The sequence below is a fragment of the Diabrotica undecimpunctata genome, chromosome 2, assembly GCF_040954645.1.
Source record: "Diabrotica undecimpunctata isolate CICGRU chromosome 2, icDiaUnde3, whole genome shotgun sequence".
Lineage (NCBI taxonomy): Eukaryota > Metazoa > Arthropoda > Insecta > Coleoptera > Chrysomelidae > Diabrotica > Diabrotica undecimpunctata.
Genome location: NC_092804.1, coordinates 57,587,505 through 57,731,683, shown reverse-complemented (window position 1 = coordinate 57,731,683; position 144,179 = coordinate 57,587,505). Strand labels below are relative to the sequence as shown.

The following is a 144,179-nucleotide window of genomic DNA, read 5'->3' as shown; positions in this document are numbered from 1 at the left end:
ACATGCTATTTTGCGCTCAATCTCCTCCTTAAATCCAGAATTATATCGAGAAATACAAAAATAAAACTCTAGAAAACAATAATACGCCCAGTCCTAACATATGGTTCAGATACCTGGACCCTAATAAAAAGTAATGAAAACATGTTTCAGGATGTTTCGAAAGAAAAGTTTTAAGGCGAATCTATGGAGCAGTGAATGACAATGGAGTGTGGAAAAGACGATACAACTTCGAAGTTTATAGAATATACCAGGAACCAGATATCGTAAAACATATGAAGATGTTACGTTCCAAATTTAAAGTAAAAAGTCCCACCTCTATTTTATCAAAATTTAAATAATTCAGGACGTGTAAGAGCGGTTGCCTATAATATATTATAAGCAAGGTGGCGAAAATAAAATTAGTAATTTTCAAATAGGGGTAATGTCTGGCAAATTGTGCTGAAGTTAAGGGAACACGTCCTCTTTTTTGTGAAGAAACTAATTTAGATCGTTCTTTCTAGAGTTATCTTGGAAGAATTGGGATCATAAAATTGAAATTTTTGAATCTCGGTACTATTCGGTGACCTCCGTGTGTCAAGTTGTCAAGTGTTCGGAAAGACGACGGAAAGAAAGTGATTCCAGGTTTGAGAGTGTTACTGAAAGGTTGGGCTAGATTAAAAACGGCATTTTTGTTTTTTTGCTTTTGCTGCTGTTCCATGTGGGATCTGGACTAGTCCGAACCGTGTGGATATTCAAGGGGATTTGCTGCCTTCGTGGAAGGGTTTTTTTTGGAATATCCACAATTTCGCTAAAAAAAGCGGATCTACAGTACACGTGAATACCGGGAGTCGTATTTAGATCAAGAAATTAGCCTTAATCACGAGTCCAAATAGCCGGCTACGCTTCGGTCCAATTTGGGATATTTCAAACCCCTAATCTGGCTAAGAAGGGTGAGTGTTAGAACATTTCGTTTTTAATTAATTAAAAAGTTGTAGTTATTTTTTTATCCCATCTCTAAAAAGCTATTCACATTTTTATCAGTTTTCATACATTCAAGTTCGGAGACAAGTTTTTTTTTTGTATTGCTCCATTATCGCCAAAAGGCAGATAAACAAAGTGTTAAAATCAATATATTTATTTCCAAATAATTATTTTAGACACAGATGGTAATTAATGTTTTCTTGCTTCAGGGTTGGTTGGTTGGTTTGTTTGTTTTTTTCTGCTTCTTCTTCTTCGTATTTTTCCATCTGGCTGTAATTTTCAACTTTTCAACATTGTCACACAAGTCTATGTACATCGGCAATCGTATGGGATTTTGGATTGAAGACACGCTGAACTATAACTGGAATTCCACGCGGTGAAGTATATGAATATTCGAGGTATGGATCGATAATTAATTTTCAACGGAAGATTTAAGCACCGTCTAATTTGGTTTGCGGAATACAATAGTTTTTTTTTAAAGATTATTTGCTGTTAGTTTTTATTTTCATATTTACAAATACTTTACAGATTTTTTTTAAAGATAATTTGCGGTTTATTTTATTAATTCAATATTTACACATACCTATTTTAATTTTGTAAACTGCGTCTAAGGGGGGGGTTATATATTTGAGATTTATTTTTTTTATATTATTTTCTGCGCACGCACTTGAGCTCACGTGGTGTCCTATTTGCGGTAATTATTTTTTTTGGTTGGTATTGAACCGCACACCCCTTAGCGTCCGGTACTTTTGATACGTCTTACCTTTCATTTTGTTCTGTTAAATAGAAATAACTTATGAATTTTTGTTAGGCAAGTAGAAGCCGCATTTTTATATTATTTTTTTATTAAGCCTATGGTAAAGTTAAATAATATTGTAATATGTATTTATTTTCAACTATCTTGGGAATCTATTTATTAAAATTGACTAAATTCTAATCTGACAATTTCATTTATTTTTTTATTTATTCAGATTGTATACTGTTACTTAGTATTTTAGTAGTAAACCTATTGGTAAGTTGGTGGTTTATGGAATAGTAACGTAGGGAAGGCTGTGGGCCAATTTACCTGGCGCCCCTGATATAACTTCGGATTTTTTTTTGTTTTGTGGACCGCACGACCATCTCCACTGTTTTGTCTAGCCGCGAGCCATTCCCAGACTGTCACCGTATAGTACTTTTCTTTCCGGGTGTACGTCTGATTTATATTTGGTACATTTTGTAATTTTTTTTATATAGATTCGGTTTTGTACGCCACATATTTTGGCGCCCAACGTGGGGCCCTTAATTAATTAACCTTTTTTTTGTCAACCCCTTGTGTAGATTCCTTTTAATTAGTTAACCTAACGTGTTTGGGCTTTAATTGACTAACTTTGATTTATTTACTTTACCACTGGTTTTGCACTTAGTAGTAGTCTTAGAACTTCGTGTTTAGTGGAAGTGTATGCCAAGAAGTGCTTACTAGTTTTTTTTTGTGTGACGTGAAGTTGGAAGAAGCCAAAAATGGAACTTAAAAGAAGATACTTTGAAGTGGTGTTGTGGAACTTAGAAGAATTATGGATATATTAGGACTTTGAAATATTTCTATTTCAGTTGGAGTTCAAATTTATTTTTTTGAGAAGTTGGACTTCGAAATTCTACATTGTGGTTTAACTTACTTATGTTAGGGAATGTAAAATCTTTTTTTTTGAGATTATGTTGTGACTTGTAATTTGTTCTGAAACAATGAAATTTTGAAAATCTTTTGTGAAATTTTATAGATTGAATAAAGCGACTATTACTTTTATTTTGCTTTTGGTTTGCTCCCATTAATAAAGTAAACTGTACCTGTGTGTTAATATTTTTACTTATATCTTGATTTTGTTTGAATATTTGCTCCTTTCGGTTGATACATTTTTTTTTAAATTTTGAACTTTGGCAAGATGGTGCGAAAACTTGTACCCAACTACTTAAGGAAAGAGGAACTGGAATATGAACTCAAAATTCGTGGAGTGTCTACTGGCACTGTTGAGTCTATGAGGTCTAGTCTGTCTGATGCACTTAGTCGTGAGGCAGCAAATGAAAGCTTTAGATATCCTGAGCACCCATTCACCTTTTCACAGGATAAAACTGCAATCGAGACTAAACTTGCGGAGCTGAATACGGCTGTTGGAAAGTTTGCCGGAACTCCTACTTGTGCTGAGTCCTTGAGATTGCGGACACAGATTAACCATGTCTTGGGGAGAATTGATCTTATGGTATTGCCAACAGGTGATGATGCAGACGCAGCCCAGGTTGTTAAGTCAGACTTTCTTGCTGAGATTTTGAAGTTGTCACAGGATTTACATGATAAGCAGCATCCAATCGGATCTGGTTCGGTACCAGTAGCGCTCGATGTGATTTCGGTTTTAAATCAGTCTTTTCAGGCAGGGGTAGGACAAGTTCATGCTTCTTCTCCTGGAGCGATGTCACAAGCTGGTAATAATGTTTTTTCAGGGTCTGTCTCTAGTTTTTCTTCTGGGATGATACTTCCTCATAAATGGGGAATAGAAAAGTTTTCAGGTTCTGCTAGGGGTATGTCTATTTCTGCATTTTTTGAGATGGTGAATGAATTGAGTCTCGCTCGTCATGTACCAGATAGTATACTTTTGGAATCAGGTATAGATTTATTTTCGGATAAAGCCTATCAGTTTTATAAAGATGTTCGTCTACGTGTAGGGAGTTGGGCTGAATTAGTTGAAGAGTTTCGTAGGGAGTACCTGTCAGCTCACCATGGGGAAGCGCTTTTTGAAGAGCTTCGGAGGAGAACTCAGCATTCGTCTGAGACTATTGGAGTTTACTTGGCAATAATGAATAGTTACTTTAATCGCTTGCGTTGTCATGTTCCAGAGGAAGTTAAATTGTCTATAGTTATTAGGAATTTGCATCCGTTCTATCAAGACAGATTACGTGATCCTTTGCCAGCTACCTTGGAGGAACTTCGTGTTCTATGTCGCAGTATGGAGGAAAGACGTGATTGTATTAGGAACTATGTTGAACCGAATAGTAGGAAAATGAATACTTTGGAAAAGGACCTAGCTTATATCAGTGTGGATGCTGAAAGTTTTAGTAGTGTTAGTGAGGGTCCTGTTGCTTCATCCGAATCGGAGTCGGCTAGAGGAAAGTTTAGGACTTTAGTCTGTTATCGTTGTAATCAGTCAGGCCATAAGGCAGTAGGGTGTTTAATGAAGAAGGAGGCTGTTCAGTGTTTTAAGTGTAAGAAAGAAGGGTTTACAGTCAGAACTTGTCCTTCGTGTAATTCGGGAAACGGAAGGAAGCGCACCTAACTGGTCGAAGAGGTGTTGCCGACGTTGACTCGACCAACCTACGTCCTATTTTAGACTTTATTTTACATCATTCCGAAGGAGATGAACGTCCATATTTGAAAGTTAAAGTCTTAGGAAAGGAAATTTTGGGATTATTGGATTCTGGTGCTTCAAAGACCATTGTAGGAAGAACTGGTTGGAAATTTTTACAAAACTTGGGTTTAGAGTTGGATACTTCGAAGAAGACCGTTTGTAGAGTGGCGAATGGTCAGATGTGTGAATCGTTGGGGGAATGTTTAGTACCTTTCATGGTTAGGGATCGCTTGCGTGTCTTGCCAGTATTAGTTATTTTGGACGTACCGCACATTCTGATTTTAGGATCTGATTTTTGGCGTGTTATGGGTATCGTTCCAGATTTGAGGCATAACGAATGGTATTTTTCGGACGCTCCAGCAATGGTAGGTTCAGTGGATCATCTCCGAGGTCAAACTATTTTGACCGATGCAGAGAAGTCGCAATTGGAGGAAGTTATTAATAGAAGTCGTGAACTAATGGGCACTTCTCTTGGTTGTACTGATGTCACTGAGCATGTGATTGTTTGTAAATCTGCACCCATAAAACAACGTTACTATCCTGTATCCCCAGTAATCCAAAGCCATATTGATAAAGAGCTAGAAGATATGTTGGCGAAAGGAGTAGTGGAGCGATCGAATAGTGCTTGGTCGTCCCCGATTCTCTTGGTGAAGAAAAAAGTTCCAGAAGGTGAAGAACCAAAATGGAGGTTCTGCGTAGACTATCGAAAGCTTAATGCCGTAACAGAGAGGGATGGCTACCCATTACCGTACATCTCTAATATTTTAAATAAATTAAAGAACGCGCATTATCTTTCCACCATAGACATTAAGTCGGCGTATTGGCAGGTACCTGTTGCTAAGGCTTCCAGGCCTTATACTGCTTTTACGGTTCCTGGTCGAGGTCTTTTTCAGTTTTGCAGAATGCCTTTTGGATTACATAATGCCCCGGCTACATGGCAGAGGTTGATAGATCGTGTCCTCGGTCCGGAGTTGGAACCCTATGTTTTTACTTACTTGGATGACGTGGTCATCGTGACAAAGTCTATTGAAGAACATGTAAGGATCTTAGAGGAAGTCTTTAGACGCTTGAGAGAAGCTAAGTTAACCGTTAGCTGGGATAAATGTCAATTTTGTAGACCGGAACTAAAGTATTTGGGTCATGTGGTTGATAGGAATGGACTACATGTTGATGGTGATAAGGTCAAGGCTATGCTACGTATCCCAACACCCACATCCGTCAAGGAAGTTCGTAGCATCATAGGCACATTTTCCTGGTATCGAAGATTTATTCCTTCCTTTGCGACACTACTAGCTCCAATTACAGCGATATTGAAGAAAGGAAGAAAATTCAATTGGACCCCGAGTTGTGAAGAATCTTTTCAGAAAATAAAAGAATGTCTAGTTTCTGCTCCGATACTTAATTGTCCTGACTACAATTTGCCTTTTGTTGTCCAATGTGATGCCTCAGGATATGGAGTGGGCGCCGTGTTATTGCAGCCAGGCCCGGATGGTGACGAAGTAATTAGTTTCCTGAGCAGATCACTAACGCGTCAAGAAAGGAATTTTTCCACGACGGAACGGGAATGTTTAGCTGTGTTATGGGCAGTCGAAAAACTGCGTCCTTATTTGGAGGGTGTTCCGTTTACGGTCGTGACTGATCACGCATCCCTCGTATGGCTTCAAAATTTGAAGGATCCTACTGGAAGATTAGCTCGATGGGCGGTAAGATTGCAACAATATGACTTTAAGATTGTGCATCGGAAAGGAAAAGAACATGTTGTCCCCGATTTGTTATCTCGGTCAGTTCCCGTGCTTGATATGGTTGAAGAGGTTGTACCGCTTCCTAGTGGTGATAGTTGGTATGATAAACTTTGTAGAAAAATCGAGTCTAATCCCTTGAAGTATCCTCAGTGGAGAATGTCTGGTGGCAAACTTTATAAATACATCCGTCCCAGTCATGGATTTTTGGTCGAGGAAGCGGACAATTGGAAGGAAGTCGTTCCTAAGGGTCAACGATTGGAAGTGCTGAAGTTGTGTCATGATAGTCCTTTAGCAGGTCATATGGGGATCCTGAAAACTTATAAGCGTATTAACGAGAAGTATTTTTGGCCGAAACTGCGGAGTGATGTGTCTCGTTACGTTGGACGTTGCTCACTGTGTGCCATGCATAAGGTGGAACAAGGTAAGCCCAAAGGCTTTATGACTCCTCAACCTAAAGCTACTCAACCATGGGAGATAGTAGCAACCGATCTTATGGGACCTTTCCCAAGATCAACTCAAGGCTATAAGTTTATCTTAGTGGTAATGGATGTGTTTAGTAAATTTTCTTTGGTATTTCCGTTGCGATCCTCAAAAGCCGTGCATGTCGTTAAGAAAATAGAAGAAGAAGTTTTCCTCGTATTTGGAGTTCCACGTCTGTTACTATGTGATAATGGTGTCCAGTATACTTCGGGTATTTTCAAGAAAATGATGGAAACCTATGGTGTCTCAGTTCGTTATAATGCGTTGTATCATCCACAGTGCAATCCATCTGAACGCTATAACCGAACCCTTAAAACAATGATGGCAACTTATATAGCTGACAACCATAGGAAGTGGGATGAAAATTTGGCCAAACTAGCATGTGCTACGCGCACTGCATACCACGAGTCGACTGGTCAAGATCCCTACTTCATAAATTTCGGTCGGAAGATGGTAGTGGATGGACGAGATTTTTCCCGAAAGGACAAACTCGGAGACCAGGAGGACGAAGTAGCTAAAATGGGATATAATCGATCGCGTGGACTCCAGGAATTATTTGTTGATGTTAGAAAACGTTTAGATAAAGCTTCGGCTAAGTGTGAGAAGACCTATAATCTACGGAGACGTCCAGAGGAATTTCAGCCCCATCAGTCAGTATGGCGGAGAAATTTTGTGTTGTCAGATGCCGCTAAATATTTCACGAAAAAGTTAGCTCCTAGATGGATAGGACCCTACTTCGTGAAGAAGAAAGTTTCCCCCTGGACATATAGTTTAGAGGATGAAAATGGCAAGGATCAAGGTATTTGGAATATTAAGGATTTAAGGATTAGTAACCCGACTGGTGATCCCGATAGGATTTAGGTCGGAGTAGAACGGACTAGCAAAGTTTTGTCTAGTCTAAGTAAATTTAGTTAGTCTTCTGAAATTGGTTGTATTTATTTTTTTTTGTTGTGTCCGTGAAGGATGACTGAGTGTTGGCTATGATCGGTTCTTAGGATGTATTTGGATGGTCAACCGATTCGTTTTTTTTTGTGTTAGGTAGCCAATACGAAGTTGTAGGGTTGCGGTAGCCTTAATTTCTTTTGATTTATGGAATTGAATGTCACTTAGGTTTGGTCAGAAATATGTTGTCTTCGATGATATGGCGTTGGGATTTGTTTTGATGTTAGTAAGCCATTCTATTTAATTGGGATTTTTTCGAAGCCACATAATTATGTTTTGGTGAATCTTGTTGGATAATAGCTTAGTTTTGGATGATTCACTAAATTTCGTTGTATACGGATTTAAATTCTGAAAGACCTATCTCATTTTTATTTTAATGAACAATTGGAATTACACTACTGTTTCGGTAGATGTTTCTCGCAGTATCAGTAAGAGTCGAGTGGTGGAGAGTTTCTTATGGACTCATGTTATGCGAGGTATAGTGAAGTACTAGCGATGCCCCAGAGCTGGGAGGTCGCGAATAAGGGCAACATCCAGTAACCGACCTAATCAGTGTTGTCAGATTGACGTTGGAATTTGAAACTATTCTACTTGATCTCATACGATGAGAGATGACTGTTGTGTGGAAGTGGAGTAAGTGTTGTAAGTAAGTTGTTGCTTTGTGCGTGTGGTTTGAGATTGGTATGTCTTTCGTTGTCCAAGTACTTGCGCATGGTGAAGACGGTGTGGATGATGATTGTGTTGTGGACTTCGCTCGGAGTTTAGGTAGTGTGTCGCTAGCGCGAGGGAAAATTTTCTTCGTCTAGTTTTTCCTCGTAAATTTTCCTCTGGGAAAGGGAGGTGTTGTTACGTTCCAAATTTAAAGTAAAAAGTCCCACCTCTATTTTATCAAAATTTAAATAATTCAGGACGTGTAAGAGCGGTTGCCTATAATATATTATAAGCAAGGTGGCGAAAATAAAATTAGTAATTTTCAAATAGGGGTAATGTCTGGCAAATTGTGCTGAAGTTAAGGGAACACGTCCTCTTTTTTGTGAAGAAACTAATTTAGATCGTTCTTTCTAGAGTTATCTTGGAAGAATTGGGATCATAAAATTGAAATTTTTGAATCTCGGTACTATTCGGTGACCTCCGTGTGTCAAGTTGTCAAGTGTTCGGAAAGACGACGGAAAGAAAGTGATTCCAGGTTTGAGAGTGTTACTGAAAGGTTGGGCTAGATTAAAAACGGCATTTTTGTTTTTTTGCTTTTGCTGCTGTTCCATGTGGGATCTGGACTAGTCCGAACCGTGTGGATATTCAAGGGGATTTGCTGCCTTCGTGGAAGGGTTTTTTTTGGAATATCCACAATTTCGCTAAAAAAAGCGGATCTACAGTACACGTGAATACCGGGAGTCGTATTTAGATCAAGAAATTAGCCTTAATCACGAGTCCAAATAGCCGGCTACGCTTCGGTCCAATTTGGGATATTTCAAACCCCTAATCTGGCTAAGAAGGGTGAGTGTTAGAACATTTCGTTTTTAATTAATTAAAAAGTTGTAGTTATTTTTTTATCCCATCTCTAAAAAGCTATTCACATTTTTATCAGTTTTCATACATTCAAGTTCGGAGACAAGTTTTTTTTTTGTATTGCTCCATTATCGCCAAAAGGCAGATAAACAAAGTGTTAAAATCAATATATTTATTTCCAAATAATTATTTTAGACACAGATGGTAATTAATGTTTTCTTGCTTCAGGGTTGGTTGGTTGGTTTGTTTGTTTTTTTCTGCTTCTTCTTCTTCGTATTTTTCCATCTGGCTGTAATTTTCAACTTTTCAACATTGTCACACAAGTCTATGTACATCGGCAATCGTATGGGATTTTGGATTGAAGACACGCTGAACTATAACTGGAATTCCACGCGGTGAAGTATATGAATATTCGAGGTATGGATCGATAATTAATTTTCAACGGAAGATTTAAGCACCGTCTAATTTGGTTTGCGGAATACAATAGTTTTTTTTTAAAGATTATTTGCTGTTAGTTTTTATTTTCATATTTACAAATACTTTACAGATTTTTTTTAAAGATAATTTGCGGTTTATTTTATTAATTCAATATTTACACATACCTATTTTAATTTTGTAAACTGCGTCTAAGGGGGGGGTTATATATTTGAGATTTATTTTTTTTATATTATTTTCTGCGCACGCACTTGAGCTCACGTGGTGTCCTATTTGCGGTAATTATTTTTTTTGGTTGGTATTGAACCGCACACCCCTTAGCGTCCGGTACTTTTGATACGTCTTACCTTTCATTTTGTTCTGTTAAATAGAAATAACTTATGAATTTTTGTTAGGCAAGTAGAAGCCGCATTTTTATATTATTTTTTTATTAAGCCTATGGTAAAGTTAAATAATATTGTAATATGTATTTATTTTCAACTATCTTGGGAATCTATTTATTAAAATTGACTAAATTCTAATCTGACAATTTCATTTATTTTTTTATTTATTCAGATTGTATACTGTTACTTAGTATTTTAGTAGTAAACCTATTGGTAAGTTGGTGGTTTATGGAATAGTAACGTAGGGAAGGCTGTGGGCCAATTTACCTGGCGCCCCTGATATAACTTCGGATTTTTTTTTGTTTTGTGGACCGCACGACCATCTCCACTGTTTTGTCTAGCCGCGAGCCATTCCCAGACTGTCACCGTATAGTACTTTTCTTTCCGGGTGTACGTCTGATTTATATTTGGTACATTTTGTAATTTTTTTTATATAGATTCGGTTTTGTACGCCACAAAGATAGGACGTCCGAGGTGGATAGGGCATGTATGCGGATAGAACAAAATGACCCAGCTAGAAAAACACTCCTTGATAGACCCATTGGTCAGAGAAGAAGAGGAAGACCCAGGACAAGGTTCCTTGATAACATCGATGAAGACATGAGAAATATGGAAATACGTGCTTGGCGAAGAAAGGCAATGGATAAGGACGACTGGAAAGAAATTCTTGAGAGATTTTTTCTCTATAGAAAAATTAACTTTCTCACGACCTACTACCCTTATAATCCAAGCTGTAAAAACAAAAATAACTGATTTTAAGCATTAATTATGGAATCTTTGATACCGGCACAGTGCTACGAAGGGCAATGCCTGGAGTAACCTCTACGTACGTGCAACTTTAAACTGTTGGTTATAATTTTTTTATGGCACTTTTAAGGTGAAAAAAACGGTGTTGTTTGATTATTTTTATTTTTGTTGTATCAAATCAAATTTTTTCGGTGAAATAAGTACAATATTATGAAATTACATAGAAAAATGTTTAATTTGAGCTACACTACGTTAAATTTATCCCAATAGTTTATGCAAAATTATTTATTGAAAGTTCAAAAATGTCAATTTTTCGTCATTTTTAGTTGTTGAAATAACTTTTTAAAAATTCTTTCTTTTTACGTAAAAATCATTATGCAGTAGCTCTTTTAATCACAAATCCAATGAATCTTCGCAAGATCCGATCGGTCAATTCTTTTTTGAAATACGTTTAATTATTTATAAAAATTCTTAACAGTGTATAAATTTTGCAGGGCCAGAACTTTTTTTTAAGATAGAGATGTATTACAGTACTCCCTATACATTACACGCATTTTTAGCGTATTGATTCTTAGCTAAAGTAAAGATAAAGATTAAAAAAAAGTTTTCTACGATCAATAGAAGTGGAGTTAGCTTAATTTGTTGGGAAAATTACAGCTGCTTTGTTTTTAACAATAAGAAATAATTAAATTTGGCGCCATTCAATAGTTAAAAGCCTAATTTTATAAGGATATAATTTTTATTTTTAAAAAGCCCCTATTTGTAGTCATAAAACATAAGACAATGTAAAGTTCGTGTAGCTGAATTTACTCTGTGGTGGGGAAACTCTTTTCCTATCAACCAGACCCAAAAAAAACTTAATTAACTCGGGATTTCAAATCCCTGGAGCATGGAAAAATTTATTATATCTCCGTTAAATATGAACCAATTTAGCTCTTTTTTATCTCGGGTAGCAAAATGTTTGTTTTTGCTGCGATCAGTATCCGTGTGTCCACAGGGAGGTAGTGATCAAGTATTCAGAACCTCTTGGTGTAGAAAAGATATGGCCAGTAATCGTTTTTTAAATTACTACTCGTACCATCCCACGAGTTTCAAACATAACCTACTCCAATGTCTTAGCTCTAGAGTTAGTTCACAGGCTGATATGCTCTTCACAGAATGAATTCCCTTTTAATGTTAAACATGTTAAACATATTCTGTTACAAAACTCTACGAGAGGATATCTACGTCTCATTAATAAGTATTTGTTTAGAGATTCACCAACTTTGGCTGATGTTGGAGAATAAAATGCTTTATTATTACATTCAAATGTTCCACCACGAGCTATCTCTCAGAGTTATTTCACTACATCTAACGTTTATTGCTCTTTTCCGTTTTTTTTTTTTTTTTTTTCACAATTTACTTACAACATTTTGAGGCTTCTCCGGATTGTGCCTATCAAGATTAGGATTAATGATGTTAGGCCCATAGAAAAGTTATTCTCTAACACTAAGACTCCCTTATCTAAACAAGATAAAACCAATGTAGTTAATAGAATCCCTTGTCAGGATTGTGAATTGTCCTACATTGGACAAACTGGTCATTCCTTAAAAGGACGCCTTATTTCTCATTAAAGTGATATCAATTGTTCTAAATACACGTGTGCCTTATCCACACACGTTTTGTCAACAAATCACCAGATTGATTTTGAAAGTACAAAGATTTTAGCCACTAAAAATATTGATTTCAACGGAAGTTTCATTGATATGTGTCACACTCTCAAACAGCCTTTAACTATGAATAGGCATAATAATATTGATTATCTCAGTGAAATTTATTATTCACTTATTTTACACAACAAATAGAAGTTGGGTTTTCTCCTTTTCTCTCTCTGTTTTTTGGGAATTTTGCTTTGTGAGTTGGTGGCCCTCTTTTGCCGTTCCCTTTCCCTTTGCTTCATATTTGTTAGGGTTTAAATAATGGCTGAGATCACCCTGTCTTTACCGGCCAAGTTGGTTTTTCTTTTACCTTAACTTTCAATTATTGTTTGTGGGATAGTCACCTTAAGATTACCTAGCATTTTATATTATGTCACATTATCAATCTTTTTATTAGAAAATTTTTACAACTGAGTCTCATCTGATCATGCCAGATAGCATGCAATACCTTCTTGTTGTTTGGATGAGTATATTATCTAAATTGACGAACTGTTGTACATTTCATGTAGATGTGTCACACTCTTTAACTCGTAAAGACTGTAGTGATTTCGCATAATCGCTAATTTTTGCAAAAGTTATTTCAAAAATAAAAAAGTCGACAATTGGATATTTTTGAACCTTCTATCTTTAATTTTGCATAAACTATTGGGTCAAAGTTAATGTATCATAGCTCAAATTAAAGCTTTTTTTATGTACTTTTATAATATTATACTCATTATATCCTTAAATATTGATTTGATACAATAAAAATAAAAATAATCACCGTTCCTTGCAACTGCAAGGTGCCATAAAAAAATTATAACCAATAGTTTGGAGTTGCCCGCACTCCAGGCATTGCCCTTCATAACGCTGTTCTGGTTTCAACAATTCATTAAATATTGCCCGTTTTCTCTTTACAGCTCGGGATATTAAAGTGTAAGTCACGTATAAGTTTTACAGATTCTCTATATTCTCTACATTCTCAAGGAGAAACTTCCAAATTTTTAATTTCTTCTGCCAAAAAAGGATACCCGCAACTTATGCGTTAAACTTACTTGTGAAATTCGAGCTTCTGTAGAATCCAGTAATTCTAATAAAAGGACACTTTACCAACGCAAGTTAGAATAGGCTTAAAAAGTTTGAAGGAAAATTTTAGCAGTTCGTAAGAAATTGATAAAAACGTATGCGTCTTATTAATCTATTTAGAGCAAGTTTTGTTTGTACCTACATTAACACATTCAGACATATTTTACCTTTCACACCTCTCATATTACATATAAGGGATTAGCAGGGCGTGGTTCCAATAAAATTTCTTCCCGTTTGCATTGTCTTTTGAATAGAGGCTTTCTAACTGTTAAATCACATTTAATAATATAGTTTGATAACTGTGCTGGCCAAAACAAAAAGTCTTTGTTGACAAAAGAGTATTTCTCATTGTTTTGATATTATTGGCTGCAGACGGTTTATTTAAGTCGATTAAACAAAGATTTCTGATTCGTCGGCACAGTTTTATTTCTTGAAACAGCGACTTCGCTCTAATAGGGAAAATAAAAATGTTCTCTGTTCCTTCCGACATCAATAAAGTAGTCGTCATCATCATCATCAATTGCCCTGATTTATCCCTTGTTGAACATAGGCCTTTTTTTAAATATTTTAATCTATTTCTGTTTTGCGTTTCTGCTATCCTCCTCCTCCTCCGTTCGTTATCCTTCGCATAGATTTAGCAACTGTATGATGTTTAATTTACTTTGATTGACATCAAACTAAGTCTGGTAATAATATTTACTTCTTAAAATACAGACTCAGTTCTACGATGTGCTGCCCATGAAAGTCGTAATATCCTCCTGTATATTATTATCCCAAAGGTGTTGATACTGTTTGCGTCAGCTTTCCTAATAGTCCACATTTCAGAGGCATTTTTCGCAATAGAGAATATCAGTGCACATGCAAGGAGTAGTTTCGTGGCTTTAGTTACGTCAATGTCTTTCCAAATTTTCGTCAGTTTTGCTCTTGCGGACCTAGCCATTGTTAGTGGTTGTCTTATTTTTTCTTCTCATTCGCCACCCAAATGGTCAAAATTCTTTTGAGGTCGTCGGTCTTGTAATAAGCTCGATAATGTCTTTCACTCCATTCTTCTACGAACTTCCCCGTTACTTAATCTATTTCCCAAACTTATTCCAAGCATTAATCTCTCCATTTTACTCTCCTTGTGAGAGTTAAGGTTCCTGCTCCGTATGTGAGGACTGGTAGAATACACTGGTTAAAAACTTTCCTTTTTAAATGGATTGGGGCATTTGTTTTAAACACGTCTCTCATTTTTCCGAATGCAGCTCAACATAAACTTACTTTCCTTAGTAGCTTAGATATTTGGTTGTCCTGCGTTCATCTTATTTCGTGGCCCAAATACCTAGACCTTTCTACAACTTCTCTAGGCGATTTTCCGATTATTATTATTTATTGGGGACAAGATTTTTCATCATTTTTGTTTTCCCATACTTTATCCTTAAACACACTCTCTGTGTTACTTGCTGTAGTTGTAGCATAACTCTGGCTTCTACTAAGTCCTCTATTATGAGAACAAGGTCATCAGTATATTGGAGATGATTTAATTTCTGTCCATCGATGTTAATACCCTTTGAGCCCGACTCTAATCGTTTAAATGTCTACTTTATGACTGCTACAAACAGTTTTGGCGACAAAATGGTAGAAGGTAGAAATCAACTCTTACTGAAAATCTACTTACCAGTATTCTAGTAAAGAGCCTGTATAGGTGGTTCAGTAAGCTAATGGACCTGTAGTTTTTAATCTAATGTATCTTCTTTTTTATGAAGGAAGATTTTAACCATATTTTTCAATTTATTGGGGATGATTTTGTTATGCGGACACAGATGAGGATAAAGAGAATGAAGATGAATAGTGTAATTAATAGTACACTTTTTAACAAGCAAGACAAACTGAAGTATTAAAAACTTTACTTACGAGGGTGGCTTTCCTATTAGTTTTAATCCAACATCGCATATAAATGCTAAACAAGTGTGTAGTAGGAACGTTAACAGTACGTAGTTGTAATAGCATGATGTATTAAATTGCGTCGGTAAATTTATCATCTTAACCGAAGGTATTTCTCGAGTTTCGGTGTGTACAGCACCTAACCATTCGTCTGGAACAAAAAAGCATTTAAATATTTACATACAAAGAGAATTCTCCTTGATTTTCGGAATTAGTTACGGAGTTTTCCTACGAAAATTAAATAATACTCGGCACTTCTTAATAACTAAAGTATATCCTATTGAAACAAGGAGACGTAATATCGCCAATGCTTTTCAACCTAGCTCTAGAAGACATCTTCAAAACTACAAATTGGTCAACCTATGGCATTAACGTTAATGGCAACAAGTTAAACCACCTCAGATTCACTGACGACATAGTGAATATAGCGAGCTCATTCGAGGAACTGCAAATTATGTTGGGGGAACTAGCAGCCAGCTCCCAATACGTCGGCCTAAAAATGAATATGAAAAAAACAAAAATAATGACAAACACAGATGACCCCAGACATATAACTATAAACAGCAGTGAGATAGAACAAATCCAAGAATATATTTACCTAGGCAAAATTCTGAGACTTGACAAAGAGAACCAAAGTGCGGAAATTACTAGAAGAGCAAGACTAGCATGGGTTTATACCCCAATACTTGAGGAGCAAAGTGTTCAACCAATGCATCCTTCCTATCATGACATGTGGATGTCAAACCTGGACCCTAACCAAGGCAAACATGAATAAACTAGCCACAACAGAAAGAACAATGAAAAGAGCAATGTTAGGTATACGACTGTCAGATAAAAAGAGGAACGACTGGGTAAGATCCAAAACAAAAGTCGAGGACATAACAACAAAAATTGCCAAACTTCGCGGGCCACACTGCTAGACAGAAAGACCAACGTTGGAATACTACAATACAACATTGGAGACCTTACGAAAGTAAACGACCAAGAGAAAGACCACAGATGAGATGGGTTGATGACATTAAAAGAATAGCCGGAACAAATTAAAAATATGTTGCTCAGGATAGAGACCGATGGAAGGAGTTGGAAGAGGCCTATGTCCAAACATGGACGAAAGAAGGCTAAGAAGAAGAAGAAGATCCTATTGTAACAGAAATTATACTTTGTCACCCTGCCACCCATGTTAACGTAGGATGCTGTCAACGGCTGTCATATCGACATCCGCCATTATCATTGTCTTTCCAGCAATCAACATGTGTGAACTGCATAATCATAATGTAGTTTTTTTTAATCATGTAGTCTATTGTTTTATTTTATTCGGATTACACCGCATCAAGTAATGTGTTTTATCATTATTTACCTCAACCTACCTGCGCGTTGCAACCTATTACAGTGAAGTAATTACGAAATGAACTCTTATTTCTCGAGAATCGAGATTTCGGAATCATAAATTTCTTTTCCTTAGCCGAGATATAATCATTGAATTAAATTATCTTTGTCAGTTTGATTTGTACTACAAAGAAGTCTTAATTAACCCACAATAATTCATAAAATAACTTCACTATTTTTACAACTAATCTTGACAGTACATACATGCTGCTGAATATTCCAGTCTATTAATGGAATTTTTCAGCGCCGAGTTTCGTAAAACAACAACAAAATAACTAATATTGCCTATGTTAAGCTAGATTTCTTAATTCCCAACTCACTTCACACGAATAACAAACTTAAATTCACTCACAATAATTAGTAACTGACTTAGATTGAACATTAAGGCCTGGCGCATATTGAACTCAGCCGAGACCCAACACACGCATAGCCCCCCTCGACCCGTGCATTTATTTTTCCAGCGCACCGCATATTGAACCCATCCATGGGCTGTCGCCGTGACCAGCTAAGATGAATTCAATCGAGAAGCATTTTTTAATCAATTTACCATACTTCATCTTTCAATTTCGTCCTCTTAATAGTCCCCCTACAAAGAGTAGGAACAGACGAGAAGTGCATTCGAATAATCACGAATTTGTACTGTAACCTGCGTAACTCGTGTAACTCGTAAGCGTAAGTCAGAGTCGAAGGAAAGTTGACCGACCAGGTAAAGCTTCTGGATAAAGGTTGCGAGTAGTAAGGTAGGGCTGTGTGCTCTCGCCGACTCTGTTCAATATATACTCTGAAGAAATTTTTACTGAAGCCCTCAAGAACATAGAGATGGAAATCCGAATTAATGGAGAATAAATCAACAATCTCCGTTACGCCAATTGCACTGTGATACAAGCAACCAGCCTAAATGATAAACACCAGATTCATTGTTATCAGCCGTGGAAATATAGATCCCGGGGCGCTAATGGCAGCGCGAAGATACTGTCGATGAAGCCTGGACACTGACGCAAGACACTGAAACAAAGATCTAAGCCTTCGAGGTGTGGAAAATTCACAGGAGAATATTGACAATATCTAATGGGGAGCACATCACCAATGTTAAAGTCCTTCAATGCATGAGAAAAGAAAAAGAGGTACTTAACTTAGTGAAACATTCCCCCACCTAATATCCAACGAATAAATATATTAAATTGTTCAACTTACCACGCAGTTGATGTCATGAGTCTAGTATTTTGATTCGATTCGAGAAGATTCGATTTTGATCTTTGGCATCCCGAATTATGGGTTTAAGGAAACGAATATAAAGACTTTATGTGTTAATAATTATTTTAATTTAGGGTGTAATTAGAGGAGGAATTAAAGGTTGAAATGGTAACTGCTTTTTTCCTATTCTTCCCTAGGTTTGATCTAGATGAGGTAATGCATAATTGCCACAAGGAATTAATTATTAATAATACTATATATCTAATATTATATAATCATTACGTTTAATATCAACTTACCAATTGTAATAGGTTTTTCCTGAGAACTGATGCAATGATAAATAGAAACTCCAATGGAATTAATGTCACCTCTTTTTAGTCGGTTCCTGAAAAAAGTAAGTGTAAGTGTAATTGTGTAGCAACAAAATTTTTGAAATTTTATATTATTTCGCATAAATTCATTGAAACTCGGTAGGCAACTATCCACGTTTTGATGTTAAAGAGTTCTTGCTTCTTCTATATCATTTGAACCGGCATATGGGCAATACATTTTTGTGGATAACTGCTGGTTTCCTCTATTTTTTTTTCTAAAGCCTTTCCATTTTCTTTAAAGTTTATAAGACAGCCTCTAGGTCGCTGTGGATTATAACCTTCCATTCGTTTATCGAGAATTACAGTAGACTCCCTCTATAACGAGAACTGAAATGGCAGACTAATTACCTCGTTATAAGCGGATCTCGGTATATCCAACAACAATAATACTGTGTATACATATGAATATGTAGTTTTCTAAAACATTAACTTTCTATAGTGAAGCCATTCCCCATTCGGAGCAATATAAGATGATAATAAATATTGTTTGAATGGCGTTTTTGAAAAAAAGTTTTATTGTCAATGAAATACATTAAAACAAAAAAGAGTTGTTTACTTTTATTGTCAATGATATACGTTAAAACAAAAAATCTGTATTCTGTAAATCTGTATAAAGCGTATTTTCAAGAATAACATAAACTACTGCGTCTGTAATTGGAAGAAGTCTGTCATTTTTGACTGCTTTAAATTGTCTAGTATTCTATCTATCATATTTTCTAAAGATGTGAAACAGTTTTATGCTTCTTTATTTGCGTTTTTTCTTTTGATAAAGTTTCTGACAACCTTTAAAACACTTTCCACATCTTGTCTATTAGGACCTATATTATTAGGTGTGAATGGTCAACCCCCTACAATGACACTTGTGAATCATAAATTGTAAATTTCAGACTAAGAATCATAAATTGTAAGAAGTTTATTGCGGACGGTAGGTAAAAAGGGTATTTATTTATAGCTACGGTCGGGCCAAAACGTAAAAAAAACACGTTTTTCAATCTTATTTTCTCTCGTTATAAGCAAATTTACCTCGCTATAGACGGTTATAGTTCAATAGAAATTTCACGTTACATCTAGTGTACCTAGTTATAAGCGAAAACTCGTAATAACCGTGCCCGTATTAACTTACTACTTATTCTTCCCCTGTCAAGTTTTCATTCGAAGGTTTTCTACCGAAATCAAGGTCACCTAGCAGACATCATCATCCTCAGTTGACGCTAGAGCCCTTCGTGAGCCCTAGTCTGCCTTAAAACATTCTTCCATCCTTCCCTGTCGAGTGCCTGTCTTCTTCATCTTCTTACTCCAATTTCTTTTAAATTGTCCTACACATCGTACTGAGCAGACGTACAATATCAAATAATCGGGGGTAAGGCCAATAGGCCATTTGCAGCCGATCAGTAGGCAATCAGGAACAAAAGAATGTAGCAGTCCCAACATCGTTGATGTTCAGATACAACTTTTTTGTTCAGAACACATTTCAGATATGGATCATTTTTTTGGCTTTTTTTGTAGCTGTTGAGGTTATTATTTAGGTATTATTTATGATTGTAGTTCTTCGCATGTGGAAAAATCGTCCCTCTAATTTTAAGCAGTCAAATTCGCAATTTGCGCTAGGTTTTTTTAAAAGGGCATTGGAAAAAATGAAATTTTTCTTCCCTACGCTCGATGGCAAAATCATATTCTTGTACTTAGTAATCGCTTTAGCTATCTTGTCATTTGTAGAAGCCACTTCAGAGCTGCATGATCAGTTCGAAGCAGAAACTTTTGATCATATTTACGTATTTGAGAAAATGTTCACAAGCATTCACCACATCTAAAAGATCTCTTCTGGTAACACAGTAGTTTCTTTCTAGTTTCGAAAAGACTTTGATGAAGTAGCAAAACACATTCTCCTTCTTGCCTCGAATAGGTGAATATCGATGATCTGCTAAGAGCATTCTGTAGCTCTTCGAAAGCTTTTTGATACTCATTATTTCGCTCGTTATATATATAATATATATATATATTATATATATATATATATATATATATATATATATATATATATATATATATATATATATATATATATATATAATATATATATATATATATTATATATATATATATATATATATATATATATATCTTATATATATATATATATATATATATATATATATATATATATATATATATATATATATATATATATATATATATATATATATATATTTGGTCCTCTTGGGTGAGATTAGTTAAGGGCTTAGCGATATTGGCAAATCCTTTGTCAAAACTTCGGTAATATAAGCCGGGAAAACTTCAAATGTCTTGTTTATCCTGTGGTGTTAGCCATTATCCAATTGCTTTAACTTTTTCATAGTCAGTAGTTACACTATAACTGGATATTTCTTCTTAAAGTGTCGACTTCGTGTGGAGATTTGCCACGTCATGACTATTTGTTTAACGTTCTAAAAGATTTCGGAGACTTCCTATGTTGCATTTTCCTACTATTTTTCTTATATTTTTATGTATGGTATCGCTATGGTTTAATTTTTTTGGTAAATATCAGAAATTTTATCTTGTTAAGATTCGTATTCAAGCATTGATATAGTATTGATACTAGTTTCATAAATTTTTTTAAAAGAATATTTGTAGGTCGTTTATACTTTCTGCTATAAATACAGTATCATCTGCATATCGTATGTTGTTAATAACTATTACCCCAGTTGTCTCATTTCTGTAATCATCATCATCAACAGCTATTCCAGAGGTCTACCTCTACTTCTCTTGTTTACTCTTGGTCGCCATGTAATAATTAGCTTCGTCCAACAATTGTCTTCCATTCTTCCTATGTATCCTGCCCAGTACCATTTTAACATGGCGATCTTTTGGATTACATCTGTAACTTTCAGCATTAAGCATTACATTCTATAATGCTTCTCTAAGTATGACTTCTGAATGTATGTTATAGAGTTGTGGTAAAAGTGAGCAGCTTTGTCTTGTTTTGATATTTTTGGTATTGGTTATCTATCTTGAGATTGGACGTTTTAAAGAACAGTTTTAAAGGCCCATTTTAACGAACCTGGTGGTAGTAGTGATGGTGAATGTACAGATGGGGGATTTCAAGTACCGAAAGGTTGGTACAATAAATTTAAGGTGCGACAATCATTGTATAGCATTAAAACCGTTGGAGAAGCTGCATCTCCAGCTGTAGCAAAAAGATATCCAGAAGCATTTGTGAACCTGGTAGCTGGTGGAGGATATAAACGTTAGCAAGTATTTAATGCAGACGAAACTGCAGTGTTGAAAGAGAATTCTACATAAAATATTCATTTCTAAAAGCGAAAAGCTTACCTCTGGATTAAGGCCAGCAAATGATAGAGTTACACTGCTGCCTTGTTCTTATACATTTGGAGATTGTATTATTAAACCACTGATGCTTTATAGATCTTTAAACGCTTAAAAAATAAAAACAAGAACGGCCTGTCAGTGTTTTGGCCTACCAATAGCAAAGCTTGGATTACAAGCGCTATTTTTTGTCACTGGTTCCGGAATTGTTTTGTTTTTGAAGTTGAAGATTATTTGAAATCAAAGAATTTAGACTTTAAAGCAGTTCTAGTTTTGGACAATGCACCAGGCCATCAAAAGAGATATTTTTACCTTCCAATACGATAGATTTGCCTCAACCTATGGATCAAGGAATAATCCATGCCTTTAAGTTCTATTACATTAGACGAACCTTTAAAATAATACTGAATAATATGGAATGTAATCCTGATATTAATGTTATAAAACGCTGGAAGAAATTTGACATAACAAAATGCATTATAAACATAAAAGATTTATTGCACGAACTAAAGCCATACACATTGAAATCATATTGGAAAAACTATGGCGTATTCTAACTGTGGGAAATGAGAAAGAATATGTGCAAGTTCAAACTTTAACCGCAAACACCGCCGAAATTACGAGTGGAATAGGACGAGATAGGTTCAAACAGATAAAATCAAGCGACGTTTAGGAGTTGCTTGAATCACAAGATGAAGATTTGACTGAAACCGACTTGAAGGAAATGTTAAATTTACAACTCATTAAAGAAGTGGCTTCAACAAGCACTGGAAATGTGACATTTAATTAGAAAACTCTTAGTAAAGCTTAGGGAATGGCAAATGAGCTTTGTGATTTCTTTATGAAAATTGATCCATCTATGGAAGGAAGTTTTATTTTTAAGCGACAAATTGCTAATGTCTCTGCTGAATATCAGTCTGAATTGAAGAAGTTTTTGAAAACTGTCAAGCAAGAGAAAATTACTAAATTCTTTAAACCATTGCCTAAACCTGAAGATAATATGTAATTCATCAATATGTATGGTAAAAAATGAAACTAATTATTTTGGGTGTATTTGCTTTTTTATTTCGTCACAATATAAATTACCATTCCATATTCACTGTTTCTTTATTCGGGACATACTTAGGGAACATATACCCCGCGAATGAAGAGCTTCTACAGTATATGCTACATTTCTAAATAAAATTCAAAAATAAGAATTTTACACTTTTCCGATATTTAATAATTAGTATAAAACTTACTTTTGTAATCCCGTATACCATCCAGCAGCTATGCTAAGATTTACCACATAGTCAACGGGAACAGCATCTAATACTCCACTTTTATAATAATTTACCTTATTCACGCCCATGGCGTATTTTACTGTATCGCCATACAAACCATTAACATTTTCTACATAGCCAGTAACAGGTTCAGATTCCGCTGGCAACACTGTAAAAAATTATATTATAGTCGAGAGAATATATGCAGTGTGTATATCATGTGTATATAAATACAGAGTCATTGAAAAACATTTGTTTATATTGTTTTGCTGTCTTTAAAACACACATTTCAAGAAAACAAAAAAGATCATCTTAAATTCATGTAAGCGCGTTTTGTCACTTTTGTAATATTAATAGGAGAGTTATTTGTCCTATGCTGATATGATAATATCAGCAGAAAATCAGCAGAAAAACCCAAATGTTGAAGAAGAAGTACAACAAAGTTTAAAAGCAAGATAAAGCAGCAATTAGACATATTATTAGACATACCGCGAAGACAAGACCTGACACATGTAAAACGAGACGACTACTAGTAACAACAGAGATGAAAATACTCCGACGAATATCAGAGAAAAGTCTGTTCGATAGGGAGAGAAGCGAAAACATAAGAAGAGCATGCAATATAGAAGACATAAATGGATGGGTAACAAAAAGGAAACAGAAGTGGAACGAACACATTAGTAGAAGGACAGAGGATAGGATAGTACGAATAGCACGAGGTAAGTCACCAACTAACACAGTAAAAGTTAGAAAAACATCATACCTAGGCCACATACTGAGAAATAATAAGTACCAATATGCCCAACTTATAGTGAAAGGAAAAATCGAGGGAAAGAGAGGCCTAGGAAGGAAAAAAATATCGTGGCTCAGAAACATCCGACAATGGACAGGGCTAAATTTTGAACAGCTAATAAGAACAGCTGAAGATAGAGAAGATTTTAAAATTGTAGTAGCCAACCTCTATTGAGGAGAGGGCACTTTAAGAAGAAGAAGTCACCAAATGGACGAAGAAGTATTGGCAGACCAAGAAAAAGATGGTGCGATAATTTAAACAATTTAGGAGGCTAGTATTGAAGAAGAAACAGGCTTTAAAGCCTAAATACAAGAAGGAAGATAAAGAAGAAGAAGAAGAAGAAGAAGAGTTATTTTTCAATAATGTAATAAAATTAGGCAAAAATCTCATTTTACTGCATGTGGTCTATTTTATGTATTTTAAAAACTTCTGAATAATGTGGAAATCCTGCCGAATAAATTTTAATAATATTATCCACTGCATGTTTCTGTGTCGATATAATCAAGAAGCCATAAAATTTTTATTCAAGTCATCTCCCAACAAAAAATTATACTGCCGCAGAACGTTGCTTTTCTCCTCTATTTAAGTATGTAGTTGAAACCTAATTATTAGATTATATTTTATGTACGTACCAAAAGGAAAATCTTTTCCAAACAGTTGCTGTGTGAATGTGAAATGGTAGGACTTTAGTTGTAGTATTTCCTACTGTCTTATGTCTTATGATGTCTGTGAAAACAAAAGTGAGGGATGTTAGACAAAAAGTTGCAAAATTGAAATGGAGATTTGCCAGACACAATATAAGACAAAAAGAAGACCGATGGAACAAAATTCTTATAAGTTAGAGACCGTGGGAATATAAACAAAGCAGAGGAAGGCCCCAAATGAGATAAGCAGATGATATTAAGAAGCACGTGGGCTCTAGGTGGATGACTGTAGCGACAGACAGAGAAGAATGGAAAAGGATTGGGGAGGCCTATGTCCAAAGATGGACCGAAGAACGCTAATTAGATAGATAGATAGATTTCCTACTGTCTCTCCTTTTATGTTATTTGCCTTTCGTTTCCTGTATTGTTTGTTTAAAAAAAAAGTCGCTATGAAGGGTACATTCACGTGGAGCCTATGTCTCAAGCTTCACTGTCTATTTTGGATAAGGATAAGAATACTTTATTATGAGTAGGATTAAACATGAAGTCCTCATTTAGGATCCTGTAATCCTCTCCAGGTTTACTTTGAATGTTTGTTGGTTATCAGAGTACAAGGCAAACAAGCGCCGAAAAAGGCACTGTGGCAAGTTGTCGTAGGCGTGTGTTGTGAATCAGAGGTGAGAGGTTCTAACTGGATGAGATGTTCTTTCCAACTGTATGTATGTATATATTTTTAATTATTTTTTTACTCGACTCTAATTATGATTTTTCGATGGCTCTACAAAATTAAAATAAAATAAAACAGAAGAAATAAGATACATACGTAAGGAGGGGCGTATAACACAAACAGGTAGTCCCTTCGCTTCCCTTCTAATGAAGTCTTCCACTATATTTAAAGTTGCAGGGTAAGCATTAGGCCAATCTTCCGATAGTCTAAAATTAAAGAATCAAACTATGTACTTAAGTAAACCATTTTAATAAAGTAAAATAACTTAACTAAAGTCTAAAGTCTCAAGTCTAACTTAACTAAGTCTATAGTGAAGCCATTTTTGAAGAAGCATTGCTATCTCAAAGTGAAGGAATAATAATTAACGGAAGATCTATTAACAACATAAGATATGCAGATGACACCGTGATTATGACAAGCTCTGCTGAACAAATCCAATTACTGCTAAACAAAACAAACAGTTTCTTTGAAAAATATGGACTAAAAATGAATATAAAAAAGACCAAATACATGATAATAACAAAGAAAACAAATATACCAACAAACATACATTTGGGAAATGTACCGATAGAAAGGGTTAATACATACAAATACCTAGGAACCTGGATTTCAGACAATAATGAACAAACAACCGAAATAAGAGCCAGGATAGAAATAGCAAGAAATGCGTTTGTAAAAATGAAAACAATTCTCTGCAACAAAGACCTTAGATTATAACAGACAGTAAGAGCACTGAGATGCTACGTGTTTTCGATACTGCAATATGGACTTGAAAGCTGGACATTAAAGCAGGAACACATAAATAAGTTACAGTCCTTTGAAATGTGGTGTTACAGAAGGATGCTTAGAATAGCATGGACACAGAAGAAAACTAATACGGAAGTATTGCGAGAAATGGGCAAAGAATGCGAAATACAATAAAAATAAGAAAGTTACAATATCTGAGACACGTCATGAAAGGACAGTGACATGAACTGCTAAGGCTGGTAATATAGGGAAAGATAAGAGGAGGAAGGAGTATAAGAAGAAGGAGAGTGTCATGGTTAAAGAATTTAAGGGACTGGTTTAAATGCAGTTCTATAGAAGTCGTCAGAGCAGCAGTAGATAGAGTAAGGATAGTGATGATGATATCCAACCTCTGATCGGGAGACGGCACTTAAAGAAGAAGATTGATAAATCTGCACCCTCTTTGATTTACCAAAAGCCATAAATCTGTACATTTGTAATTTAGATACATAATATGACTGATATCGGATGTTATTTATAAAAAAATTTTAAAGACTTTAATTCAACATATATTGGACAAACACACCAATATCTCCATAGAATGGTTGTTGTACACAAACGTACTGTACAAACCAACAAATTAAACACAACAGCATTAGCCAACATTCTCTAGAAGTCATCCTTTTATATAGGGGGGGATACAAAAAAAGATGCATATTGGAGATGATTCACATAAAAAAGATCAAAATTCTATCAATAATACGACTGACATCAAAGATCTTTCCAATATAACTCATAATTTATTAAATTGGGTTGTATTTTAAATGCACAATGGCAGACATTTAAAATGAAACCCTGAACCACTCGTATTTTAAAGTACCTGTCAGCTGTCAGATGTATATAGGGTCAGATACCATTTTTAATTCCATCTTAAACTTTTAAAGAGTAAAAACATAACATATAATTGTGTAATATAATGTTTATAAAATAAAGTGCTTATTAAAAATGCCAAATAGCCGACACGTTTAAGCAATAATTAAGTGTGTTTATTTATAACAGACGGACAAACCCAGGAATTAAAAAGTTTCTATTTAAAAATTCGTTGTGATCATTATTTTTAAATACAAAACTATCTCATATTTTTTAATGAAGCACCCTGTATACTAGTATTGTGTTTTGTAGAAAATTTTACAACCTTTCTTTTACTATCAGGTTTTACATACCTAGCTTGTTTCGTTTTGTAGATATTTAGAGAAGAACTATAGACTTTATGTTTTTGCAGATTTTTTGTTACTAAATTTTGTGTTCCTACTGAAATAATATCACTTAACAAAAATTATAAATATTATAATCTAATTTTATAAACATAAATAAAAAATCATAAATGAAAAAACGCAATCTATTAAAAATTAGTTGAGTTTAATAACTCACTATATTACAACAAAATATTTACCTAATCATTGTCATAATAATAATCATTGTCAGTTAGCAGCTGAAAATAGAAAACATGTGTTTATTAATTATAAACACAATCCAACGCTCCAAAACCTAATGGAGTATAAACGACTAGATGTTATTGCAAAGAAAATCTTCATAAGAAAAAGAAGAATTGGATCTATTTTTGCGAAAGCCTAAACTCAAGAACACCAATAAAAGATGTCTGGCGAAAAGTTAATTGTTTTAAAAACCTCAAACAAGCCAACAAAGTACCTATTGATTCAGAAGATACATTTTCACAGAAAAATTGCCCCGGCATAGGTTCCAAATGACGACACTGTAAAAGAACATATCCAAACAGTACCCATACAAAACCACAATTTTGACGAAAATTTTTATCTATGGGAATTGCATCAAGCCCTTAAACAAAGAAATAATGCTTCTCCAGGTATAGAAAATGTATCATATTCGCTGCTATACAACTTACCGATAGAATATAAAATTTCACTAGTAAACATTTTCAACAATATTTGGACAAATAAGACACCAGTACCAAATAGTTGGAAAAAATACATGGTAATTCCAATTTAAAAACCTGGCAGATCAGAATGTGATCCAAGTTCTTACCGACCTATCTCCTTATCTTCATGTCTTTTAAAAACATTCTAAAGAATAATTAAAAATAGATATGAATATTGACTAGAACACGAGGGTATACTTCCAAGTTCCCAATATGGTTTTCGCAAGTCTAGGTCCACTCAAGATGCAACTACAGCTCTAGTTACTTCAATTCAGCTTAATTTTACATCAAATAAGTCTACGGCAGCTGCGTTTCTTGACATTTCCGCTGCTTTTGATAATGTCAATTTAGATATTCTTTACAAAAAAATGTTGTGCTCGTATATTGGAATCCCTAAATAATTTACTCTCTTTTTAAAATCTTTATATTTCAACAGACTAACTTTTTTAAAAATTAATAATGAGGAATTTTCATACCCCCGACTAACTAATATTTTTTTTTTTATTGAAATTAACGTGTCTCGACATCTATGGCTATTGACACGGGTACAAAAACGTCTGGAGTATTACATTATACATATAAGATTATTACATTATATAAGATAAATACAGTAAGTTACAAATAGTTATACGTAGTTACATATAGTGTTACAAACTTTGTTTTTTTTTAACAAACAATGTTGCAATATTTGTTATATACGATAATATAATCTGCAATCTTTTAAAAAGTCAATTAGAGCACTGTACACATTAGGCGAACTAAGTAATAACTGCATTCAACAAGTAAGTGTTCTACTGTAAGGCGGTGAGAATCACAATGTTCACAAGCAGGTGGGTTTTCGGAAGTCATCAAGTATCCGTGAGTGAAGCGAGTGTGTCCTATTCGGAGTCTTCGAATGATGAGTTTGTCCCTCCTAGACATTGTAGGTATCTTAAATGAGTATACAGTGGGATTGATTATGTACAGTTTTGTGTTTTGTCCATTCCAATGATTTTGCCATGTTTTACGAGTGTTTTGTTTTATGGTTGCTGCTAGATCTTGATGAAGTTGAATTTTTTCTAGGCTTCGGTCAGAACAACTTGCTTTTCTTGCTGCCATATCTGCGGATTCATTTCCAGTGATTCCTACATGAGATGGGGACCAAAGAATGGTTATTGATGTTCCTCTGCTGTGGTTTTGATGACAGATGTGTTGGATTTTTTGGACTATCGGATTTAACGAGTATATGTTGGTAATGGACTGAATTGAAGAAAGAGAATCAGTGCATATAGCTAGAGATTTGGTATTGGGAGAAGTCATTTCAAGAGCTTTAAGGATATCATATAATTCTGCAGTGTGAATACTACAAGTGGTTGGTAATCGATATAGAGCTAAGGTTATGTTTTCGGTACATACAGCACAGCCAGTATTATTTTCATCTTTAGATGCGTCTGTATAAAGAACTTGATTGTACTGTTTTGCATTTATTGTTTCTTGAAATAATTATCTAAGGAGGTGGTTAGGAGTGTCTTCTTTTTTATGTCGAGTTAGACTGGTACTGAAAGAAGATAGCTTATTGGTCCATGGAGGATTATTGGAAGTACTGATGGGGGTAGTTATATTCAGGTCTATAGCTGCTAGCAAAGGATTTGCTAATTGTGGTAGGGGGTAAACAGATCTGTCTCTATTTTCAGGAGCGTGGGGGATGTTAATGAGCTTAAGTACTGGGTTTTTTGGGTTGGCTGAAACTCTAGTGAAATAGAAAGAGAGTAAAAGCTGACGTCGTATGAAAAGAAGAGGTTCCAAAGCTTTAACGCACGTGCTTTCGGTGGGGCTAGATCGAAATGCACCTAGACATATACGTAAGGAGATCGTTTGTATTGAATTTAGGGATTTAAGATAAGTATTGCAGGCGGTCATGTAGAGCATGCATTCATAATCTAATCTAGAGCGAATAAGAGCTGTATAGATTCTCAATGACATATTTTCTTCAGCTCCCCATTGATGATGTGCAAGTGTTTTCAATATATTTAGTTTACCAGCACAGTTGTCCTTTAGTTTTTTAAGTGTATTTTCCAGTTTAACTTCTGATCGAATATTAGGCCCAAGATTTACTGTAGGAAAAGGAAAATCGTTTAGATATATTTCCGGGTTTTGAACGCTTTGCTTTTTGGTAAATCTTAGTATCCTAGATTTTGAGCTGACAAGTTTGATGCCGTGTTGTACCAAGAATATACGTTGTTTACAGAATTTTGAATAAGATTTGATGTACTGGATATGCTTGCTCCACTACAGTAAATAAGTAGATCATCAGCGTACAGCAGAGCTTTTACCGGTTGGTGAACTTCTTTTGAGATATCATTAATTGCTAAGTTAAACAGAATTGGGCTTAAAACACAGCCTTGAGGTATACCATTGAGCTGTTCAAGAACATTTGACTCATTACCGTTTATTGCAACTTTAAATTTACGGTGATTTAAGAAGTTATTTATAAACGTGTAAATATTACCTGTTATTATATATTATCGATAAGTTTCTGTAATATTACATTCTTTGGAATAGTATCGAAGGCCGCCACAACTGTATCATGTTGCTTAGTGAAATTCTCGGTTATATAGTTTTGTAGTAATACTAAATTGTCCATAGCGATTCGATGTGGTCTGAATCCCGATTGAATGGAGCTAATTATATTGAACTTTTCAAATAACCAGTTAAGTCTATTATTGATTAGTTTTTCCATTAATTTGCACATGCAACATGTTAATGAAATCGGTCTATAAGAGGATGGCTCTATTGAAGGTTTGTCGGGTTTTTTTATTGGAAAAATGGTGGATTGTCTCCACAGGTTGGAAAACTTTTCGTTGATCCAAAGAAGATTATAAAATGAAAGTAATTTTGTAAGTCCATTGATGGCTAAATTTTTGAAGAATATGGAGGGTATATTGTCAATTCCTGCTGCAGAACTTTTTAAAGTATATATAGCAAAGGAAATCTCTTGAAAAGTAAAAGGTGCGTTTAAAGCGAGAAGGTCATCTGAGAGATCTGTAGTAGAAGGAAGATCTTTATGTTGAGTCAGAGTATTTGTGTAGTTGTCGTTTTTGCTTTTATTATGAAAATTAGTTGCCATAATTTTAGCAATTTGATCATCTTCAATTACTATTGAATTATGATAACTGAGCGCTAAAATTGACAAGTGTGTTGTTTTCCCGTGCATTTGTTTAATTTTCTTTCAAACTTGACTGGAAGGGGCGTCAATAGATATGGAAGATATGTATTTATTCCAACAGTCTTTTTTGCTTTGTTTGATCACTCTTCGCGCTATATCTTTTAGTTGTTTGAATTTAATCAGGCTTGACTCAGTTCTGATTCTACGATATTTATTTAATGCGGTTTTGCTTTCTCGGATAGATTTCTTACATTCAGTATTCCACCAGGGTACAGTTTTACGAGAAGACGATATTGTGCATGTTCCAATGTGTGTTTGAGCAGTCAGGGTGATTAAACTCACTAGGTAGTCTAGTGCTATATCAGGATCTTCTGGTAGTTGTAGCTGGTTGATCTTGTTTTCAATGAAGTCTGAAAAGTTCTTCCAGTTAGCGTGAGATAATTTCCATTTTGAAATTTTTTCTCTGGGTTTGCTGATAGAATTAGAAATCAAGATAGGAAAGTGATTATTGTCATAAAGGCAATCCATTGTAGTCCAAGTAAGAAGTGATGTTAACCTCGGGTCACAAAAGCTAAGATCAAATAAGGAAAAAGTGCCATTAGAAATGTTGAAGTATGTTTTGGATCCGGTATTCAATATATAGATGTTAGAGGAGTTTAAAACATTTTCAACGACCTTTCCTCTACCAAATGTTTTTTCCGATCCCAAAGTGAATTATGGAATTATAGATTAAAATCGCCTACTAAAATAAAGGGGCCTGGAAGTTAATTAATTAAGTTTATTAGCTCAAATTCAGTAAGGCTGTGGGAAGGTGGTATATAAATGCTACAGATAGTAATTTTATTTGGACATCAAAGAGTAACAGCAATAGCTTCTAGTGTGGTAGTTAAGTGTACTTCTTTACAATAGTAGTCTTTAGAAGTATATATAGATGTGCCTCCACTAGCTCTGATATAATTTGGTCTTAAAAAGTGATGTGCTTGAAAACCATTTAGATATTTCTTGTCCGTTTGCTTGAAGATTGTTTCTTATAGGCAAATAATGTCAGCATTCGTGTCCATGATTAGTTGTTGAATACGTTCTAGATCGGGGTAAAACCCGTCGCAGTTCCAATGGATTAAATTAAAAAGGAGTATGTTATGTTTCTGAAGTGGTTGCCCCTTCAGAGAGATGCTCTTCTTCGAAATTGTCTTGTGAGGATACCGAGATCATACTTTCTGCGTCAGAATTATTAGAGCCTAGTTCCGTTTTAATTTTCTTACTAATTCTAGTTAGTCGATTTTTGAAAGATCTCTCAGTTATTGATTTGTAAATCTTAGAAATGTTGGAGAGAAGATCTTCTATATTTTTTGTAAACAGGAGTGCTTCGCTCAGTGGGCTGGTTTTACCGTAGCAATTCTCTAAGAAAGCTATGAAGTTATCGACCGGTAACGTAAAGGAGTCTTTTTAATAGTGTTCTATGATTATATTCTTAGATTCAAGCGATATTCTGGTGTCATATTGAATAGAAGAGTCCCTTTTGAGTTTCTTTTTGGCTTGAGTCACTTTTTTTGTGGCTTGCTCTGGTACGATAAACTCTGAATCAGTTGGGTGTTCTATTTCTGATGAGTCAGTTGACTTTGATCTCTTTTCACCTTTTGAAGGTATATTAATTTTGCACGTGTCATTAGATGCTTCCGAATTGTCGTCTTGTGGAACTACCGGTAGTGTATTTGGACTTGCAGCTTGGGAAATATCAAAGGAAAGTGGAAATGTTTTGTTCGAATTTTGTGATTGATTGGATTCAGGGGTGGTGCAATTTGATGCTATGTAACCGGTTTTTTTACAGTAGAAACAAGTCATTTTATCTGTGGACAAAAATATTCTATGATCATTATTGTCAAATGGAATAATCAGGGATGTTTGAATCTCAGAATTATCATGGGATGGCACAAAATATACTTGCCTGCGGAACGTCAAAATATGGTTGTATTCATCTCCTGGGATGCCAGCTCGTGGGAATGATATTGGAAAGACTAGCTGAAGTCCTATGTTTTTCAGGGGGCCTCTATTATGAGGCCTCTATTATTTGATTGGGTATTGAAGGACATATATTAGACATGATCAATCGTTTTGCCGGAGTGATTAATCTTCTGACTGAAAGGATATGGTTTCCGATGGTAATAGCAGGATAGTAAACAGTTTTTAAGCCATTTGCCAAATACAAAAAAATGTCATGTCCAGCAATTCTTCAATTGAAAAGTGTATATCTACAACAACATTACCCGCTTTTGTGATACAAGTAGATAATATTTATATTAATAAATATCTTGACAGATACCTACATTTAACGTTTTTTTTTTGTTTAAAAGCATACTTTATAATCCAAAAGTAAACTAAATTCCTGTAGTCGGCTGTATACCATATATCACAAAAAATTTATTAAAATCCTTTATAAAAGGTATATAATTAAAAAACCCAATCGGGCTATATTAAAACAACAAAACGTTTTCGGAATCCATATTCCATCATCAGTGTCTAGGTGTACATGTTTTAAGCCATTAAATATCTGGGTAAAAACCCGTTAAAAGTTATTGGTTTAAATTTATTTTACATTATTAGATCTTGTATGTTAAGATGTTAGAGTTACCAGTGGATTTGATAACATGTATAATATAATATAACATATATATATATATATATATATATATATATATATATATATATATATATATATATATATATATACATTGTTGTAAACGTCTCACGTCGTTTGATTTGATGTGTCATATGCTAGTATTAGGCTAGATGTTTATTTTATAATCAGTCAATCAGTCAGAGGCCCTTTTCAGGTCAATAAAGCGAGTTTACCTTATATTTACCTTATGCTTTATATATAAAGCAAATATGTCTATTATCATCCATAGTGTCATGTGATATGTCGTATGTCGCTATACGTTCAATAATAACGAAGACTATGTGTAGTGCCCTTTTGGTTGTCCCTTTGTTTGTTTTTTCTGTCATATTCGTTGTATCCTCCCTTTTTATTTGCTATATCGCATGTTCGGATTCGATCAGTTGCTTATTTTGTACTCAGCCTGAGGCTCTCTGTAAGTCAATAAATCAAAGTTTGTCTTATGATAAATCAATTTTTATTTATAGTGCCCTATGATATCTCCTATGTCGCTATACATTCATTAATAAGGAAGATACGATGTAGTACCCTTTTAGTAGTTACCTTGTTTTTTTTTTGTCATGTTAGGATTCGATTAGTTGTTTATTTTGTATACATTAAAAGGCCTTTCTTTAAGTCAATAAATCAAAATTTGTCTTATAGTATTTTTATCTATAGTGCCATATGATATCTCGTATGTAGCCATCTTCTTCTAATAGCGCTACAACCCTTTGTGAGTCTTGGCCTGCTTAACAATGTTCTTCCATTCTGCCCTGTCGGATACTTTCCTTCGCCACTGCCTGATGTTCATGGTTTTAAGACCCCTCTCTACGTCGTCTATCCATCATTTACAGGGCCTTCCTCTTGTTCTGTTTCCTTGGGGCTTCCATCTCTGGACTACTTTTACAGCTCGATTATCTGGCATTCTTTCTAGGTGTATGTAGCTATGCGTTCATTAATAATGACGATACTGTGTAGTGCCCTTTTGGTAGTCGCTTTATTGGTTTTTTGTATCTAAATATATTCATTATATCATTTTCTTTCATTTGCTAAGTCGTATATTAGGATTCGTTCAATTGTTTATTTTCTATTTAGCCAGAGGCCTACTTTAAGTCAATAAGTCAAAATTTGTCTTAAGGTAAATCTATTTTTATCTGTAGTGCCCTATGATACCTTGTATGTCGCTATACATCCATTATTAATGAAGATACTGTGTAGTGCCCTTTTGTTAGTCATCTTGTTTGTTTTTTTTTTATTTGAATGTATTCGTTATATCCCCTCCTTTCATTTGCTATATCGCATGTTAGGATTCTTTTAGTTGTTTATTTTGTTCTCAGCCGGAGGCCTTCTTTAAGTCAATAAATCAAAAAATTTGTCTTATGGTAGTGCCCTATGGCATCTCGTATGTAACTATACGTTCATTAATCATGAAGACACTGTGTAGTGTCTTCTACTACCTACTACCCTACGCAACTACCCTTTTGGTAGTTGCTTTGTTTGTTTTTTCTATCTTAATATATTCGTGATATCCTTCTCTTTCATTTAACGTATCACACGCTCCAATCGGACCAAACACAAAGGATATATAATGAAATGCCCTCTTAGCAATGCCGCATTGTGTGTTTTTTCTGTCTCAACATATTCGCTACCGCCTATTTAACTTAATTTAATTGTATTGAATTCTATTTACCTTTATGTAATTTTATTTAGTCTTATTTAGTTTTCTATTTTATTTTGGTAAAGCGTTGACGTTTGTTAAACGTCATATTATTTTTATAGTAAGTGTATATTTATCTTACCCAGTGACATATAATAAATATGTAAATATGTATATTATATGTCATTGATCTTACCTTACAATTACAGTAACCTATATCTTTAGCAATTTTCGACAAAATTAATTAATTCAGATTTATTTCTTCACATGGCGTTACGATTTTAAAACTAAACTAACAAAGCTTTATATTATTTTGTATTAAATTCTAAGTATTATTAAAATTATATTAATTATATTAATATGAAATTAATATATTATTACTAATTAAACGTATTGTTTCAAGAACAAAATATGATTGAAATATGGTAGTGCCATATTGTGTATGGTGGTGTATAGTGGTTCATATTTCTTTCCTAGATTGCGCCGTTAGTTTACTGGACTTACAGTGTGACCTGCCATAATAGCCTTTTATAAAGATAGATTAATACATGGGTATTGATTACATTTATTAGTGTGATACATATTATTTTGTAACATGATGAGTTTTGTGAGTGATGAATTCAAAATTTTTAGTGGCACACGTTTTTTTTAATCTTTGATTTATGTTTATAAAATTAAATTATATTTTTATAATTTTTGGTTGTTATACTTCAGTAGGTACACAAAATTTATTAATAAGAAAACTGCAACAACATCAAATCTATAGTTCTTCTCTAAATATCTACAAAACTAAACATGCTTGGTATGTAAAAGCTCATACCAAAAGAAAGGTGATGTTTTCTACAAAATACGATTCTAATATATAGGGTGATCGTGGAAAAAAAATTAAAAAAATTTGAAATTGATAATAGTGATTATACCATATATTGTATGGCTGTATGTCGAAAATATTAAATTATTTAAAAATAACACTATACTAGAAAATCTTTGACACATCATTTACGTTTTTATTACCTTGGAAACCCAGTCCCCAGTCCTTTAAATATTACCGTTTTTCTCAATAAATGTGTAATATTTCAAAACTTAATAACTTGAGGCCTATAAAACCTTATACAAAATCATCATATTTTTAAAAATACATTCAAAAATGGTTTAATGTACAGGGTTTTCTATTTAAAAAAACTTTAGTTCATTTCGTTGTTCTGACTGACCCTGTATAATCAAAAATAATTTTAAATTATAGTCGTTTTTGATATACATCTGTTTGACGCATCCTGTTTATATACAATGTGTCCAATTAAGTCGGCATCATAAATGAGAAACTTTTTTATTAATAATTTTACGAAAAAAAGATACAACTATCAGATATTAAATTTTATCAATCGATGTATCTCAAAAAATATGAATTTTGATTAAGAATAGAGTACCTTTATACTTCATAATATCGAAAATTGTTATAATGAAAAGTTGTTTGGAATTAAAAACAATGTAATATGCAATTACATCCTTCCAATTGAAAAAAAATTTTTCTCAAATTACCGATACATACTGATGATTTTTATTTATTACAGATATGATAGAAATACTCTTCCGTTCCAATAGAAAAAAGGTTATTAACTTTTCAATTTTCATTAAAGTTTTAATGTATTTTGTTTTGTGAAAATTTGCTGATGTTTTTTTATCGGAAAGGAAGGGTTATCATATTTTTTGTTATAAATAAAAATGATGTTAGGTATCGGCAAATTGAGAAAAATTTGCAAAATTGGTTGATTGATTGTACATTAAAACATAGTTTTTAATTCCAAACAACTTTTGGAACAACAGTTTTCGATATTGTGAAATATAAAGGTACTTATTTCTTGAGCGAAATTCATATTTTTAGACATATCTCGTACAACATTGATACAGTTTGATATCAGATGGTTGCATAATAAAAAAGTATCCCATATTATGCCGACTTAATTGCATACACTGCGTATAATTTGCATATTTTTTTCATGAAAGTTTTTTATTAAACCTATACTTGGCTAAACAAATATTTGGCTAAGAAAATACATTTACTTTTTTAATCCTTATAGCAAACAATTAAACTAACAAGTCATTGCTTTCTAATAAATTATCCATTGACAATAAAAATATGAGAAAATCATATTGATACTTACTTCATCTGTAAACTATTAAATCTAACAAGGTCGCCCTGTTGTACGGAATCTAATACTTCTTCGGCCAACAATTTGGATTCATAAAACTCTTCCTTAATTTCATACTCCGGAAAATTAGAAAACACTGACGAAAGAAATACAAAAGTCTGCAATAATTTTGAAATATATTTATTAATACAATTTATTTTAGTTTAATAAAAGTAAATTTCATTTATCTCAAGAATATTTTGGTATTAATAGGATTCTTAAATATGTTCTGATACTGTTTTATGGTGGCATTAACTATTGTATACAGTGATGAGTGCCTTAAGAGCCGGCAAAATAACGCAAAAGATAGAAAACATAATACGTTGTCGTAATGTAATTACATTACATTACGACTATCGATAGTTTCCCACCTTTAGACGTTAGCTTATGAGCTAGTTGACTTCAGTCATAATATTACAATTATGACGTCGAACATTAACATTTTTTAAATTTCGCATAAAGTAAAAACTGATTGAAGGCAATAAAGCAAATGTAAGTAAACAGTTTAATTAGTAGTAATTTGATAATTAATTCTGTGTTGACGAATACAGAATAACAAGCTATCATAATTCTGTATTGAGAAGAGTGTATGCGACGTCTCAAATCACAGTTTATTATTGATCAATACTTTATATATATACACCTATATATATAAATACACTTAAACTGTTTTTACTTACATTACGTGATACGTATTACTATGACTGAAGTCAACCAGCTCATAAGCTAACGTCTGAAGGTGGGAAACTTTCGATAGATCTAATGTAGTGTAAAGTAAATTATGTTTATGTTATGTGTATAGGTATATATTGGAGTAAACACAATTGATTGTAATCAAATTACATATTAGCTTTGTCGTTTTTCCACTCCGGATATCGTTTTTAAAACGGAGATTGTTTTAAAACATGTTTTAAAATGAAGACTTGTTATTATAACCTATAGTTAATTAATTGGCGCCTTTTTGTTTAGTCAAAATTTTATAGGTGATTTATTTGGCCTCGATCTTGTAAGTCTTGTAGGTTGAAAATTCAAAAGGTGGTGTTTGTACTATCAGAATGATATAAAATGTATAATTGTAGATGATATATCCCTGATATTGTATTAATCCATTAATGTTATTATATTCTTGTTATTATTGGTTGTATATTCTTCTTTTTGTTGCTGTTGGATGTATCGTTGGTATAGTATTCTTCTTTTTGATAACTAGTAACCAGAGCATGCTACATTCTGTTGGTTGATTTGTTACACATTTTTCTTCATTAAGTAAGATAAGTGCTGCTTTTTTAATTTTGCCTTTTTGCTACCTGTTTCTTTCAAGACGATCTATGTATTTTCACTTGTACTACATGCTCAATATTCCAAGCATGTTTGTATCTGAAGTAGGTTTCATGCTCCTTTATTCTGACACTTAGTGGTCTTGCGGTTTCCCCCATATGAAAATCGATTAATTTACAAGTTATTTTGCAGCTGTAGTTCTTTGATATCCTGCTATGTGTTGCTTGTTTTGGTTTTGGACAGAATAGATCTCAGTGTGTTGGTTGTTTTGTATTATTTTGTATTTTTATCAATATAAATTATCTTTGATAATTTAACCTAACCTATAAAGTCTTACAGAAATGCTGTAATTTTTTTAAAATATTTTTATTTTATTTATGTTGATAAATAAAGTTGACACTGCTGATGTGATGTATACAGCCTCTGATAATTTGATCTAACCATAGAGATACTTTCTCGCATATACATTGAATATTTTCAACTACGTGACACATATAAATTATTCACACATAAATGGTCTACCTTTTTAAATATATGTTTCTTTATTTATAATAGTATTCTCAGATTTTAGACATTACTTCGTTTGTAGCAACACAAATATTTGTGCTTCTACAAACATCACTAGATTGTTTATCAGTTTTTCATCTAACTATGGAACGACGACTGTTGTTATATGGACTGGTTCCTTTCGTGAATGAAGAAACTTCGCACAGTTGCCTATAAAAAATATGCTATCTGTCAAATAAAATCAAGTCTAGAATTATAAGGAGCTGCTTCTTTCGGGAAATGCATTGTAGAGTTTTTTTTTTCGGAAGCGTCTATAAACTGGTCCTATTGCAACCAATTGGCGTATTGTGCATATTATATTTATTTATAGCAATCCCAGAATTCTGGAACTCTGTATTAGCTTGTACAGGTCTAGTAAAAAGGTACCATATATATTAGTAGTTGAGGGCTGAAACAGCACCATTGTATGGAAGTGTATTTGACAAGCGCATATATTTAGCTCTATTAGTGGATATCCAATATACATTCTGCTATATGCTTAACCCGATATATCTTCCAGCGAAAGTTTTGTTGTGTTCGGATTCAAGCTTTTTTCGGATCTCGGACACTGCTTTTTGACACCCCTATAACCGACTCTAGGTGAAGATATTTTAGTATTACATAAAGTATTACCAAAGTAATAAAAAATTAAAGTGAAACTATCCGAAAAAGAGACATACATTATAAAAAATAAACCTATACAACAATACGACAGCGGATTAAGAGAGAACCAACTTGTAACCTACAAAACACCAGAAATTTACGATTTGTGGATCTAATACAATTCGACGAAATCGCATTTGTATTTTTACAAATTATTTACTTAAGTATCCTAGTTGTAGCACAGACAGGTAGAGTGATAGACAGAGACAGACAAACAATGACAGAAGGACCTGTCGGTTCCTTAATTACAGATGTAGATTAAATAGAAAGAAAAAGTAGACTAAATATATTGGAAATATATAGCAGAAAAGACGTGTAAAGATATTCACTTCTTTAATAGAATAAAGGAAAAAATGATGCATGTAGAGGAAAATAAAATGGTCGATTCTTTTGATATAAAAAAGGACGAAGACGAAGGTGAAATATATGTAGGGCAAAATTAAATTTAACTATAAATTATAAACTATTGATAATTATAAAGAGCAATAAATAATTTAATTTGTTACCAATACTAACCTCTAATTTTTGCATTATCTTAGCCAACTTCATTAAGCTAACTATACCTCCTATATTGATATTCACTGCATTGGCAAAGGATTCATTGAGTTTAGATGCTGCAGCAAAATGAAAAATACATTCTACTTCATTTATAATTGTATTTTTGTCATTTATAGAAAGTCCCAAATCGGGTTTTTGTAAATCACCTTCTACTAAAATTACTTTTTTGAAAAACTGGTTATCTACTCGCTGCAATTGTTCAAAGACCTAAAAATAGTAAATTATTAAAAAATAAAAACATTTAAAATTATTTATATCATTCTTATTAATTTATTATTGTATTAAGTATACCAAGTGTACCAAAATAAGCGGAACGGTTGAATATTTCGCTCTAAAAACATAAAACGTGTCCAATAGTTTTCAAAAGTCTATGGAATAATACCAAAAACAACCCCCACCCCCTGTGGTTAGGACGGTGGTCATGTTTATCTTACATTGGAACCCCTTTTTTTATCGAGAAATACGCTTCTAAATAAAAAACCAAGAAACACTTTTTTATTATTCTTTTAAAATCTATCCAATCACATTAAACACAAGCCTATGGGTGAGCCGGGGAACAACTTTGACATCTTTCAATTTATCTTGAAATACATCTAATCTGAATAAAATCGTTTTCTTTCTTTGGTCTTTGACTATTTTATATATCTTTGTTTTACCTTCCTTGGTATCAAGTTGATCGTATAGATTTTTATACGCTTCTGCTTTGGCTTTCTAACTTTCAATTCCTTTGTGGCGACCGTATAGTTTTGAAGATATATGTCCGATCCATTCTCTTGGCACTGTTTATGTAATTTTCTCTTTTCCTTTATTTTTTCTTCAACGTCGTTTGACCACCACCAAGTCACTTTTTCTTTCCTTTGGTTTTTTCAAGTATTTCTTCATTTCTTCATTTTTTTCACCATTTTTGCCCTAAATGGACCTTCTCAGCTTTTAACGAGCATCGCTTGATTTTTTGTAATTCTCTACGATATTTAGGTATGCAGAGATCAGCAAAAAGATATTTTTCTATGCTTTAAAGATTACCAGAAAGCGTTCGATTGTGGTAATTATTCAGAATTAGTAAGATTGCTCCAGGAACGTTCGATAGATGAGAATGACCTTAAAATCATAAAGAAGTTTTATATGAATCAAGTGGCATCTGTGACAGTAGGACTGGAATCCACATCATATTTCTCAATCGAAAAAGATATACGACAGGGTTGTGTTCTGTCACCCCTCCTTTTTAATCTTTACTCTGAAACGATTTTCGATAGAGCCTTAAGTGACACTGAAGATGTAATCAAAATCAACGGACAGTCATAATAGCTGATACAGTCATAATAGCTGATAGCCAAGAAGCGCTACAACGACTAATGGATAGAATAAACACTAAAGGAGAACGACTGGGCTTGAAGATTAATATAGACAAGACGAAGGTAATGGTGGTTAGCAGAACACGAAATATGCAATTAAATATAAGAGTCAACAATAAGAACATCCAAAAGGTCCCCAAGTTCAGATATCTCGGTAGTTGGATAACTGAAGATCTAGATCCAGACATAGAGATACGTAGCAGGATTGAGCAAGCCAGAACAGCATTTAATAATATGAGAACCTTGTTAAGCAACAGCAGCCTTAACTTAACATTTCGATATCGCTTTGTAAAATGTTACATTTACTCCATACTGCTATATGGTGTAGAAACCTGAACCATAAAGGCCAATCTCATGAACCGATTGGAGGCGTTTGAAATGTGGGTATTTAAAAGACTACTTAAAATTCCCTGGGCAGATCACACAACAAATGTCGAAGTATTAAATCGAATGGGCAGAGAACGAGAATTGCTGCCAATAATAAAAAGAAGAAAACTGCTTATTTGGGTCATATATTTGGAAATTCTAACTACCAGTTCTTAAAGCTTATTATGGAAGGGAAGATAGAAGGAAAACGGGGCATCGGAAGAAAGCAATACTCATGGCTTAAAAACATAAGGGATTGGACAAACCTCGATGCCCATGCACTCTTTAGAGCCACACAAGACCGAGAGGAGTATGCCAGAATTGTCGCCAACATCCACTAATTGGATAGGGCACCATAAGAAGAAGAAGATTTAGGTTTTGTTTCACTTTTTGCTTACGAAATACGATATCCAGCCCAAGCAACTTATGTTGTTGGCTCAGTCTCACTAATTATTACCTTACCGTCTTCATATCATCTTTAGCTTCATTTCTAGTTCCAAAGTCTAGTCTGTTTTGAATTGTTTTATATTCTCTCTTGGATTGACTTACATGTGCATTAAAATCACCTCCTATCACGACTCTCTTATCTGATGAAATATTGCTCAGTATGTAGCCTAATTGATCATATAAATCTTTTCTTTCATTCTTACCCAGACCCATTTGAGAAGCATACAGACACACACACATAACAATCATTACTTCTTTTTTAATTACAAATTTTACTGTTCTTTCTTTATTTTGGTACTCGTTCCCACAACTTCTACTACGTTATCTTTCATTTCTCTATCAGCAATTATACCAACTCCATACCTAATGTTACTTTTCCCTATAATACTAAAGTTTGTACCCTTTACCTCATTCTTACTATGTGACATTTTGCAGTTTTGATGTTATTGGGCATTTAAATTTATTTGGACTTATTTTATTTTAAGTATGTATTTGAAATAATATAGTAACTTAAACTATTGCTTTGAATGGTACATTTATACAAGTGATAGACTATAAATATTCTGATCAGAAAAAAAGTTTTTTGCACTTAATTAGTTTTACCCCTCATGTACTTAGAGTTTTCACCATAAAAATAAAAAATTTAATGATAAAAAGTACTAAAATTTTAATGAATATAGAAATAGAAAAGTTTAGTCACTCACTTTCTTCAGATTATTGTTCATACAGAGTCGGCTCTGGAGCTCTTTCCTCCCGTACAGAAGTTACCGAAGGGAGATTTCGATATCACGTGTGTAATTTTTCAGGCATTATACCCGTGTCACATAGTTTTAAAAGATCTAGTTTTTTCAATTTAATAATAAGAAGTTTACTTGTATAAGCTTGTTTCATGATTAAAGACGTGTTATAATGTCTACCCTCACGTTTTCCTTACCTCACGTTTTCCTTAGTTTTTTTTTTTAACTGCTTGATGACTATTATTATAGAAAATTAAGTCTTGGTTTTCTTCACATACTTAAAATATTTTACTTTAAGCTAGTTTACTGTGCTACCATCATCATCATTGGTGCTACAGCCCTATAAAAGAGCCTCGACCTTCTTAAGTCTATTACGCCAGTCAGTTCTATCCATTACCAACTGTTGCCAGTTTTTTGGCAGTTTTTTGCGCCTATTTGTCTACCATCCTCATCTACACCATCCCTCCATCTGAGTTTTGGTCTACTCCTACTTCTACTTCCCACAGGTTGTGACATAAGGATTCTTCTATGAGGGTTGTTCTGCTGTGATCTTGCTAGATGTCCTGCCCATCCTAGTCTTCCTATTTTTATAAAGGATACTACGTCTTTCATCAATCAGCCAATCCCGTCCACTGCTGGACATAGGCCTCCCTCAGTTATTTCCAGTGTTCTCTACACTGGGCCGCTTGTAGCCAGTTTCCCGCTACTCTTTTTATGTCGTCGGTCCATCTAGTCGGTGGTCGTCCTCGGCTTCTTTTATAATTTCTGGGCCTCCATTCCATAATTCGTCTTGTCCATCGTCCATCTTGTGTTCTGGCTAAGTGTCCTGCCCAGTTCCACTTAAGTCTCGTGGTTCTTTCGATGACGTCTTGAACTCCTGATCTTTGCCTGATTTGTCGGTTTGTTATGTGGTCTCGGAGGCTCACATTCAGCATTGCACGTTCCATGGCTCGTTGTGTAACTCTTAGTTTATTCGCAGATTTCTGCGTGAGTGTTAAAGTCTCTGCTCCATAAGTTTGTACAGGCAAAACACATTGGTTATAAACTTTTCGCTTGAGACACATGGGAATTGAACTTTTTAGAATATGGCTTAGTTTGCCAAATGCTGCCCATGTCAGGCCTATTCGCCTCTGTATTTCATTTGTTTGATTGTCTCTGTTTATTTTGATCTCGTGTCCCAGATATTTGTAAGTGTCTGTTTGTTGTATGGTATTATTGTCGATAGTTATATTTCCACTCATTACGAGATTTGTCATAAGTTTAGTTTTCTCAAAGTTTATCTTTAATCCTGCTCTTTCAGACAGACTTTTAAGCGAATGTAGCATAGAAACCTTATCCTGTAATTTATCTGCGATTAATACGACATCATCTGCAAACCTCAGATGATTTAATCTTTCTCCATCTATATTGATGCCCATATCTTGCCATTGGGTGTTCTTAAATATTGACTCTAGAGCTGCCGTGAACAATTTTGGTGAAATATTGTCTCCTTGTCTTACTCCTCGACCTAAGCTGAATTTTTCTGTGTCTTCGTGTAGTCGTATACTTGATGTAGCGTTCTCGTAGATGTTTTTGATTAGTGACGTGTACCTGTAATCTATTCGGCTTTGATTTAGGGCTTCCAGTACGGTTTCAAACTCTACAGTATCAAAAGCCTTCTCGTAATCGACAAATGCAAGAACCAGTGGTATGTTGTACTCGATGCATTTTTCAATTAAGATCTTTATGGTGTGCAAATGGTCATTTGTGCCATATCCTCTCCTAAAGCCTGCCTGTTCTTTGGGCTGATAGAAATCTAGTTTAGGTGTTAGTCTCTTTGTTAAGATTTTCATAAAGAGTTTATACATATGTGTCAAGAGGCTGATGGGTCTATAATTTTCTAATTTAGTAATATCACCTTTTTTGTGTAACAAGACTATCACTGCATTGTTCCAGTCTTTAGGAATCGTACCCGCATGTAAGCATTTATTAAACAGTTCGCTTACTGATTTTAATAGAATTTCTCCTCCTGCTTTTATTGCCTTAATAACGAGTCCATCGTCACCAGGCGATCGATGGTTCTTCATTTCCTTTAAAGCTGATCTTACTTCTGACACAGTAATGGGTAAAAGTATTTCCGATCCCTGATTTATGAGAGTCTTTACTCGTGTCGGTAAATTTTCTTGTGATCTTTGGCTGGTATAGAGGTCTTTATAAAACTCTCTAGTTATTTTCAGAATGTTTTGTTTATCTGTTGTTGCCTTTCCGTCTTTATCTTCTAGCTTGTATATTTCTTTTTTACTTTGTGTGAGTTCTCTTTTCATTATCTTTAAACCTTTGTTCTTTTCTACTGTTTGAGTAATTACATTAGTATTATATCTTCTTATATCTCTTCTAATATCCGCTGAAATTCTTTTATTTAGTTTTCTATATTCTTCTTTGTTTCCCTTTTCTTTCTCGCTTAGGTTTCGTCGTATTTCCATGAGAGCTTTTGTGTCTTTGCTAATCTTTTCACTTTTGGTGTAATTTTTCTTGCAGAATTTGAGTTGTGCGTTTCTAACCGAGTCTGTAATTAATTTATTATGATCGTCGATACTTAGAGGTTTGGGATTATTACTCTGTAAAGTTTCTGCTATATTTTTTATGTACGCTTCTGGCTGATTTGGTGAATTCCAAACTATGCGTTTGCCACTGTTTATCATCTTTGCTCTTTCTTTTTGTAGGTTTATCGTTATTCTAGCTCTTACTGGTCTGTGGTCGCTTCCTACTGATAGTTTATTAAGTACAGTGACATCTTGAATAATTTGCTTTTTGTCTGTTATTATATAATCATATTCGCTCTTAGTTCTTCCATCTGGACTAACCCACATCCATTTTCTACTCTGTTTCTTCTTAAAAAAGGTGTTCATTGCATACAGTTTGTGTTGCAGTAGAAAGTTGGTAAGTATTTCGCCTCTTTCGTTTCTTACTCCGATTCCAAAATCTCCGATTGCTACTTCGTGTTCGTCCTTTTTCCTTCTGAGTTTCCCGTTAAAATCTCCCATTATCAGATTGTAATGGGCCGGTTCCTGCTTTTTTGCTCTTTCGATTTCCTCATAGAAGGCTTCAACAATCTCATCTTCGTAATCGCTGGTGGGGGCGTATACCTGGATTATTTTCAGATTGTATCTCTTATTTAGTCTTAGATTTATATACAAAACTCTTGGAGAAATACAGCCAATGCTCTGTATCATTTTCTGTAATTTTTTGTGTACTAATAAACCTACTCCTCCAGTTGTCGATTCTGTTTCCCCATTATAGTGGAATATGTTGCCTGATTTTAGTTTGACCTGATCTTCACCTCTTCTTTTGACTTCGCTAATTCCTATAATATCCCATTTCACATGTCTGAGTTCTTCCTCCAGTTCCGTCATTTTTTCATCTTTGGATAAGGTTCTTACATTATACGTAATTATGTGCAGCGTTCGTCGTTCTTGGTAGCCTCTTACATCCCAGAGATTCTTTGCACCCTCTGCCCGCTGTCCGTGAATCCTACCGCTACCTTGGTTGGGAACTAGCGAGCTGCCGGGGACTGAGGGCCCTTTTCTTGAATGTCTATTCATGCTGAGGGGTTTTGGCATTTAAACACCACGCTTGCCAGGCGGGTTGGTGAGTTTGTTTGGGAAATTGGTAGGATAGTAGGTATTGGGTAGGAATGGGTTTAGGACATGATTTCTCTCCATAGGAGTTGAGAGACAATCAAGGCTCGCGTAGGGCAGGGTCGCATCCCTGAAGTAAGTCTATCCTCCACTGGGATTGTGGAGGAGTACTTACCCGCTACCGTCTTTACCACCAAATATATGTTTATATCTGTGATATATCTCGTAGTTGTACCTCCTTCTCCAAACACCATTTTCACAGATGCCAACCAATATTCTTCTCAGGATCCTTCGTTCAAATATAAGCAGAAGATTTTCATCTGCCTTGGAAATGGTCCATGTCTCTGACCCATATGTCAACATTGGTTGTATAAGGGTTTTGTATATGGTTATTTTTGTTATTTGGCTTAAGTTTATGTTTGTCATATGTCTACTCAGTCCAAAATAGCATTTGTTTGCTAGAATTATTATTCGCTTGATTTCTTTCGTCATGAGGTTCTCCTTGGTGATCAGGGAGCCTAAGTATGTGAATTTGTCCACCACTTCAAAGGTAGAGTTATCAACCGTGAATTGGTGGCAGATGTTTCTGGCTCTATTGTTGAGTGTTGATGCCATTATCTTAGTTTTCTTCTTGTTTACTTGCCGGCCCATATTTTTTGAGGCGTTTGACAAGGTGGTATACATTTCTTCTAGCTTGCGTGTTGTGCGGGCAACTAGGTCAACATCATCTGCATATGCCAAAATTTGGGATGATTTATTAAAAACGTTTCCTCTGTTGTCTATTTTGTATTGAGTATATGCTCCCCCTTATCCTTACATAGTCCGATCCTTGGTTTAAATTCTTTTCTTGCTTTATTTAGATTGTTATAGAATTTTCTTGTTTGAATTGCCTTTTTTGCCTCAAGTTCTTCCAATATTCTTCTTCATCTGCAATGCTGTTCTTTATTTTCTCCTTTGGCAGATCATGAAGATAAAAAAAATCGTTATATTTTTTTTATCTTTCACTTTTGAACACTTCTTTCCAATCATTCATGAGAAAGAGAGATCTATTTTTTTTAGCACTTTCAATGGCTGAATGACCGGATCCAAGAAATTTTTGCTCAATAACCTCAAGAGTTGGATGATTTTCAACACAAGGTAAAAAGGCTGCAGCTATTGCGGTTTTAGTCACCATAGGTATCGAAAAACGTAGTCACGTGCGTTATGGAGCTGTCCTCTTAATATTTAAAAGGACAGTTATGATAATTGCAACGACAACCAATGAAACGACTATCATTTCAATGATTATTGAAGGAAAGTAGAGGTTGACACTTGACAATCGACTGTTTTATCTTCGCTAGTGACAGTAATACTGTCCTGTGTAAACGCCGGGTAACAGCATTCTAGACAGTTTAGATCGACTTAAGATGGCGGAAACTAAACAGTTTCATGGGCAGCAACAGCTAATTTAATATCATTATAGGATTTGGTCGACAAGAGAGCCTAAGACTAATATTAAAAACAATACCCAATATAGCCGAAAAATAATTGTCTGGTTAGAAATATTTAGACACAATATTATGTGGCCTCCAAGATCAGGAAATCTAGTGCAAACGATTGATTGGAGTTCAAAAATTTGGCCTTGGCTCCAAAAATTTACGGATATTGAGGTGTGAAAAACGCGAATGTGTCATTTCGTGGGCAGCAAACTTTTACTTGCATTTCACTTAACGCCATTTTAAAAATCTTTGGAAAGACAGTTAACAGAACACAATTCTTTTAATTCTGTCATGAGAATCAACTATCTGGTCTACGCCAGGGACAGTAACAATGTCCTGTGCAAACGCCGGGTTTACGTCAGATAAATTTCTGTAAATTTGCAAGATTCTCATACTTCATGATGACAACTTAACACTTAAAATTACACTTACAATGCTGCAACTAAATTAACAAGATATACACATACCACACAGAAATTTAATATATCTAATGTTATTTTATCTTTGGTTTATCATTATCAATATCAGTAATTGCAGCGTAAGGAATTTGTAACAAGATAACTAATTCATTATATCACTTAGTGAATTTGACCAGCGTATGGGTTGAACCTGTTAAGACAACCTGTTTATTATTTCATTTAGTAAATTTTACCAATTTTTAGAGTGAACCTAAAGTATGTTTAATGATATTTACTTCTGGCTACATGTTGTCATAAAGAATTTTTCCTCTAATAGATCTTAGCATAAATATAATAATGAAAGTAAATATAATAAAAAATAAACATAAAATTCAAAATCGTTCAAATTGCACTTAATTAGTTTTACCTTTACAAAGACGATATGCTCCAGCCAATATATTTTTGGAAGTCGCAGTATCATTTCTTTTTGTTTGATTTTGTAAGTTTAATAAATTTGTTTTATGAAAAGTAACTTTCCGCCAATGCTTTATAATCTACTGTTTAAAGGTTATGCTTTGAATATTGAATTTATGATTATGATAGTTTTTAGAAACATATTTTTCAGAGATTTGGGTAGATCACGAAAGGAATATGAGGCGCTGTTTCGACTATATCACGCACCATCTATCATTTCTTGCATGACTTATAGTCGTTATAATTACTATAAAATTGTATTATAAATATTGTACAGAATGAAAGTTTGTTTTATATTTATAATATCCTCTATGAATAAAGATCTAAATCTTAGAATCTCTAAGAATGAGGATACACAAAGTTGTGGTTGGGATAACACGATGATTTTAAATTAAGGCTAGTGCTAATCAAAGAAACAAATGAAAAAAGCATTAACTGAAATATGCCAAATCTTAGATATATTTAGATCTAAAATTAAATAAATGGTTGTTTTAGAAGTCACGTGTTATCTTGGAAATATACTGACTGGTAAATATGTATTTCAATCATATAACGCTATATATTTACGGATCATTAGGTAGTATAGACTGGAAACAAACCAGAAACGCAAGAAGGTGCTACCTGCTGATGTTATAGATTTAATATTGTAGCATTTTTAAATTGTCTTGGATAAAACGCTTTATAAGCAATAATTGCGTCTTAAAAACGTCGATTGAATAAACAAAATCGAATCATGTTCCATTAAAAACATTGAAAGCATTGAAAACTGTTGTTAACAGAATTATAAGTGACTGTGCAACCAATCGCCTGCGAGGTGGAAATCAAAAGATCACGAACCGATACGGTTGAAGTCCAAGGTTCTGTGAATTATCATCACTGAAACATTTTTTTTATTTCCCGGCTTATATCTGTAAAGGGTCAGGTGGAATTCGAAGAGCCGTTACCGGCTGTTCGCCGATATGGACGATGTTTTGGGATCTTTGGTCATCAAGTAATCCCGAGTAATAGTGATGTTAATAATCGCAGTCAGTAATAATATGCAGTTAAAAAACATGAAGTGAAGTGAAGTATGTAGCAAACCAACAAGAAATTATGTTTAAAGTTAGTACAAATTTATCATCTTAAATGTTGGTAAAAGGACAAATTAACCATAAGTTTTTACCTTTTTTCTATAACCTGCCACGGTAGTTTATAATGCTGAATGTTTTCAAATGGGAGACCAATGAAAAAGGAAACATATCTGTAGTTATTATTTTTTCTTCAACATTTCATGTACTTAGTGTCAGTGCAGTGATAAAGTGTTTACTTTCTCTTTTCTTGGGCAACATAGACTATAAATAATTGCTAACAGGTTTGCTGAACGAACATATAAGGTGAGTATGATTGTTTCTTGTTATTTGTTTATATAATTATTTTGGTTTTAGAAATTTTCCTTGAATTCGTCACGAATTAGCACATCCAGAAGAATATTAACCATGAAATATCACCATTTGCACTACCTCACATATTTCTTAAAACAATTTATATAAATTTCATAGAGGTAATTCCAACTACGATTTCTGTCGAAGCAATCTTCAGTTTTTAAAGCTCTGACGCTCTCTGCATCTCCGACGTCTTCTCTCCTGGATCGTCTTGGTCTCGCTGAATCTTTTTCTTCAAGTGTATATTATTCCACAATAATCCATGCAGCTATGTAATGGCTGATTTTGCTTGGCCAATTCTGGAATGTATTTATTCGTTACTCTCTGCTTTTAGTAGTATTTTGACTCTTGAGTATGTGAAGATTTCAGTTGATTTTACAATTTCCATTTTAATTTGAAGGCTATGTGGTTTTTATGCAGCAACTAAGTATTCGATTTTTTTTTACATTAATTGAGAGGCTCCACTTGGTGTACCCGCTTCCAGTTTTCTAAGAATTTAGTCTATATCACTCTCGTATTCAGCTAGAATGGCTTGGTCGTCAGCGAAGTGTATCATGTACAATCTTTTGTCTTCGATTGAGATGCCCATATTTGGACCCCTACTAACAGGGATTTCTCTAGTTAATTTGTTTCCAGTTTTAATGTTTACCATCATATTTTTGTAAAGCTGTTGTACTGTTTTTTTTTATTTATTCCTTGTTTTACAATTGCTACCCAGAGCATTGAGTGGTACGCTATCTTATGCCTTTGTCAGATCTGTAAAGACAATATGAGTTGAAAGGTTGTGGACTAGTCTTTTCTTAATAACCTGCTTTAAAAAAAATATGCTGTCCGTACATATCTTTGCTCCCAATAATATTCAGAATATTCAACATTGCCAAAACATCTTTATCACACTAAATTACCACCAAATCTATGCTATATAGAAAAAAAATATTACACACACTAAATATAACCGAGATAATTGAGAACAAAAATGTTTATTAGCACTTTTTCTGTAAAATGAACCGTTCTCTCAGAAACAACGCTTAAAAAGACCGGCGATTTCGAATGTGTTAGGAGCGCAAAATCAATTTTAAAAAAAAAATTGTATCAACTCGACGATAAAAATTCGATATCTTTTGATCAAAGCGTACCGTTGACAAAACTCAAAGTGCCTTTTAAAGATGAACAGTTCAGCTTTTGTATATAATTACATATGGTCTGCATTTTAACACAAATAAAGTCAGTTTCTCTAAAGCTGTTAAATAAATTTTATAAGATTCTCATAAGACCAATAAACCTTATCACTTTGACTGGTGGCTAAAGAGTTCCCATTAATAAAACTTAATCTTAAAAACGTATAACATAAAATTTCGATTTTGTGTTTTGGCAACAAATATGAAGCATTTGAAATCTGCCTAAAAAACGCTGAATTTAAACTTTCACATTACAAACAACCTCACGTCACGATCGCACGTCACGGGAAATACTTTCACGGAGTCGGCATTGAGTGGAATTTGTAACTAAAGTTGTGTATTTTCGAAAAACGTACTTGTGTAATCAAAATTAACCAGTTTTAATTGTTTTAGGTCCTTGTAATGTTAAAGTTTAAATTGAGTGTTTTAAGGCATTTTTCTAATGCCTCACATTTGTTGCCAAAACTCAAAATCGAAAAAGGTTTTGTAGATTATACTCTAGGAATGAAAATTCCATAGTAACTGGTCAATGGAAATGATAAACTTTATTGATTCGATGAGAATGGTAAAAAATGACAAAACTCGCGCAACGTTTATTGACCAGCTTTATAAAGACTTACTTCATTAGCGGTAAAATGAAAAATTGCATACGAAATGTACTCTCTTCAACTTTAATAGGCATTTTGATTTTTGTCGATAGGACACTATGATTCAAAAATATCATATTTTAATTTCGAGTTAATACAAATTTTATAAAAAATTGATTTTTGTGGCAAACTTTTTTTGCATATTCGATGGTATTTTCGTCTCTGACGACTGAAGTAAATAGCAGGAATACTCTAATGGTTAATTATTACGTATATACTGTGCATCGTATAAAACAGGTGGACAAATAAATCATGGATGGAATAATAAAAAGTTATATAAGATCAAAGCAGATCAAAGACAAAATGAGAGAAATATGAGGGAAAAGAAACAAGCACCTTTCCCAGGGAAAGAAGAAGAACACGAAGATATTGTAAGTATTGAGATGAGTAACCATTGTATTAATTAAGTTTCTTACCACCGAATCAAACATAGTTGCACATCTATTCTCTGCACTAACGCCATCCTTATCACGAACCAATACATATACATTCTTTGGATGCAATGTCCTCAATATCTTTTCTAATACAAGCTTTCCTACAAATCCCGTAACACCTGTTATTAAAAAAGACTTATTTCTGTAATAATGTTGAATTTCACTTAGTTCTGTAGAGCCAGCCATTGTTGGTATCGACAGTAACCAAATCTGGGTTAAACTGATAATTAAAAGCTCTTTGCAATTCTTGTTTTGCATTGTATGGTAATTAAGGTTAGGGTCTATGGTAATTTTTAAATTGGAATATAAAAAACTTCGTAAAACTGCATAACGAATAAAATTAACATTCAAATTCTATTCAAATGCAGTTAAACAATGTTTTACAAGCTATAAATATGTTTAAATAAACCTTTTTGTTTTAAAAACATTAACAAAATAATTAAGCTTTTAAAAATTTTAAATAGGTAGGTATACCTATGTAGACCTAACACAAAGTTTGATATTCATTACAAATGTATTCATCATATTTTGACCCAAGATTAAAAAAGATTAAAAATTGTTTTTTTTTAATATTTAAAAAACGTATTTAATGGTTCATGTCACATGATTGAGGACATGTGATAAGAGGGCAAAAATACGCATTATTACAACTTATTATGCAAGGCAAAATCCGAGGAAAGCGAAATGTGGGAAGACGAAAGAATATCCTGGCTTAGAAACTTAAGGGAATGGTTTGAATGCAGTAGTGCAGAACTTTTTAGAGCGGCAGTCAACAGAGTCCGCATAGCCATGATGATTTCCAACCTTCGATAGAAGATGGAACTTAAAGAAGAAGTCACATGATTATATTTCAACATATGTATAATATCACTATTTATGGGAAGGTGTGGGAATTCTACGCAATTAACCAAACCATCTTTATTGATGTTTATTAAGTTTTTAAAACTATTCAAACTATTATAGTTAATTGACAAAAGTTATTCCTAAACTTATATAATACACATAGAGTCAAACAGTAAATATACATTATGAAATTACCAATTGTATTTTTTTTTTTTGGTTGGTGCGTGAAATTACCCATCTATGTTGATAATTTTACGCAGTTTACATCTTGATTTTTTTATTACAAAAAATATTATAATTTAAACTAAGTATTTATTCAACGCATATGTCACATACATAGTCCTTTCTTTTCCCACAGTGCAATCGGCATGAGCTCAACCCTAGCCACATGCACATCAATACCACAATTCTCTGTTCTTGACAAATTTGCCACAAATCAGGCAGATGTTCTCTGGGCTAGTCAGATCCACATTGTTTAGTTCATCATCATTTTTGTCATAATCAAATTCCTCCGTTTCACTATCTTGACATTTAATCTTTTTAACATGGGTTCATTTTTGGACTCTGCGAAACATGTTTTCTTTTTGTAGTAGCTGCTTTATTCTCTTTCCTCCGCAAATCAGCTTCTTCGAGAACCTTTCTCATCGGTGTAGATGTCACGATTTCATATTGTTTCATTGTAGACGTCCTAGTTTTTTTTGGATTGTATGGACATTTGGTAGTGGTAATAAATCCGAAATAGAAACAATGTTTTTAATGTTCCAGGAATTTGATCTATTTCAGAATTTAATTGTGGGTGTAGTGATGTTGCCATTTTCATTAATAACCTGACCTTCCAGTTGTTCAGTAACAAATGCTCTATGTTCTTTTACTTCCTTTTCTACGAGTGGTAGAAACTGTTATCATCAATCAGCCCTGAGTTGTCCATTGTTGAACATAGGCCTCCTCTAGACTTTTCCATCTTCTTCTGTTCTGCGCCTCTGCTATCCAATTGGTCACGATTCTTTTGAGGTCGTCGGTCCATCGCCCGTGGTCTCCACTCAAGCAATTTTTTTGTCCAACTGTCGTCTTTCATTCTTGCAACATGTCCTGCCCATCTCTATTTTTGCCTTGTAATATGTTCGATAATGTCTTCCACTCCGGTTCGTCTACGAACTTCCTCGTTTCTTATTCTATTGCTTAAGCTTATTCCAAGCATTGATCTCTCCATCTTTCGTTGTGTCTTTCTCAATTTTTCGGCTGATGTTTTTGTGAGAGTTAAGGTTTCTGGTTAGGATTGGTAAGTTGATTGTGGATTAGGATGGACATAATTAAAGTCTTTTAACCACTCGTACAACAGCTCATTATTTACCTAGCCGTTGTTTGAGCGGTGACATATTGCACTTATTGTGCCATTATTTTTAAGCTTCTAAATAGAGCTTAACTTAAAATTGCAGAAAAGCTTGCTTATTCATCACAATGTTTGCTTCAACTCAATGCTTCAAATAACATCAGATATTTCTCCTTTACTTATATTAGCAACATTTCCAATAAAATATCAAAAGTTTTTACTTCTACAATTGAAGACATCAAAATTTCCTTCAAGTCACACAACACTTTAAGTTTCTTTTTAATTAACACCAAAGATAGGATGAACACACTTGACAAAAGTGGTATTTATAAATTAAAATGTGATTATTATGATGCCTCTTATGTAGGTAGAACCATTCGAAAGTTATCTACTAGAATTTCAGAACATTTGAAAAGACCAAATTCTTCAAGTTTTGGTCAATATTTATTATCCAGTAAACATAATTTTAACATCAATACTGGTTCATCTATTTTACACGACATTAGTAGAAAGAAAAAATACTTGGAGTTGGATCTATTGGAAGATTTGGAAATTACAAGGGAAACAAATAAAAACTCTCACTGTGTTAATACTCAAATTAATTTAAATTGTACTAAATTTAAACCTATTTTTAAAAACTTTATTGCAGCTTCACCTCGTGGGAGACCCAGCTCGGCTGTTTAGACTTCCTGCAATAAGTATAACCATTAATAATTAATTAATTTCATATTTTGATTAACATTACTATTTTATTCTTCAATAATTTACAAAATTAGCTTGCTCAGGATCAATTGATCGATAGTTGGCGTTGATTACACTCTCCGTCTATCTTCGTAATTTAGATATATCATCTCCACAGTTGTTTATTTCAACATCTTCCACTGTTCCTCAGTTGGTCTTGAGTAATGCTTTGATATTTTAATTTTATGGTTCTCTCATTGGCTATGGGTTTAACTGAACTATTTGGATTATACCCCATTTATACACTCTGCTTTCAATTTTGATTTTTAATTCTTATTATATCAATTTCACAGTTCGATTTCTTCTTTTCTACAGTATTGATAGTGCTTTGTAGACCCTTTTATTATAGTCAACCACCCACTATCTAATAGATTGTTTAGTCTGTTTCTTGCATTCATACTCTACGTCCACTTCAGTTGCCCCCAAACTAACACCCTAATTATTACACAGACATGTTTAAGTGTGAGATCTGGATTATGCAATCTACTTAAAGTAATCTATATAATTTCATATTTCATCAGTTGATTTCCTATAGTAGTGTCAGTCGGACCTTTGGTCAATGCTTAGTTTCATAGAATTTTGAAATGTGCAGATCACATCACCATGATTGTGCCTGCCCATCCAAGTTGCCATATGTCACATGTCACTTTATCATTTCCGTTAAGCCCAGGAGCCACTCTCTTTCCTGATGCCAACCAATATGTAGCTTCGTCATTTTTTTTAAATTTTAAACTGTTTGTCCTTGTGTCGTGTTGTGTTAATGTATAATTTTTAATGTTTATGACATATTATGAATGTATCCCCAAGACGCACTCATCGCACAAACTATTGTAGCGGCATTCCTTCTTTCTAACGAGATTTCGGGACCTGCTTGCTTCTGTCCTTTTGGGTCCAAAACTCTTTTGGACTAAAGGTCTTTATACCATCTTTACGCCAGTCTCTTCAACGTTGTACATTCGATCTGCCTAAAATTAAAATTTATCTGATTTTAAAGTTATATTGACCTCAGTTTTATTAAAGACGATTATTTGATTAATATTTGTCCCTTACGGTTCTTTCAGACTTACTGCTCGCTGTTTCTCTATAAAAAAAGTCTTCAGTTAAGTTACCCAGTCTTTTCCAGAAAGTTCAGTCCCTTTACAAAAATTGTGCTCAATTATATTTGTATCTGGATATTTATACACCAACCGCTTAAGCTTTCTAAGTAGTACCAAAAAACATTTTAGCTAGCTCTAAGGTATGTTATTCATATTCATTTCATTTAGGCAACCTGCGGCTCTGTTTGGTCTACTCACTTGATCTTTGACTTCTGTTTGGAGCTTTCCGTAGCTAGATAATGTGATGCCTGGATATTTAAACTCCATCACTTGATCTATTATCTGACCTTTCATCTTCAATTTCTTCTTCTTTAGATGCAAATCCACTAATGGATGTTAGCGATCACATTTTCCATTAATTCTCTATTTCTTGCAATATGTATCAGAGATTGTATGTCGTTAATCCCTGTCCATTTCCGTTTTCCTTTTCTTGATGGTTTCGAAAAGTTGGCGTTCTTGGTTTATTCTTTTAAGGACATCTATATTTGTGATTTTCGCTGTCCATGGTATTTTTAGGATACGGCGATAGAGCCACATTTCGAAAGCTTCTAATCTGTTTATATCCCTCGTTTTGAGTGTCCAGCCCTCTACGCCATATAGCAGCACTGACCACACGTAGCACTTAGTAAACCTTAGTCTCAGTTGAAGATCGAACTCTGAACAAGTCAGTACCTTCTTGAATTTTACGAAAGCTTGTCGAGCTTGCTCAATGCGACATTTTACTTCCCTGTCCGATGTCCAGTCTTCAAAAAGCCACGATCCCAGGTATTTAAATTTACTCACTCTTTCAATGGACTTAGTATTCAGTGTTATGGTGGAGTTTTCAAGTGCAATTATTCAAATCTTCAATTTACATCTTAGTAAATTTGTTGTTATAACCATGCATTTTGTCTTTTTTGGTGACATAAATATGTTAAATTTTCTGGCGGTTATATTAAATTGGTGCAGTATACGTTGTAAATCAGATTATTTTGAGCTGGTTTACTCTCATTTGGTATTCTTGTTTAGTTCTTACTTTATTTATTATTTCATCCATGGTCAGACTGAACAATAGAGGACTCAGTGAATCTCCCTGTCTTTTCCCATTGCCAGCTTTAATAGGTTCAGTCAGTTCTTCTACTTTTAGTTACCCGTTAATTTAGGATAACTGTGGACCCTGAAGAGGAGACTATTGTCTGCTTGGTAAACTTCACTTTGTAGTTGTAATAATAAAAGGTGTAACTGTGGTTTAAAATAAAAGCAATATTAAAAATGCAGAAACAAACATTTTTATTAAAAATCATAAAACAGCAAACACCTAGGCAATATTTTTAAATCTCTTAAAATCCTCACAAGATGTAACGTTATTTTCATCTCCTGATGTCGAAGTGAACAAGAGAGGCTCGTTTTTCATTTGATTATCACTCTTTTGACTGCAATGATTTGAAATATTAGTTCAATCAAATGAGTAACTAATCGTTTGTTTATTCGTACTACGATGTACAGTAAAACCTCCCTTAACCGAAACCTTTTTAACCGAAACCTCGTTTAACCGAAACGGCTGAGTTTCAATAATTTCGTCAATAAAAAGTAAATTTTTATCGCAAAACGTAAACAATTCCATTAATTTCACTCACCGATTGATGCGTATGTATAGTGGGAAATCAAAAAAACCAAGAGCTCTAAAAGATATTTCCGAAAAAGCACTTCCAGCTCTTTATAGGGGCCAAAAAAGCTCATGGATGTCGACCACTTTATTTTCAGAATGGTTCGAACATGAATTCGTCCCAAGTGTAAAATCCCCTTTAAAATCAAAAAACCTTCCCATCAAAGCATTGTTGCTTGTTGACAATGCGCCAACTCACCCTCAAAATCTACAAAATGGTGACAATTGCGAAGGTTACGAGCTTAATTCAGCCGTTAGACCAGGGAGTAATAGAGACATTCAACAGACATTATAGAGGAACATTCTTAAGACATCTGTTATCACAGAAGACAAATAAATCCAAAAGTGTTGATTCTCAAATGTTTAACAATGAAACATGTTGTTTATTGGTATGCTGAGTCGTGGACCAAGATCAAATCTTCAAATGATGGAACAAACTTTTTGATGGGATTTTGATTGACGATCCTGAAGAAGAAAATGTTAAAGAAGCGACGGAAATAATTAAAACTTTAATAAAAATTGTTGCCGGGATGTGAAGAAATTAACCAAGAAGAGATACGTGAGTGGTTAGCAGCCGATGACTCAGAAAGTGTATTCATCGACCAGGACATCATTGATATTGTTCTTCATTCAGACAACCTGAGCCGACTCGCGCTGCCTTCAATGATTTTCAATGCCGTAGAGGTAAGAACTTTATACAGGAGGCCTAATTAGTTAGGGACGCGACTAGGTTCTTAATTTTTGTTGTCTTTGCATAAAGTTTTGTCCTTTTCAGATTGCTTTACGTTTCGTCGAACAATCGAACGAGGCAAACTCATGACGTTCTGCAAATGAATCATGAAGAGATATAGCTGCAAAACATCGTTGTCAAACAAAAACGCAAAAGAAAATAGAAGATTTCTTTAAAAAAACATGTTAAACTTGTTCATTTTTCTTAATTTTATTACTTTATTCTGTATTTACTTATTAGAAAACATTACGAAATCACCTCATAGTATTTTTAATACTAACACTTTGACCAAGAATACTATAAAAAACAATTTTATTTTTAACCGAAATTCTTGTTATCTGAAACGGCCTCCCCCCAAATATTTCGGTTAACGGAGGTTTTACTGTATTTTCTTGGTATTATGTTATCGTCACTGGATTCTTGAACTTGAGGTTTCGCACCTTCTTCCATATTGTCATTTGAAGCTTCATACGAGTCATTATCTTTGCATAAATAACTTTTTGAGAATTTTATTCGTCACTACTTAACTTAGATTGTTTCTTGAATATATTCTTCAAAAGTTTTCTCTTAGTTTTTGATAGTGTAGATGATGATGAACTATAGGTGTTCTAAATAGGTTTCAGTTGTGATTACCTTAGCAACATATATTCTTTTTCTCTTCCTTTGTTCTTGCTTCGGAGAAGGTTTTACTGTTGCTAGTATAATGTTCTCCCAGGATGGAATGAAAGTTCATGCAATGCAATTATGGCTTTCTGTAGTAGAGCTGCAAGAAGTTGTACATGGGATCGTAGTTTGCCTACCCGTAGAACTTTGCTCGACAGTGATAGTATCAGGAATGTTTTTTTTTTAATAATATCATTTTAACTCTTTGGGATTAAACTGTTCTTTGCAAATGAAATCTCGATTTAGAGGAAAAATACCTGTTTTTTTAAAGCCATTTACCACAACAGATTCTCGAATAATACTGTACCAACCTTTTCCCAAAAGGTTGGAAAATTCGCATTTTGTTGTTTTTTTCTTAAATTTTTGTACTGCCAATGTTAACAAAGCATCCCATGAAGACTTGAGCTCCTTAAACGCAGACACATCCAGAGGCTGCAATATTGCAGAAGTATATGGCGGTAATTTAAGAATAGTCACATATTTTGCCATAGCCAACGCAATGAGTTGGGGTGAAATGTGCGATAAATGACTATCATAAGTCATCCAACCATTTTCGGATACGTAGTAAGATGTCTCTGGATACTCATCTGTACCGAACATATTGTTTCATAATCCTTTGCCTTGTGGAGTATTATAGGTGGGAAAATGGATCCGTTGGCATTAGCACATGCCAAAACTGTTGTTGTTTTTCGTCCTGAGCCTGCTGTTTGCCTTTGTGCTATTTCTCTTATTCCAGTTACAATTTAAGTACGGCTGGGGTTATAATTAAAAGCCGTTTCATCTACATTCCATATCCTAGCAGGGTATTGTTGAAGTTGTAAATAATTCATAATAGTTTCCAGTTGATCAAAGAAATCATAACCAACAAATGCTCACTTTGTTGTCTTACACGTGATGCTTTAATTATCTCAAGTTTTTTAATAGAAAGTCGGTTGCTCTTCTTCTTCTTCTTCTTCTTTTTATGTAGACACGACTGTCTGTCGCAGCATACGTTGTAAGATATTTTTACTTTGATAGAGTAGTATTACGTGGTCTGCATAGCAGATTAATTTTAAGTTGTTTTTCTCCCATTTGGGTGGTTGCGTTTTGAAAAATACAGAAACTAATCTTCACCAGGCTTCCCCTCTTTAAATGGTGTTTGCAGATTATTTTGCTGAACATACAACTGTACAGTGTTGTGTATTTCTTTGCTAGAAAGTCCAAACACCCACTTACTCATAGTTTTTATCCGAGAAACCAAAATGTTTTTATCTGCTTTAGAAAGGGTAGTTTTACCACCTCCAGTCACACCTGTTTAAATAGAATTGCATTTTTAAGTAGAAGTAAATACTAGTAGGTACTTAATTTTGTTATTACTTTGTTTTGCCGCTGGTCTACCTTTCTACCCATTCACTTTAAATTTAAGTATCGATTTCAGTATGCCATGCTCCATTGCAGCCTTCTTTAGTGAAGATTTTCCCTATTTCACATCTCTTATTGCCAGTTCTAATGCTTCTTGTGAATACCTACTTCCGATACCACGATTGATAGTCTTTTCAATATATTTTCTTGGCACTTTTGCACCCAAAGAATAAGTTGTAAACAAACTAACCTAGAAACTCTTAGAACCACAGTTGCTTCGGTATCGCCATCCACAGTTGCACCGATCACGTGTCAGGTCAGAGTAATTGTGAACCCCTTCTCAATTACCAGACTGTTTTTGTCATGCTCCAGTTACCGAAAACTAGATGGCCCATCAAGTTTACTTTCAGAAGTATGTACTCGTATTGAAAATTAGCACTGCTTCTGTACTGAACCAAGTTTTACAACGCAATTTACCTAAAAAAAAACGACCACACTTTTAGTTGCTAACTGAATTTTTGTTTTAATTGCTGAAAGTCTCAAGAATTTGTCACTAGTTACTACCAGAGAGATTGAACAAGCATGTACTGTAAACTTTATACCTTATTAATTAAAAAAAACATTAATGGGTGCCACAGTTATCCCAAACCACAGTTACCCCGTTTTACCCTAAATATGGTCAGTAGTATAGCTAACGTTAGCTAAGCGAATACAAAAATCCAACAATAAGAAAAACAGCGTTATTGTTAATTCTTCTCTTTCCAATATATCTTTAATTTATTCATACTATATTCTTCTTATTTTACTCGTTTTGGTCTCTGTTTTGTAAATCATTACGCAATCGTCTGTAAGAAGTATCAAGGATAAATTAAAGTTGTGTAAATAGCATTTTAATTGGCTTATACAAACAATAACAGAAGATTTTGTTAGGATATCGAGAATTAACCGAATAAGGGAATATTTTTAGACTTTTAATATAATCACAAAGCTACAAAGCGCCAACAAAAGTTTTTCAAACACTTCCATGAGGCCGTACTAGGCTCCCATTGTTAGTTTCCGTAATGTAAAAATCAATAGTAGGCCTGTTTAGAAAAATAGGAAATTGTTTCTAAAAATTAAAAAACAAATAAGAATATTATTCTTTTTAACAATAATTATACAATTTTGAATTGCAAAATCAGTTATTTAACTCAATTTTTTGAAAATATCTTTTGAAATGTATATGTTACGGGTAAACCCCGAAATTCGGTAAAACTAGTTTTACCTGAATATTTTGTGTCTTATCCAAATTGGCTGGATAAAAGGCAAAGGAGATTGATAACTTCTTGATTTATCTGGATGATTCTAGATCGATCAAACCAATGGATCAAATGGAAAAAGCAGTGATAAAAATAATATTTATTTTTATTCCGAATTCAAAAAGGTTGTTTATTTTTTGTTAAAACAAAGAGTATTAATGGTAAGAAAAGAAAAAGGGGCCAAAAAAAGAAAATGGAACACATATATGTTTAAAAATCATAAGAAGAAAAATCAGTACAAGCAGAAAATAAAGCTAATATTAAATAAAAGAGGAGAAGAAAATAACATCGAAGACGAATGGACTATCATCCAAACGACAATTACCAATACAGCAAGGGAAACGTTAGGCAAAACCTCAAGCAAAAGAAACGAGGAACGGTTTGACCAAGATTGTCAACAACTAATAAATAGCAAAAATACAGCTAGGCAGAAATATCTACAAAAGAATTACCGATTAAATTGAGGATAAAAAGATATATGAAGAACTAAGAAGGAATAGAAGGAGAATATGTAGAAGGAAAAAAAAAGAAATGTTAAATAGAAAAATACAACAAATTACAGATTATAATAATAGAAGACAGACTAGGAAATTTTACAAGGAAACCAAGCGATATACTCAAGGACACATGACAAGAACAACAGTGTGCAAGAACAAAAACGGGGCAATTATCAGCGAGAAAAAGGAACTAATGAAAAGGTGGAAGGAGCATTTTCAAAAGTCCTTAAACCCATAAAAATAACAAAATCAAGAAGAAGAAATAATTCATCACACAGCAAAAGAACTAGTTGAGAAACTTATATGTTATAAAAAACTTAAAGGAAAAATAAAAAAGGGCCTGGCACAGATGGAATAACTGCAGAGCTGATAAAGAATGGTAGACATGTACTATGGAATCGTAGTCATAAACTAATTTACCGCATACGGACACTAGAAGTCATTCTAGATTATTGGAAAGTAGGAATCATATTTCTTATGTACAAGGGGGGAGAAAAACGACTCTGCGAAAATTTTAAAGGCATAACAGTGTTAAATGTTTCCTACAAGATATTATCAGAAATTATATACGGCCGTCTTGAATCATTTTCTCAAGAAATAATTGGTGAACAACAATGTGACTTCAGACCAAAGAGGTCAATTATAACCAAATACATATATTAAGAGGTAAACATGAAAAATGTGCTGAATATAACATACCGATTTACAACTTGTATATTGATGTCAAACAGGCGTTTGATGGAGTAGACTGACAAAAAATGTTAAAACAACTATCCATGTTAGGCATACCGAAAAAGTTAGTTAAAGTTACATATGTATACAAATGACTTTGGAAGGTTCCAAGACTATGGTAAGAATAGATGGAGATATAAGGCATTTGATATTGAAAATGGAATTAGGCAAGGTGATGTCTTATCAACAATACTTTTTAACCTAACTTTGGAAGGTATTATTAGAAAACTAGATATGAATGGCTGTATTAATACAAGATCCACTTAAATATGCGCATAATATGTGGATGATGATGTCATAATAAGGCGCAATAGAAGTATTATCAGAAAAAGCTATATACTTGAAACGGGAAGCCGCTGCATTTGGTTTAAATATAAATGAAAGGAAACCAAAATAGGGTTTGTGCTCTAGTAGTCGTCACGGGCCCAGTTATTGGCACTTCGAATATTTTTGCTATTTACAATACAGCAAAAAACCCCTTTCTTAACCCGTAAATACTAATCAGTATGCTATTTGATAGATGGCGCATTCTTGTTTGTGGGTAATGTGGGTAATTGGTTTTGCATATGACTGCAGTTGTGGGCTTGCGATTGTTGACAGCATCACACAAGGTAAATTTTTTAAGAACGCAGCAGGTTTGTAATTTGCTTTTATTAGCAACTGTCCATTAAAAGTAGAGTATTCAGTGAAGCCCCTTTTAAAAATACTATTTAACTAAATGTTGCTTTCATTTTTGTGTATCCTTTAGTGGCTATTAAAAATAAAAAAGTGCCGGTTACTAGGCCTTGGCTTGGGGAAGTGAGGCAAACAATTATTAGCACTGGTACCAATAACTGAAACTCCGAAATTACTAGTAAGATGTAGTTATCGGCGTCAGCAGTAGTAATTGACTTTTCCATTATTAATCAATCAAGTTTTGAGATGATTACCAATAGGTATGGAGAACAATTAGTTTTTTGGGAAGTGAATATTCCACTGTTTTTTTTTCAAAGTGTTTCCAATCCAAAATTTAAAAGAGATACTAAATATCAGAAAAGATACACCGAGGAAGTCCTCCAGAGTGCTCTAACAGACATTGGAAATATATTGCTCAAGAAACTGTCCGCAAAGAAATATGGAATTCCCAGACAAACCCTTTAACATAGACTGAGTGGCAAATACAAAAAAAATTGGACACGGGCCTGCAATGTACTTAACAAAACATGAAGTAGATGTGTTAGAGGAGTGGATTACTGACTGCCATAGAAAAGGTTTCCCCAGAAGAAGGGGTCATATTCAATCTTTAGTGAAAACCTTCTTGGACACGAATCCACGAAAGAATCCATTTTAGGGACAACCAACGTGGAAGACACTAATTTAAAGCATTCTTTAAGCGTCATCCAAACTTGACTCTGGGAACCATAGAAGTGGTTACTAGAACAAGCGGTTGCGTTTCTGAGAAAGCCATAAAAATCTGGTTTTCCAACATCGAAAATTATTTAAAGGGGAAAAATTATTTTGATGGGTATTGAAGTATTATTATAAATCTAATTTATTATCTTTATTTATTATTAAATGTTCAATATACTAAGTTAAACACTTAGTATATTGCAAGATCCAAAAAGAGTGTCCAACGCAGACAAAACTTGTTTTCTCTTTTATTTTAAAGAGGATAAAGTTGTTGCTCCTCCCGGTGATAAAAATGTTTACCAGGTAGATCAAGGCACAACAAAGGCCAATATTACTGTGATGTATATCTTCTCAGCTGCCGGCTCAGTAACTTCACCGGTGATCAAAACCGATGATGAGTAATAGGAATGAGTGACAATAACTGGATGAAATCCGAATTATTTGTGGACTATATTTCAAATATACTTCGTCCTCATCTTTGCAAAACAGAATACAGTTTCCCGTTATTCTTTTTGCGGATGGTCACAACACTCACATGAGCTATGAACTAAGTACCCTTTGTACGAGGCTTTAAATAATAATCGTTGCATTGTATCCAAATGTTACCAGAATCCTTCAACCAGCAGATATTAGCTACTTTAAATCTCTGAAGAATGCCTGGAAATGTGCAGTTCTAAAATGGCGATGCAACAATTCTTTCATTGGATTGACTAAAATTCATTTTGCACTAATATTAGAAGATTCCTTGAGGTCACTAAAAAGTTTTTTAATTTGTAAAGATTTTAAAGCTTGCGAATTGTATCCCTGAAATGTCGACTCCATTGACTTTTCAAGAAGTATTGGACAGAAGATAACAGGACCAGATAAACCTGTTGTAAATGGTAATGGAAAGGAAAGTTGCAAACTGACATATCATTACTTTGTTTCCATTGCTGGGCAAGAACAATTAAACCAACCTAGACAGTACAAAAAAAACTAGTAGGAAGATGATGAAAGTGAAGATTTCCAGTTGTTTGTAAAAATATTTTTAAGATTTACAAAAGGGGAAGCTGCTAAATCATACAGTTCTAGTGCAGATGATTCCCTTATTACTGTACTATTTGATGGTGAAGAATGTGAGTCACATTAAAATAAAGAGAGACATTTCGAAAGGTTTAAGCTGTCTGTACCGTATTTAACAGAAGATAGTGTTAAAGGTATGAAAATAGTTTTCGGAGATAGTCTACTTATCCAAGATCAAGAAATCATAAGCCACACTACAACGAAACCGAATTCCAAAGACAACCAACAACTTCGGACAATTACAGAAAACCTAGAATTTTAAAACGATCTGCACTATATTCCCAAAAATTAACAAACTATTGATCCAGAACTACCATACGTAGAACGAGGCAAAGAAAGTTCAGAAAGAGAGTATCACATTCAATTTAACACGCAAACAGTTGTGATTCTATCGTGGAAGAGCTGCTGATCACGGGTTTCGCGACACTTTACTACGGCAACTGACATCAGAGCTAAAATCTTAGCGTACAAGCGAAAAAATGCCGTACGTGATAACAACTAGCGGGTGGAAAAAAATCAGAAATGAGAGGAACAAGCTAAGCTACAGAAAGAGATTAGGAAAAAAGAAAATAAGATAAAGAGAGAAATAAACAAAATGACCAAAGAAACAGAGGCCAGAAAAACCAAAACACGTCAGCAACAGCATCCAGCAACATTTGACAGAAAACGAAGGTTGGATGGCCAAAAAATGAATTACATCAACCCAGCGGAGTTCTCCAAGTTCAAAGAATGTGTTTAAGTGTACGAAAATGCAACAGAACTACTGGGTAAAAGACGACCACACTATATATAATGAGAAATATATATAGTGTGGTCGTCTATGGAAATTTTTATTGCGTTTTTTTTTTCACTTGAGGAAAACTTCATCAAGGCAGAATCGAGAATCTACTAGATAGAACCTTGACGTAGTCCTCTATTTACTTTTATGAGTTTGTTTTTTAACTAGGAGGAGTAATTCAAATTTACCGCGCCGTAATGCTTGTTTGTAATTGATCCAACCGCAGGCAAGTTTACTCCGCTAAATTATGACATTTTGACACTAATGACATCTATGAAATTTTAAAATTCAAAATGTATATAGACGATTTTTTGTATTTTCTGCGTTATTCCTTTAATTTTTAGATTTTTCGTTTGCATTTATATAAAAAACAGTTCTTTTCAGAACTATTTAGCGACGTATTAGTGTTATTTAGAAAACAATGTGGATTCAATGCCAAGTACTAGTGGTAATCCTTCTCCACCTTAAAAACGCCGAGTAGATTTGGGTCATCAAATGAAAAACAATGCATTATAAACATGTACAAACAAATAAAAATTGATAATCCTGGAATGAAAATAACAGCCATGGTAGAAAGAATAAAATGAGCAACAGGTTAGTTTTGCAGAATAGTTATTGTTAAAATCAAGACTTACTAAAATAGTGAGCTAATTTTAGGTGTTGCGAATGTCCTATATTTGAACCAAAATTAATTCTGTGATGGGAAACATAAAAAAGTGAATTTTAAAGCAGTGAACGGGAAGGAATATGTAAAACAAATTGGCTGAAGCAAGTCAGGAGATTGGATTATTAAGCTTAAAAATAATGATCAAGTCAAAGTTAACTCTGGTAAGAAAAAATATAGATTCAAGAAATTAATCACACCAGAATAAGAACATGGTCTACGCAGTTAAAAGAACAGTATTTCAGAAATATTTGAACACTCTCTAACTTTTTAATACATGCTTGAGTAAATGGAAAACAAAACAGAGTTGAATTTTCAACTTGGGAGCAAATAAAAGTGTTTAGAAATACAATCCTACAAAAATCTTTTATTTCTTTTAATGAAACCAAGCTATCTCATAGCTTTGTTGCATATAAGATCTATTTGCAAATTAAAAATTAAAAGACAAATTTCTGTGAAAAACCATATTTAGATCTGTAACATTATTGACTCTCCTAATCAAAATATTCTCTAAATTATAATTAAATGCACTAGACTCAAGAGATCTATAAAACTGGATCACCCAATATTTAAATATCTTCTAAAATGTGATAAATAAACTCTAAAACTTCTTCATAACAATCCAACATTTTTTATTTTAATTAGAAAAACAAATATATATATATATATATATATATATATATATATATATATATATATATATATATATATATATATTGGAAGTGAATTGAAAAAAAAATATTATTCAAACATAAACAATCAAAGTTAGGTTAGAATCGATGTGTGAGGTTGTCCGATACTGATTACTGGATTACCGCAAGGCCGAGATAATCAACCAAAAAAGAAGATGTATTTGGTGACTTTTCTAGTAACTTTCTTGGGTGTGAATCTGCCTTTTTAGTTTACTCCTCCTGGTTAAAAAACAAACTCATAGTTATTAAATGCTACAATAAAAAAACTGAATCAAAAGAAACTGGAAATAAACATAAAAAAGCAAACCAATGATTTTAATGATTTTAAATAAAAAAAATAGTAACGATGAAGTTAAAAAAGGTACAAAATTCAACAAAGAAGAATAGCTAGACAGAGAAAACATCTTATTATCAAAATGAAGATAAAATAATGAAGAATGAAAACGATCAAAGAATAAAGATACAACAAAAAGGCTAAAGTGTATTGAAGCCAAATAGAAGCTATAAAATATTGAACTTGTCTGATATGCAACATATAATAACAGGATAATGAAACATTCTGATAGACATGAAGAATATGCCACTTGAAAGTGGAGAAAATATATTTTAAAAATTAGAATTAAAATGCAGCTGTGTCACTCTGAATACAAAAGGTCAATTAATAAAAAATACGGATTTAAAACAATATACCTGCGAGGTTGTATAACAAAGAGAAATTGTCTATTGTAATCAAATCCACAAAATACTTCATTGAAGATTCTGACTGATTAATGTATATTTTTGCTTTATTTGGCCTTTCTTATTTCAGGCTTCACAGCGGTTTATACTAAATACTTTATTCTGGGTTTCTGAGTTTTATTTACATAAAAATTATTTCAACATGAAACTGTTACAATAATGTTACATAAAACAATAACGTATACCTGAATACATCAAAATTGTATCATTATAATCATCATTATCACCATCATTAGTGATAGAGAAATAAAAAAAGATCCTAGATCTTACAAAGTCTACTTGGCCATTTTCTCTTATTCTTTCACGACCTTTTTTTTTGTCTCAACAATTTTCCTAGAATCCTAGCAAGACCTATATACCACGTTTAAAGACTAATACGGGAAGAACGGAAAAATAAAGGAACAGGCAACACCAATATTCCAATAAGAAACTTTTAGGCCCTTAATAATTAAAACTTAATAATTTATGACAAATAAAATAGGTAAATAAATATATAATTTATTTTTATATAATCAGATTACCTATAACTGAGTTGTGCGATTTGCACAGATGAATGCAACTACATTAACATTAACCGAATTCAGGCTTACGTCAAGCTGATTTTGGCCCATTTAAAATTGCCCATTTATCCTCAATTCCGTTTATACTAGGCTGTTCAATAATTTTTGCGGTTCGATAAGAGAGGGCGTTGCTACTAGCCCTTTTTGTTATGTTGGTACATTCTTTATATAAATGTATGTGAAATTTCATTTCAATCTGTCAATTCATTCTTTGTTTACAAGCCACTTAGTATCGACGGGTCACAGTATTTTTTTACAATAAAAAAATTAAGTGCAGTGAATGAATTTTTTTAATGTTTAAAAGCAAAGGTAATTTATGAACGAATGTTAAAAGTGTATAAGGACTCTTTGCCTACAATTAGTACAGTATAACAATGGGTTGCTAAATTTAAACGTGGTCGTAAAAGCCTTGAAGACGATCCACGTCAAGGACGTCCAAAAACAGCAACAATACCAGAAATCGTAGAAGAAATACAGAATATCGTATTGGAAATTTGTCGAGTAACTGAAAGAAATTTAGTAGAAGCACTAGGTATCTCATTGGTCAGTGTAAGTAATATTTCGACTAAAGTATTGGATTTCAGAAAGCTGTGTTCACAATGAGTGCAGCATTAGCTAACAATGAAACAAAAACACATTCATTTTTTTATTTATACAAAATATATCAACAAGTCCTCACAGACATTTCGTTTAAGGACTAGCAATCCCAGTGGAGTCCTAAGTTACCATGTGACCAATTCCGTTTATACCTCAAACATTCTAGTTGTATAGTTTCAGTGTTAGCATCAGTTTTTTGGGATGCGAAATAAATTTTTGCTTGTGAATTACTTCAAATTCGTAAAAATCAGCCGGTTTGCAGGACAATGTACCGTGTCATATAAACATTTTGACAATGACTAAAATCCATGAATTAAGGTTTGAATTGTTCGAGCATCCACCTTAGTTACCAGATTTGGCCCTTAGCGACTTTCATCTGTTTTAATACTTAAGAAAATCCATGTGTGCCAAAAGTCTTTTTCATCAAATGTTGAGGTCATAACAGCTATGGATACGTATTTTGTAGCAATTCCAGATTCTCACTTCAGGAATGAAATTCATAAATTGAAATCTCGTTAGAATAAATAAAAACCACTTTAAAAATGAATTGGTATGGTATACATATACAAAAATATTTAGATTTGTTACCCTTCAGTGCTGAATTATCATGCAATGTTTCATTATGCTAGTAGAATTAAAATGAATATCTAAGGTTGTTTGAATCTTACAGTAAATCACACGACGATATTACATTATTACTTTTTACACAGAATTAATGTTTCTGACACAGCTGATTTTTAATGACATTCACGATTTTCATTCGTGAGCGAAGAGCGACCAAGATTAAATTTGATAGACCAGCATTTCACAGCAATAAGTATCCACGTTATTCAGTATTCACGTTAAAAGTGGAAGTTATATAATGAATGAACACCAGCTATGATAATTTATTTGAAAAGTCATAATAAATTGCATAAATAATTTCACACGAGTTGATTCCAATTTTTTGTGTAGCAAATCTTCCAAATGACTGTAGACAACACAAATATTGCTCAAATAAGAAAACGTTATAAATATGTAATATTATGTTTAAGATCCAATAGCAAAATAATGTGTAGAAGAATATATCCAATATTTAATTTTTGCTGTAATGTAAAACCAGGGAAATTATTTTAGCTTATTTTTCTTATTTTCTCAGTCAGGAGACACTACTTATCTCTGGCACGAAGTCTTAACACCCTTATCATGTACCAAGTCCTTTTATTAAACTCCTTCAAAACGTTACGTTCTCTAGATAAAAACCATCAACTATTTTATGGACACTCTAAAGATCTCTTGGTTAAACAAGATACAAAAGATACAGGTTCCAATTTTATTATTTGTCCCCAAATATTTCATATGTTCAGCCTATTGCACCTTTAGCGTACTTATCTTTGGAACGAATGGTTTCAGCTTCAGTCTCATGTGTAGAAGTGATTGTTGCGAGCCTTCTCGGCCTCGGCCTTCTTAGATTGCTTTTCATCTAATTACATAAAACTAGCAGATCGAGTTGCTAGTACTGGAAGTTAAGTACTTCTATCTCTGATTCCTTGTCCCACCCAAATACTCACATGTAGTCCTCCATCGGTGGTAGACTTAGGATTGCAAAGTGCTTTCACTCAGCCCTTTATTTTGTTTACAAACACAAGTTATTGGCACCTTGAGATCCCCACTTCTGGTCTCTTGAAGGTTCTCCAGAATTTCTTTAGTTTTAATAACTTTTTTCACTACATGTTTTCTCCAAAAAAGTCCTTTTATAATGGCAAAATAGATGTCATTGCGTTCATCAGTTGACTGCTTTTATATAGAGGAGCACATGTAGGTTTATCCTTAAGTTTTATTATAGTCTCTTTTATGGAGTCTATTTCAATACCTATTATTTTATCAAAGGAATTCTTGAAGATCACTGCTTTTTGACCTACATTAGAGCAATTTAATAACTTCTACCACTTTTTATTTTTTTTTGGTAAGAAGTTGCTGATCTGCTCCGGTTTGTAATTTATTTTCTTCACCGGATTTAACGGTAACGCCGAAATTTTTTTACCAAAATCATGCTCTAATTTTTCTTTCTGTCTCAATGCTGTGGGTCTGATAAGTCTTTCTTATTATACTGAACATGCTTTTTGTAAGTAGTTTTCTGTAAGTTTATGGGTTTGTTCTAAAGTACTCCTTATTTCATTTTTATATTTATTGATTTAATGATACTGGCCCTACAAATTTAGGAGAATTATGGGTCGGTACAAATAGAGTTCTCAATGGAGGTAGAATACCCAATATCAAGGGATGTGTACGGATGTAGTGACGGATGTCTTCAATAGAACGTTTGTGATAGTTCTTTTTTTGTATTCAGGTTTTAGCACACATTTACATTGCATATAGTCAAAATGTTTAAATTCGAATGAAGAGCAAAATTTTCATGGAATTTGTTACGTATTATTCGTATGTTACGAATTATCAAATATTTCAATTTACATGTTAGCAATTCTTACACTATTTATTTAATAAAATAAGAAAATAATATTAGTAACCTTCTTATCAGAGCAGCAACAATAGTATCCATAATGCCTTAGTAACTAACAGCATTTACAAGGTAACTTTAACTTTAATATGTCTACCATCTATTTCTAAACAGGTAAGTGTTCTTTGATTAAATTCATTAATAACATTTCTAATTACATTGGATATAATATCTTCAAACTCTTCGTATATTAATCTGTCAAGTGGTCAATATTTCGAAATGGCCTCAAAGTAAACCTTTGTTTTAAGTAACCCCACAAAATAAGTCCAGAGAGGTAAGGTGTGCAGCCGTAGGGGACCAAAAAAAGTCCATATACCTCCCTAACACCCAACCCTTAAAAATACGTACGATAAAATCTCAAAGATTTTTTTTACAATGATATGTTGTCCCATTATATTCGTACCATATTTCTTGTCTTTCAATTATTAATAATAGAACATTATTTGAACATTTGAGATGCTATATTACATATAAATGGTATAATAACCATTTATAAAGGTTTAGTGAGATCACATCTAGACTATGCTGGTAGTATTATAACACCTGGAAACAATTTGAATAATTTGAACAATATATTAAAAATTATATAGATAAGTCAAATCTACGTAAAGTAACAACACAATCATTTCTTTCTAGATAAACATTCTGTAATCGTCTGGGTTTTCACTATACCCTTTCGAGGTAACATTTCGGGATTATTTAATGCTCGGTTGTTGCCTCTGAGGGAGAAAAGCTTTTATCACTGTTCCGGTTTGTCCCATACTATTTCCAAATTGCTGGCGAATAAGGAATTTTCCCTTTATTCCGCGACAATGAGCTGGCCAAATACCCAAGTAGGTGGAGACCAATAAACTAAAGAAGAAGAAGAAAAAAAAAAGAAGAATATTTACTGAGTTACAGTGTTTAAAGTGACGTTACTCTTTTGTGATTTTTATAAGCAATGGATTCAATGCAATTTAGTCTGTTGATTTATCACTGTTATTTGATAGGAAAAAATACCGTCCAAACTGAGCAAAGACTCAAAAAGTGTTACCGGCACTCTGCTACATCGATTGTAACCAATAAACGATTGTTTGCTGAATTCAAACGCGGTCGTACCGACCCCAATGATGCTGAGCGCTCCGGAAGGCCAAATGATGTAGGTATTCTCGAAAACATCAAAAAAATGCTAAAAATTATTATGGAAATCCGCAGACTGAAGTTGCAAGAGACAGCTGACACTCTAAAGTTATTAAAGGGTAGCATTTTGACTATTATACATGAACATTTGGATATGAGAAAGTGCCGCGTTTTCTCACCCGCCAGATAAGAAACAAAAACGAATTGATGAATCTCGGCGCTACTTGGACATGTTTAATCGGAATAAGTCGGAGTTTTTGCGTCGGTATGACACAGTGGATAAAACATGGACCATTATTCACTCACAAATTAAATCGGCAATGAACAGCACCCGGAGAAATCCGTCCAAGGCGACCAAAGACTCAACAAACCGCCAGAAAGGTGATAACCTCTGCATTTTTGGGACCGGTAAGGAATTATTTTCTTTGACTATTTGAAACATGAAGAAACAATCAACAGCGACTACTATATTAGTTTATTCAAGCATTTGAAGACCGAAATCGTAAAGAAAAGGCCTCATTTGACAAAGAAAAAATTCTTGTTTCACCAAGACAAGGCACCGTGTCACAAGTCAATGAAAACGATGGTAAAAATGCACGAATTGGGCTTTGAATTGCTTCCGTACTCCGCTACCATATAATCCAGATCTGACAACCAGCGATTACCATATTTTTTCCGATCTAAAAAAATGCTCCGTGATAAGAGATATCACTTTGATGAGGAATGAATCACCGAAACTGAAGCTTATTTTGAAGACAAATCGTTTTACAAGGGCTGCATCTAAAAATTAGAAAGGCGTTGAAATGAAATGAGTGTATTGCCGATAAATAAGATTATTTTAATGAATAAATAATAATTTTTGCAAAAAAATGTTGTTTTACTAATTGTGCCCGGGACTTATTGACCGACGGGTTATACATATGGGAGATTTGATTTTTAAGTCGTGTGTTAATATATTGTTAATGTTTTTTATATTTTTTTATATCGTTAAGATTATATTTCTTTCATTCTTTTTAAATATATTTTTTAAATCTTATCACTTTTATACGTCATTTTTTAATTTTTGTTTTGATTATTGGTCAACTATTATTATAATCCTCTTCACACAGAACAGGCCTAAAACGTGAATATTTTACATTTTCTTCTTTCATAAAATTCCATAACACACTCAACCAAAACATGCTTGACTATCGTGACACCTATTGTCAAATATTTGTTGTGTAAAAATTGCATTATTTTCTTATATATCTGGAATATACAATGGGCATTGACCACGACTCAATTTTACGAGCTGGAAAACCGGCAGATTTTTCGTTCAGGAAACTAACACATATTGATGTTCCAAGATTTTTAGAAAGTAAGTTTGTGGTTTTTGCTTATTACATCTAAATATTCAATACTTACTTAAATGGATTCATAAAACACTTTATTTCTGCTTCAAAAATATTTCCAAAATAGTATGTTTTCTTATATCGTCGTCAACACAATCATATTAAGCTAAATTATACAATTTTAATTTCAAAAACTAGCAGATATAGTTAAAAATGCAGAAAATTTTGAGTTACAAGTTTTTCTTCTTTTGGAATGAGACGTGCCTATGGAGTTACGTGGCTTTCTTTGTAACGCTGGATTTGAAAAAATTAATAAAAAGCATTAGTTATCGATTTATAAAAATACATTATCTGACACACATAAAAAATATCCTAATAATGAAATACAGACCAATACTTTTGAAAAACGTTTAACATAAAATTTAGTGTTATTTTATTACCTACGTTAGAAATGAAAAATAGACTCACTTTTCAACAACAATAAATAAAATTTTAATCTAAAATAAATCTAAAATAAAATCGCATAAATATGTACAAAAACAAATTTAGTACAACAGTGATATGATAGGACTTAAAATAACATAGTTAGTGTGCGAGATTGTCATAAAATGAGTGGTAATCGAAATCAAGGGTATTTTTTAAATACTGCAAATGTTCGAATTTGTCTTTTTTTAATGGTATTTTATTTGTGTAAAGCTTCGGCAGATCTGCGAAATTTTTGGGTATCACATTCTGATTTATTCGACAAGGCAGTTCAATCCAATTTTCACCAAATCTCAACTTGTAATGAATCGCTTGTGGTAATATTTTATAGCTCTAATATCTGTCACAACTGCATCACCCTTTTTTTTACCCGGTCGGATACTGCTTACATAGTTTACTGCTCTCTGGGTGTGCCCTTTCTCAAGGTATTTTTGTATAACTGTTACCTTCTGCTTTAAACAAAAGTTTAAAATTGCATTAGCTAGAGTAACATTACGATTTTGGTAAGTACATCCATCGCTAAAAATAATTATTTCACGTATATTTTCTTGTCAACTAACCTCAATTTTTCTTAGCTTCCAACAATTTTTCTAAAATACCTACTTACGATTACACTAGCAAATTCGGCACTGGTAAGATTCCCCTCCTACTCATCCCAAAGAAAACAATGCCTTTGTTTTGTGTGCAAGTTATAGAATATGAAATTGTGGATTGTCAACTTTTTTCTATAATATAGGAAAGAAACATTGTACTTAGGACATAAAAGGACTGTCTGTAAATTCATTGTCAATACAATGCTTTCACTGTTTTTAGCTTTAATTTTCTCAAGTCTCGCTTCTTGTTTTTTCAAATGATGTTCACTAAACGTTTCTTGGTCAAGATTTCCTGTTTTAAAAGAGACACATATTTCACACAAATCTTTTTTGGGTCTATACAAAGCCAACCTCTTTTCCAGACAAGCGTTTTTAAACGAAGATAAAGAGAGACTGTTCCTGTGAGTAGACATGAGACAAAATTTAAAAATAGTTCGTGAATAATTTCATACATGTGCAAAGATACAGCGAACGAACTTGTATGTCTTATATGAAGTTAATGGATGTGCAAATGGGAAAAATTATTGGCCCTGTGGAGCAAGTAATGTCTCAGAGGGACTAAACGGCAGTGGTAAACATAACACACGGCGTTGTATTAAAAACTTATGCTAGGTATCAGAAATTATTAACGCTTAAGAGTAGACTAAGACAAAGTTGTCAAAAAGTAACAATGGCTCGACACAGTCGCCACGATCGTTTCATTGTCCAAGTAGCTAGAACAGGCACAAGAATTTCTCACCCATAGCTCCAAATGCAACTTTTGGAAGCTACAGGTCTAAGTGTTTCTGTTAAAACGATAAGAAAAAAACTTCATACCTAAGGACTATACCTACAGCAGTAGAAAGTTACGGGTTCCCGAGTTATCCAAGCAGCTCAACATTGATCGCCTAAATTGGTGTCTTTAACACCAAAACTGGAACATTGGAAATTGGCAAAATGCGATATTTTCAGACGAAACCAGGATTTATGAGAAATCAGATAACCGGCGAATTTTTAGAGGGCGGGGAAGACAAGCAAAAAACATGAATTGCCAGCTCTGTTCACATATATAAAGGAGAAAGTGTCATTGTCTGAGGAGGCATTATGATCAGTAAAAAAACTCATTTAATTTTCATTCAACCAACTTTAACAACTCGTAGTTATGTTGCTTTGGTTCTAGAACCTGTAGTTAGGCTCTGGAGAGATGCAATGAAAAAAAATTTTCATGTATGATAATGCACCTCTACATATCAGCAGAGTGACTAAAGACTTCCTTAAAGCAAAACATATCACTCTTATGAGTGGACTGCTTGCTCACCCGAACTTAACCCTATAAAGCAACTGTGAGATATGCTTAACAGAAGAATTAAAGCTCACCCTGAGAATCCACAAAAGACTGCACAACAAATACAAGCTGCTCTTGAAGAATGGAACAATCTACCAGAACAAGATATTGACAATTTGTTTAAGAGCATACCCAAGCAAATTGAAGATTGCATAAGAGCTAGGACTGGTTAGACTGACTACTAAAGAAAACATAAATAAATAAAAGCAGTTTAAACATTAGTTGTTTTACATCGAAAGTTTTTATGTTATTGACTTTAAAACAAGTGGTTTCAATTTATAATTTCAAGAGTTTACCGTTGTCTTTAATTTTTATGTATTGGTAATTCAATTCCTTGAAAATAAATATTCTTTCTATTTTTTGATATTCTAGCTGTTGGTCTCGAGGGGGCACGTTTTACAAGAGTCGCAGGAGTTCCAGAGAGAGCAGAGTCAAAGAAATTTCTTACTAGATCCATTTGGCTTAACAACAACCAATTACGAAATATAACCAATATGGATACTTTGGCTGAGGCTGTTTTGGAATATCCTGCTCAGCTCGGATGGATCGATTTCTCCTACAACCGAATAACCGAAATAGATGAGGTATATGCTACAAAATTGAAACATATAATATGAGGGTAATTTAGGATATAAATAGGTTTAGAAAGTTGTTAACTTAATTAAGGGATACAGCTTTGTGATCATCAGCTGATGATTAATTATAGTTTAAAAAGTTTATTTAAAATCATTTATAAAAGGTATATAATTTAAAATCCCTTTCGGGCTACATCACAGAACGTTTTAGGACTAAAAACCCATCATCAGTGTTTTGTTACTTACTGAATTTTTAAACAAAATTTTATTTTTGGCAATATAATTGTCACAAATAAAAATTTTAAGTTGGCATTTATGACATTGAGGCTTAATTGTAATTGGTCGCTATTCTAACTTATTTATAAATTCAATTGTTTTTGTGTTAAGAAACTTTTTCAAAATTATATTAAAATTTCAGAGAAACATTTATTAGATAAGAACATTTTTATAATAATTCTTTTTGAAATATGTTAGCAGCAATTTTATTAACCAAACTAATTTTATTTGGTGAGTTAACAAAAATTTTTTTTTCTTTCTAGTTCAACTTTGTAAGATATTTTGTATTTTTTAGCAGCTCTTGATAATAATTGTAAACACGAGTCACAAGTACTTCATTTTTCTTACTCTTATATATAAATATATATATATATATAATTCCACTTTTGCGGCGTTTGGTTAGTTCAAAAAAGGGTTCCTAGCCTCGGAAAGATGGGTCTGTTTCTTATTTTGCAAACTTCCCGATTTTTCGTTAGTTATATATATATATATATATATATATATATATATATATATATATATATATATATATATATATATATATGTATATATATATATATATATATATATATATATATATATATATAATATACATATAATATTCTGTTTTATGTCACTTGCTTTAAATGTAGTTTACTTATAGTCTTCTTGCTTATTTCTTTCTATATCTCAATTCGAAGAGGAGAAACCAGCGAGTTCTAGATTAAACCTTCCTTTCTTATGGCCTCATATGTTATGTAGATGTCATCCTATGTGCAGAAAGCAACACTTACAAATTTATGAATATTGTGCTTATGATCCAGAAAATGTGTTAGAGGAGGAGACATTAGAATCGCACTGTATATGTAAATATACAGGTGCAAAATGATCTAATAAATTAATTGTTTCGAGAATATGTTACTTTGGAGACAAATCCCGAAACAAGACGATTTTTATTTTTAAATTATAATTTTTGACATATATATTATAATAGTGACGTTTTTCATCTGGATATGATGACGTAATCGATAATTTTTTTAAAGAGAATATGAGTCGCGTGCTAGCTCATTTGAAATGTTATTGAATTATATATTCAGCGATATAAACAATATTATAATTAAAAAACTTTAACATCAAAGTAAAAATTTCTGTTGTAATTGATATATACTTATTTAATTAAAAAATTAAATTAAAACTACAAATGGATTAGGTATAATAGTTGATTTTTTTGTTCGTCCATAATATTTAATTTTAAAATTTATTATTTGAAGGTATAAGTATAATAGTATAATATTCTTTATATTAATTTTTTAAAACCTACCCTTATCCATAAGATTTTAAGAAGTTAGTGCCAAATCTTCATTATGAACGGAACGCCCATGTTTATTTATTTGATGCTTGCAGTTCAGGTTTTTTAGTTGTAAAGCAACACACACTACATTTATAAATTTATTTAAAAAATCCTTTATAAAAGGGATATAATTAAAACACCCAATAGGGCTACATCACAAAACGTTTTTGGAATCTATATTCCATCATCAGTGTGTCTAAGTGTACATGTTTTGAGCCACTAAATATTTGGGTAAAAACCCGTTAAATGTTATTAATTTAAATTTAAGTTACATTATTGGCTCAGTTGCTATCAACAAGTCCTCGTAGACACTTTGTCTCAGGACCAGCAATCTCCAGTAGAGTCTTACGTTGCCATGTTATCAATTTCAATTGTAACTTTAACATCATAGCATATAAGATCCAATAATGTAACTTAAATTTAAATTAATAACATTTAATGGGTATTTACCCAAATATTTAGTGGCTCAAAACATGTACACTTAGACACACTGATAATGGAATATAATATCCGAAAACGTTTTGTGATGTAGTCCGATTGGGTGTTTTAATTATATACCTTTTATAAAGGATTTTTAAATAAATTTTTTGTGATACATCTTATACAGGTAGCTACAGGAACTTAGTTTCCTTGTGGATTTATAAATTGATAGCATGCATTAAATTTTAAACATTTATGTTTTAGTGTATAACAAAATTTAAAGATTTGAAGATTGTTTACTTTCACGGTAACTGCATCTCCGAATTGGACGAAATAAAAAAACTCAAGTCGTTAATAAATCTTAGAAGTGTAACATTTCATGGAAATCCCATAGCTAATCATCCGCAGTATAGAAGTTTTGTAATTGCAATTTTGCCTCAGGTAACTAGTATTAAGAAATACAAATAATAATTGCGCATATTGTTTTTTTCGATGGTAAAACTTTTTCAAAAGTTGTAATCGCTGTTTTTTGGTAGTCCGCCAATGAACCGGGAATATTTAGTAAATAATTTTATTATTAAAGAATTATTGTATAGATGTAATACATCAAGAAGGAAGAAATAGAATAGCCATTTGAATTCCAGTGTAAAAAAATATTTTTTGAACACCAAATCCGTTAAATGATTTCCGTTGTTATTTATGCATTGTTGGAGTCAAGCCTGGAAGTTTTGCATAACTCTTTGCAGTATATCGACTGGTATTGCTGCAATGTCATCACGAGTTCATTGTTTGAGGGCTGGGATTGTCCAGGGTGGATCACTTTCCTACACTTATGGCTTTACATATCCCTACAAAAAGAAGTCACAGACAGTTTGATCGGGAGATTAAGGAAGCCGTGGACTTTTTAAGATCGCTTGTAGAACACGTTCGACATTAGCAGGGGTTCGAACTGTTTTTTTACTTTTTAATCGCGTATTAAGATCTTAAAACCATAAACATCAGGCAGTGGCGAAGGAAAGTATCCGACGGGGCAGAATAGAAGAATTTTGTTAAGCAGACCAATACCCACAAAGGGTTGTAGCGCTATTAGAAGAAAAAGAAGAAAATCCGACGGAAGAGGTTGATAACGTGATATGAATAATAATAGGTCATGACGGGTTTACACTAAACTCCTACTATTTTGAAAGTGCAGTGAGTGAGTTTGAGTAGGCTTTGACAGCGTAGCCACGTTGCTCTCCTATCCAACGGTCCATTCTCAAGTAAATGGTAAGCCATGCAGATTCTGGTAGGCCGGTGACTTCCCAACCAATTCATTGCGCACTGCAACCCTAACCTCAAATCTTCCCATTTCACTGGCGGGTCCTTTATTTACTACTTACTATTAACCTAGAGTTTCTCCACAGATTTTAATGTAAAGTCAAAACAGAACCTATTACGAAACTAATATTTTCTTTACTTCTTCTTCTTGTAGTTCCTTCTCCTATCGGAGGTTGGCTATCATCACAGCTATCCGTACCTTATTGGCGGCTGCTCTAAAAAGATCTACTGAGCTGCAACTATACCACTCTCTTAGGTTTCTCAGCCAGGAAATTCTTTGTCTTCCTATCTTTTACCCTTGATTTTACCTTGCATTATGAGCCTTAATATCTCATATTTCGCACCTCTGGTAATGTGGCCTAAATATTTCAGCTTTCTTGTTTTGATGTGCTTTATGACCTCGCAATCCTTTTGTAGCCTTCTTAACACTTTTGCATTTGTAACTCGTTGGGTCCATGGTATTTTCAAAATCCTTCTATAGCACCACATCTCAAATGATTCCAACTTCTTTATATTATCAACTTTTAGTGTCCAGCTTTCCATTCCATAAAACAAAGTCGAGAACACGTAGCATCTCAAGGCTCTTGTCCTCAGATCCAGAGGAAGGTCTCGATTGACAAACATTGTTTTCATTTTTATAAATGCTTGTCTTGCAATTTCAATGCGTGTCCTTATTTTTCTACCTTAGTCATTGTTTTCATTTACCCAGGTTCCCAGATATTTGTAGTTATTCACTTTTTCTACTTGTTTTCCCTCGATATCTAGCCTTCCTACTGTATGTTGCTTAGAAATAATCATGAACTTGGTTTTCTTAACGTTCATTTGTAGTCCATATTTGATACTGACTTGATGTAATCTATTTACTAAGCGTTGCAATGCTTCTAGACTGTCTGCAAAAATAACGGTGTCGTCTGCGAATCTTATGTTGTTTAAGATTTTTCCGTTTATTGAGATACTCTGTTGTTCCTCTGATATTGCTTCCTTGAAAATAGCGTTGCTGTACAGATTGAATAACAATGGGGACAGCACTCAACCCTATCTAACACCTCTTTTGATTTCTATTGTTTCTGTTTCGACATTTTCGATTCTAACCTTTGCTTTTTGATTCCAGTACAGATTGACAATAACCCGTATATCTCGACTATCCACATTCTTTTCTTTTAACAGTTTTACGAGTTTCTGATGTCGTACTCTATCAAAAGCCTTTTGATAATCTATAAAGCAGACATAGAGATCCTGGGTCATATCTAGTCGTCTTTGCACGAGAACGTTAAAAGCGAACAGAGCCTCTCTCGTTCCTAGTCCTCCTCTGAATCCAAACTGGGTGTCATCTATATATTCTTCTATTTTTTGTATAGTCTTTCATGTATTATTTTGAGAAATATCTTAAGTGTGTGGCTTATTAAGGAAATTGTTCTGTACTGGGAGCATTCTGTCGCATGTACTAACTTTGGTAGTGTTACAAACGTGGACAGCAACCAATCTTGGGGTATTATTCCTGTTGTATATACTTTGTTGAACAGATCTAAAAGTATATGCAGTGTTTCTTCGTCAATGCATTTAATTAGCTCACTGGGTATCTGATCTGGGCCTACTGATTCTGCGATCTTTGCATTTCTAATTGCCTGTTCTAATTCGCACATTATTATTTTCGGTCCTGTTTGTTCCTCTTCTTGTATCATTCTATCATCGTCGAATAGTTTTATTATGTATTATTGATGAAGCCATCGTGAGATTCTATCCCTCTCTTGTCGTTTTCCCATTACTGAGGATCGGTATTTCTTCCAATATTCCTAACAATTTTTCTCCATTGGTCTCTATCTTCAGCTGTTCTGAGAGCTTCGCAGAATAAGTTTCCAACTGAATTTTTATTTTGGTGGGACCATCTAGTTGGTGATCGTCCTCTTGATCTTCTCTCCGGAACGTTTCAAGAAACAATTAATCTCTCAAAACTATCGCCACCTCTGCGAACCACGTGACCGAAAAATTGCAGAATACGTTGCAGACATATTGTGGACAGCCTTTTTTTAATTTCGAGTTGGTTTAGAATGGAAACGTTTGTCCTATGAGCTGTCTCAAGTTATGCGCAGCATTCTTCTCCAGCACCACATCTCAAAGGCATCAATATTTTGGCGCCCGCGTCCGCGAAGAGTCCAAGTCTCTGCCCGTATAGAAATATTGAAAATACAAGAGCATTCACCAGTCTCATCTTGATATTTTGAGAGATAGATCTGTCTTTCCAAACTTTAGTTAGGCGACTCACGCATTCTTTGCCATGCCAATACATCTTCGAACTTCTGCTTAATAGTTACCATCGTTAGTTATACTAGACCTGAGATAAACAAAACTATACACTATCTGATATTCCTGTAACATGTTACATGTTAGTCAGTTGAATAGTGTGGAAGCAGTCGACGACCATTACTTTTGTCTTAGCTTTAATGAGTTTCAGACCAACTTTATTGCTTTCGTACTCAACTCTTCGCAGGAGATTAAACATTTCTTGCTTATTTGCTGCTATAAGTGTAGTGTCATCAGCAAACCTTAAATTGGAGATTTTCCTATCAGCCTCTGTTACTCCACTGGCCCATTCATATAAAGCCATCCTCATGACATGTTCACCATAAATGTTGAATAAGTCAGGTGACAACACGCATCCTTGTCTAACACCTTTCTCGGTTTTAAATTGGTTTGAGAATTTCTGGTCTAGTCGTACTGTTGCTATATTGGACTGGTACAGATTTTTAATAAGTGTCACCAGGTGCAGTGGTGTGCCCATTTCTATTAAAATGGACCCCAGCTTATACAATTAAATGCTTTTTGGTAGCTAAAGAAGAATACAATCATAGTTACTTGAAATTCTCTAGACTTTTCAATGAGTTGTCTCAAGTTCAGCATTTGTTCCCGTGTATCTTTACCCTTTACAAACCCCGCTTATTCCTGAGGTATTTGGTAATGTAGATAGGTTTTTATTTTGTTTTTGATGATATGCAACAAGATTTTACTAGCATGTGTTATTAGTGAAAGTGTACGGTAGTTTTCTCATCTGGTGATAGTTCTTTTTTTGCGTAGCGGGATAAAAATTGAGGTACACCAATCAGGTGGCCATTTTCCTGAATTCTAAATAGCGACACAGATAGAATAGATGATATGTAATTCTTTGTAACCTACTAACTGTAGTATTTCACCTGGTATTGAATCAATGCCTGGGGATTTATTTCTCTTTAGCGATTTAATTGCATCTTTGACTTCAGCGAGTAAGACAGTAGGTTTTCTAGGGTAGTCAGAGGGCCATTGATTTTCTGCTGTTGCCTCGTTATTTTTATATAACTTGCTATTAGTTTCTCGCCATGTTTCCAATATTTCGGCAGTATCGGTCTTTAGATTACCTTCCTTATCTATTACAGACCACGTTTGAAATTTAAATTCTCTGGTAAGGAGTTTGATCTTCTGAAATAAATCCCTCGGTTTATTTCGACAGCCATATTCCTCGATCTCTCTGCATATTTGAGAGATATAATCAGCTTTGACTTTGAGGCACTGTTTGCTGATTCCTTTCGATAACGCTCTATATTCATTTGTTCCATATCAAGTTTTATGTTCTGTTCTGTTTTGAATCACAGTCCACCTATTATCAGATATCCACGTCTTACGGCCCGTAGAAACTGCTGCCTCACAGTCTTTTGCAGCCTCGATTACCTTATCTTTGAGATAGATCCAAGTGCTCTCAGGGTCACTATCTACTTGGTCTAAAGAAAGATCTTCTTCTAGGTTTTGTTGGAAGTCATTGATTTTTGATAGATTTAGAGACATGACTTTTCTTAGGGTTATTCTTTTGGGGGCTTTAAAACGAAGTCGAACGTTCAATACTAGGAGAATGAAAGTGAGACAGTGAATGACAGTGAGATTAGAAAACATATATTCCTCGCGGTCATGAGGTTAGTTCTAAATAACTATGAAGGAATAATTTCTGTAGGTAAAGTCAATGTATCCAATTTTTGCTTTTTCGATTATCTATTGTTTATAGCCCAAAGAGAAGAACAGCTTGCTCTCGACAAACTAAAAAGAGTTGGTGAGGAACGTAGATTACAAATTAATTAATATAAAACAACAACAGAATAATGTAAACTCGAAACACTGAATATGAAGTAGTAGACAGGTTTATATATTTAGGTAGCAAAATATAATGAAAGCTGTGAACAGCAAATTCTACTACATCCAACATCACCAAAATATGAAAAAACATCTATCTAAAAGCTTAAATTGTCCTGTTTTTGGTCACTCCAAAAGTTTTTGCCACTCCTATCTACCTTGTGTCCTTTTTATCCAGTTTCTAGCAATTGTTTTTATGTCTTCGGTCCATTGTTGGGTGGGCTGCCTATGCTTTGTGTCTCGGGTGGCAGTCCACTACTTTTCTTGTCTAGCGCTCATCCGTCATTCTACCAAAATGTCCGACAAAATTCGATGTCAGATGCAAAATAGCCTTAACAGCGTCTAGCTCCACGTCTTGTTCTTGGTCACTTATTTTTGAACTCGGTTCTTTTGACTTTTTCCCAGCGTTGATCTTTCCATTTTTCTCCTTTGATAGGAGAATATATTTTGTGAAGAAAAAATGACAATGTTAGATAAAAATATGATCCAGTTAGAACATGAATGCCCTGGAGACTATCGTATAAGATAACAGTATCGTCAGCGTATCTAAGATTATTAATCAGTTCACTACAGATTTTGACTTCCAAAATCTTTATCTTGCGAAGCCTGTTTAAAAATTATATCCAAGTAGATATTAAATAATAGCGAGGATACAATTCATTTCTATCTGACGCCTCTTTCAATATAACATTCGTTGGTTAATCTTTCATCGACTCGTGTGACTGCTTCCAATTTAAGTTTTCTATAATACGTAGATCTCTACCACTTAGGCCTTTGATTCTTAATATGATTCAAAAGCGTTTCCAGCTTTACCCTATTGAAAGCCTTGTCGTAATCGATGAAAGCCACATAAATATCTTTACATTGGTCGCGGAATTTTTGGAGAAGTACTCTTAAGCCAAAAAATTCCTCACGGGTATCCAGCGCATTTCTAAATCCAAACTGGGTTTCCTCTAGGTCTCTTTCAAAATGCATAATGCAAAAAAAAATCAATATGTGGCTTATCAGACTAATTAACATGTATTTGTCACATGTTTTTTCGCTGTTTCTTCGGAATTGCTATAAAACTAAACTTTAAACCATTCCTCATGTATTTCACCAGTAGTATACAAATCATTAAAAGCTTAACTAGAGCACTGATGTGGTCCTCTTATATCATTTTTAAGAGTTCAGCTTGGATGTCGTCTGGTCCTGCTGTTTTCTTGGTTTTGACTAATTTTGTTGCATGACAAAAATTCAGATTTTAAAATTTCAGGTCCTTCTTGATTTACATTGATGTGTATGTTTGGCATGTCTTATTATTTTTCTGCTTTTTAAGTACCTTCCCTTTAAGAATGTTGGCTATCATTACTGCTATTTTTAACTTTGATACTGCTGCTCTAAACAGCTCAATAGAGTTATAATTGTACCATTGTCCCAAATTGTTTAGTCAGGATATACGTCTTCGGTCTATGCTTCTTTTGCCTAGTATTTTTCCCTGTATAATGATCTGCAGCAACGCATATCTCTCACATCTCATGACATAAGCCATATACTGCAATTTTCTTATTTTAATTGTATTTAATATATACTTTTTCTTAATAATTCTTTTTAAAACGTTCTTGTTCCGAACCTTCTCGATCCAACTAATTTTTAAAATTCTTCTGTAAGCCCACATCTTAAATGCTTCTATTCTGTTATCTTATATCCTTTATATATTCTTTTATCATTATTCTTATATCCTTTTTTAGTGTCCAAGCCTCCATTCTATATAATAAAACAGAAAATACATAACACCTTAGTATTCGTAGTTTGAGTTGCAGACTCAGATTATTGCTGCAAAGTACTTTTCTTATATTATTGAATGTTGATCGGGCTTTTTCTATATGTGATTGGATCTCCTGTGTATAATTTTTGTTTTGGGTTACGTCCTCTCATATTGAAACTATTCAGTTATGTAGTTACTCCATGTTTCAAATATTTCTCGTTTCTAAATGACAACTATTTCTGCATTATCTACTAGAGATACTAGAGATGTATTAATGTTTTTCTTATTATATAGGTTAGCAATTTCTCGAATTTTCTTGTGCTGCAAATTGAGCATGCTATGCTTCTTTTCTAATTCTACCATTTCTAAACATATATCGGCCATCCACTTTTCTTTAGACGCTCGTATTTTTTATTATATTTCTCTTTATTTTCTTCTATATTCGTCTGCCTGTTCCTTGTATTGCCTCCTTTGTTCCATAAGGTCTAGTATTTCCTCCATCATTCATTGAATCTATTAATTACACTATGTTCTTCTATTATCTTGGTCATATATTCACGAAATAATTGCGAAGAGGGTTCTGGAATTATTAAACCACTTGCATCAATTTGTCTTCGTCGAGCCAATCAGCATCCTCAGACGATGTTTCATTGTAGCGTATAATGTGGAGAAGCTCATTTCCTGCTCGTATTGGGGGCAACTGAAATTAAAGAGTAGTGAACCTGTTTAATATTATAGTGCAAGGATCTATAAATACCATTTCGACTGTTATAACTTTGCTGAAGAAACCAAGTACAAATCGATATTATAGTTAATGATAGAGTGATAAATTTGATTAGATACCTTGCGAAGCTGTGTCTACAAATTACTTACTCAGATTTACTACAAAAGAGAAACAAAATGGAAGATGCACAGTTTTGGTATGCAATTTAAAAGAAAATAACAAAGCCATTTAAAATTATAAATCTTGAATATTATTTTTCTAACTTGGGACACGGGATAAAACATTAATTAATTTTTATTTGCACTACCTACTAACATACACATGTTTGCAAAATATTTTTTGCAGGATTATTTTTAGTACGCTTCCTAAATGTGGCGCATTGTATACATGAAATAAAATATTATAAATAAAAAGAAATAATTTGCAAAGATGGCTAAATGCCTTTTGATTATTATTATGATTTCAATATTGTTTAAACCATTTTGAATAATTAACCAAACATATTTTCTATACCATAACTACCATTACATATTTTAGCTGGCAAACCTCGATTTTACTCCAATTATACCGAATGAGAAGAAGTTTGTACAACCTGTGGATCTGATGAAGAAAAAAGAAAGAAAGATAGAAAAATAATCCATTTATTTTATATTCTACTTTAACCTATTATAAAATTTATATGTATAAAAAGTTTAACATCATGTATCAAAAATTAATAATTTCATATGTATATAATATTGCACTATTAAATTATAAATGTTTAATTATTTTATTTTTATTTTAAATTATGCAGAAAATCAAACGAACAGAAATGGACGCAGAAATTTTGTCAAATTAATTATTTATTAATAACAAGTAAACACGCTCTGGGAACGATAGAAGAAAGATATACTTTTGTAATAAAAAAAATATGTGCTAAGATTATAGTAGATTTTATAGTACACAAACAAGACAGAAGATTTAGAATTTGGTAGAAATCATCAAAACAGAAAACAGTTCACAAATTAGAACACAGCACAGATTAATCAAAGAATGTTTAAAAAATATACATCAAGATTATGATATCTATTATGACATGATAAAATAGAGATATATAAACTAGGAAAAGAACAGATAAAGGAGAAATATCAGTAAACAACAAATGAAGAATTTCAAAAACCAACCAATTTTTTTAAGAACTTAATATTCAACAAAACTAAAGGAATACATGAAAGTAGAAAACATATTCTTTTTCTAAGAGTCCCCTTCTCATTTCTGAAGGTCGGCAATATTTCTGACAAATCTTTCTCTATCCTGTGAGGCTCTCAATAAGGATTAAGGATCTTGTATTGAGACCAGTGGCAGCTAGTCCCATCAGCTAATACAAATCATTACGTAAAAAAAAACAAGTAATTCACGCGAGTTGACTACCCTAGTCCATTTTAATATGGCTCGAAATTTGACTTCAAATGCATAGGAAAAGGTTAGATCCAGTCAGCTTAAAGGCGGATTGACACAATCCAAGAATACTTGGATTTCAACTTCGACCAAGTGGACTTGTACAAGTGTACTTGTATCAAGTTGGTTGCCAGGGTTAAATGACTTGGATGTCAAATAACCATTGTAAAGATGACGGAAGTGATTATGGAAGGTGTTCTAATGGTTGCTGATATATTGATACATGAGCTTGACACCAAGAAAAAAGAAATAAAAAAGAAAAAATGCCGCACTTATTTCTAGCCTCCTTACTTTTATATTCTTTTATCCGTATATTCCATAAGGCTTTCTCAGCTTCGTATAACTCTCCCTTTCAAACCATTTTCTTTTTGTGTTTACTTCTTGTTTTCGATTTTTCGACATCGACGCCAGTTTAATTTTACAATACCACACTACTTGGATTCAAGGAAGTTGGCCAGTATCCTACTTAACTTGGATATAACCTGTTCATACAATCCGCCTTAAGCCGGGTCCAGACGAGTGTAACATGTAATGTAAGTACGTGTAATTTATCATCAATGTGGACGTCACACGAACGTCCAATGAATCGTGTAACGAATCTCGGTTTCCACATTCCACTTAGCAGTTGCAACGAACACGCCGAATAGGGAGGTCGTGATAGCAGGTGCTCCTTTTATTTGTATGTATTTATTAAATAAAGACCGGAAGAAACGTTCGGTGTGTCGATGATAGAAAACTGAGTTTTATTAGAAAAGATCTACTTTACTTGTGGAACTAAAATCTCAGCAATACGTGGCCAATATAAAAACTTAACCTGGATGTCGTCTACTGATTTTGAATATTTATTGACAAAGTTTGCATCTAAAATATCAAGACAAGATAGTGTCATGAGATCTGCAATTGCACCGCAAGATAAACTGGCACTTACATTAAGATTTTTGGCAACAGATACACTAGCGTTCAATACACTTTATTGAAGTTATACTTCTATACGCGCGTTCGACGTTGGAAATTTGTACGGGAGTGAATTGGTAAAACCATTATAAATGTAAGGTATAGGTAAGAGAGAGACAGAAGATATATTTTCTCTCTCTTTCTCCCTCGAGAATAAAAATGTACCTTTTGTAAATATATTTAATATTTATTAATATTATTATTATTTTATATTAATTCGGTAGATATATATACATTTGGCCAAAGTCTTTTGCAAATAAATATTCTTCCTGGAACTTCTATGATTCGTAATAACCTTTCCATTTTTGGAATACAATAAATAAATAAACATAAATACACAATACAACCAAAAAACTGACATAATGTTCTTGACAAATAATGGCATTGATTAGCCACCTTATTACAAGGTTTATGGTCGATTGAGTTGAAGCGTGGTATTTAGAACCAGAAGTGGCGAGTTCGATCCCAATGAGGGAATTACATATTATGTTCTGATTTTTGTCACTTTGGTTTTAAAAATCAAAGATGGAGAAATCATAATATATTTTTTAATATTGTTTCGCTAATTTTATACATTATTTAATTTTCCAAACTATTTTATTTATCATTGAATATTTAGTACATATAGTAGTCATGGGCGTAGAGATGAAAGGGACAAATATAATGATTGTTATTTTAAATTTCTTTTATGTATATGCATGACATAAATTTCAAAACAGGTCGATTTTATTTTTAAATTATGATTTTTGGCCTATATATGATACTAGTGGCGTTATCCATCTGGGAAGAAAGAGTTATTCTTTCACCGAGAGTTAATTTAATAAGATTTTCACAATTTAGTGGGGATTTTGAAACGGTGTCATAAAGAATCAAAAAATCCAGGGACCTAATGATTTATACAAGTGCTTTCAAATAATATATTAATTTCTCCATGGTCCCATTTAAAAGTATCTTACAAAATGGCGCCAAGACGCTATTAATAAAACTGAGGCTTAGTTCAGTTACCTAAAAATTTAGTAGTTCAAGTTTTAAAGTTCAGAAAAGAGTTGTTTGGGTGGGACTTATTTCGTTTTTGAAGTTATACTTCTATACGCGCGTTCGACGTTAGAAATGTGTATGGGAGTAAATCGGCAAAATGATTACATATGTAAGATATAAGTAAGAGAGAGACAGAAGATATATTTTCTCTCTATCTTTCTCGCTCGAGAATAAAAATGTTCTTTTTTTAAATATATTTAATATTCCAGATTTAGCCATACGGCTCTCACTCCCTCTAAGAGGAAAATTCACTCATCCCAGATACCTACGGTATCAAAAGGATTAAGCTCTGGTGGGACTCTTTCTGTGTTATCGAGTCCTAGGTGACTTGGTATGCTGGAGTATCTCCCAAAAATTTTCGTACACATCTGGACGTTGAAAGAAGTACAGCTTTCTGCATGGTCTTGTAGAGATGTTCATTCAGACCTAGCTTTCTTATGTTTTCTAGGAGGTTCTTCGGAATGACTCCAGTAGTAGAGAGAATAATAGGTATTGTCTGGGTACGTTCCATTCTCCACTGTCTTCGTATTTGAATTTCCAGATCCCTGTACTTGGCGATCTTTTCGTTTTGTTTAACACGAAGATTATTGTTGTTGGGTATCGTCACATTAATTAGTGTTGTTTGTCTCTTTAGTTTATTAACTAGTATGAGATCTGGTCTATTATGTGCCACTGTTTGGTCTGTGAGCACAGTGCGGTCCCAGTATAGCTTGTAGTTATCATTCTCAACTATACTTTCAGGAACGTATTGATAATATGGGAGATGGTTTGCTTGGAGAAGTCCCAGTTTGATGGCTATCTCTTTATGAAGGATCTTTCCTACTGATTCGTGCCGTTCCTTATATTCTGTTACAGCAAATGCCTGGCAACCCCCGGTAATGTGTTGGATGGTTTCTTGAGCCTGACATCCATATCGGCATTTGTCATTTCGGACCTGAGGGTCTTTGACGATATATTTCAGGTAATTTTTGGTTGGTATAATCTGATCCTGAATGGCGAGTAATGAACCCTCTGTTTCAGGGAACAACTTTCCTGATGTCAGCCAATAGTTCGACGCTTTACTGTCGACGTGGTCTTGACTGACCTCATTAGGATGTCGCCCGTGAAGAGGTTTACACATCCAGGTGCGCATTTTTTCTTCCTTAGTAAGATGGTTTATGCGCATTTCTGGTTCCCTCAGTTTGATCGGTGTTGTATCATCTACTGCACAAATCGCGCGATGTAGAGTAGATATCTCAGCCTACACCTGAAAATAAGTTCTTAAATTATTAATGTGTTTTTCTAGTTGCTCACTTATATCCATAAGTCCTCGTCCTCCTAAATACCGCGGTAATGTCGTTCTTTCTACTGCACTTCGAGGATGGTGTTTTTGTGCCTTTGTGAGGTGTGTTCGTACTTTTCGCTGAAGATTTTTTATATCCGTTTTTGTCCACTTAACAATACCAAATGAGTAGCTAAGCACGGAGCATGCATAGGTGTTTAGTGCCTTAAACAAATTTTTACTATTAAGGTGTGAACGAAGCAGCTGTTTTACCCTTCGTATAAACTCAGTAGTTGTTTCAGTTTTCATTTGCTTAAGTTCAATCTTCAACGCTTGCTTTATTCCAAGGTATTTATACATATCATTTTCACCCATGGCCTCGATGTTCTGACCGTTTTGCATATCGAATCCACCGGGCTGAACCTTTCCTTTAATTATATTTAAGACACGGCACTTATCAAGGCCGAAGTGTATACTAATGTCATTAGAGAAATTTTCCACTGTTTTCAGCATCTGATCCAGGTGGCATCGAGTAGAAGCCAATAGTTTTAAATCATCCATATACAATAGATGATTAAGCTTTGCCACAACAGTAGTGTTATTTTTGATGCTAAAACCTGTGTTAGTTGAGTTCAGTAGCTGGGATAGGGGGTTCATCGCTAGACAAAACCGCATTGGGCTCAACGAGTCTCCTTGAAATAGTCCCCGGTTGATTGCAATAGTTTCAGTTTCGATATTGTTTTCACCAGGTATTTGGAGGTGAATTTTTGTCTTCCAATCTGACATTATATGTTTTAAAAAGGTCACTATGTTATCATCAACTTTATATATTTTTAATATATCTACAAGCCATTCATGCGGCACTGAATCAAACGCTTTCTTGTAGTCGATGAAAGCAGTAAAGAGATTCCTTTTTTTGCTATATGCTTGGTTAGAAATGACAGAGTCGATGATAAGTTGTTCTTTGCAGCCCATGGAACCCTTAGCGCACCCTTTCTGTTGAGGCTCTATGATATTGTTTAGAGCACAGTGTTGGTAGATACGCCGGGCTACACAGGATGTGAGCAATTTATACAGAGTTGGAAGACAAGTAATTGGGCGATATTTGGTTGGATCTTGGGTGTTATTTTGATCTTTTGGTATTAAATAAGTTGTTCCCTGGGTTAGGAAAGATGGTATTTCCTGCGGATTAGAAATACTGTGATTAATTAATGCTGATAAGCACTCCAGAACTAATACTCCAGAACGTTTTAAGCCAGAAGTTTTGAATGCCGTCTGGTTCAGGAGATAAGCAGTTATGAAGCTCTTTATTTATTTTTATTTATTAATATTATTATTATTTTTTTATTAATATTATTATCATTGTAAATTAAACATATGCGTAAGTAAATTATGCATATTTTCATTTTTAAATACTTATGAATGTTGCATTTTAATTTGTATTGTATTTTTATATTAATAACAAAATAAACATTGAATTTTACTGCAGAGTATGTGCAAAACAATTTTTTTGCATTCAACTCCTTTCATATATATATGAAAATAAAAATATACATTTTCATCAAAATATTGATTCAACCCTTCATTTGCTATACTCCTATTACAGGTCAAATGTTGTTTATATACAGCAAACTATGCACCATATACCTATAAATTAATTAAATGAAATTAATCCTTTAATCAGTGACACGTCAAATAAGTTAATAGCGTAAAGTTATGACGGAACATCACTAATGAACGGAGGTGTAAATAGGGTATGAAAAACAATTCAAGATATATGTGTCGCCCAGTTCCATAATCAGTTAAATCCAAAATTTAAAAAAATGGACGTTATGATTTCAATGAATTCTTTGTTAGTCTCCTTACATGTGTGTATCTTCAAACTGTTCCAAACTCAGTTACATTGCGTTGAAAATACCGGCTGAAAAGTTCGGACTGTTCCAAAAGCAGTTAAATGTATTCGGTGGTCGGTTTCAAAACCAGTTAAATCTGTCAGGGTGTCAAAACAAGTTAAAAGAAATACTAAACCCACATGACCATGAGTTCGGTGCCACAGCCACTGTTAGTTACAAATCGACCACCGAAGCAGGTAGTTAAACATTTTTTGTGAGAAATAGAAGCGCTTGTATTGTAGTATTGAGACAAACCTAAAAGCATAACACTATTTTTTTTTTCAAAACATTAAAATAAACCATAACAGGTGCTTTTACTGGACGATACAGTTCTTAATATCATGGAGGGGCCAGCGGAAAATCCTGAAATCGTTGATAATGTTGAAGTAATAGCAGAGGCAACTGGTTCTTTGGCTAAAAAACGAAAAAGCAATCCTTCCACTTGGAAAAAAACCATTGCAAAAGTATCTAGGTAAGTTAATTGTAATTATTATAATAAAAATTTATACAGTGTTTCGTCAATATGCCAACAACCTTCATTATTTTACAGTGACGTAGAAGTTATTGGGATAAAAACCCAAAATTTACTCTGTATCTGCGCCTCTGGAAATGATCAATTTAGAAAAAAATGCTTGTTTTATCAAGTAGTACTAGTATACAAACTTTCATCATATCTACAGTAGGTACTAAAATTTTAAGAGATATCGGCAAACAATACAAAAAAAGTATCTCAACAACGACACATTTTGAATGGTATGTTAATATAACCATTTTTAATGTTTTTTAGAGGTATACTTTTATCCCCTGAAATTTATTGGCACATTTACGAGACACCTTTTATAATCCGTTATTATTCGTCTTTACTTATACCTTTAGATTCAGGCTAATCTTTCCTAAACTCTCATAACGTCAACTACAGCGAAAGCGATTAGGTAACTGAAAGTGTAACAAATTTGTTTTTTTAGGCACCGTCCAAAGGGATTTCCTCAAATGCCAAACTGCAAACATCCAAGCAAAAGCAAGTATCGATGCTCAGAGCTTTCCTTGCAAGACGTAACAAAAATCCATCGCAGATATTACAAAGATGCGGACCTACAATCGAAGACACAATTTATTCTGCAAAAAGAACCCGGATTCCAGAACGTACCTCAAAAAGAATGGTAAGCACTAGTTTCTACTTACCTAAGCAAAGACACAATAAAACAGAAAATATTAAAGTGTGTCGAGCGGCATTACTTGCAATACTCCAAGAAAGTCGAAACCGGGTGCAGTTACTTTGCCAAAAATTTCTTCAGACAGGTGTACTCCCATCTGAAACTCGTGGAGGAGCCCGCCACGTTGAAAAGTTTAACACAAAGAAAGAAAGCATCAAAACTTTTATTAAATCTTTTGTACCAGTGCAGAAACACTACTGTAGAGCAAAGAACAAACACAGACAATATCTTCCGAGTGAACTGAGCATTAAAAAAATGTGGTATATGTACAGTGAGCAACATCCAACTCCCAAATTAACATGCAAGTATGATTTCTTCAGAAACGTGTTTGCCACCAATTTTAATATCGGGTTTGATGCCCCATACACTGATAAGTGTTCTACATGTATACGACTTGAATGCGAGACAGCAACCGAAAAGGATGGTGACAAACGAGCAGCTTTAAAATTGGAATTGAAAGTCCATAAAGTTCGTGCTGAGAAATTTTATATGTTCTTACGAGAGAACAATGATAACGAGCTTGTGTTCAGCTATGACTGCCAAAAAAACTTGGTGTTGCCTAAAATACCTGATCAGGCTGCGTACTATAAGCGTCAGTTGTATCTTTATAACTTTGTTATATGTGAGGGGCACTCCAAAGCCACACGAAATTGCCACAACACATTCTCCTATCTTTGGACAGAAAACCAGTATCAAAAGGGATCCAATCAAATAGCATCTGCTTTGTACCATAGATTACAGAACTCGAACTTTGAAAATGTCACCACAGTCAAACTCTTTTCTGATGGTTGTGGGGGACAAAATAAAAACACCATTGTTGTTGGTATGCTTATCAGTTGGCTTATTAAGGATGCTCCTCGTAACGTGAATAAGGTGGTACTATACTTTCCTGTAGTCGGACATTCGTTCATCCCGCCAGACCGAGTCTTTGGAATTTTAGAACGACAGTTTCAAAATTTCAGTGTTATCAACAATCCAGACGAATACACTGATATCATTAAAAATACCTGTACTGTGATAAAGCTGGATGCAGACTGCTCTGTCAGTAACTGGAAAAGTGTCACAGAAGCTGTGGTAAAACCTCCAGGACAGTGGCATTTCCAATTTCAAAAAGCTAAAAAATTCATTTTCACACGATCTACAAGAAATCCAAACACAGCTTTGATCCAAGGAGAGGCCAACTACAACTTTGAAACGGGTGAGCCCAAGTCAGTTTTAAAAAGAGGAAAAGTTTTCGGAAATCAAGCTGTTCCGGAAATACCAGAAGGTGTGGCAGTTAAAGACGCGAAAATTAAAGATATAAAGTGTTTATTGGATCTCCATTATGGAACAGACTGGAAAAACAACCAGAAGTTAAAGTTTTTTGAGGAAATGTTGCAACAACCAATCGATCCTGTAGATGACGAAGAAGATGATTTTGAACTGAATGCTGAGGACGAATCTATTGATTAAAAAAATAGACACCAAATACTATTAAAAAAATGTACGAATAAAACTTTTCAGTAAAAATTGCTTCATTATTGTAACAATCTAACTAAAGCAAAAATTTTGCCCTCACAACAATATAATACTATGACATAATAGTTTCAAAAGTAGTTAAATCCTATTACTGTTCCAAAATCAGCTATAATAAATTTTTAATATTTTACAGTGCCTACATTTTTTCTTTAATTTTATACAATTTTTATTAGGAAAAAGCTTTATTTTTTAATTTTTTTTTGATAACAACTTTATCACGTTCCCTATGACGGTAGGTACGCAACTAGTTATTGGCCTATTCCCACAAATTTTTTCAAGTGGATTTAACTGATTTTGGAAATGGGTGACTCATATACAGTCGGAAAAATGAAAGATTACCCATAAACGATCATATCAATCACTTAATTTGTATTTGCTGTCTTTTTCTATAACAAACATTTGTTATTTATAGAAAAAGACAGCAAATACAAAATAAGTGATTAATATGATCGTTTATGGGTAATCTTTCATTTTTCCGACTGTAATATCCATTTGCAAACTATGTACATTGCTATGAACATCAAATGAATCTTATAATAAGCAGTGAGCCTTCAATTAATGCATCTGTTCGGATGTTTTTCACCCATTTAACTGAGATTTGTTCTTTTTTTACTACATCACCTCAAAGAACAAAGGTGTTGGATGAGATAGCTAATAAACGATTACCACGATCATCACAAACTAGATGAAATTTTCAATCACTTGATGGAGTCAATACAGTTTATGAATACCGAAATGAGCTGATACAAGTCATGGATATTTTAAAGAATGACAAAAGTATTAAATTGAATTTAACGATTGAGCAAACCGGTGCATATAAACTTAGATTACAGAATAAATATTTCATATTTTGGTTAACAGTTTTTCATAAATTCATGCCACATGTAGAAATGATTTTTAAGCAACTGCAGATGATTCACACTGACACCACTGCAGCTAAACAAAATCTGCAAATATTTAAAAAGGCAATGCAAAAAACTCGTTATGCAATGGATACAGTTATTGACCAACTAGATTCGAAGCTAGGATATAAAATAGGGTCAGGGATACAAGATCGTCATGAAGAAGTTTCATGCGTATTCTCCTTACGAAATGCCTATGGACAAAAAGCTTGAGGTAACAAGAGAGCTCTTTCCGGACGGCAGACGTCATGGTGTATGGAGGAATGAAGGAGCTGAGCGAGCTGTACCCTTTACCATGGATGAACTTATCGAGGCATTGGGTTCACTGAAGACTCGTAGGTCCCCAGGACTAGATCAGATACCACCTGAGGCGGTGAAGGGTCTAGGACGGGTGGAACCTGCGTAGCTTCTGAAACACATGAATGCACTGCTGGAAGCACAAACCTTTCCTGAGCCTTGGAGGACATCGAGGTTGATACTGCTTCCCAAAGCTAAGGAAAAGTATCGCCCCATCTGTCTACTTCCATGCATCAGTAAGGTGTATGAAAGGATGCTGCGAGTATGCATAGACGACATGATTGAGAGGTCACGTGGTTTATCAAGGAGGCAATTTGGTTTTTGTAAAGGGAAAAGCACGATTGATGCAATCATGAGTGTACTCGAAGCATTGCGGAACAGAGGGGATGAACATCGCTGGGCGGCCCTGCTGTTGTTTGATGTTAAGAATGCATTCAATACGTTGCAGTGGAACGAGGTAATAAAGGCAATGAAGGAGAGAGAATGTCCTGGTTACCTGATGAATGTGGTGGTGGAGTATCTGTCCGAGAGAAGGATTATGGTGGAAAAGGGCACGATCGTGGACGTGACGGCCGGGGTACCCCAGGGATCTGTCTTGGGCCCGACGCTATGGAATCTGGCATATGACGGGGTTATGCACTGTGAATACGGAGAGGGTACAACCCCCTTCGCATTCGCGGATGACCTCGCTGTACTTGTAGTGGCCCGGGATGAGCCAGATCTCAAATACCGGGTTCGAAACGCAGGCGGCGTCGTAAAGAAATGGATGACGCAGCACGGACTGAAACTTGCGACAGAGAAAACCGAAGCCATCATTCTGAAGGGGACAAGGAACAGGCAAAATATTGAATTAAAATGTGCGGGAGCACGTCTAACACCCAAGAAACAAGTAAAGTATCTAGGAGTGATATTGCACTAGAATGGAAATGGGGGGAGCACGTGCGGGAGGTGGTCCGGAAGGATGCGAATAGTGCGGCTGCGTTGAGGAGGGTGATGCCGAACATTGGAAGACCCAAATCCGAAAGGAAGAGGGTCTTACACGGTGTTGTACAGTCGATCGTCCTCTACGCGGCACCAGTCTGGAGCGAGGCGGTAAAGATAACGGCCTATAGGAGTCTCATGACACGAGTAGACAGAACAAGTCTACTTATGGACCATCACTGGATGTGTTCCGTTGCATGTTTTGGCGGTGGAAAGAAAAGAACTTTATGAGAGAAGAGGTCCAAACCTTACTGTGGCCGAGAGAAGACAGGAAAGAAAAAGGTCAGTTGAAATATAGCAAGAAGAATGGAACAACACGGAAGATGTGGCACAGTGGACGAAAATACTGATCCCAAATATTGGGTGAGATTGGGTGAACTGTGGCCACAGGTGACTGGATTATTTCCTGACGCAGGTGCTCACAGGACACGGGTGTTTTAGGGCCTACCTCTATAGGATCGGAAAGGCTGAAATACAGATGAATGCCTATACTGTGGATACTCGGACACTGTGACACATACGATGTTAGATTGCAGCAGATGGATAGTGGAAAGGAACAGAATGGAGAGATCCAGACCCCCTCTCTATAAAGACGAAAAAAAAAAGATTCAAAACTAGTAGAAACTGATGAACCTATTCTTCAGAAAAGGCGACGTTGTCCTCATTCCGATATATCTGTTTCAATAAATAAAAAAATAGAAGCCTGGGCAGTTTGCGATTCTATTTTACAACAGATAAGGGTTTGATTTACTTTTACAGAACACCTTGACGTCCATCTATTTGTATAAAAAAACGTTTACAAACAGAACTGTAAGTACTATATGAAAGAGAACTACAAACCATTTCTGAAGCCGTTTCTCTTTTATCATTACTTTCAAAGAAAAAAATGATTACTTTCCAAAAACCTGTTATTCTGCTGAAAGTTTTAGTGACTACGTCTATGTCAATATCCCAAGCTAAAAGATGCTTCTCTATGTTGAAGAGGATAAAAACTTTTTTAAGCAAATTTGATGAAAGAAGGAAGACTGGGAATTGGGAATTTTATCGGCTGAAAAAGTGTTTCTCAGCAACATTGAAAAATTTAATAAATGAGTTTATTATTTGATCGTTTTGCTAGTAAAACAGAACGAAGACTAAATTTTAAATATGTTTCAACAGCGTAAATTTTCATTTTAATAAAAACTTTGAAAGTGCCATAAATTACTGCTTGATGCGAATTCTGGTAAGTTTGATTATTGTATATGATTTAAAAATACTAACTGCGCACGTTACCCTTAAAGTTTTTTAATATCTTGTTAGTCTAATAGTCTTAATATCATTATTTCTTGCCTTATTTTCATAATTCTTTATCCATGCGGTCATTTAATTATACATAACTGTTAATTTTAAAGAAAGTGTATCCAAAACATAAAAAAAATCCTTTTTTATCCAGTAGGTACTCGGAAAATTTACCTATGGTAAATTTATCTATTTGTGCCATTTGAACGAGACTCATCCACTCTCTGATGTTTTTCTACCATGAACATCTTCTCCTACTTGGACCTCAAATTCATTCAATTTTCAACTCCATCAACAACGTCAAGAGCTGGTATCTTCCCCTGTACACATGTCATAGATAACTGATTTTGCGTTTCTTAATAATGTTACGAAGTACATACGAAGCCATCTGTCATGGCCCATTTTACACGCAACACTGCCTCGTTAGTGTAATGGTCTGTCCATGGTATTTTCAAAAGTCTTTTAAAGAACATTACAAATATTCAAAATTAAAGTGATAGAATAATATAAGATCGTGACTTGATGGAATAGGTAAATATATTCTCCTTCCTTTTTAATTATTATGTTTCCCTTCTGCTCTCCACTTAGATTTAATCTTGTTACCTACCCCTTTCCTAGTTATTTTCTTATCTTTCTCTAAAAATTTCTTGTATTGTTCTGGCCCCTACAACTGGTAGAACTCTTCAAGCATTATAGCCATAGATAAATAATATAGTATGCATTATGGCTATAAAATTAAAATATGATTCATTTACCGATCATGTCCAACGCGGACACAGGTGTCCGGTGTCGGAAAAAAGTCGCTTCGTGTGAAAGGGTACTTAGTCAGCTGTCCAGGCGGTGACGGCGTCTGAACGTACCCAACGAAACGCAGAACACAGACGACATTATTTGTCGTTCTATGTAGAACTTGGGAAATTCAAAACAACTTAACCCTATTTTTGTACATATTTTAATAATATTCAAATAAAATATGAAAAACATTCTAGAAAGTTGGGTAAATAACACAAATATTTTGCCGTCCCTAATTTCATGTACAGTTTTTTTAGCTTGTCCATCCAAATCCCAATGGTACGGATAATCATGAAGGAATTAGCAACTTAATTTATTTAGCTGGAATTATTCAAAATCATTTAGATCCCTTGGAATTAGAAGTTGCTTCGAAACTATGTTCTTCTATTTATATAGATTTATACAAAAATGATTTTACTGTTCTAAAGACATTGCTAACCAGCAAACATGTAAAGATAAATTCATATGCATGTAATATCCGAAAACAGTCATTGTGGAGAGCAATATGGTTAAATGGGTTAAAAAATTTTCAAATACTATCTTCAAAGTCAGTTAATCAGGAAGTTAGTGAATATTTAGAGATATTATTATGGTTTATTCAATTTATTCTGGATAATATTGATATCACTGACTTGAATTCTTTATACTTATTAAGGACATTACATTTAATTCTTAACAGAACTGATATTTTATCATCCCCGATTAGTTTACAAATAATCAACTGTATGAGTAGAGTTGCAATTTCCCCCTTAATTGGATTTAGACAGCTAGCTGAAAATATTTCTACAATTGCTATGAGATATGTGGGTAAGTCATAATTTGTAATTTTGCATTCTGTAATTTTAAATATTGAGTTGGTTTTTTTCTTTATATTATTAGAGGAGGAAAGTAGAACATAACTGAATAAAGCAATTACCTTAGTTCAATCAGAAACCAGCAAATTCTTAGCAATACGAATATCAGCATTTATCTAGCAGTATTATCACCTAATAAAAAATAGGTACACATTAGAGGTGAGACCTAAACCCGCTCACCCAAAGAAACAAACAAAAATAGAATTACTTACTTGACAAAATAAGCTCGTAATTATACATAACAAACAAGTAGTGATAGTATGAGACATCTGATATAACAAATAATTAAGTAAATAGTTAAAATACTACAAGAACTTACAAAAATGAAACGACTGGGAAGCAAGGTAGAAATATAAATAAATTAAATGAGAAATCTCGGACATCTGCCTGATGTCCGAGATTTTTCTTGTCATGTTCCTTTTCATTTTTATTCAATATATGTATATATAAAACTGGTCACAATGAATCAGATAATAAAATTAATAATATGTGGTATAAAAAAGAAACTAAGTTCAGGTTTTGATGAAGTCTCAAATTATTTGTTAACATTTGGAGTTTGCCATAACTTTAATGCACATCTTAACTAATTTGTTCTAATTTGGCATTTCCAAGGGGACTTATTAAGTCCCCTTGATGTTGGTGATTAACACAGTAACATTCTCTCTGTCTTGATTTATTGTTAAATGTTGTTTAACTCTTTATATCCTGGTTCATTTTTTAGCATTTTTAGCACAACGAGGCTTGTTGTCTATCAATTCCGCTGCATCCTTCAGTTTTCTCACAAGTGTTAAATATAAAAAAATTAATGCATCTGTACAAAAAACATGATCCTACTTTATTATAGATTTATAGATCCTTAAGTATATAATTCTCTATTTGGAATTTTTTGATAGCCTGAATTTTACAAGGGAGCATGGATTTCACACACAGGAAATAATATGGAGATTATAATACAGTAGAACCTCTATAAGTCGAACATCAAGGGAGTTGCCCAAAAATTCGAGTTATAGAGATTTCGACTCATGGAGAATTTTAACTTAAACGGATTTAGTTTGACATAGTAGTTCCATTTTGCCAAGCCTTATCACCCATTCTCATAAATTGCAATACATCTATAGTAGAATTCTTTTTTTTTCCATTATTATCCAGTATGTTACTAACAACTTTTTTTTTCTATATAAGTTTTTAATGATACCTTAATCCATAGTCTGTATTTTTGATATGTATAGGCAGGCAGATATTGGATATTAATGCATTCATTTGTTAAATATCATTGGGCTTGATAATTATCAATGAATAATATATTTGCAGAAGTCATCTATGCCTTTTGTATTTGCTTCTCATTTCAAAGGAAGTGATTTACATCTTGAAAAACAACAAGGTTTTTTATATTTACTGATGACTAATGATGAGAGTTTTTCGGTACCTCAGTACTGGCATTTTTAAAGTTAGTGTCTTATCAGATAAGACATTTAAAAAACAGTCCCATTTTCTCAGCATTGAAGATTTTGTCAGATTCGTAACAAATCTTGCAATTCACTTTACTATTTGGTACAGGTTTCAATGTTGATGTTGCACTTTGTCCACAAACGTTTTTAAAATCAAGTTCATGTCTTCTTTTGAACTTTTCTAGCCATCCATTACTGGCCTCTGAAATTAGCCACTCCCAATGATTTAAAGAATATTTAAGCTTTTTTGTGGAACAGTGATCGTCTAACACTGATATTTTAGCTCCAACATTGCTTGAACCATTTAAGTAAGCACTCCTCCAAGCCCTGAAATCCTGCAATTCATCATCTTTTGCAGGACAAATTTTGACTGTTTTGAGAGAGGAACTCGTACCATTCACCTCAGCCACTGATGATCTTTCGAGAGTATCTGAGTTATATGTAGCCATCGTGCGCCTCTCTGGGTCTGTCGGTTGGTCCGAATCGGTATTGAAATTATGGGTTTGAGATATTTTTGTTTAGATGCAGATTGTCTTTCTTGTGATTAAAATGAATCAGATGTTTTTGAATTTCGATAGCTTAGAAATAGTCATTGTTCGATATTGTGGTTGATATTTTTTTAAGTATAGATCTATTTCTCTTGGGTTATAAGAACCGTTCTTTCTCAACGATTTTTCGAAATATTTCTATTCTTCTCACAAATAGTTATCTAGAATAGTGTTTCAAGTTGTCATTTAAATAATTGTCCATATGTTCAATTGTGTTCAATTTTCGTTCTAATAAATTATTTAAAAATGCAATATGTTTGTGGTTCTCTACTTCCGTGGTGAACTAGATCTTAGGTTTTAGGAAACTTATCAACTTTAAGAAAAGTTTACCTTTTTCATGGCTCCAAATCACAAAGTTGCATCCACATAATCGAACCAATACAAAGCATTTTATCTGCTAATTGTAGGGCTTGTGGTTCGAATTTTTTTATCAAAAAGTTTACAATAATCTGACTTCCATTACAACTCTATCAGTTTATTTGTAAAATCTTCCATCCCACTAGAATTATATTGTGGTTAGGCTTATATGTGGTTAGGTTAATATTATATTATATAAAAAATATTTATAACATCTTCTGGAGTCTGCTGATTATTAAATTTCATAACAAAACATAATTTTTACAACTTTAGTGTAGTTTGATAATTTGTCAACCAACTTACAGGAAATAGGAAACCAATCAATAGGAAATTTAATTGCGAATATTTTTACATTTATTCTTTTACTCGTAAATATGATGCTTTTAAGGTATTCAGGATCAAATGTTGAAAATAGTGGTCTGTAGTCTAGATTTCTCGTTCTAATATTTTTTCTGAGTTTTCTAAAACATCTTCAGCTGAAGCATATTCAAATTCAAGTTATACATTCCCTAGAGATAGCTACAATAATCTAAGGTGCTACTTACTGTAACCAACTTAAGTTATTTTTGTGCAGATCCCAACTGAACAAATCATTAACAAATATCATTTTTGTAGAACCTACAAATTTAAATATAATCTGTGATATTAGTTTACTGCCTATCAGAGGAATTAAAACAGAAGATGTAGTAGAATTGTTTACAGACGATTTTGTGAAGAGGAATACAAAAAATATTGTTCAAAAGGTTCTTCTGATGTTTTCGACTAACATAGAAAGTAAAGATGGGGGCTTTCTGTATGAGAAGCTTTTGATATGTACCTTTGAGGAATGGATAACAGATGTTTGGCCCCTTTTATTTCCAAAATTGCAAAAAATTGAGTCTGAAGGGTAAGAATATAGTATAATTAATACTTAATACATTTTTAAAAATGTTAATTTAGTTTTATTGCACTTTTTACTAATCTTGTATTTAACTTTTGTCACTTGATTGTTGTACATGTTTTGATCTTTCTATGTTTTTGAGGATAAAATATTTACAACCAGGAACAAGAAGTAGCTAGGAAGAGTATAACATCAAAAGGAGAGAGACAACAAAAGTGTGCAAAAGAAAGTTAGAAACGAGGAAAAATACGATTTAAAAATAAAAGAGATAAGGAAGAACAATTCAAAAAACAATACAGAAGATTCTATAAAGATGCGAGACAACTAACAAAAGAATTGCTGAACAACTGCTTCCCAACTAAAACACTTCGCACAGGCATCCGGTCGGTTGTAAAAGGAAGGGATCAAACATCGCAGCATTTAAAGCGTTCTACAATATATGTTACCTCGACTACACAGATAACGACATTGTTTTTTTGACCATAGGAATTAAGATTTATCGCAATCCCATCTCTAGAGTATATTTTTTATAATGCTCTAAAACTAATTTTTTGGTTATTTTTTAGCCTTAATAGCAATACAAATAAATAAGTAAGTAAATAAGTAATATGCTTTATTGTCACTGAAAATTGTACAAATTTTATGGACAAAGCTTATAACAATAAAACAAGAAAGAAGAAAAAAAATCAGAATAAGAATCGTTTGTACTTTTAAATAAAAAAAAAACAATAAAATTCTGCCAAACTTAAACATAAAAAATACTACCTAATTAAGAACCTACAAACTTCGTAAAATGTACCTAACAAAAAATAAAAATTGGGAAAGCAGATTAATGAATTAAGGGCTCAAATATTCCACCTCCTTGTGCCTAACAGTAACTAAATCTGTCATACGGATTTCTCCTCATATCTTGTAGTAAGGCTGGTGTAATGCTTGCAGAGAATTGAAGTATTTTTGCCCTTAATTCCACTAGGTTTGTGGCCCTTTCAAACTGATGTCTATAAATGTTTTCTTTGAGAAAACCCCAAAAAAACAAATCGTTAGGCGCTAAGTCACAGGATCTAGCGCGCCATTTAATTGTACCACGTGTACTTATCAGTCGATCAGGAAACGTTTGATTGAGGAAGTCAATAGTTGCTCTAGATTTGTGAACCGAACACCCATCCTGTTGGAAATAAACCTCCTGAAAATTAACGGGAAGGCGTCGAACTGCCAGGATGATCTCATTCTGTAAAAGTTGTAAATATTTGGGCCCGTTTGGATTTCCATCGATAAAAAATGGACCGACAATATGGTCGCCTAACATCCCAGTCCAAACATTTAGCTTTTGCTAATGCTTGCTAAACCTCGTTCGCACTGCAACACTGAGGTGCTTATTTTTACGAGAATACTACCTTTCAACGGATAAATTGTGTTTTTTATATAATGAAAATGAAGATTCGTCAGAAAATAAAATATTTTTTAAAAAGTGTACATTTTCATTGTGTTTATCTAATATAATTTCACAAAACTCCATCCGCCTAAAGTTATCTTCAGGAAACAGTTCTTGTGTTGGTTGTATCTTAAAACAGTGATACCCATTCCTTTTGAGAACTCGCTGGACAGTTTGAGCATTCACGTTAACTTCCCTAGCAATTTGTACACTATTGCAGGGTTCACTAGCTTCCACAAATATCAATATCCCTGTTTTGACGCTCCTCATCGACAGAACTGGCACGTGGTTCATTACCTTCATGACAGTTTTTACAATTGTTTACACATCCCGAAGTTTTAAAATGTTTAATAGTATTTTTAACGTTGCAACACTTGATGGGGGTCTATTTTCGAAGGCAACAATAAATAAATCAATTACTTCGCGTATCGAATGACCCTGAAAGTACCATGTTACAAGTTGCACTTCTTCTTGGACGGTATAGTATACAACGTAATAGGAATTTTATTAATTATTTGTTTATTCTTTCAGAACTTCGTTTGAAATTTTTAATGTCAATGTGACAATTACATTTCGTACCTACTGTTAAATGAATATAGAGGTGGAAACGTGTAACATGTCACAGCGATTGCCATTGTGTTGTATGGTCAATAAAACAATGTCGTGATCTGTATAAGGAACATCATTCAACAATATAATAAAGTCAAACTAGTTTGAAGCTACAGTATACACTATGCAGTATGAAACTGGAAATTAACAGTTTCTTTCTTTATTAAGGCACAACGGTATTGTGCATTTTGTGCACATTATATTTGTTTTCCCTGTCTAGTCTGGAAATTTACATCTTGACCTAGTGCTCGCATCCCAATAGGGAAAATGATCAAACTTATCTTTACGGATGTCTTCTTGGGGTATTTCTTTATTGGGTCCCTTTTTTCGTGTATACTCGTACATCTACTGAAGGATACTACTTGAAGGTCTTTCTACTCTGTTCTGTTTAGTTGGTTTTCCCGCTTTTCATAGAGCAACGGCTATTAAAAGTTTGGTATCCAAAAGGGGAAATCAAATTTCTTCGCTATTCCGGTCAATAACCAACAGTTCACGGCTGTCATATCAATGAAATGAAAAAATATTTGTAAATAATATTTCTTCGACCTGATTTTTATACGATAAAATCCTAACATGGAATCAAGGAGATCTACATCTCTCATGTAGTTGTTGCAGAAAAGGACACTGTTAGGACAAGGTATCATTTTTTGTGTACTTTCTTGTTTGAAAAATCTTCTTTTTCTCCCTTTGATTCACTTCCAGCTTATGTTGACATTGTAGTAATGATTTTATTATCAAACCAGGATACTACACTGACATCTTCATTGTCTATATTGGCTATTTTCTCTACCATATGACCTCTGCCGCGCTTCTTGATTTATTTCCTTCTCAGCTTGCATCACAACTCCAAGAACACGATTTAGTCTTACTGTTCCCAAAGGTAAAATGCCCTCTTTGGTCAGCATAAGAGGTATGCTGATGAACCAATTGTCAAAAAACAACTTGTAATGTTGATGTTTTGGTATCGAATCTGCTAATTTGACAACCACGTTGCTGCTCATACTAAGATTTGGTGCTTCTGGAGGTACAATATTAGTTTGGGAACCAGCAAACAAATCAAAGTAATACCACTCAGCACATATTTTTTGAAGGTTTTTTTGGGTTTTTCGGCTTTAGGTGGCTTTGCGCTTTTGTTAGTATAATCTGTTCGTCTACAGTTAGAAATTCTTCTTCTGGAATCATGAGTAGCCGTTCTTTGATTTGGCTCAGAACAGTTCTGATATTGAATAATCTGTCATGTCCAGGCTGATCATTTTCAATCATGTCATCATTTTTATTCAAATGCAAGAAACGTTTTATTTCTTCGAATCTGTTACAGCTCATCACATCGCTAACTTCTCATTGACCAATATTGGCATTCCAATAGTGTTTTGATGATGGAAGTTGAATTATCGACATGTAAATAGTAATTCCTATAAATTGTTCTATTTCGTATTTTTTTTATACACTCCCGATCATAATATCCGGGTCACCTTGAAAATCACCGTTGTTTCATTTTTAACGAGCTTTATCGTAAATAATAATAACACAAATACAAACTAATGCATGTTTCTGAGAATTGTTGTCGCCTTAGTGGTTTCCTTTGTAACAAAGAATTCCAATAATGCAGATTTCGCGGAAAACTATACACTTCCCAAAATGAACGGTACCTGTAACTGCCGCTTGTTTTAAATGTCTCATTTGTGCTTCGACTTTCTGTTCAAACGCAACAAACAAACGTTTATTATTGCCACCATTAGTGTGTATTAGTGCCATTATTAGTGTTTATTATTGTTTATTTTTTGCCAAAAATGCCTTTGACTGTTGTTGAAACGGCACGCATTGTTGCGCTTGTGGAAGACGGTCATACTCAACGGCAAGTCGCAAGAACTGTTGGCGTAAGCCTTTCTACGGTTCAACGAGTGCTTCAACGCTTTCAGGAGACGGGTTTGCTAACCAGACGACCTGGATCTGGACGAAGAAGAACGACCACGGCACGAGATGACCGTTTTCTTATGTTTCAGGCTTTACGAAACCGGACCTCAACTGCGGTTATGCATCGAAATCGTCTACAGGAAGTACGAAATTGCAATGTTAGCGTTGCAACAGTCAGGAGAAGTCTTTGTTCTTCTGGACTATCTTCTCGGGTAATGGCTACAGGACCGCCACTTCGCTGGGAGCATCGAGTTGCACGACTAGCTTTTGCTCGACAATACGCGCATTGTGGAATTAATGATTGGAGGAAAGTGTTATTCTCAGATGAATCCCGTTTCTGCCTAACTGGATCCGATGGACGTGTAAGAGTTTGGAGGAGAACCGGTGAACGATTTTCACAAGCTTGCATTTGCTCCAAGAATGTGATTTGGTGGAGGCTCGGTCATGGCTTGGGGAGGTGTATCTTCCGACTTCCACACAGAATTACCCTTCATCGAAAATGGGTCCTTAACTGCACGAAGGTACATTACGGAGATTGTGGAAGAACATGTTATGCCCACCATGGCAGGGCTTGGAGAAGACGCCGTTTTTATGCAGGACAACGCGCGACCGCACGTTGCCAGGATCAGTATGCAATACTTAAACGAGGTTGGAATTACGAGGTTACCCCGGCCAGCTAGGTCTCCGGACCTGAATCCAATCGAACATATCTGGGACGATTTGAAAAAACGTATTCAAACCCATACACCACCTCCGAACAACGCACAGGAGCTTAAGGATCTGTTAGTGAGGGAGTGGAATAACATACCACAACATGTAATCCGGAGAAAAATTGAGAGTATGCCCCGTCGTCTGCAAGAGGTTATTAGAGCAAGGGGAGGCAATACACGATATTAGTCATTGAAATTCCACTGTTTTACCACGTTCTGTATTTTTAATTTTTTTTTTTTTTTTCGTATGTCTGTTTTATCAACAATTTGGTTTGTTTTCTGCTTTTTCAATAAAAACAATAAAAAAACCGGTTTTTTTCTTTCAAAACAAACATTGATGACAAATAAAAAATACATTAGCCTTAAAAAAAAGGTTATTACTGCACCAGATGCAAAAATATTCAATAAACTTGAAATTTTCAAGGTGACCGGAATTTTATGATCGCGAGTGTATTAGCTGGTCTATCTGGACGTTGTGGCACTGAGTATAAATTTGATTGTTTTGTGATATGCTCTATAAGACTATCAGTAAAGATAAACTTAAAAAATTGGACCGAATTTTCTAATTTTGAAATCGAGGAAGGTAAATTTTCAGAACCAGTAAATTTTATATCATTTTCTGTTTCTCAGATTACCTTCCACCCAATTATGAGATTTCTTCTTTTTATATCGCAGTCTTTCAGACAAAGGGGTATCATAATCTGAGGAATATGAGAATGTGGCAGGGATGACAGTTTCCTTGACATTGCTTGGTAAATCTTCACGCTCCTCATTGCCACTATCTTGACACAATATCATCTCATTTGTACCATCTTTATCGGAGAGATCTGATTTTTCACTATTAGTACTATCTGGTATTCGAACTGCACTCATTCATCCATATCTACAAAAACAATCAATGGATCCATAACTTAATAGTGTACCATATATAGGACAAACCCTACTTGGGGTTTTCGAGAGATTTTCAACATTCATAATTTTTAGTACTCACCTGAGAAGATATCTAATATCACAATACAATGAATTTCAATTTTTTTCTCGTCGTAAAACACGTTTTTACCATGAAAAATAACCTCAAACTTCGAACACTGTTTCATGTGGTTCAGAATTTCAACAAGAATAAAGTTGAAACTGCGCACGGCTGCCTATCTCACCGTTAGAACCGCCGCATATCTCGCGTACACTATTAGTGCGTGCCAGATAAGGGTTGCCATACAGACACGACAAAAATTGAATTAAACATTAAAAAAAAGTGGTTTATGCCATTTATGGCACATAATGCGTTAAAGGGTTCAAACGAATTAAATTAAGAATCGGCTATTGTTAAGAAGGATCAGCTATTGTTATATTTCCTCAAAATATTATATTTATTATTCCGTTTCGATTGCGACAATATTACAGATATTATGCATACATGCTCTTTTTTGTCTAATTATGTATTTTTAGCTTCTTATTATCTTTTATAGATGTTTCTTATCTTAATCCAAAATTATCTCAATATATTTTTATATGTTTATTTTGCTTGCATATTCAATATTTATAGTTTTAAAAATTTATTTATCTAGTATTTATATTTTTAGCGAATTTTTTCAGAGTCTGAGAAAATATTGGATTCCTTTAAGTGTTGATGCGTATAAAACTGATTTTTATGCATTTATGAAAGAAGAACCTATAGATTTGCAGTTAAAATTGTATATAACATTAGAATCAAAGAAGAAAGGTTACCTATTCGAAGACGAAAATTATACGTTTAATCAGAATACACTCGACATTGTGTTGAAAATAATTTCTGCATATAGAAAAAAATCTATACGCCCTCAATCTTGTGATATAAACCTTTTAATGAACCTTTTATATAGTAATTTAAAAATATATCTCGAAGATGATGAGATGGAAAGCATTAAGAAATTTTTCTCACATATTGTTTTCTACGCTCACAGTTCTTTGAAAAAGAATGATGAAGATTTTTGTTTTTTCCAAGATTTTATTCAGAGAATACATAAATACTGTTGTGAAAGTTTTAAAACTGATTTTTTTCAAGTAGGGGCTCAAATTCTTCACCTTCTATTGACTGCATTAAAGGGTAAGTGATTTATCAACTAAGTATATATGAAATTGTAATTCACATACTTTTGTTTTTATCTCATATTTAGTTATGCCAGTCATCAAACTTAATAGTCTTATTTCATAAATATTCCTTATATATTGATGTATACAATTTTTTTGATATAACTCTGCATTCGATGTCAACATCAAATAAATAACTACCAGTAGCAGTAGCGTGAAAAACACATTGCCTGCGCAGTTGGTCTTAGAGTGTCAGGGCATGCAACCCAGTTAATTCCAGCCAATTTTCTTAATAAAGTGTTTTTGGTGACGACATTTTGTCTTATAAAAAACTTATACAATGAAGTTAAAACTTCTAGTGTAATTGATATATCTGTAAAATTAAAAAAAAAAAACATGAAAATATCGAAACGAATTACAATTTACAAAACGTTTTCAGTTCTATCAGACCATTATCAGTGAAAACTTGAGTATTTCCATAAAAGCCACTTACAAAACGGTATAAAAATGTTTAAATTACATTTAAAACCGAAAGGGAACCTATTGGCCCTTACTCCAAACGGTTACCACCGAAACTATAAATCCTAGGTAATTAAATTTGTTGATGAACGGTTTTTTACTGATTCTTCTGTCGTTGCTAGGTATTCTGTTTTCTGAAAATTTATTTCTAGACCATTCTTCTAGTACTCTTCTTCCAATTTTCTGATCATAAAACTTTTGTCTTCCTCATCGTGTACCATAACTACCTGATCCTCTGCAAAGTTTAATGGGGGTCTTACTGGGACCCCCATTCCTTCACATTTCCTCTTCCAAGTTTTAAGGGTATGTCCTAAAAGTATTTTAAAAAGCGTTGACGGTGTACCTAGAACAGCTCTGTAGCAACAACTTTGTTGTCTTGAAGCTTGAACATGTTTTCACTGCTGTTATAAACTGTTGAGATATATCTAGATCCTTCATATCGTTCTTTAATTTGTTTATTGGGACTGAGCCATATGCTTTCTTTAAATCTATAAATGCACAGCAGGTTACCCTGTTCTTGCCATTTTCTTTAGATTGTTGGACCTTTTGGTCGATACAGGAAATTGTAAGTTCTGTTCTGACTACCGTCCTGCAGTAAATCCCGGTTAGTCTTCGCCAATTTTACCACTGATATCTTTTTCCAGTTTGTTTTTAACAACTTTGCCATACAATCGACCCATTGATTGGATTATGCTAATTCCCATGTAATTTTCACATTTTCTTTGATATAATGTATAATATAAATATGATATATGATATAAGTATTGATATAATGTAAGCATTTGTCCACTCTTCTGGTAGGTCTTCACGGTTGATGGCCTCTTGAAACATTTGATATATTATACGAAATAATTTTTCAGATCCAATTTAATGATTTCCGGTGCTACTCCTCCAGGTTCAACCGATTTCTTGTTTTAAAATTTTTTTAATAGCCCTTCTATAGACAAATTCTTTTGACTTTGGCTCTGATGTTCTTATGTATTGTCTACGAAATTGGGTAGTATCACAAATAGGCAGTTTTCAATATATGGGTTTTACACATCAGCAGCAAGAATTACAGCTCTTTTCTTGAGTGGTATAAATCGAACTTGTGACATTGGGGATTGCAACACTTCCAGCGCATACCGTTTACGTGATAATTATATCTTTTGGGTGGCTCTACTATAGTTTTTTTATTGATATAATTGATAATTGACCTCAGTATCCTTTTCTTCTGGATCCAGGTGTACGTATGTCCTTGTGGCGATATAACGCATCAATTATGCGAATATTTTACGCTCCCACTATTATCCGCTTCACCTTCCCGTATCCGCTGAGGTTTCACTATTGAAGGTGTATTTCCACCCGGGAATAGGAGTTACTTGTCCTTTATTTTTCATTCTGCTTTTGTCTGCTTCTATTGTCAGCCGCTCATGACTGGATTTTTGGCTAGTGCCTTTTCCAGGCACTTTGTTAATGGCACTGTTTTTTAAGAAAAAAATTGTCAGCGCCCATTCTGGAACAGACGCTGTTGGCAACCGCTCACTATAGGTCAGAAGCTGCCTACCGGTTGATCCGCGGGAGGTATGTCATTTCCCTCCTGCCACCCATATCTGGGAGACATTCCGCCGCCTGGGGACATACCCTCTAGGGGTATGTCCCCAGGCGGCCCCCCAATTAAATATTAGCTTAAGATTCATCAAACGTTGCCATTTTATCCTGCGAAGGTTATGCGAATATTTTAGTGATTCTGATAATGAAATTTAAACAAAATATATGTTCTAAAATAACCAATCTCTATTTCAGGTTCCCATAAGGATTTAAAATTGAACTACAAGTTAGAAAGGAGAGATTACTATGAAAATGGGGAAAACTTGCTCTTTGTTGAGCTGAAAAAAAAGAAACTGTGGAAGTTTGATGAAGAAATGTTTCTTGTTGTTCATTCTTGTTTCTTATCTACAGAATGTTGGAGCTTGATACTAACGGACCTTCTTAATAAACATTACAATGATTTTTCTGTTATGGACGTGAAAACTCTAACTAACGTTCTAAATAAAGTTGAAAATTTTCCCAATTTACAAAACACAGAAAAAATTATTAACTGCTCTAATTTACTGTTCGGACAAATCAAATCAAATGAGATAATACAGTTCGTAGAAAACATAAGTAATGTTCTTCTTCAAACACTTAGTACCGAAAATATAAATGAAAAGAAATTATTTAGAAGTGTTTTATATCTGGAGATACTTACGTTTGCCAAACGAAGAGAATTTAATATTAAAAATATTCATGAAATTGCCGGGAAGAGCTTACAGATAATAAATTTTATCTTAGAAAATGAGTATATACGTAATCTTGATTACAGAAGTACGAAGGTTGCGGAAACTTTCATAACTGTAAGTGTTGTTCCAACATTTTTTAAATAAGTAAATTCATCAAGTTACTTAACAAGTTAAGTTTATTTAACAAGTTAAAAACATATATTTACCTATAAAAACATTACCTTACCAGAAAATGTGAATTAAAAAGATTATCGCGCACCGTGTTCCGCACCAAATTAAAGATTTGTCACGGTTTGAAATGTTTTTTACATGGATCATTGTTTATAAAGAGTTTCATTTAATTATTCAAAATCTAAATAAGCTGTTTGGACTAGTCTGTAATTTCGGTCTTCTTTGAATATTCTTAAAATATTTATATCATAAAATATTTTCCAAATGTTTAATTAATATAAATTATTAATACCATAGAAATAATCTAAACAATATGTTCGATCAGTCTTTAATTTCCGTCTAATTTAAATAATAATAAAATATTTATATCCTACAATATTTTCAAAAATTTCAGGTAGTAAATATAAATCTTTTAACAATACAGTACAATAGGGCAAGCTGTCTCGACCCGGCTTTACTATTAGCTAATTAATTCAATAGGCAATAAAATTATTTCAGTGAACGTAGTAATGAAAAAATAAATGTATTATGATGGTTTAGAACTGATTATACGCACCTGAGTACGATAATTTCGATTGTTTGCCGTACACAATAATATAAATTATAAAAAGCACGAACTCATAATCGAAATCATCAGCGCCGTCGTCAGTGTCTGAGAATATATCTTTGGTATTCGAATCTTCACCTAAATAATTATTATAATACATTATTCTGTGGTAGCATCAAATAATTACTTAACAATTTTTCTTCTAACCACTTCTTGTTGTTGACAAAATTAGAATCATGATGGTAATCACCAGATTTTGGTTGGGACTTCCATCTCACATAAGATCCACCGACCAAACCTGCTTTGTTCCCGGTACCCCCAATGATTAAACGTTGGTTCTTAGAAGTTTTTTTAAGCTCGTTTTTTTTCCATCAGTTTAACTATTACTGCGACTATAGCTTAAAAGTAAATACGTTTTATCGGTAAACACAATAAATCTTTTTTCGTTGGGGTCTTATTTAGAGGTGTGTAGAATCAAAACTCGCTTTCTTCAAAATTTTCGTTTGTCACTAACCGTTAAAAACAAGCCATTACAGTTATCACACGTATTTTTCTTTCATAACTTTAATGTCGCGAATCGCTTCTACAGTGAAACTATCCACATAAACAGCTAAGCGATTCTCGATCAACTGAATGTTCGGTGCGGTAATTTGAAATCTGCTAGCGCGCAGAGTATATTCACATCTATTCCTATTCTGGTTCATCTGTAAGTAACGCTTGTGTAGTAGTCTAACTAAGGACATAATATATGCTGTCTCACATTTCTGCCTACCCATAGCAATACTCCTTCGCCATTTATCAAATGCGGCTACTGCGTTCTTGAATACGTGTTTTATTTAATTTTATATATTTAATAAATAAACTCGTTATTCTATATAAAATTTAAAATAGTATCATTCTCGAAATAGATGGAATATTATCGAAAAGTTTTGTTGTATGAGTTCTTCAGTAAATTATGTACCGTGACGTGGTGCCCGATGTAAAACTGTTTCTGGCTCACATTTCACAAGTTTCAATTTAATGTAAAATCGTATATATTCAGTTCTTCGCAATCCGACTCTGTATGAATATTAAACAGGAATAAGTCAGGGCATCTTAATAACACTGTTCAGGCCTCCAATTTTCCTTTTCAGGCTTTTTTAATATCCCTATATTATTAGCACATTGTTCCTTTGACGAAGTTTGCTATGACGTTCCCGATTTTGCTATGCGATATTTTCATCTTCGGGAAGCACACCATGTAAACTGATCGATGGTTACAAATAGAAAAGATCGCATATGTGTTGGAAACGTCGCATATTTCCGCCGTATTTACGCTATAGCTTAAATCGTATGATTAAATTCGACATTAAAGAGTTAGATAAAATTCAAACAAAATATTTTAGGTTCTTTGGATTGTTACAACTGTAAGGGTACGTTGATTTCCTTATTTATAGGCTATTGTTTGGCATTATATCTTCATGCAGCAGAAGTATTAAATAGTAGAGGGGAAATAATAACTAGTAGAGGGGTACTCACAAAATATTTAAACCTTTTTATGATTGTTCTTGTTCCTAGGTAATATATATTTTCGCTATTCGTTTTTGTTAGTACTTATCTCCAATAACTTATTATGTAAAAGACTTTTTTGTTCTCAATAAAGCTAACAAATGCATCAACCGATAGGTCTTGACATTGTTGTATGTGTTTCTTGTAGAGATGCAGACTGAATAGTTCTTCTACCATGAGTGATCTATCATATTATTTTATAAAATAATTTATGAACAAATTTATGAACAATGATGAACAAATGAAGAAGTGAAACAGTTATTAACAAATTGTATATTTAGTTATTGTTGTATTTAGGTGTGTATTAGAAATCTTTGTTTAATTTAGTCAAAAACTGTATTAATGAAAATATACGAGGTATGTTCCAAAACCGACTTTCGTTCATAACGTTTTTATGCATTATTTGTAATCATTCAGAGAGCAACATTGACTGGTAAAAATAAGAAACGAAAATTGGCTATGAATAAGGAAAAGTATATGGAAAGTGCGAGAAGAAAAACAGAATACGAATAGGAACAAGATTGAAATCTTAGCGTTTCAAGAAATACGATGGAAAGATCAAGGAGCAATGGTTAAAAAGAAATACACAATGTTTTATTCTGGAGATACAAAATAGAGTTATAATGGAACAGCTTTCTTAATTAACTCTAAACTAAGGAACAAGGTGATAATATTTTAAAGCCTCATGTGGAAGAATATCTTATGTCGGAATAAAGAACAAGCAATCCAACTCAACATTCATTAATGTATATGTGCCAACCAAGAATGTGAAAGATGAAAACAAAACGATTTTTACGAGAAACTCGGAAGAGCTGTGTGAAAATATACCCAAAAATCACATATTAATTATATTACAAGATTTTAACACAATTATAGAAAAGGTACAAATAAACAAAGACGTGGCTGGAAAGCAAACTCTCCACACAATAAGGATTAATAACAGGAGAATGTTATGTAAGCTAGCAGCAGCAAACACATAGATAATGAGTTCACACAAAAAGAACATAAAGTTACATAGGTAATACCAGGATCAACTGCGGATTCTGACCACTTCCTCTAGGAAGAGTCTTATTCTATGTTCACAAAGGAAATATGGAAATGAAAATAATTAAAGACAAAAAGAAATACACTAAAAGAAAAAATTGGAATGTAGGAAAACTAGACTCGGACATTATTCATAATAATTATTCAACAAGAGTTCGAAGGAAATTTAAAAATTTTAAACCCTAACAATATAAATGAAACGTGGCAAGAAATAAAAGTCCACATTTTGATAGCATCAAAAAAAACAATAGGATATAAAGAGACAAAAGGAAAAAAATAATGAAAGACGAAGACTGCGAAGCAACAGCTAGAGAAAAAATCATAGCCCGAAAGAAATGGCTGAAGACAAGTGCAGAAGAAGTCTTAAAAGCGTATAGGAGAAGAAAGAGAGACTTAATGCTATACAAATAAAAAAAGAGATGGATCGATGAACTTATGCAAGAAATGGAAATAAATAACAAAGAAAATGTAAAGTTATTTAAATATATAAAATTATAAAGAGTTAGCATTATGAAGAGTTATTAAAGTCCTCTTGTTTTAAAAGTGCCTATCTTCTAGTGATTTTGGCGATCACATTGACCCATCTTATTCTATTCGTAGCAGCTCGAAATAGAGTTTCGACCAATCCACTTCATTATCGAAAAAATATATTCAACATGACAGTGGATGAAAGCTTTCATTGTGAAAACAATATACAACTCAGTATTTTCAGTTGTTCAAAGCGCCCTCTAAGCGAATCTTTGCTCCTCTGTCGTGATCAACTTTGAAATAAATTTGGACACGCGTCAGTCATTTCTATTCTTCAGTCATAATTATTCTTGAAACATGAAAGTTTTCAGAATTTCAAGATCGCTTTCAAGAGCGAAAATCTCACACATTCGATATTTTCCGATGTTATTAGGCTATAAGTTGAACCAGAAAGCTGGTCATAGTCAACAAATGTGTAGCCATTTTTAGACGGATTAAACCTGCTTTGTTCAGACATTTATTTCGAAAGAATTTTTACGTAGTCCGTAAATAGTTTCTGCACTTTCTAACTTTTTTAAGTTTAAAACAGAACTGCAAAATTCGGTACTCTCATTTCTACGTCATTTTAAGTGAGAACAAAAGGCAACGAACGCAAAAGACAATGTAAACAAAGCATGCTATTATGAACTAGGTATTTCCTATTAGTAACTGCGGTATACAGTGAGTTCGTGATTACGGTTAAGAGTTACTGATTACGATCTCTGATCTTCATTAGAAGGTTCTGGAATGAATGTATGAGCGACGATCAGATACTTTTGGGACGTATCTCGTATGATAAAAATTCATTTAAAATATGAAATACTGTAATAAATAAAACTAAAAAGTAATTATTTTTAGCGTGTTATATTTTTCATAACACCTAATCTGAACGAAGTATGGCCATTGATAGACAAACCATTTACTATTACAACTGTAATCAAAATTATCCAAAAAAGCAATATGAAGAAACCAGTTTCCGTTAGCGCAGATATGTTGAGGCAGATTGGATATCAAATGGAAGAAAATGAAAACGATAAACTCTTAAAAGTAGATTTATTGGAAAAAACTTTAAATGCAATAAACGAAGTATCAGATACTAACGTGTTGAAAATTAGAAGATCCCCTGAAAGTCGATTGGTTATACATGCAATGTGTATTTCTCAAAAAGATCCAAATAAGGTAAATATTTTGATTTCTTAGGAGTAAAACCAGTTAATTTAACGATCAACCACACAGAAAAACTTCTTTTTTGTAATAGGTATATTTATCTAAATATAAAAATTATCCAAAAATATTAGGTGAATTAAAACGTTTCGGCTCTATTAGACCAACATCAGTTAGTCCTAAAAAGCAAATAAATTCACTTTATGCAAAGTAATACAAAGGAATAAAGTATAAACATGTGATTGCTTATTTGATTGGCACTTGTGTATAGTCACATAAAAAAAAGCTTCGGACAGTTTATTTGATTGAAAGTTATTCAAGCAAAAGAAGTGGAAAAGGTAGAATCTCTAAGAAATGCTTCCATACATTAAAATAAACGTCTCTCTCTGTCTCTGTCTCTCTCTCTATCTCTCTCTCTATCTCTCTCTATTCGGTATAATATTCGGTAGCGGTGCAATTAAGAGTTTTGTAGTACAATTTGTATGAGTTTCTTAAATAATTTTATTTTCAAAGTTTTTTTGGAAATACAAAAGACAGAAAAAAACATAGCTTTATTAAAGAACAGAGTCGCCAAATAATATTAAACGTGTATAATTATTTTAAAAATACGAAAAGTGAAATGAACCCTACATTAATGGTAAAAAATAAAACTGCGTAAGCAACAGGTAAGGTGTTTTAATGCATTTAGTATTAATTTTTGATATTTAAACCTCTAAATTGATGATAATTTATTATTTATAAAGCTCACCGAGCCTTTGAGGCTTAGAGCTAAAAAATGTTTATTTACTTTTTATCCAATTATCCAACACTTTTTATTTTTAGTTTTCAATGTTACTTCTTTGTCAATCTTCCCATACGCTGCTCCTCTACCTCTTTTTTGTATACATTTGCTTCTCTTTTGTATTGTCTCTCTCGGGAGTACCATTTTCGACACACTTCTTTTTCCATTCGTTCAATGTGTTCTAAACATTGTTTCCATTACTACTTCGTTTTTATTTACCAAATATTGCCAATTTATCAGTATTCTCCTGGTTCATTTAGTAATATATCTTGATAATTTTTCATATATGGAGGAAGCTCTTATTTCTCGTAGAAAGCTCTTATATATTTTTTGTAAAATTTTCTTCTATCGCTTTGAGTGGTTCCTCGATGTATTTTCTTTTTTTTTTGTTTCTATATATTAACTCTTTAAAAATTGAAGAATTATTCCTGCAACATACCAATTATAATTAGAGATATTCGGTATATAATACACGATTTCCATAGAATAGCAAATTGTCGTATTACTGTTAAGAAATTAAAAATAAGGATGTGCTCCAAGTGGCTTTCTGAAGATGCACCAAGAAATTTGAAGAGCATCGAACTGGTTTTGCCTGTCACCGGTCATTCCTTTTTGCCAGCAGATCGTGTATTCGCCCAAACGGAGAAAAAAGTTAGAAACATAGAAGTGCTAACAAGACCTTCAGAGTATGTTGATCTTTTAAGAGAATCAGGATCAGTTTTTCATTTAGGCCAAGACTGCGAAGTTCGTGACTGGAAACAATCCGTTACAGACAACTTAAAATCTACTGGCTCCTGGAACTTTTCATTCAGACAATCAAAAAGATTATACTTAACACGTTCTCGAAGTGGTAAAATTTTAATTCGTGGAGAACTACATTATAACAATAACCTGAATACAGCAACATGTGTTTCTAAAAAAGGGAAAACGCCTAAAAACCTTTCTCCAACTTTAGTTATTGGTCGTACTACTCCAGTAAGTAATCTAAAACTAAAAGATGTTAAAAATTTACTTGAAATACACTTTGGAGAGTTGGAAGATTTATCATTTTACAACGAAGCTATAGCTGTTGAAGATTAAATACCCCAAGAGGTGAAGATGCTTACCATGAAGACCATGAAGCCTGCGAATTTATTCCAGAATTACCAAGTGTTTTGATTTAATTTCTTTTATTATTATTGTATGTTATTCAGTAATAAATAACACATAAATTACTTTCCTAAGGCCTTTTATTAATAAAGTTCAAACCTAGTTAGAATCAAACATGGCTATCTCCATAAGTGAGTACCAAAAATGGCAATCTCCAAACATTAAACCTATTTTTTTTTCAATACCAGAAAAATATAATACATTTTTATAAGCCAACATACTTTTTAACAATGCCTATACAGATTCAGAGTGTTACAATAACATTAAAAAAGCACTAGACAGCACCAATAATAGAGATATAACAATAACAATGGGTAATTTTAATACCAAATTAGGAAAAGGTAAATTCCATGACATTATTAACGAAAGAGGAGAAAGACTGACCTAATTCTATCAGGAGTTTGAAATGATAGCGACAAATACATTATTTCAGTTACCACCACGTAGATTATGTACATGGAAATCACCTATGGATAGCAAAGAAAAAAATTATCAGAAACCAGATAGATTATATCCTTATCAATAAGACATACCGTAACTCCATCAAACCGGCAAAGACATATCCAGGAACAGATGTGTCATCAGACCACAATCCAGTAATCGTAAAATTCGAAATCCACTTAAAGAAAATAAAAAATCAACAAAAGACACAACAAATAAGCACTCTGCTAAACCACCCGAATATAAAAGGAGAACTAACGTTGAAAATTAACGAAGAGTTAAGCAAAACAATAATCAATGATAATGAAGATTCCAACGAAAAATTTGAAACATTTAAGAACACATTAATGATGCCAATTAAAGATACGCTGAGTAGTCACAAAATCGATGAAGCTAAACTCCATGGATGACAGATGAGATCCGGCAACTACTGGACAAAAGAAGATCATACAAAAACAAATATGTAAACGAATACAAAGCCACACACAAGGAGATCAGGATAAAAATACGGGCAGCTAAAAAGAAGTGGTACAACGACAAATGTTTAGAGATAGAAGAACTACAGAGAAATCATGACAGTTTTGAATTGCACAAAAGAATTAAAGAATTAGCAGGTATAAGACGGTCCAACAATAGTAACACCCTGGTTGATACGAATGGTAAAATAATATCTGATATCAAAGGCAAACTAAACAGATGGAGAGAATACATACAAGAATTGTTTGAGGATGACAGGACACAACAAGATAGCATGAGCGATTGCGAGGAACATGATATAGGTCCAAATATAACTAAGGTTGAAATAATACATGCAATAAATCTGGCAAATTCTAATAAAACTGCGGGGCCTGACACAATTCCAACTGAAATAATTAAATTAATATCAGAAGATCAGATCAATGTATTAGTAGACTTATATAATACTATATATAATACGGGTATTATTCCGAGAGATCAAATCAACATGTATTACATTACCAAAAAAACCTAATGCAAAGGAATGTAATGACCAATACCATGGGTACACGAGAGGCATTATTTGGATTTAACGTCCTCATGCAAAGATGTATGGATGTAAACCAACCACTCTATGTTTGTTTTATTGATTACAATAAGGCGTTCGATAAGGTCCGACACAACCGTCTTATACAGTTACTTAAAGATAAACAAATTGACAAAAAAGACTTAAGAATAATAACTCATCTCTACTTTAAACAAACAGCAAAAGTCAGAGTAGGCAAAGAACTTTCGGAGGAAGTAGAGATAAAAAGAGGCGTAAGGCAAGGTTGCATAGTCTCCCCCTTCTTGTTCAATCTATATTCGGAAGAAGTAATTAAAAAATCACTCAAAAATGTAACAATTGGAATAAAAGTCAACGGCAGACCCATCAAAAATATCAGATATGCCGATGATACTATACTAATTGCAGAGAATATACAAGATCTACAGACACTTTTAGAGAATGTAGTAAATGCTAGTGAGGAAAGCGGACTAACGCTTAATGCTAATAAAACAAAATTTATGACAATTTCCAAAACACAACAAGACATTTTAAACATAAGAGGGGTTCCAATAGAAAAAGTAAAAAAATACAGATATCTTGGTACAATTATTAATGAAAATAACGAGTATACAGAAGAAATAAAAATGAGAATTGGACAAGCTAGAGCAACATTTAATAAGATGAGAAAAGTATTATGCAGTAGAGACCTTAGTTTGCAACTCAAAATAAGAATATTACGATCATATGTGTTTTCGGTGCTGCTGTATGGGGTGGAGGCCTGGACCTTAAAGAAAGAGGTGAGCGATCGACTTGAAGCATTCGAGATGTGGACCTACCGAAGAATATTCAAAATAAGTTGGGTAGACCGAATAACAAATGTTGACGTCCTCAGAAAGATGACAAAGGAAATGGAAATCATGAATACGATTAAGATAAGAAAGTTACAATATCTCGGCCACGTTATGAGAGGGGATAAATATGTGTTGCTACAAACCATAATGCAGGGGAAAATAGTTGACTTGTTCAGAGCTGCAATCTCAAAAGTGAAAATAGCTGTGATGATTACCAACCTCCTTAGAGGAGACGGTACCTAAAGAAGAGGAATACAGATTAAACTAGACCCTACTAACTTAGATCAACTCAGGAACTTAAAAACAGTTTTTCTTCATTATCCAACATTTGAAAAAATGGAGATTGCCGGTTTTGATTCTAGACGATTCAATTGTTTTACTAATCTTTTATTATTTTTATTTTAGCCTCTACTTCATTGGACGATGAATCACCTGCTTAATGTTTTATCTAATCCTGAAACAGAAGATCTGTCTCTAGCATCTAGTCTTCATACTATCGAATTACTTATTTCTGATAACAGACTACAATATCAGACTCTGCAGTATATTCCAGTTATTATTATAAAATGCATTGAGTTATTTAAATGTTCAAACTGGGTGGTAAGGTAAGTTTATAAAATTTATTAAGTTGCAACGCTGCCTTTAACGGTTTTACTTTATATAACTAATTTTTTTTTTCTTTAACAACTTTTATTAAATCTATAAAATATTCAAAGTATGTCACATTAATATAAAATAAAAAAATAACCAAATTTCCATGTAGAATAATTAAAATTATATCGTTCAACATTATTCATATTGTTTTTACGTTTTTCAGAAATGCTGATCTACAGTTGTCAAAATCACTGATAGAAAGAATATATGGAGTATCAATGAACAATGTTTGCAGGCCAAAAAGCATCGCAGATATGTTTATATTGTATCCTCATCTAGCTACATACTTCTTCAAGATCATTTCAGCTGAACCTTTAGACGAAAGATCTGTAATCGCTTTGCAATTTTTTTCTGAATCGCAAATAAAAGAAACGGCCTTTGAGGATAGTATTCTAGAGATATTGGAATGTTTTCAATTCTTTTTGGTGCATATCATAAAATCATACCAAAATCATTACGGAAAGTTAGCAGTCAAAGCCTTCGTATCGCTCTGTTTGGCTAAAGATATCCCAAATATATTTTCAGATATTGAAAGTTACATATTAACTAATTTTACGGCAATGCCGAAAAACATTATTTCTAATATATATCTTTTGATGCAAGATTTATATGAGAAATATCAAATTTCATATCAACATTGCAGTAGTACCAAAGGTATTGCAAAAATTCATTGTAGTTGGAACAATATCGTAACATTCTTAAGACAAGTTGATTCAAATATCTACGACTTTTTGTTAATGAAAATTAAACCTATCGAAACTATATTGAAGGAGAAAAACTTTGAAAATAGTTTGTGGATTCATAATAATTTACCATTTTTAATATTAAACGCCAATTGTAGAGTGATTTGTGAACTTATCGAAAATAAACAGTTTGATCAACTTCCAGAGTTTTTCCAAATAAAAATGTTAAGTATCTTGGTACAAAGATTCGAACAAAATCACTTTACTAATGATGATTTGGCTTGTCTAACAAACTCTATATTAAAAAGATCTCTTTCAACCAACTATAGCGAACATTTATCAATGTCTTTCTTTAATTTTTTGTTGATTCTCCACAAGAATATAACAATAAAGTTCAAACATCAAGTTTGTTTGTCAAAACACGTATATAAAAATATGCTCAATCTTTTATATGTTGCAAATACTGTTTCGGATTTGCCAATTTCCTATTTTGAATCAATTATACAGAATTTTAAAAACAATATTTCAGTAAATGATGAAATTCATAATGACATATTATCTATTCTAAACATAACTTATACTAAATTTCCTAAAGAATGTCGGTTGGATATCTGCAAAATGGTGTTTTATTTGTCGCTTTTAAAGTCGTCTTATGTTGAATCGCTGAATTTAATATGTACCATAGTTAACAAAAAATATTTTAGCATTTTGGATGCACTCAATGATTTTTTATCAATAAATACTCTCTTAGAAATATTAGAGAATAAAACCACTGTGAATACGTTTTTAAAATATATTAGTATGATTTTAGATAGAAACGACCAATTGACACATGATGAGGAGTTTTATAATGTAGAAAGTGGAGTCTTTATCCCAAGAAATTTTGTTAAAAAAATATTAAAATATAATGGTTGTTGCTATAAAACAATTAATAAAAATATCTAAAATATAAAAGTGTTCTTTAATACTACATATTTACTTTACCTTACAATACAAGCTTCACTTTATTTAATGTTTCTTTTAAGGTTATTTCTGCTAACTTAATAAGTTTGGTAGGTATTTGTATTAGATCCATCGCTTCGTATATTTTTTTTCTATCGAATGAGTCGTATGCGTGCTATAAGATGGAAGGATATCTCCTTCCATCTTCCATCCTCTAACTTGGCTGCACCGTACTGAAGACGACCAATAGTCAGAAATACGTATATGCGGTTGCCTTCCATCTAGAGATGGCGGTTTTTGACAAAACACCTGTTTTCGGATATACCGGTTTTTTTGCCTGGCGGTTATAACCGGCCAAAAAAACCGGTTTTCGGTTGTTTTAATCCAATAGGTTACAAGTTTTCACTTTCAGTTTGCTTCTGTATTTATAAAATAAAATAAAATTTGAATTATAGTTTTGTTTGGAATAATTACTTGAGAGTAATAATTATGATTGGGATCCAAAATAATACCTTACCTTATCCTAATCACCGTAAAAACCTAATAACCGGTTTTTACTTTAAAAATAAAAAACCGGTTATAACCGGGACAAAAAAAACAACCGATAAAACCGGTTATTGCGAAGTAAAAAAACCGGTTTTCGATTAAAACCGGTAGGTTTTTCCCATCCCTACTTCCATCTTATACACATATTTTATTACATGTTTTCCTTTACTGTGAGCTATGCTGATACCTTTTACCTTTATTACATATTTTACATTTCTAAATTCCTTGCTGATACATTAACTGATGCCTTTGAATATCACAATAATTATAATTCTAAGGACACATTTACCTTTGTCAATGCTGTTAGGGGAATGCAGTTACCAAATGATTATGTTTTAATTTCTTTAGATGTGGTGTCGTTATTTACAAACATTCCACTAAATATAGTCACGGACATTATAGAATGAAATTGGATCCTTATAAAAGACTACACGACATTATCAAAAGACAATTTTCTACAAATTCTTAGGTTCATTTTTAACAACACTTACTTTAGTTTCAATGGTAAATTTTATTCTCAAATTTTTGGAACACCGATGGGTTTCCCGATTAGTCCAATCCTTGCAACTATTGTAACTGATCATCTCTTAGATAATGTGATTACGCAATTACAGTTTATATATATTGAATTACTGTTTATATATAAATATCTTATCACATCAATACCACACTAAACATTTTTAATTCATTTAATAAACATCTTCAGTTTACAATTGAAACTGAGACAGATTTTAGTATACCATTTTTAGACAGAAGAGTAATAAGAACAAATGACAATATTTTGACATTGGATTGGTGCCAAAAGCCGACAGCATCAGGCAGGTATATGAATTACTATTTAAATCATACCACCCGTCAAAAATATAATACCGTACTAGGTATGAAAAACAGGATAATGTCCATTGTTGATGACAACTTTTTACAAAAAAATCTGGACATAATATACACAATTTTTCGTAACAACGGATATCCTAATCAAATCACAATCATATCAAAAAAAAAACTGATTTACAGCACTAATTTCTATGACGGTTCCGTCCATGATTCTATAAACGTCTTATAACAACAAATCAACCAAATATAAAAAAAAACTTCCCTTTATTAATGGTCTAACTCATTCTGTCATATCCATATTCAAAAATGTTCCTAATATTAGTATAGCTAAATATAATACCATGAACAGCAAACAACTATTTTCAAAAATCAAAGACCCAGTACCAACCTTATATAAAAGTAATGTTTATGAAATACCGTGTCTAGGATGTCAAAATACCTACATTGGCCAAACATCACAATGGTTAAAACAACGCATCACACAACATAAAAGTGATTGCCGCTTGGATAAAAATACTTGCGCAGTAGTTGAGCACTATGAAAAGACTGGTCATATGCTAGACTATAACAAAGCTCACATTTTGGCACAGACTGATAACTATAGTAGAAATCCTTAATTAACATAAGAAATTACAGAATATATAAAGTAGTATATTTATTTGTGCTTCTCTATAGTAGACTTGACCAGAAGTTGTCGTACAGTGTAGCCAATTCTTGTTCACAAGTAGTAATTATGGTCATACAAAACCTGTATTCTTCCACGCAGCGATTATTACCGTCATAAAAATACCAAAAAACATGATTTTTTCAATAGTAAAAATTAAGCACAAAATTGTAATGAAATAAATTTTATTTATATGTTCCGTTTCGTTACATATTTAAATTTATAAAATAAAAATCGATATTTTAAAACATTATTTTTCAATCGTTTGGCAACGTTAGAATTAGCGAAGAAACTCCGATTTACAATTCCGACCCAGACATAGCCGTAAAACTAGTTTTTATTATTTTTTCGCCGAAGAAATGCCGATCAAGACATCAACGATGGTTCATTTACATTGGCGTTTCTATGGGTAGTGCATGTATTTCATTTTGTGAGTATATTTTATATGATAAGTTTGTAAACTTGTTGTTGTCAATACTGTTTTATCAATACTGTATTGTAATATTGATAAAACGTGTTATTGATAATGAGAGTGTTATAGTTTGTCGTTTTATAGTAAATTTTTAGTTATATTCTGTGATTATTTAGTTTGAGTTTTATTGGAGTTTTTATTCATAGTGAATTTGTATTTATATTCTGTAATTATTTGATTTGAGTTTTGTTGGAGTTTTGGTTTATAGTGAATTTTTAGTTATATTCTGTGATTATTAAAATACAATGGACGAAAAACCGAGTTGTTCCAAGAGAAGACAGCAAAATTCTGATGTTGATTCCAAAAATGAAAAGTCGAAAAAGAGACCAAAAAGGAACTTTTGATTTAAGCAATCCTCCATGTAACTCCAGAGAAATGGGCTAAATGTATAGGCCACATAATTAAAGAAGAACATCGTATGTGGGAACTTGATACTCATGTCGAAGTTTTACTAGAGCCAATTATAATTACACCAGGTAAAGATAATGGCAGCGATAGCAGCACTGCATCTTCAGATTTAGACAGCGAATAATATTTTCTAATAGTTTAGTAGGAACATCAGCATAAAAAAAAACGAGAAGAACATAGTAAGTGTGTATAGTGATTGTGTTTAAATAGAATAGTACAATGTTTTGTTACATCAAAAATTATTTTTATTTTGTTTTTATAGAATTTTATTTTGTTTTATAGGATTTTATTTTGTTTTGTTTTATACTGTTTAAGTGTTTTGTTCATTTTATTTAATGGGACAATATGGCTCTTTGCGAACAACCATTTAAAAAAAAGTAACGCGCCACAAGACATACCCCTGGGGTGGTGTGGAAACTGTATTAAAATTTGTTTTAAAAAAATTTCATTGTGTAACTATTTAAGGACGGGTCACACCAAAAGACGTTTTAGCATAACTTCCGCGACAGCCGGGTGGCATCAGTAAGCTTTCTGCAAAATTACTTGTTTTTTATAGCTTTTTGTTTGTGGCATTCTGTATTTTTATGAGACTGTAGGGAATAAGCCACAAAATATTTATTTGTAGGTTTAATTTACTGATGTTTGATCTCTATATAAAGAGATCGTTTTCAAATATACAAGTGATATTAGTAATATTTATTTTTGTATGGCTTTTTGCTTGCCGTTCTGTATATTTAGAAATAATGTTGGGAATAAGTAACGATACATTTAATTGAAATGTTTAATTTACTGACGTTTCGATCTCTATATAAAGCGATCGTTTTCAAATATACAAATGATAGTAATATTTATTTTTCTGTGGCGTTTTGCTTGTGGCATTCCGTATTTTTAGGGAGAATGTTGGAAATAAGCCACAATACATCTATTTACATGTTTATTTTACTAACGTTTCGATCTCTATTCCAGAGACCGTTTTTAAAGTTAAGAAAAAAAAAGAAAATAAATAATATAAATATATAATAATAAACAAATAAAATAAATATAACTATAATTTATATCTTTGAAAACGGTCTTTGGATATAGAGATGGAAACTTCAGTAAAAACCTGGAGATAAATATATTGTGGTCTATTTTGAACAATAATATTTAAACAATATAATTAACGTTGAAATAAAAGTGAGTGTACGCCACTGGATTTTCATACGTCTTTCCCCACTTCTTCGCCTTCAAACGATGAATCACTCACCCAAATAGTGAAATTAGAGTTTACAAAAGTAGATTATTTCTTGAGATGTATTACATTAACAAAAATAAAAAACTTTAAATTATAAAATGGACACTGGACAGTTAAGTAACATATATTGTAATATATTGAACAAAATCTATAAATATTCAAAATAGCCAACATTCACCTTAATAACAACTAACCTCAATAATTCATCAAAGAAATATCATTCTTCTAACGTTTCTTTTATTGTTATTTTTATTTTTACATTTGAAGTAATTTTAATTTTTTATCGTATTGCTGTAATGAACGTGCTTAAGACAATTTAATCTTGACATTCAATATTTCAAATACTTCAATGTCAGTTTTTATTTGCGAAATCTTTTAATTTCTGTGAGTGTTTTTAAATGTATTTGTACGCCATTTTTTGTAATGTTCAAATTGTTTCAGTTTACTTCTGAGGAAGCTATCAAATAAATAGCGAAATATTGAGTATCTTAGAAAAAAGAAAGATTTTCATTAGAGACCACTTTACTCGATAATTCCAACGTATTTATAAATTATTTTTTGGTCGAAATAATCACTTCTAATATATATGTTAGATCACTAATTACGTATTTAACTTTTTTAAAAAAGAATTTTATTTATTACACATTAAATAGTACAAAATTAATTTAAAATGACTACATTAACTGGACTGGTCGAAGTTGCAGCTAAGAGTGATTCCGGCATCTGAAAATGGTAATTTATAGGTTTGGTATGAAGTGCTGAATCGCTGTTCCCATGAATATTGGCCAACGGTTCGTACAAAGTTCTACTGCGTGCTCGGCGGTTTCTATGGGAATGGGATGATGAAATCTGAAGTCGGCGAACTTAAGCTAGTTCGAGGTTAATATTTTCTCAGCTCCCCTTATTAGTGAAAAGTCAATGCCATTGCTTTGACTTTTACAGAGTAATTGGTGTTTCTGCTTCGCTTTCTTGTTGGACATTGGGTCTTCTTCTGAAGGAGGCTAAGTCCTGAAGTTTCTGTCTAATGGAATTTCTGCGTGGTAATGAAGTTGCAGGCTGATCCTGGGACCAGGAGATTGCAATTTTTGGGAATATTTTGGTTCGGTATTTGCAGAAAAGGTATAAGATAACTAGGATAATAATCAGGGATAAGGTTGATATAGTGAATAAGGGTAGATGTTCCTCAATGAATGATTGGCTCATAATATGGTCCAGTTCTTCTGAATATTGGTCCAATTTGTTTTGTGCAATATTTAAGTCATCTACGTTGATCTTACTGAGTTTTAGTGGTTTCAATTTTGATAGGTGACTCTTTGTCTCAAAATGGTCACAGCATCTGTAGGGTACGTTAACTGGGTGATTTCTATACGTGATATTTGTATATTTCTCAATTTGGTCTCTAGCATGAATTCTGGTACTGCCGATGAATGCAATATATTCGGGAATTAATCTTAAGATTGAATTTGTTTTGATTATTTGTGTAGTGACGTCTTTTCTTGCACATTTGATTGTTACTGGTAATGAATCGGAAATGGTTAGTAACCATAAATTTCAGTCAATTTCTTGTACATTGTAACCTTGTGCCAAGAGCATGGACATCTGGCAAGTTTTTGGTAACTTGCTGAGAGGTTTCAAAAGCTGGGCTTCACATATAGCATCTGTGTCTATGGGATACGGAAGAATGTCTGTACACATTTTTTGGTTTTGACTGATTTGTTTGCATTTTTCGGTGTCCATGGGTAAGACATATGAAATTGAATCATCATCTCGCGCTATGTATTTATGAACAGTTGAAAGTATATGATGAAAACCAGTTTGATTATCTAATATTGGTATTGAATATAATTGATACAAGGTGAATATTTCGGGATCAACTAACGGAGTTTCGAGAACGAAAACAATTTTTGAATCAAGATGATAAGTTTGTAGTTTTATTATGTCAATATACTGAGCTATATTTGTGGGTAGTGGGTAGAGGCAATACGTTATTTTGTAATGACTGTGAGATTTCTTTTAATGCGTCCATTAAGTCTATGGGCGAAATAATAGAACTATGTAGAATTTGCAGGCGAGAGAATGTGATAGAATTTAGTATATCATTTAAATAATTTTCTAAAAATACGTAGCTTTCCATTAAGGACTCGCATAAATTTGTAATTGTCTTGGTAAAAGTAGATGCCATTATTAATGTCCAGAAGTGTAGTCTCGATAGTTTTTAAGTCTTTGTTAAAAGTTTCTTCGTCTATTTGCAATTTTTGAATTGTAGTGTTGAAAGTTCTTATAACTGAAGTGGTAACAGATATTTGATTTTTTAGGAGATTTTTAATTTGAGTTTCATCGGAATTTATCTTATTTATACATTTATTAAAGTATTCACCGTCAGAGGCGTCCAAAATTCCAGTAATAGATTTCCAGATTGTTCCAATACCATTTACTAAACCGCGTTTTAGGCGTTTATTATAAGCTACTGTGTCAGAGGTTATTTCTTTATATTTTAAATTAACGGAGTTTGAGATTTGTTTTAACAGACTAACATGTGTCTGTACTTCGGCTTGAAAGGCAAGTTTTCTCGGCGTATCCACGTTAATAAATTTTTCTAATAGGTTTTCCAAAATTCTGTCATTGTTGGATATTGTAGTTTAGATAGGGAATAATTCTTTGTAAACAAGTAAAGTCCATTTGTCGTTAGATATTCGTATAGTTCCTTTTTCATGAAAAAATATTCCAATTGTGTTATTAATTGGAGTGACGAGAATTTGGGATTGGACGATAGAAAGGAGTCCATAGAATCTGTAAAGGAAAATTATTCAAAATAAGGTTTCAGTCTGTCAAAATTTACTTTAGAGGTTTGGTTAGTTTTGGGGTTAAGGATAATTGCGGAATTTGTAAAAACTTCTTGAATTTCGAAAGGTCCATTAAAAAGATTATCCGATTTTGATTTAATTTGGGATTCTTTTACGTAAATTTTGTCACCAATTTTAAAATCAGGTCTTCGTTCTGAAATATTCTCGTCAAATCTTACTTTCGCCTTTTCTTTCTGTCTTTCTCTTTTTGCTCTATCTACTTTGTAAAAATATTCCATGCGATTATTCAGGTCTCGAATATATTTACTCATTAGTGTTTTTTGATTAAATAGAATTTCTGGTGGTCGGCCTACAGTGTGCCCAAATATAAGTTCATATGGTGTGAAACCGTAGGTCTTATTTTTTGTGTTGTTATAGCATATTATTGCATAAGGAAGTATAGTGAAGGGATGATCGTTTGGGTTCTCGGCTTGATTTAATCATTTCTGAGAGTGTGGCATCAAATCTTTCTACAGATCCATTAGATTGTGGATGGTTAACACTAGAAAATGTTAGTTTGATGTCGTATAATTCGCATAGATCTTTGATTATAGCATTCTCGAATTCTCGACCGCAGTCACAATGAATTCTTAGTGGTGTTCCATAGTGTTGAAAGAAGAGTAGGAGTGTCTTGACTACTGTTACTGCCTTTTTGTCTTCCAAAGGATAGGCTTGCGTGAATTTTGTCAATTCGTCACGAATAGTTAAAGCGTAGTTCCTGGTAGGGTATTCGAATATATCCATATTTATTCTTTCGAATGGTGTTTTTGGAGTTTCTGTTATGACTAGTGGTCCACTTAAGTTTTTCCTGCAAATCCTAACTTTTTGGCAAATTTCACATGCTTTTACAAATTTCTCTACATCTTTTGTTAAGTTCTTCCAATTGTATTTCTGCTTTATTCTTCTGAGAGTTTCGTTTATTCCTCGATGTCAATTGTTTTTACCATAATGGTAATGATCTAAAATTTGAGGGATTTCGTCTTCGCTGGCTGTTTTAATTATATTTTGACAGATTCTTAATTTTAATTCTTTGCCAGCAAAAATATAAGAAAATATCTCTAGGATAGGTAGTTCGAGATTATTTTCGACACAATATATTTTTGATTCATCGAATTGATCTTTATTTGCAAAAAGTACAAGAAACAAATGTGATATTACTCGTTCGGGATCAAACGGTAATGGTAGAATAAAATATTTTCGATCTTTTACAGTTTTACTGTGTACAATATTATTCTTCGGTTACTATATTCCATGTTTTCTTCGAATATGTCATTCATTATTTTCTCGTGGAGTTCTTCAAGTTTATTTTGCCAAAAAAATGTAACAATATTTTGTTGGTCGTCTTCGTTGGTTTGTATGTCGTCTTCGTTTTCTTGATTTCCGGGTCATCTTCATTCGATGCATGTAATGAGATTTTTGATTGAAAGTTTGCACAATCCTTGAAATGGTTAATCTTTATCCTTGAGAGGGCATCTGCATTTGTGTTTATTTTTCCTGCACGATGTTCTATTTTATAATTGTATTCTTCGAGTTTTAGGCGCCAACGCGCTAATCGGCTTCCGGGATCTTTTATCGAGAAAAGCCATGTAAGGGGTCGATGATCGGTAATAAGGGTGAATTTTCGGCCAAAAAGATATGGTCTAAAATGTTTGACTGCCCATACGATAGCTAATAGTTCTCTCTCTATAGTCGAATATTTTGTTTCGGCACCGCATAATGTTCTGGAGTCATACGCTATGGGTAAATTTTTTCCAATAGGGCCTTGCGATAGAACGGCTCCAATCGCGAATGCGCTAGCGTCAGTTGTTAGTAAAAATGGTTCCTCAAAATTGGGATATATATATATAAGTATTGGATCTGAAGTTAAAATATTTTTGAGTTCGTTAAAGGCGTCTTTGCAATCAGAATTAAAAATAAAAGGTACGTCTTTCTGAAGTAGTTTCGTAAGTGGTTTAGAAATTTTGGCAAAATTTGGAATAAATCTTCTATAGTAACCGGCTAAGCCTAAGAATGATTTTATTTCTTTGGTGTTCTTTGGTTCCGGAAAGTTTTTGATGCAAGATATTTTAACTGGATTTGTTTTTACACCATTTTCTGTTACAAGGTGGCCCAAATATGCCACTTCTTTTCTTAAAAATTCGCACTTGTCTGGCTGTATTTTTAAATTTGCTTTTCGTAACCTTTTAAAAACTTCTGTTAGTCGTGACATGTGATCATGAATAGTGGGTGAGTAGATAATTATGTCATCCATATACACTAAGCATCTTTCGTTTTGTATTCCTAAGACGATGTTGTCCATTACTCTTTGGAAAGTAGATGGAGCATTCATTAGTCCGAATGGCATGCGGACAAATTCGTAATGTCCATTTTCGACGGAAAAGGCCGTTTTCTGGATGTCTTGTGGCTCGATTTCAATCTGGTGAAATCCAGACGCTAAATCTAGTGTTGTGAATTATTGGCATCTTCCTAGTTGGTCCAATAGTTCTGATATTTGTGGTAGAGGATAACGGTCTTGTACTGTGAGTTCGTTAAGTTTTCGATAATCAACAACTCGCCAGTTTTGTTTTCCTGACGCATCTAATTTCTTCGGTACGACCCAGACTGGACTCGACCAGGGCGAACGGATGGGACTAGAGGTTAACAGTAATAAGACGAAGTATATGAAAGTATCAAATTATATACAAGCAACACAACCCGAAGATCTAACGATCGGAACATATACTTTCGAAGGAGTAAGAGAGTTTATAGACCTAGGCTCACAAATTAATTAGAATAATGCACTAAGTGCAGAAATTAACAGACGGATATATCTGGCAAATAGAGCCTATTATCGATTAAAAAAATTTTTAACAACAGGCCTAGTTACAAAAAGAACGAAACTAGTGATATACAGAACTCATTATCAAGCCCATTCTCACCTACGCGTCGGAAACATGGACGATGACAAAGAGCGATGAAGAACGTTTAAGATGCTTTGAACGTAAAATCCTCCGGCATATCTATGGAGGAGTACAGTAGGGCGGATTATGGCGTAGACGCTATAATTTCGAACTTTACCGCCTGTATGACAGACCTGATATTATTAGGTTCATCAAAATAAACCGGCTGCGGTGGTTAGGACACATAGATATGATGAATGTTGGGAGTACGAAACTAGAAAGCCAAGGCGAAGAATAGGAGAGAATTGAGACTTATCCTTGAGCAATCCAAGAACCACCATGGGTTGTGGAGCCAATGATGATGAATGAACCAAATGTTCAAAATTATAGGATTTGGTCGACAGGAAAGCCTGAGGATATTATTGAAAGCCATACCCAATCTCGTCGAAAAATAAATGTCTGGTTAGGAATATTTGAACGCAATATTATTGGACCATTTTGCTATGAGGAAAATTTAAATTCAAAAAAGTTTTTAGACTTGCTACAAGAAGAGATTTTACCCAGACTTGCAGAAATAGCTCCAAATGATGAAGAAATTTGGTTTCAAATGGTTGGATGCCCTGCGCACAATAACTGGGTGGTTAAGGTTAAAAAACGGCCTTAAAAACAGCTTTAATAATTGTTTGATTAGACCTGATTGTAACATTAAGTGGCACCCGAGATCGGGAGATCTAGCTCCAAACGATTATTTTATCTGGGGGCATCTAAAATCAAAAATTTATTCTGACCAAAAATTTACAGATATAGAAGCTAAAATTAAAAATTCGAATTATTGAAGAGTATGCAAAATAACGCCACGTGTTCTGGCTAATGTTAGGAAATAATTTTACAATGGATTGGGATACTGCTTAGTACAAAATGTATTAAATCATCCTACTCATCAAAAGTTTAATACAGTGATTGCAATGAAGAATAGGGTAAGGCATATTAGTGATGATAAATTCATAAACATAAACTTAAATTTGCTGTTAAACATCTTTGAAAATAATGGATGCCCAAAACATAAATTGATATTTAACTCAGACAGTTTTGACGGTCCCACTGATATCGGAGCAGTACAAACAATCCAATATAAAAAACTACCATTAATAAAACAGTTAACACCTTCTGTGACCAGTTTATTTAAACAACTTACTAATATTAAAACTGTTTTCTAAAGTAAAAGACAAGACACCAACTGTAAATAAAACTAATGTTATTTACAAACTGCCTTGTTTGGATTGCCAGAGCTGTTATGCATATATATACCTACACCGATCACACACCAATCCAATAAATTGTCATATATATATATATATATATATATATATATATATATATATATATATATATATATATATATATATATATATATATATATATATATATATTGTGACAATTAGGGTTTATAGAAAATAATTTATAAGTTATATACTACATAATATTAGATATTTGGTTGTTTTAAATAAGTTATATACTAGAGAATTTTATAAAAATTATTTATGTGAGGGCATTTTAAGAAATTAGCATATAATAATTGTAAAAAGTTGTATTTTAGTAGTTATGATTTTGTAGATATTTTTAAGTGAGCCATGTGCTTAGGCAACCAACTATACAGTGGATTGACAGATAGAAATTAATCATAATACGAATATAAGTGGGGTTATAATAATAATGTTGGTTTGAGGTGTTTAATTTATATATATTTGATGATTTAAATGTTTATTCTGATCTGAAAAGCCTAAATGTCAACAAAATTATCAATGGAACATTAACGATTTCTCCAGAGTGCAGAATTTGACTATTGTTTACGGTCGAACATTCTCGAAATAATGATTATGGCGGTGGATCGAACAGATATTTTTTTCGAGAACATCTATATAGAGGTAATAGAACAAATTGGAACATGATCTCTTACCAGATGGTTCTAGAAATCCAAAAACATATAAATACCCGTGATTTGGATTCAAGAAGGAGTTTTTAGAAGTTTTTAGTCAGAAGTCAGGCCAGTTTATTATGAAAGTTATTAGACACATTTAGTGAAGTAAATTGTTCAGAATTTTCAAGAAGTCAGTCAGAAAAGTTTAGTAAGAAATATGAAAGATTATTTGGAGTCAGAGAATCAGGTACAAATAGTCAAATTGTTTAATATAGTGAGTTAAATGAAGATTAAAAATTATGCATATAATTAATGCACATTTATAATTATATACAAATAATTATTGAAGATTATAAAAGTATATTGGAAGAAATTAAATTATATTGTGGTTGGAGATTAGTATAAATCAACTTATAATAATTGGATATTGGTATATTGAAAAGAAGAATAAATATAAATGCTGTTTGCTGGTTTGGTTGGTGGTGTATAAATGCTGGTGAAGAAAACTATATCTTAAATTGGTAGAAGCTGATAATTGAAAAAAGTAATTTCACAAAAAACAAGGATAACTGAAGTACGAAGACATTCAGTGGTGATTAGAATCTATATAGTAGAAAACAGTTCATTTAGGCATTCAGTGAAAGAAAGGTACAAAATTTTGTTAATATAATTTAGTTAGTGTCATAACAATTTCAATTTTGAAGATAGTTTTGTTTAAATTTAAGATTGTCTATAGAATTTAATTAGTTTTATAAGAACATCAATTTAAAGATAGTTTATTTTAAATTTACATTGGCTAAGTTAGATATATATGTGTGTTTCATAATAGTTATAATAAAGATAATTTAAAAAAGTACTTACAAGCTAATTCTTTGAGAACCGCGATAAAAACCCTATATTATTAAAAATACTCATTGCTCATCATTCAAACAAAAAACACATCATAACAATATATATATATATATATATATATATATATATATATATATATATATATATATATATATAATTATATATATACATATATATATATATAGGGTGGTTCTTAAGTAATTGTATAAAAACTAATATTGCTTTAATAAAATGTTTATATTAAGAAAGATACAGGGTGTTAAATTGGAAATTTAAAATTCTATTTTTTGCTATAACTTTCATGTTTGTGAACATTTATGTATAAAAATTTACAACTGGGTACATTTGAATATAAGAAATTATAATTTGATGCCTACTTTCATGTAGCTGATAGAGGGCGCCACATATGCGGCATAAATTTGAACTTACCTTTTTTGCTCTTCAAGTTATGGGTATTTGTGATAAAAAATATTAAAGATACATTATTTTAACAAGAAAAAGGTATACCCGTTAATAACTTCAAAACTCAACAGTTTTCGAGATAATCGCATTTTACAAATCAGCTGCATAATTCTAATTTAACGTAATTACTTCAGGCAACGCAGCAAAAATATACAAGAGCATCAATACTTTTGAATTTTGGTATGAGATACTTTTAACTAAAGTTAGTCGTTAACGAAATATTAAAAGAACATAAAGATATCAGCAGGATAATTAATAATAGGATTTAAGAGAATAACAGAATAATAGGATTTTACATCAAACATTTTACGTTTTATATTAAATTAAAGTCGTAATCAAAACATTTTATTTAAAAACTAAATTAAACAATAGTTAAACTAGATAACATTAAACTTTTTGTCATAAAGTGTTCGATATGTCCACCATTTTCTTTAATTCATTTGTCAATACATTCCATAAAAGATCGCCTCATATTAAATAGCATTATTGGTTCTAAAGAAACTGCTGCAGTATTTATCATAAGTATTATAATAAGTATACTTTTGGGATTTTTTTGAATTAAATAGTTATATCAATATCCCACCACATGACCAAGGAATACGACTACCACGACCAATCCAATATTCAGGAAAGTTGTACTTACGTAAGTTCTCACTGCTCTCTCTCTATAATGTGGTGGTGTACCATCTTGCATAAACCACATATTTTACCTTAAGTTTGATGACAATTAAAAATGTATATAAATCTCACCATTCAAATTTTAAGGTAATTCGTATGTCCTTAAAAACTGGTTACCAATGATTCCAAACCATACGTACATTTGAAATTCATGTTGAAAATGCCTTTCTCTCTTAACGTGAGGATATTCAGTTTCTCAGAAATGATTTTTCATTAAATTAAAAAGACCATAGTGTGTAAATGTAGCTTCATTCGTATAAAATATTCTATCGACGAAGGAGTGGTCAAGATTTTACCTGTTTCGGATATCAATTGCATATCTGCACCGTAAAGGTAAATCTGCTGACAATAGATTTTGCACACGTGTAAAATGATAAAGATGAAAATGTTTACGGTGTGGGATTTTTAAAGCTGAAGTTTTGCTGATTCCTAACGCTGTCTTCTTCTTCCAATGTTCATCTTGGCAGGAAGGGATAAGGATATCTTTATTACGAGGGGAGTCAACATTTTGTACCCGTTTAGGATCGGTTGATCTTTTTCAGGCTTGAGTTTGTATGTAATTGTGTTTGGCAGTACAAAGGCAAACAGTCCTAGAATCCACTGGGGTTCAGCGTAACTTCTAGTGTGAGCATCATGGAGGTTGTCGAGATGGAGTCGCTATTTGAATCAGAGGCGAAAGGCTTGTCTGGATTTAGATGTTCTTTCCAGAGTGAATGTGTGTGTTTTTTGGGCTAGATGCGACAGAGTTGGGTCTCTAGTGACTATTGTTCCTGTGTTATTTTCGAGCATATACTCGGCCCAAAACCAATGTATTGCACTGTAATTTTGTGGGCGAGCGTACTCGAAAATAGAGGCGACTCAGCTTTCGAGAGTCAACTTGTCGCATTTTGCCAAGTGTGGATGTGTGTGATTTAACCCAACAGTGACGGATGCTACCATTTCAATGTTACTGGCTCCATCAATCACTTAGATTTTCCCCGTCCGACCATAGATCCCGTGTTAAGTAACGGAGGCTGGGGTCGGACGGGGGGTCCCGGTGAAGAAGATGCTTCGGTAGCAGAAAGAGGACCCCTTTCACTGTTGGATTAGTGTGTGTGTGTGTGATTTGTTATGAGTATGTTTGAGTGTTGAATGTGTGCGAGTCTGAGTCGTCAAGAGCTAAAAACCGTGTTCTCTAGTAACCATTGTCCCTGCAAGCCGTTTTTACAATTGCGATCAACCCACGAACTAGTGTATTGCGCCTAAAATTCTGTTTTTGATCGCTTTCGCTAACGGCCAGGCCTCGTCGGAGTTCGATAGACGGTTTCAGCAATTGCCGGCTCAGGTGAGAAAATAGTTGCAGCTATTTTCTCAGGGACGGACAGGTATCGTATTGAGATTGGGAAACTGCAAAAAACCAATCTCCCCCTGTCCGGGGTAGGGAAAAGGAATTGGAAGTTAAAGGTGTATGCGGTAGGCTAATGGAGTAGCCTCGAGGATATCAGCGTATTCTCCCGGAAGTTCGTCAATGCATGCCTGCATTAGGACAGACGGGATATGAAGTTTTTTATTTTTGGGCTTCCGGGATTTTACATGACCGCAGAAAGAGCAAAAAATTTTAAAAGTGTTTTTGGTGATCGATGGGGGACCGTTGATAGTTCTAAGTGTAAAATTTGTGTTGATAAGTTGGACTTATACTCTATAACGGGTCGAATGAATGTTTTGTAAGTGTGGATGAGAGTTTTTGTATTTGTTTTTCCATATGTTCTTGTAAGTGGTACTAGGCGTCTGGCTCGGTTCCTGACCCTATCTAAAGTGGCCTTTAGATCAGGTTTCCAGCTGAGTGTCCTAGTGAATAGGACGCCTAGATAGGAAGCTGTTGGGCTAGTAGCGAGCCTTTGTCCCAGCAAGTACAGGGGGAATTGATCATCGCCATTGATAATGACTCCGGTCGATGATGTTGGGCTGCGGAACACAACTGTTTGTGTTTTGGCACCGTTTAAAGTAACTCTCCACTTATTACACCATTCTTCGATGCCGTTTAGTAGAGTTTGTATATATATTTAGGGATTCTACAGTATTCACTGCCTTCCCTCGCTCAACCGTTTCCATCTCTCTCTGTTGTTCCATTCTCCATCGTTTAGTCCTCTCTTACTCATGGCGTCGTCTACTTCGTTCCTCCAGGATTTTCGGGGTCGTCCTCTTTTCCTCCTTCCTATGGGGCTCCATTCGGTTATTCTTTTTATCCATCTGCTGTCGCTAGCTCTTCTTACATGTCCATACCACTTTAGTCTTTTTTGTTCTATATATGTTAGTATGTCTGTTTCTATTGATGTTCTTTGCTTTATTTCGTCATTACTTCTCCTATCCATTCTTGTTACTCTGCAGCATCTTCGCAGGCATTCCATCTCTGTTGCTATTATCTTACTGCTGTTTTTCTTGTTTATGATCCAATTTTCGGCCCCATATGTCATAATACTTCGCACTAATGTTTTATAAATCTGCGTTTTTGTCTTCATATTTAGGTGTCTATCCCACCATACTGAGTTAAGTTGTCGGATTGCTGTTCTTGTTTGTCCTAATCTTTGTGTAATTTCTTCCTCTGTTGTTGCCTTTTTCGTGATTATAAACTCCAGGTAGAGTTTGTGCTCTTCTAAAAGTTCTCTCGGGAAAATAGCCGTTAGCTGTGGTAAGGAGGGCAGTGTCATCTGCATAGAGATAGAGTTGGGAGTTTGGTGTGTTCGGGTTTGGAATGTTACTGTTGTATGTGATGTACAGCAGGAGTGCTAGCACTGAGCCTTGGGGGACTCCAACTCGAGGAGTAAACGGGGTGGATATTTGATCGCCTATTCTCACTCTGATAGTTCGATTCATAAGATAAGAATGTATGATTTTAATGAATTTTAGGGCTAGCCTGATGTCAATTAACCTTCGAACTAGCCCGTCGTGCCAGACTTGATCGAAGGGCTTTTGTACATCCAGAAAGGTGGCGATGGCGATGGAATTGTGATTTAAAGATTGTGTGAGTTTTGAAATGAAGTCTATACTGTCAGAACCGCGATTTGAAGTTATTGAAGAAGATTTTATAGAAATATGGCATAATGCCCGTTTTTCGAATCTCAATTACATGGTGGATTTAGCTAAAAAGTTTGTACCGACCGGTTAGTGTTGAAGATGCAAAGCGTAGCGAACGACCACGTTCGGTGCGCACAAATGAGAATATCACGATATTCCCGTAACAATTCGTTAAAAACTCTCGTCTCTCTGCCAAACGGGCATTGTTTAAGCTTGGCATAGCATCTCGCACGCTTCTTAGGATTATAAAATATATTAGTGTGTACTATTACCGTCAGCATTCGCTGCAGGAGCTGAAACCGCAAGACTTACTGCCGCGCATTGATTTCTGCGAATAGTACCTAATCATGAGAGCAACCGACTCTTTTTTCAAGAAACGAACCACAATTCAAGATTAATGGCAGGATAAATAAGAACAACTGCGTTTATTGGGCCGATGATCATCTTCAGGAAATCATGGTTCCTTTTTTTCGACAGGTCCGTTAATTTAAAAAGGTACTTAAAGCTTTTGTAAAATTTGCTTGCAATA

At 33.5% G+C, this 144,179-nt stretch overlaps 3 protein-coding genes across 3 annotated transcripts in view; 2 read left to right on the top strand and 1 right to left on the bottom strand.

Annotated features, from left to right (window-relative positions):
• The window catches only part of LOC140434595 (fatty acyl-CoA reductase 2-like), a 57,286-nt gene extending 4,183 nt beyond the window's left edge, over positions 1-53,103 (bottom strand). Inside the window, exons 1-7 of the mRNA XM_072522971.1 lie at positions 52,856-53,103; positions 40,283-40,531; positions 37,256-37,401; positions 25,052-25,161; positions 22,771-22,960; positions 18,134-18,219; positions 15,225-15,405 (exon numbers count right to left, since the gene is read on the bottom strand). Coding sequence (XP_072379072.1) covers positions 15,225-15,405; positions 18,134-18,219; positions 22,771-22,960; positions 25,052-25,161; positions 37,256-37,401; positions 40,283-40,531; positions 52,856-53,059 — 1,166 coding nt within the window. The 5' untranslated portion in view covers positions 53,060-53,103. The remainder of the gene's footprint in view (positions 1-15,224; positions 15,406-18,133; positions 18,220-22,770; positions 22,961-25,051; positions 25,162-37,255; positions 37,402-40,282; positions 40,532-52,855) is intronic.
• A 21,965-nt stretch (positions 53,104-75,068) lies between these two features.
• LOC140433313 (leucine-rich repeat-containing protein 51-like) lies at positions 75,069-88,922 on the top strand. The gene is made up of 4 exons (XM_072521343.1): positions 75,069-75,243; positions 77,990-78,201; positions 80,483-80,659; positions 88,696-88,922. Exons 1-4 carry the CDS (start codon positions 75,147-75,149, stop codon positions 88,792-88,794), a joined length of 585 nt encoding a protein of 194 aa, XP_072377444.1. The 5' UTR covers positions 75,069-75,146; the 3' UTR covers positions 88,795-88,922.
• Positions 88,923-101,835: 12,913 nt separating this feature from the next.
• LOC140434594 (uncharacterized) lies at positions 101,836-126,818 on the top strand. Its single transcript, XM_072522970.1, has 8 exons — positions 101,836-101,927; positions 101,980-102,529; positions 105,545-105,815; positions 112,055-112,557; positions 114,846-115,435; positions 119,997-120,317; positions 124,933-125,132; positions 125,345-126,818. Exons 1-8 carry the CDS (start codon positions 101,904-101,906, stop codon positions 126,807-126,809), a joined length of 3,924 nt encoding a protein of 1,307 aa, XP_072379071.1. The 5' UTR covers positions 101,836-101,903; the 3' UTR covers positions 126,810-126,818.
• The last annotated feature ends 17,361 nt before the right edge of the window (positions 126,819-144,179 follow it).

What these genes read in the sequence shown, in the direction of transcription:
- LOC140433313 (XM_072521343.1), top strand. Translation starts at nt 75,147, where the DNA reads ATGGGCATTGACCACGACTCAATTTTACGAGCTGGAAAACCGGCAGAT. An exon ending in GAATAACCGAAATAGATGAG is followed by an intron (nt 78,202 to 80,482) that starts GTATATGCTACA and finishes TTTATGTTTTAG; the next exon opens with TGTATAACAAAATTTAAAGA. An exon ending in TAATTGCAATTTTGCCTCAG is followed by an intron (nt 80,660 to 88,695) that starts GTAACTAGTATT and finishes TACATATTTTAG; the next exon opens with CTGGCAAACCTCGATTTTAC.
- LOC140434594 (XM_072522970.1), top strand. Translation starts at nt 101,904, where the DNA reads ATGAAAAACATTCTAGAAAGTTGG. An exon ending in AATTGCTATGAGATATGTGG is followed by an intron (nt 102,530 to 105,544) that starts GTAAGTCATAAT and finishes TCATTTTTGTAG; the next exon opens with AACCTACAAATTTAAATATA. An exon ending in CAAAAAATTGAGTCTGAAGG is followed by an intron (nt 105,816 to 112,054) that starts GTAAGAATATAG and finishes TTATATTTTTAG; the next exon opens with CGAATTTTTTCAGAGTCTGA.